This window comes from Carcharodon carcharias, chromosome 16 (genome assembly GCF_017639515.1).
Source record: "Carcharodon carcharias isolate sCarCar2 chromosome 16, sCarCar2.pri, whole genome shotgun sequence".
Classification (NCBI taxonomy): domain Eukaryota; kingdom Metazoa; phylum Chordata; class Chondrichthyes; order Lamniformes; family Lamnidae; genus Carcharodon; species Carcharodon carcharias.
Window position 1 is genome coordinate 58,543,389 of NC_054482.1, and position 132,581 is coordinate 58,675,969.

Genomic DNA, 132,581 nt, shown 5'->3' on the forward strand with positions numbered 1-132,581 from the left:
TTGTTGGAGGTCAATCATCTCAACCCCAGAACATTATTGAAGAAGTTTCTCAGGGTAGTGTCCTCGGCTGAACTTTCTTCAGCTGCTTTGCTCATACAAAATAGGTGCATAAGCTGGCCATTTGGCCCCTCAAGCCTGCTCCGCCATTCAATAAAATCATAGCTGATGTTTGTGTTTCAAGTTCCACATTCCCATCTACCCGTGATAATCTTTGATTCCCTTGCCTAACAAGAATCTATTTACCTCTGTACTCAGTGAACTCAGGTGAATGGCGGAGCAGGCTTGAAGGGCCAAATGGCCTACTTATACTCCTATTTCGTATATTCAAAGCTGATAATTGAGCCTCGGACACCACCCTGAAAAACTTTAACAATGTTCTGGGGTTGAGATGATTGACCTCCAACAACCCACGGCTCTAACTAGTGAAGAGTTTTCTCCCGATTACCGTGGCTTCAATTTTCAACATGGTTGACTCTTAGAGTCACATATAGGCCAGACCAGGTAAGGATGGCAGATTTCCTTCTCTAAAGGATATTAGTGAACCAGTTGGGTTTTTACAACAATCGGTTATGGTTTCATGATCATCAGACTTTTCAAATTCCACCATCTTCCCTGGTGGGATTTAAACCCATAACATTACCCTCAGTCTCTGGATTACTAGTCCAGTGACACTACCCCTATTCCTCCACCTCCCCTTTATGTACAACAGACAGAGACATCCATCGGGCATGATCAGTGGATGGAGACCACCCCCCCCCCCCCAAGTCTGGGCCGGGGAGGAGCCCCCGGGTCGGGGTCCCGCTCCGGGCCGGGGAGGAGCCCCCGGGTCGGCGTCCCGCTCCGGGCCGGGGAGGAGCCCCCGGGTCGGGGTCCCGCTCCGGGCCGGGGAGGAGCCCCCGGGTCCGGGCCCGGGCCGGGGAGGAGCCCCTGGGTCCGACTTCCGGCTACACTCTGGCTGCTTCGGGTAGACTTCCGGCGGGAGGAGTGGCGGAAATCTGGCGGAGAAATGTACCGGGAATTGGCAGCGTAAGTGGCGGACGGAGGGACGGGCGTTGAGTAACCGGATGCCCGGGTTGAAGCGCGGTCTCTCTGGTCTTACGGCTGGGTTTTCGCCAGGCTCCAGAGGCCTCGGGCCCGAGTAACTGTGTCTCGGAGATTGAGCGGCCTGGCGGATTGTAAACACCTCCAACAAAAGCTGATTTTACAACAGCTCAGAATCACATACAGAAATATAACTTGCTTTAATTGGATTTTATTTTGAAACCTCACTATTCCATTTTTTTCTACTTCTTCATCATTGCCTTTCCCAACTGGTTGACAGCATTATCTGGGCGTTAAAATCTGCTTTGTGAAGTGAAGGAATTGTCTGTCAGATTGGGCCTTTCCATAGAAATCGGAATTGTTCTGGAGGTGTAAGTTTTTTTCTCCACTTGTTCATCTATTTTAGTCATAGCTATGCAACATACATTTACTTCAGTGATTATAGAATGATACAGCATTGAAGGAGACTATATATTCAGCTCATAGTGTTTGTGCTGACTTTTTGGAGGAGCTATCCAATTAATCAAATTCCCTGCTCCTTCCCCATAGCCCTGATTTACCTTTCAAATATTTATCCAGTTTGAATGTTATTATTCAATCTACTTGCATCACCCTTTCAGGCAGTGGATCCCTGATCACAACTCACTGCAAGAAAAAAATCCCTTCTGATTTTAGTCAGTCTCTAAACCGGTGTCCTTTTGTTACCAACCCTTATGCCACCGGAAACAGTTTCTTCTTATTTAGTCTTTCAAAACCATTCATGTCTTTGAATATCTCAATCAAATCTCCTCTTAACAACCCCAGCCTTACCCAGTTTTTCTACTTAAACAAAGTCTCTTATTGCTCACACCATTCCAGTTTAACTCTTCTGCAACTTTTCCCAGGCCTTGACATCTTTCCTAAAGTGTAGTGCCCAGAATTGAACTCAATACTTCCACTGAGGCCTAACAAAAACATTTAGTATAACTTCCTTGGTTTTACATTCTATTCCTCAATTAATAAAGCCTAGGATCTCATTTTTGAACAGCCTTCTTAACTTGTCCTGTCACCTTCCAGGATTTGTGTACCTATAACCCCGGGTCCCTTTAAGATCATACTCTTCAGTTCATATTGTCTCCTCATTCTTTCTACTAAAATATATCATTTCACAGTTCCCTATGTTAAATTTCACCTGCAGCGTGTTTGCTCATTTTACTCATCTTTATGTCTTCCTGAAGTATGTTACTACCCTTGTTGTTTTCTACATTTGAGTTTTGTATCATCAAATTTTGAAATTACACCCTGTATATCCAAGTCCAGGACATTAATATATATGAAAAAGAGCAGTCATCCTAATATTGAGCCTTGTGAAACACTTCTGAATACCACCATTCACCACTACTCCCTGCTTTCTAACCCTTAACCAATTTTGTATCCATGCTGGCACAGTCCATTTAATGCCAATTTTGCCAATAATTCCATTGCATGATACTTTGTCAAATGCTTACTGAATGTCCATAAATGCAAGAGTGATGGCGTAGTGGTATTGTTTGACTAGTTTGGACAAATAATCCAGAGACCCCAGGGTTCGAATCCCGCCATGACAGATGGTGGAATTCGAACTCAATAAAAAAAAAATCTGTAATTAAAAGTCTAATGATGACCATGAAACCGTTGCCGATTGTTGTAAAAACCCATCTGGTTCACTGATGTCTTTTAGGGAAGGAAGTCTGCCGTCCTTACCTGGTCTGGCCTACATGTGATTCTGAAATGGCCCAGCAAGCCATTCAGTTGTATCAAACTACTACAAAGTCTCAAAAAAGGAATGAAATTGGACAACATTGACCCAGGCACCGAAAACGACAATGACAAACTCAGCCCTGTCGACCCTGCAAAGTCCTCCTTACCAACATCTGGGGGCTAGTCCCACCTTTACATTGAGAGAACCCTCCATTGTGTTGTGTGGCACTATCACCATGCTTAATGGCATAGATTTTGAACAGGTCTCATGTTCAAGATTGGGCATCCATGAGGCGCTATGGGGCATCAGCAGCAGCAGAATTGTACTCAAACACAATCTGTAACCTCATAGCCCAGCATATCCCCCACTCTACCATTACCATCAAGCCAGGGGATCAACTCTGGTTCAATGAAAAGTGCAGGAGGACATGCCAGGAGCAGCACCAGGCATACCTAAAAATGAGGTGTCAAGCTGGTGAAGCTACAACACAGTTCTACGTGCATGCCAAACAGCATAAGCAGCAAGTGATAGAGCTAAGCGATCCTACAACCAACTGATCAGACCTAAGCTCTGCAGCCTTGCCACATTCAGTCGTGAATGGTGGTGGACAATTAAACAACTCACTGGGGGAGGAGGCTCCACAAATATCCCCATCCTCAATGATGGGGGAGCCCAGCATATCAGTGCAAAAGATAAGTCTGAAGCATTGGCTGCAATCTTCAGCCAGAGGTGTCGAGTGGATGATCCATCTCTGCTTCCTCCTTAGGACCCCAGCATCACAGATGCCTGTCTTGAGCCAATTCGATTCACTCCACGTGATATCAAGAAGCTGCTGAAGGTACTGGATACTGCAAAGCCAAGGGCCCTGACAACATACCAGCAATAGTACTGAAGACCTTGTGCTCCAGAACTTGCCGCATCCCTAGCCATGCTGTTCCAGTACAGCTACAAACTGGCATCTACCTGGCTATATGGAAAATTGCCCAGGTATGTCCTGCACAGAAAAAGCAGAACAAATCCAACCCGGCCAATTACTGACCCATCAGTCTACTCTCGATCATTAGTAAAGTAATGGAAGGGGGTCACCAACAGTGCTATCAAGCGACACTTGCTTAGCAATGACCTGCTCACTGACGCCCAGTTTGGGTTCTGCCAGGGCCACTGCTGCTGACCTCATTACAGCCTTGGTTCAAATATGGACAAAGGAGCTGAACTCCCGAGGTGAGGTGAGAGTGGCTACCCTTGACATCAAGGCCGCATTTGACCGAGTGTGGCATCAAGGAGCCCTAGCAAAACTGGAGTCAATGGGAATTGGGGAAAACTCTCCGCTGGTTAGAGTCATACAGCACAAAGGAAGATGGTTGTGGTTGTCGGAGGTCAGTCATCACCACTCCAGGACATCACTGCAGGGATCCCTCAGGGTAGTGTCCTTGGCCCAACCATCTTCAGCTGCTTCATCAATAACCTACCTTCCATCATAAGGTCAGAAGTGGGAATGTTCGCTGATGATTGCACAATGTTCAGCACTATTTGTGACTCCTCAGATACTGAAGTAGTCCATGTCCAAATGCAGCAAGACCTGGACAATATCCAGGCTTGGGCTGACAAGTGGCAAGTAACATTCATGCCACACAAGTGCCAGGCAATAACCATCTCCAACAAGAGAGAATCGAACCATTGCCCCTTGACATTTAATGAGATTACCATCACTGAATCTCCCACTATTAACATCCTGGGGGTTACCATTGACCATAAACTGAACTGGACTAGCCATATAAATACTGTAACTACAAGAACAGTTCAAAGGCTAGGAATCATGCGATGAGTAACTCACCTCCTGACTTCCCAAAGCCTGTCCACCATCCGCAAGGCACAAATCAGGAGTGTGTTGGAATACTTCCCTTGGATGAGTGCAGCTCCCACAGCACTCAAGAAGCTTACACCGTTCAGAACAAAGCAGCCTGCTTGATTGGCACCGCGCCCACAAACATTGACTCCCCCCACCACCGACTCACAGTAGCAGCAGTGTGTACCATCTACAAGATGCACTGCAGGAATTCAGCAAGGCTCCTTAGACAGCACCTTCCAAAACCACGACCACTACCATCTAGAAGGACAAGAGCAGCAGATAAATGGGAACATCACCACCTGGGAGTTCCCCTCCAAGTCACTCACCATCCTGACTTGGAAATATATCACCGTTCCTTCACTGTCGCTGGGTCAAAATCCTGGGACTCCCTCCCTAACAGCACTGTGGGTGTACCTACACCACATGGGCTGCAGCGTTTCAAGAAGGCAGTTCACCACCATGTTCTCAAGGGCAACTAGGGATGAGCAATAAATGCTGGCCCAGCCAGCGAAGCCCACATCCCGTGAATGGATTAAAAAAAAGTCACTTCAAATAACTCAATCAAGTTAGTCAAACACAATTTGTCTTTAACAAATTCTTCCTGACTTTCATTTATTCGCTCCTGCTTTTCTAAATGACAGTTTATTTTCTCCCAGAATATTATTTCTAAAAGTTTCCCCACCACTTATGTTAGACTAGTTGGCCTGTAGTTGCTGGGTTTATCCGTCTCCCCCTTTTTTTAAAAAAAAGATTGTATTATTTGCAAGACTTCAGTAACTCCGGCACCACCCCCATATCCAAGGAGGAGTGGAAGATTGCAGCCAGGGCCTCTGCAATTTCCCCCCTCACTTCCTTCAGTAATTTAGAATGCATGAGTGAGTTTTCTACCTTGAGTACTGCCGTCCTTTTACAGACAGTCTCTTTATTTTTATCCTATCTAATATTGCTGCTGCCTTCTTTCCTTTTACACTGTCTCTTGTAATGAAAATAAATACAAAGTTACATTTAGTACCTCTGTCTGTTGCACAAGATGATCTCCTTTTGGACCCTAATTGGTTCCACCCTGCCTTTAACTACCCGTTTTACTATTTATAGATTTACTATTTTTGTGATGATTCTGTTGGTTTAATGCAAATCTTTACTATTACACAGGAAGACAAAAGTGTGTTATTTTCTCCACCTACGTTTTGGGAAAAGAAAGTGACCAGAAAAGCTGTTTGTTACATTGATGCCACATGCAATTGGTGATGTTTGCACTTTACAAAGATCTCACATGTCCAGTGTTTATAAGGAGAGAATGAAAAACAGACTTATTGTGGGAGTGTGACTGGAAGGATGTTTTGTACGCGAGCACACACACACACACAGGTTAGGCTAGGTAGCTGCTTACTGTTAACCTCATTGTTTTTTAAACTTTCCTATAAGATTTTCTTGGTGATTGGATGGTTAAATCAGTTCGTAGTTGAGTCATACAGCTAAGTTTGAGCAACAGTGAGTCAGTTGATCTCAGCCAGAATGCTAGCTCATTACTACAATTGATTGTAGTAACTCTGGCTTTGGAAGTGGAAAATTGCCAGAATTCCTGCTCTCAGTTGCCCTACTGCTCAGAAAGTAGATGTGTGATAGGATATGCTGCCTCCAAAATAGCTTTAAACACTCATCTTTTAGATTGACACATGAATACTGCTTGGTTGCTTGGGTGAGTTTAGAAGGGTGACAGTCACTAATCCTAGAATGAGTCAGTGCCTTCAGGAGAGGGAGAGAAGAGAGAAAGCTAGCAGAAAAAAAATTAAGAAGGGAGAAAAAGGATTCTTGGATTTTTCTGTGCAACCAAAGAAGACCAAAAGAATTATGTGTGTGTGTATTATATACTATGATATGGTATGTGTGCTCTGCCTGAAAGCAGGTCCTTGGCTCATTGCTGATGCTTCATCCTGAGCTGATTTCTTGGCAGTTTTAGTTGTGGTTTGCCATTACCTTCCACTTTCAGGGACAAGATGACCAACTCTTATAAAATATAGTAAGGGACACATTGACCAGGGCTCAATGAAGGGGGAGGGGAAGGGCTTTGCTGTTGATGACCGTAAGACTGGGGGCTGGGTGGTGATCATAACTCCCCTGGTTGCTGACAGCCTTAGTGCACATGCTCATAAAAGAAACAGAGGCAAAGGCAAGAGGAGACTCCCAGTCTTGGTCTTGCTCACTCTACTCAGGGGCAAGGAGGCAGGTCCCAAGTCTACCCCAGCCAGAACAGGAATCAAACCCTCACTGTTGGTGTTTTCCGAACCACATGCTAGCCGCTAGCCAACTGAACCAACCAGACCTGGAAATAAACGTTCAAACGTTTTGTATCACAATCACTCTATCCCTAACTGCTGGTTTTGTGACTAGCAGCAATTGGGATGTCACAAAAATCTGCAAGACTTTAAATAATGGAAATAAGATAACTTCTCCACTCATTGTTTCTATAGGTTAATTCTCTGTGTAGTGGGAAAGGGAAAAAATTGATGCCTGAAAAACATGTTACTACTTGAGCCGTATGAGAGCCAGAGCCAATGCTTTGTATACAAATCTCCTCTGCTACTGACATAAAAAAACATTATCTTCATCAGTTATATTATTGAGGTTTTTCAGAAATATGATTTTCATTTTGTGAAGATTAGGTTTTCGTACATATTTTTTGAATTACAGGAAAAAAGTAACTGGAATGCCACAAATTTGAAGTCTCATTTTATTGTTAATTATACTTTTTGGAGATGTCTGTTTTGCTCATTAAGGAGAAGGATATTTGAGCTGGAAAATAAAACAACTTTCCATTTTCGTCTCCTGTACTTAACATTGAGAATTTCCTGATTGGGTATAGTCATAGGCAAGTACAGAGAAAAGCTCCCTCTATCATGCCTCAGTAAAATAGAATAAATTGATGTGGTCACTGTAGGATTATCACAGGCATGCTCTTTTTAAATGCATTGATCGTATCTCTACACTTGCAACCAAAACTGTAGTTCTCCCAATGTGCTTTAGTCTAGCCTCAGAAGTTCACCAGCATAGACTCAGTGGGCTTTTAGCCTCCTGTGCCTTAATGACTCCATGTGGGACACATTATTTTTCACACTAACCATCTTAATGACTTCCCTCTTGCTATTTACTCCAAATTAATGTTAATTTTACACTGTTGGGCCACTCCAGCTCTGAATTGAGTAAAAGTAATCAGACTTATTTAAGATAGGACCATTAGAGTGCTTTTATCCCTGGAGCTTGGGCTAGATTTAAAGCCAGACTTTAATTAAAAAATCATGCATTCCTAATTTCTTTTAATTGTTAATTTGTGCATCCAGTAGTTAAGCATTTAGACTGGGGTCTAAACTTCCTATAAACTAGCAGCTGATTCCTGAGCAATTAATACACTCACTCACTCTTCCAGAACTGCTTTATCCAATTCACGGTCGTAGGGAGTCGGAACCTATCCCAACAGGCAATGGGTACTTAGCGAGATACACCCAGGATAGGGCACTATTCCATCATAGGGCACACGCACTAAGGGATAATTTAACCATAGCCAATACGTCTTTGAATGGTGGGAAGAAACCAGAGCACCCAGCAGAAACCCACACGGACACAGGGAGAACATGCAAACTCCAAATAAACAGATCAGAATCGAACCCAAATCCCTGGAGCTATGAGGCAGCAGCACTAACCACTGCACCACCATGCTGACAGCAATTAATGCATTTCAGTGCAAAATTTTCAATACTAAGCATTACAGCAGTGAAACAAATCTCAAAAGGAAGAATACTAGCAGGTGTTGGCAGCAATCAATTAGAACCTTTAGCAGAGAAGGTCTTTTTTAAAATTATTTTAGAAAGTACTTTTCTAATGGTGAAAAATAATGTTGTGTTAATTATTCTGTGTCAACTTCTTACTCTCTAGAATCTCAGTTTCTCACTGAATGAAAAGCATAAATCATCCTTTCAGCAGCAGATGCAAAATGGCGAGGCCGGGTGACTAGCAGTGAAACAAAAGAAAACACAAAAATGAAAAGTCTATAAAAAGACATTAGAAACATTAATTGTAACAGATTATGTTTGTTTATAAATACAATGATTTACCATTTTAATTTCTTGAACAGTTACTTTTACAATTGAAAATAGAAGCATTGGTTATTAAAACTTACCTACTTGTCAATAGGTCCAAATGGGTTGCTGGTCGACTGGGTTCAGGAGCTAGGCTAAACCCCAGCTTCATATTCCAATATCTGGAGAGACAGCAAAAATCATGCAGCTACAACAAAAGAAAACAGCCCAATTGTGTTCATACTCTGAGACCATTATGGACAGGCCACGACTGTCTCAAGAGACAAATTTTTGGGAGGACAATTCCATGGAAGAACGTACCTCGCTTACCTCTCTGTTTAATGTGCAACAGTTTGGTAAGAACTTACCTCACAAAATCATATCCGGTTTTAAATGGAAATCTTCATCCAATTCACCAACATGTTTTTGAATCTAATTTACTCAACAGTATGGTCTATGGTAAGAGGTAAGGTTGTGTTTTGTTAAACATGGGTTTTATTGAAAATATCAAAAAATGGGCTGTGGGTGAATATACCATGATATTGAACCATTAAGACTCCAAGATCCCAGGGTTGTATTTTGAACAGTGCCAAATTGGCAGACTTCAAGAAAAGCACTAATGACCTCACTACATTTGGTTTTACATTTCTTGGTGAGAGAAACTCCTGATCTTTAACCATTTATCCCTTCTAGGAGTGAGTGAGATAATGAAGCTTTGCAGTGCTGATCTTACAGTCAAGCATATTATTTAATCTTACACGTGATCATTTGTTGGCAGTGCCTGTGCAATTTTACCTCAAATTTAGACTTTGGTCCTTCTAGCTTTCTCAGTTTAGACAAAATTAGTCACTGCCTGTAGGACAAGCATAGAGAAAATGAATTGGTAAGGGAGGAATTGGTTTATTTGATGTAAATCAATAATAAGTTGATTCTTTATCAGGGAATATCAAATATTACCTTTGTTATTTTGGGAAATACCTTTCTAAATGATAAAACATATGCTTAATTTTCAATAATAATTAGTCGATCTCCTATAGCACTGTACATGGTAAGTTAGATAATGTGGTCTCTGATGTCTTTAAGTTGCTTTTGTCCCAGTCTCCTCTTTGCTTTTCTGCTTCTATCTTGTCTGCCTCTTTCTCCGTTGCTTCTCTTTGCTTTAATCTTCTCTTTGCTCTTGCCTCTGTCAGGTGGAAGATGGTGTGGTACTGAAACGGGCCACCAGTGGTTGCAGGACCACAATATGTACTGGAATTTATGGGGAAAATATGACGCTCACTTCCTCTCCCCTTCCCAATTACTGATGCTCCTCCCATCCTTCACTCCAACTCTCCCTGCCAATTCACCTCCCCATTACATATTACATTCTACCACCTCCTACTGCTATCAGCACCCCAACCTTTCCCCTTTAAACTACCCATCTAATCCCCTTATCTTCTCTTTCTCAAATGTCGCTCACATTATCCACACCACTTAATTCAATTCCCTCACTCAGACTCACACATATGCTGTTGTGCTTTCTCCCCTTGTCAGCCCCATCTCATCTCTGTCTTACAGGTATCATGGTTAGCATTGACATTCTCTAACTGTCAGCATAACACAGGTTCTTTAGTTGTTTTCAAAATTCAATTGATTATTTTTTCAATTTAAGTATTGAAAATGGAGGAAAATTTACTTCCTCAAAGCTTATACACTTTTTAAGCAGTGACAGGCACATTATTAGAATGCTGTTTTTTTTTCACCTACAGATAAATGTAACCTCTTTTTTTCAACCAAAACTTTAAAATATGTCCTTTTTTGGACATATGGCGCTAAAAGAGCGAAAAAAAAGTATTCCAGCAGCAGAGTTCACTGAGCAGCATTGATTCATCCTGTGAAATTCAGTACACTCTACATATTCGGATGTACAATCCTGATTCAGTTAATAGAGTTCAGTGCAAAAATATTAAATCTAAGCTCATACTTTGGGAGAGGCCATGAACATCATGTAAAAACTAGAATAAAAGCATTTAAAGATACCAAAAGCATTATGTTGTGAAATCTGTACTTTTTTAAGTTTGTCATTTTGTTCAAACACTTATGCTAATCCCTTGTATATTTCAATTACTTAATTACTGGTGAATGCAAGAAGATTACACAACTCACCAAGGCTCCTTAAGCAGCACCTTCCAAACCTTGACCGCTACCATCTAGAAGGACGAGGGCAGCAGATATGTTTGACCACGAGCATCTGGAAGTTCCCCTCCAAGCCACTCACCATCCTGACTTGGAAATATACCGCCCTTCCTTCACTGTCGCTGGGTCAAAATCCTGGAACTCCCTCCCTAACAGCACTGTGGGCATGCCTACACCACATGGACTGCAGTAGTTCGAGAAGGCAGCTCATCACCGCCTCCTGAAGAGCAATTATGGATGGGCAATAAATGCTGGCCTAGCCAGCGATGCTCACATTCCATAAATGAATTTAAAAAAACAAGCAGACAATAATATACTCTTACCATAAAACGGTAGCAATTGTGTCACACAATATGACACCCTTAACATTTCAAATATATATTCTGATACCACCTACAGAAATAACAGGCAATGCATAAACTTATGTTAAATTTAGAATGGGTCTATTATAAAACTCGTAGATATTTTAGATATACTTTGGCTCAGTCAGTCAAAAGTTTAATAAGATCAGGAGTGTTATGGAAGGTACTATTACCAGCAGCACTGAAGAAACTACCTCCTAAAGTTGATTTTAAAATTTAATAATATTTTTATTGCATGTAGTCTAGTTTTAAAAGTTTCTGTGAACATGCAAAGAATAATAATTTAACTTTAGTTGTTTATTTGTCCAATGGGACCATTAGAGGCCTCCAGCCAAACAGCATATTGTTACTGAAACTATTCCATACTGTTCAGATAGTATCATATGCATATTACTGAGGTCGGCTGGCATTGGACCACATTCTTACTAGCGGTGGTGGTGGTGGGGGGGGGGGGGAGAAAAAAATGGTAGCTTACAATGTGAGGATGTCATGATATTCATGATGCTCTTCTCGACCATTTCTGCTCCTGTGCAGCATATAAGGACCTTTATAAGGACATATAAGGGTCTTTATGTTGCTTTGCCCTGCCAGCAGAAGGGTATGCATTTAATTGTCATTGTCGTCTTAGTTTCATCATCCAAACAAGTTTCATTCTTCTCATATTCTTCTTCACCTATATAAAAGGAAATCTTCATCTGCCTCTGTCATTTGCCAGTTCAAATGTTTAATTTAATTCCAAACAAAAAAATTATTAATAATGTGAGCTACTGATGCAATGCTTCAGATAGCCATTATCACTTCTCAAAACACATGACATGAGTATCTGTAGCATTTACTTGAATTTTCCTCTTGCAACAAGCGTCCAGTCTGAAATTTTGTCTGAATCCCCATATCTTTAATATGCTTCTTGAAACAGATATTTGGAGCTGATGGAGCAGGTAACAAAGGGTGGAGGTGAAAAAGCAATTCTGAGGCACACCCAGAGGAATAAAAAACTGCTGGTCCGTGAGCGTTTGCAGTTGCTTCTGGACAATGAGGAGATCCTGGAACTGTCTCCCTTTGCTGGTCTGGGATTGCCATATGGAGATATTCCTGCTGCAGGCTGCTTAACTGGTATAATATACAGGTTTATTTTATTTCAAAAGATAATGTAAAAAAAAAGATTAGGCTGAAATTCACTTCTCTTGGAAGCCATTTTGTCCTGGGATCTTAAAACAACATTGGCTTCTCCACCAGAAATGGTATCAAACCATAACCAAGCATCTCCAGCAATAGCTTCTCTTTCAGCCCTTGCACCATAAACTCTCACAAAGATCTATCCTGAGTCCCTTCTTCTTCCTCATGTACATCCTGCACCCTGTTGACATTATCAACATGGGGTCAGGTTTTGCATGTACGCTGCTGACGACCAGCTTTTCCTTTTCATCACTCCTGTCAACCCCTTCAAAGCCGCTTAGCTATCAGATCCCTTCTCCAGCATCCAATCCTGGATAAGCCATAATTTCCCCCAGTTAAACATTGGGAACATATGGTCTCCGCCCTTCACCACAAGCTCTGCAATCTCACTACTGATTCCACCCCACCCCCACGCCATCTCTGGTGATTTTATATTGGTTCATGGTCCCCAACACCTCAAAGTTAAAATTCTCATTTTTAATGAATTTCATGGTCTCACCTCTCCCTATCTCTCTAATCGTTTTCAGCCTGAATCCCTCTGAAAACTCTTGAGTTCTTCCAGCGCTTGCCTATTGTGCAATTTCTCCTTTCTCTTACCCCTCATTGGTGAATCCTCAATCTTATACTCTTTAAAACCCCCACCTCTTTGATCAAGTTTTTGTCACTCATCCTAGTATCTTCTCCTTTTGGCTTGGCACTATTTGTTTTCTGATTATTCTCCACGAAGAACCTTGGACCTTTTCTATGTTAATGGCACCATATAAATTTAAGTTGTTGTTATTTTGAGTCACACGATTCAGTTATAGAGAATAATAAAGAGGAACACTTTCATTTCCTCCTACCCATTTTTGTTTAATAGTGGTTTTTTAGTTCTGGCCTGTAAAGGTTATTGAGCCTTCATGGTGTGAGGGAATTGAATCATTTCTGGGTTTATGATTGCAGTTCACAGGGGTTAACTCCTTGCATAATAGACAATCTCAGTGCCGCCTTCGAACCAGTAAAAATAAAAAAACTTATTTTTCTATAGTGACTTTCGCAACCTCTTTGTAATCTAAAGTGCAATGTTGTAATGTTGAAACGTGGCAGCCACACAGCGAGCTCCCACAAACAACAATGTAATAAATGACCAGATGGTCCGTTTTTAGTAATGTTGGTTGAGGGATAAAAACTAGCCAGGACACCAGGGAGAAATCGACTATTTTTTCAAAATAGAGCTATGGAATTATTTACATCCATCTGAGAAGGCAGATGGGGCCTCGGTTTTACATCCCATTCTAAAGATAACTATCAATCTGTTGCTAAATAAAATAAATAAATAGAAAAAAACAGCTAACCAGATGATATTATTTAAACAGAAAATAATTAAACATTGAGATAAAAACAAAAAAACTGCGGATGCTGGAAATCCAAAACAGAAACAGAATTACCTGAAAAAACTCAGCAGGTCTGGCAGCATCGGCGGAGAAGAAAAGAGTTGACATTTCGAGTCCTCATGACCCTTTGACAGAACTTCGACAGGACTCGAAATGTCAACCCTTTTCTTCTCCGCCGATGCTGCCAGACCTGCTGAGTTTTTCCAGGTAATTCTGTTTTTGTTTTTAATAATTAAACATTGTTGGGACAAATCAAAGAATTGTAATCCTTTGTAACTGTTGATATTTGAAAAATGTTCGTGATGTGTCTTTTTCAGTGGTTTAATGGGAATTGTTTGCTGTATTCAGTTTTACAGACCAAGAAGACCCATCCCCCTGTTCAGTTCTTGGCCTGTGCTGAGCTAACTAATCTTAGGCAGGCAATGATAAAGATAAGAACACAAATAGGGGCAGGAGCAGGCCTTATAGCCTCATGAGGTTGCTTCACCTTTCAATAACTCTTCCCTGCCCTTTTCACCATCCCTTAATTCCCTTAATGCCCCAAAATGTGTCAGTGCTACAGTTGATCTTTGCACTTTCAGAATAAAGAGAGGGAAAATTCAGCAGGCCTCTTCAGTTTGCTATCCAGTGATCCTTGCTGGCAAGTGTGTATCAATGAACAAAAGACAATGATACTTTCTTATGGTTATGAGACTCCCTAATTAGATAGAGATTTAGTGAAAGATAATAAGAGTAATGCATTTATTTTACGATGCTGAAAATGAAATGGAATTTTGAAGATCTGCATGTCAAAGTAAGGTTGAGACAATTCAAACCAGATCAACAAACATTTAAAAAAACAGCAATGTTTGGTGTAGCCACAAACCATTCAGTATTGGCGATATCAGCACAAGATATATGTTTTGATCAAGTACCAGACATTTACAAAATAAACAATATTGTAGATTGTAGGCAATATTTTAGATTCTTGAACATCAGAAACACATGAAAAAAAGAACTGAGTAAGTGAATGAGCTGGACCGAACTAACATAACAGCTGCTCCCGGGATCAAAGTGCGAAGTCTGGCAATTTAAAGAGGCGAAGCTCCTGAGTGTCCTTGCTGAGCTATGAACAATCAATATCTATCAGAGTCGTCATGAGAGCAACTGTTGTGCCCTGTGTGAAACGATAAGTAGGCTTCACTCTTTAAAATAAAAATTTTCTTGCTGTTTAGTCTGTGAAGCTCAAATCAAAAAGTGGTGCCCTTTTACTAAGACATGTACTACATGTACAAACAAGATCGATGATTGTAACAAAATCATTCACTGTGATTGTTGAACTGAACTTTCTTAATTCTGAGCTCTGCAGTAGTGAGGTCAAGCATGAACATAAATTGGAGGACTTTTTTTTCTCAATTTTCTGATCTGAAGGTGCTGTTTCATGGTAAATGCAGCTGGTAGCTCATCTAAGGGAATATTGCACATTGTGTAAACCTGATAGTGGGCAGCAGAGATTAGACCTTTATTCACATTCACACACTTGCATTTGTACTGGAGTCACTGAATAACAAACAGCTCTGGGTGTGTGGCTAATTTTGTTTTCTCTTTGTTTAGCCCTTTGTTAGGGTCTAATTATTGCAAATTGATTTTAGAATTAATCTAGGGGATAATTTAGAATAATGAATGTGATTTAACCTCACCACCTAATTATGTATTATTTGTTATTTTTACACTATCTACTTCATCTAGGAATAGGGAAAATCAATGGAGTTTGGTGCGTATTCATTGCTAATGATGCAACAATCAAAGGAGGGACAGCTTACCCAATTACAGTGAAGAAGCAGCTGAGAGCTCAGAACATTGCAATTCAAAATGGACTGCCTTGCATATACTTGGTGGATAGTGGGGGAGCATTTTTACCACTTCAGGTAATAGTAGTGCGCTTCACGGATAGCACATTGTCAGGAACCTTTACAAGGCAGTAATAAGATTAATATGATACCTCATGTACTTTACTGAAGTCACCAAATACTTATTAGTTCTTTGTAAAGCACTCTGAAGAACTACCTTTTTGTGACAGTTTGCAGTCTCTTGATTTAGGTCACTGCACCATAGAGTGCTAGGGTGTGATTCTGCATCCACAAGTCTCAAATGACAGTTGACAAATGGACACCAGACAATTCTCCACAGTTAACCATAGTGTCAATGTTGGTGAAAATGTGAGTGCATTCTGCAGAGGAGAGGTACCCTTGCAGAACTGATTAAAATTACAGATCATCAAGTCTGAGCAGAGTACTTACACTTGCTAGTGGAAGTAGCTCTGCTCCTAATGATATTCCCTTGCTTTTCCTCAATAGTAGCATGAGAAAAGAGAACCGTCTTGATTTCTAGCAATGTTGTTCATCCTTTGAGGCAAAGATGACCATGTCCATCATCTGAATGTTTGGTAACGTTCTGTGGATACATAGGTGACTGCTATGGCTGATCTGAACCTGGAAGATTCTGCTGCAAATAGGACAAGATACCTGAGATGATTAGGTCTTTTTAGCAGCTACTGGCTCGGGATTTCCTCTCCATGCATTTTCTCTCTGCCTCTAATAAGTGCTTGATTTCGAAGGAGGCCACACCCTTTTTTATTTGGTTGCGCCAGGTGCCACTTTCCTGGGCTACCTTCTCCCAGAACCCGAAGTCAATATCAAAACTCTTAAGTAAAGCCTTCAGTGTATCATTGTAGTGCTTTCTTTGATCATCATGAGAGCGCACTCCAGACTCAAGCTGTCCATTGCAGATTCGCTTTGGTAAGCAAATGTCAGGCATTCTGACTACATGACTAGCCCAACTCAGTTGTGACTGTCTCAATATGGTGTGGATGCTTGACATGCCAGCTAAGGTGAGCACCTTAGTGTCTGGCATTTGTCCTGCCAGCTGATATTCAGGAGTTTCTGAAGGCAGCTCAAGTGAAAGTGGTTGAGCTTTTGGCATGATACTGATATAGAGTCCAAGTGTTGCATGCATAGTAGCTCTAAAGACTTTCAGATTGATAGGTAGACTTACTCCTTTTTGTTCCCAGACTGATGTTTGAAGTCTGCTGAAGGCTACGTTTGCTTTGGCAATTCTTGCATATCTCATCATCGATATAGATAGCTAGAGAGTGTGCTGCTGAGATAAATGAATGTATCTGCTGCTGACAGGTTCAGGTCATGGACTGAAAACTCGAGATAGGGTTTTCCTGGAGCAGATTGGCACATTACTTCGTTTTGCTTTGCGCTGATCGTAAGGCCGAAATTGTCACATGCATTGGAGAACAAGTCAATGCTACATTGCATCTCCAGCTCTGATCTGGCAGCTAGTGCACAGTTATCGGCAAACATGAAATTGTGAATTATGCCCTATGAGACCTTGGTCTTAGCCCGGAGTCATCTTAGATTGAGCAGCTTCCCGTCCATTTGATATCCATGGACAAAAGAGCTGAACTCAGGAGGTGAGGTGAGACTGACTGCCCTTGACATCAAGGAAGCATTTGACCAACAGTGGCATCAAGGAATCCCAGCAAAACTGGAATAAATGGAAATCTGCGGGAAAGCTCTCTACTGGTTGGAGTCATACCTAGCACAAAGGAAGATGGTTGTGGTTGTGGAGATCAATCATCTCAGTCTCAGAGCATCGCTGCAGGAGTTCTTCAGGGTAGTGCATTAGGCCCAACCATCTTCAGCTGTTTCATCAATAATGTTATGGACAGAGGAGAGGCAAATCAAACTTCTTTATGGTGTTACAATCTGTCTATAAGTAGAAGCATTTTTGAATTATTTTTAAAGTAGGCTGTGACATGTTTTCCCAAACCCTCAGTTTGTGTGGTCTAATTTAATAATCACTCACAGCAAACTCTCTTCATGATTAACTTAGAAGGTTAGTTTATTTCACATTCAAACCCAGGCGGGGGAGGATGTTCGCAACCTCACACATACGCACACACACATGTACACATATACATATACAGTAAGGGTGATAGAAAAGAGAGAGTTTTTACAAGTATGGATGACAACAGCAAAGAACCACAAAAATGATTATTAATTCAGGTGATTTCCAAAGTCTATAAAGTTAAAATCCAGAGGGTGTTTCCTTCATGATGGAATTTAGTTCTGTTGAAGACAGCAATTTGAAATTCCTTAAAATTAATGATGATGGGGCTTCTATGCTTAGACTGCTTGGCAGGTGATGCTCAGCGACTTTAAAAGTCAAACAGACTTCAAGCAGTTGAAAGGAGGTGCTGGCTGCTTAGTCAGCCAGGAGATCTGCTGGAGATCTTTCCAATTGGTGTTAAATCATCAGAGTGAGCTGTGAGGCTAGAAATGTAATATTAAAATGATCCAAAAGGCTAGAAGCATGTCATGTGCTATGGCCCATTGATGAGTTAATTGTAGCCTTACAAGCAGTTTCTGTGCTTCTGGCCAAAATCCATTATTTCCCTTAGGAGCAAAATGGTGGCTGTTAACACCTCCTCAGGTATAACGAGTTTCAATGCTTCTGTCTTTGTTATTGCCTAGTTAGTCGTCTCATTTTGTGATTATAATATGGCCTTACAATGAGGTGTGAGATTTCACAGGGATGAGAGTGGAACTCTTTTATTCTTGTAATCTCTGTTGGAAGCTTCCAGAATAGATGGCCAATAGAAGCCATCTTGTGGTTCAGCATAAGTCCATCTTAAAATAGCAAAAAAGAACAAACTTTTGATATACACAGTTTTGATTTCTTCTCATGCCTTGTTGACATGGCAATATCCTTCCCTTCATCATAAAGTCAGAAGTGGAGATGTTCTCTGATGATTGCACACTGTTCAGCACCATTCACGACGACTCAGATACTGAAGCAGTCTGTGTCCTTATGCAGCAAGACCTGGACGGCATTAAGGCTTGTGCTGATGAGGGGCAAGTAACATTTGTGCCACACAAGTGACAGGCAATGACCATCTCCAACAAGAGAGAATCTAACCTTAACATCTCCCCTTAACATTCACTGGCTTTACCATCGCTGAATGCCCCACTATCAACATCCTGAGAATTGCCATTGACCAGAAACTGAACTGGACCAGCTATATAAATACTGTGGCTACAAGAGCCGGCCACAGGCTAGGAATACCGTGGTGAGTAAGTCATCTCCTGATGCCCCAAAGCCTTTCCAGCATCTACAAGGCACAAGTCAGGAGTACGATGAAATACTCTCCACCCGTCTGGATGAGTGCAGCTATAACAACATCCAAGACAAAGTCTGCTTGATTGGTACCCCATTCACCATGTTAAACGTTCACTTCCTCCACCATCAACGCACAATGGCAGCAGTGTGTACCATCCACAAGATGCACTGCAGCATCTCACCAAGGCTCCTTCAACAGCACTTTCCAAACCTGCGACCTCTACCACCAAGAAGGACAGATGGGAACATCACCGCCTGCAAGATCACCTCCAAGACACGCACCACCTGTCATGGAACTATATTGCCAGTCCTTCACTGTTGCTGGGTCAAAATCCTGGAACTACCTCCCTAACAGCACTCTGGATGTATCTACAACACATGGACTGCAGTGGATCAAGAAGGCTGCTCGCTACCACCTTCTCAAGGGCAATTAGGGATGGGCAATAAATGTTGGCCTAGTTGGCGATGCTCATATCCCATGAAAGAATAAATTTGAAAATTCAGATTTCAATGTTCATGGAAGGTAACAAAGAACATGGTGGAGAAAAACATGTTGAAGAGGGTTGGGGGTACCACGCAGCCCTGCTCAACTCCATTAGTGACTGAGAATGGGTCAGAAAGCTCACCATCATCTAGGACATGCACGATTTAGCCATCATGGAATTATTGAATCATTGGGATGAATTTCTCCATTACCTTCCAGGAGGCCATCATGGCTGACTATCAAAAACCTTGGTCAGGTCTACAAACATGGTGTGGAGGTCCATGGTTTGTTCTTGTCATTTGCCCAGGAGCTATCTAACTGTAAACACCATGGGAAGAATTTTACATACCACAGGCGGGCTTGCGCCCATCCCAATCAGGCGTAAAATTGCGTGAGATGACATCGGACAAGCATCCCAACGTCATCGTGCACTTGTGTGATATTTCGCTCGGCGGGCACGCACAGAAGTCAGAAGCGTGCCTGCCGACAATTAAGCTCATTAACGATACAATTTTCTGTGATTTTTTTTGTGGCCCATTCAACCTTGCAGTTGGCGGATGGGCAAATTGGCCAGGCGACCTTTACACTTTTCATGAAACGTTATCCAAGGACGGGATGAAATCTCTGTTAGAAAATAAAATAAAAATAAATATTTGGGGACAGCATTTTTATGAGATATGCTTTCAGGTGCTTGATTGTGATGCATGGACATTTTTTTGCAGGTTTTAGAGCTTTATTTCATTACTTGCAGGTCTGCAGCTCCCTGAGGCTGCTGTCTGCCTTCAGGGGGCTCTCTCGTGGCGCTCACCTGCGCCCGCGGTGACATCATCACCCGCCCTATTCCCGCCCCCCACCCCGGTAGCACTAAGCTTTTCAGCACGCGTTTCACGCTGGCTGGCCGTTAATTAGCCAGCCAGCATGAAATGGCAGTGAGGGGTCCATTTCCCTGCCACGCCTAGGCGTGCCTGATGACTGAAGAATTCAGGCCTATATATTTTCTGAAACCACACTGACTCTTTGGGAGCACATCCTGGTTGAGACCTTGCAATAAATGCTTCAAAAAGATTCTGGCGAAGATTTTGCCAGTGATGGAGAGGAGATTCCTCAATGATTACCACAAGATTGATGAGTCCCTTTCCACTTCTACAGGTGGACAATGGAGGCATGGTTGTATTTTTGTTGGATGGTTCCTTGCTCCCACAAAGACTGACAGAGTTCAGTGAGCTTCTTGACCAGGCATTGGACTCCAGGTTTGTGGACCTGAGCTGGGATAGCATCATCTGCTGAAGCTTTGCCGCTGGTCAGAAGTTTGATAACTTTCGTCGTTTCTAACAGCCTGGGAGGGTCATCAAGTGAACAATTGATGTCAACCTGTGGCAGCCTGTTGATTACTTCTTACTTGATGGGTGAAGGCCAATTAAGGATGGGGTTAAAGTGCTGTCTGCCCCATCTATCTGGAATTTGGGATTTTTCTGTGAGCAGTGTTGGCACTGTGGATCAGTGGTGAACCAGTAAACTGGGGCCTGTAGACATATTTCAGGGCATTGTCAAATCTCTTCCGGTCTTTGTGGTCAGCATATGACTGAAGTTCACCTGCTTTCTGATTCAGCCAAGTGTCTTGCATCTCTCTGAGCTTGCATTGGACAGTCCTGCATATGTTTCAATAGACATCGTGCTTGCATAGTGCTGACTTGTCACTGAGGTAATCCCTGGTATCTTCTGGGTCACCTCAATGCTTCGAGCCTTGAGGCATTAAGATGCTTGTGGATCTCCATGCCCTGGGGGCTTCTGGGGGGATGGATCTTGATGTTTAGCTTTGAAATGATAAGATCGTGGTCAGTCCAACCGTGCTGCACATTGCTTTCGTTACATGCACATCCTGCCTGTCCTTCTGCCTAGTGATGACATAGTCGCTTCGGTGTTAATGCGTAGGATAGGGGGGTGCATCTTGTTGCGATTAGGTAGGCAGAATACTGTGTTAGTGATTAAGAGTTCATGCTCAGCACACATCATCAGCAAGAGGAGACCGTTGCTGTTGTAACTACCAGCCCAATTTTTTTCCCATTGGCCCTTTCCCAAGCCACTTACCCTTGTGTTGAAATCACCAAGAATGATAAATTTGTCTGATTTTGGTACAGCAGTCAAGGAGTGGAGGTATTCATAGAATTTATCCTTGACTTTACCAGGGTTGGCCATGGCAGGGCAAACGCACTAATGAGAATTGCTTGCCTGCTGTCATGGCGTTTAAGCACCATTAGATGATCACTAATACCATTGGAAAGGTAAGTCAACTTGTTGACGAGATGGTTCATTACAGTAAAGCCTTTGCCAGCTTCATGGCATTCTTCTTTTCCATGGCCACACCAAAAGAATGTGTAACCTGCCCCAGTTTCTTTCAGCTAACCCTCCTCAGGTAGGCCAGTCTCATTGATGGCAGTGACCTGAATATTGTACCTGGCCAGCTCTCTACCAACAAGAGCAGTTCTTCTCTCAGGTTACCCTGATTGTGTTGGTGGTATCTCCACCAGCTGCTGTCTGCTGACTGATAGCTGAAGCAGACAATGTGGTGATTGGCAGAAGAAAATCTAATGGGTGCCTTGTTATACACATTTTCCTGCCTGACTCAAGTTTTAGTCAGGCCTTTAAACGGGCATTCAACAATCTTACCCAAAATCTACAGTGGAGTGTATAATATACAAATAAGGAAATAAGGATCATGATTGCTGTTTTCATGGAGGAATGGACAGAGCGAGCAAAAGCATCCTATTTCACTTTCTGCAGGTATTGACGAGGCTTAACCAGTGGCTCTTGAAGAGACCACTGAAGGGAGGTCCAAAAATGCATGATTTTCTAAGATTTTTGCAGTGTCAGGAGAAGCCAACCTGTTCTTACCTACCCCTCCTCAGGATCCACTTTGATTCACAGAACTTGCCTTCCAGCCAACTCGATGCTGAAGCTGACCAAATTTCCAAGATCCACCTTTTCTAGTCCCTTCCTTATACAGGGGATGTGAGTAGTGTGGTCCTGAAATGGCTGCTCAGTTGCTCAGGAGACTAAATATTTCTGCTTTTGCTCCATTCCAGTGAAAAACGACCCTAGATTGGTCTCATCCTCACAATCTGCTAGAATCAGTCTTTGCATGCCAGGGTAGACAAATTCCTAAGTTACCAAGAGTAGGAAACCCAACGGCTATCATCATCTGGTTTGGGCCACCCATCAAAGCGTTTTACTGGCGTGTGGCCGCTGTCGCATACTAACAGCTACTTGGGGCCACCGGTGAGAACTGGGTGAAGATGAGGACCAGTACAGGATGAGCCCCTCCAAAGAGTGCAGCAAGCCTGGTTGTGCGAGGTGCTGCCCGTTCCTTATACCCCTTCCATCCCATTTTAACAATACCCCAGAGCTGGGTGAAGCCCAGAACAGCATGCCTGCTGGGACCACAGTTGAATCAGATGACAAATAGCCTTTAGGTTGCTACTGTTCTGGAGTGTCTTTATAATGCATTGAGAGTGTGATAACATTTTATTCAAACTGCGTTGGAGCATGTATATACTCAAAAGATTGTACCTGTGCCTCTTTCAGGGAGAGATATTTCCTGATAAGAACCATGGAGGTAGAATGTTCTACAATGAAGCGGTGATGTCTGCATTGGGCATCCCTCAGGTAACTGATTTTTCACCCTGTTCTTCTTTACAGAAGGTTGGTCCCTTGCTGATCTATGATTTATGGATCGCTGATTGATTGGTGGGGGCAGAAGGACAGCAGTGGTGTTCCTTTGAGATCAGGTATCAGGAAGCTTACTTTAAAATAGGTGCTTGGGGATCCCTTGAAATTAGGCAGAGGCTGGAGTTGGACAAACCCAAGCACCCGTTGAGGGACCTGGGGACGCTGTGCACTTCATCTCTTCATAGTCTAAAAGAAGTTTAAGCAGAAGGAAAATTTCTTATACTTACCATGGCCTCTTCTGGCCAATTGGCTTTTCCCACCATGGATCTTCTGCCGAGCAGCAAGCAGTGCATAGCTCCCCTGACTTGATATTAATATTACATTGCAGTACTGATGATACCTTTAGGCAACTACTTTTGTATATTAAATAGGCACCTCCAGCTCCTTTTAACAAGAACGTTGTTGATGGGCTAAATCGCTGCGATTAATGTTACAGTGACCGAAAACGGACCAGGATACAGATTTTCAAGATTTTAACCTGTTGCCTGACCCTTCACTTCCTGATTGGAGGGAGTTAAAGTTGAGACTGTTGGCATGAACTTGGTCCTTGGCAGTTGTGCAAAGCAGATGATAACAAATTGCTAGCCCATTTTATAATCTCTTCAATTTTCCTTCCCATTCTATGATAACTTTAGTGGTAGCTTTGCCAAATCACTAACACCATAAATCAATTTTACCCTCTGTTTCTTCAGGGAATCATGGAAGAAAACATTCAAAAAATAAATTAAAGGGGAAAAGCTGAGAAGTATTATTTACTGTATTAGGTGTTTACTGAATGCATTGAGCTCAGCGCTGAAATTTCAGTGTCTCAATGTATCATATAGGTGGCAGTTGTGTGTGGTTCATGCACAGCTGGTGGGGCGTACATCCCAACAATGGCAGAAGAAACGGTGATGGTGGACAGGATTGGGACAATATTCCTTGCTGGACCCCCACTTGTTAAAGCAGCAACAGGGGAAAATGTTAGCCCTGAAGAACTGGGAGGTGCAACTCTACATGCAAAGTAAGTACTGGAAATGTATTTTATCACGATGGGATGGGATGAGATTATTTATTCTAATTGGCATCCAAAATGAATAATTATTTGAGTCTGCAGGCATTCTTGAAGATTTGGTTTGATAGCTCTAATTGTTGATTCAAGTGTTTACTATACACCAATTTCCAAATATTAGTTTTTTGTCAGAATCATAAGATCATAAGAAATAAGAGCAATTGTAGGCTATTCAGCCCATCGAGCTTACCTGTCCCCTTATAAATCAAAAATCTATCTAACTCAACCTTGGATATATTCCATGACCCAGCCTCCAGTGTTCTCCGTGGAAGAGATTTCCAATTCCTCCTTAGCACCATCTTAAATGGGCAAAAATATGGCAGATGGCGCATAATGTAGAAAAACTTGAGATTGCCCACTTTAGCAGGAAGAGTAGAAAAGCAGAATATTATTTAAATGGAGAGAGACTGCAGAATGCTGCAGCACAGAGGGATCTGGATGTCCTTGTACACAAATCACAAAAAGTTAGCATGCACGTAGAGCAAGTAATTAGGAAGACAAATGGAAAGTTGGCCTTTATTGCAAGGGGAATGGAGTTTGAAAGTAGGGAAGTCTTCCTGCAGCTGTACAGGGCAGGACACACCTAGAGGCCAGTGTGTAGTTTTGGTCTTAAAGAGGGATAGATATACTTGTATTGGAAGCAGTTCAGAGAAGGTTCACTAGGCTGTTGAAGGAGTTGCCTTATGAGGAAAAGTTGAGCAGGTTAGACCTAAACTCATAACAAAAACAGAAAATGCTGGAAAAACTCAGCAGGTCTAGCAGCATCTGTGGAGAGAGAAACAGAGTTGACATTTTGAGTCCGTATAACCCTTCTTCAGAGCTAAAGAGAAGTAGAAATGTGATGAAATTTATACTGTTTACGGGTGGGGTGGAGCAGGTGAAGCTGGATAGAAGGCCAGTGATATGTGGGGGCAAAGGAGAGATTGACAAAGATGTCATGAACGAAAAGGCAAAGTAAGTGCTAATGGTAGTGGCAAGGGCTAGAAAAGGTGCTGATAATGGTAAAGGTAAGAAAGCAGAATGTGATATAAACAGAACAAGGGTAAGCACTCTGAAAAGAACAACATGAACAAGTGACGGATGATGACCCTTGTAGGGGTGGGGTGGGAGAAGGAGGTGGTGGTGGGGAATAAAGGATTGAGAATGGGTTAAAAAGGGGATAAAACAATGAATAAAAATAAATAAATAATTTTAAAAATAAAAATGTTGGTGTTAGGAAAAATATTGAAACCCTTACTCAAAGATATAATAGAAACTGAAAATATAATAACAAATAGTCAGAATATATTTTAAAAAGGAAGGTCATGTTTGACCAACCTTACCGAATTCTTTGACGAAATAACACAAAGGGCGGATAAGTATGATGTTGCACACATTTGGATTTTCAAAAAGCTTTCAGTAAGGTACCACACAGTAGACTCATGACAACTAAGGTCAGAACACATGGTGGTGGGGACAAGTAGCAGAATGGATAGCAAGCTGGCTACAAAACCAGAAAATAGAGAGTAGAAGTTAAAAGAAAGAAGTAGAGATGTTTCCACTTGTGAGAGAGATCAGAACTAGGGATCATGGCCCAGATCTTCAAATCTCCGGATAGTCAGAGACCACACGTAACCCAGAAGATGCGCAACGGGACCCCATGGAAGTCCTGACATACTGACTCCAAGGGCATTGCCTGAGAAGTTTGAACTTCCAATGGGCAGTTCCCCTGCTCCCTGGGACCCTCTGATAAACGTCTCCAACTCTGAGTTAGAATCGGAGGCATCAGACAGTTCCGACTTACTTACCTTTATAGTTACCTAGGAATTGTTAGACAGAAAAATTCTAGTCTAACACCTGGGTAACTGCAGAACTGACCCCCCCCAATCACAAACTGACCCCAACTTGATCCCACCACAACCACGCCCCCACCAAACTGACCTGTCTAGCCCCCACCACCAGACTCCCCTCCTCTAACTTCCTTCCCCGATATCCCCCTCTGACCTGACTCAACCCAACCATCGACTCCCCGTCACGCCAACCCGACATGACTAGCCCCCACCACCTTACTCAACCCTCCAACCTAAGCTGACTAGCCCCCAACACCTAACCCCGCTCCCTCCTATCCGACCTGACTAGCCCCAAACCTGACCTGACTACCCCCCCCCCAGCTGATTTCCCCCCCGATCTGACCTGACTAGCCCCCGACCTGACAATCCTTCTCGACTCAACCTATTGCAACCTTACCCACCCACCACCTTATTCATCTACTACCTCACCCAGCTGCCACCCTGCCCACTTGCTGCCCTATCCACATGCAATACTGCCAACCTAGCCACCTGCTACTTTTCCACCCTACCCACCTACCATGCTACCCAGCTCCCACCTTACCCAGCTGCCAACTTCCCCACTGCCCACGTACCTCACCCCCTACACCCTTACCCACTCTACCCCTACACATTAACCTTCTCTGTAGCTTTTCAAAAAGCTTTGGGACATTTGACAGAATAAGGCAGCTCGTGCCGTAAGAAGGGGACCAGGCATGTCTTCCCCCAATGCGCCAGTGCTACAGTGAAGCTCTTTGAGGAACTGTATGCTCTGCATTTCTGGAGAAGCCAGGATCGGAAGTCCCGGCCAGAAATGCAAAGCTCCAGCATGGTGGAGAAAAGTAGGAGCGAAGTGGCAATCCAACGGTGATTCAGGCCCATATATGTAAGATAGTCACCAATTAACTCAAAAGAGAATTCAGGGGAAACATTTTTACCCAGTGAATGTTTAGAATGTGGAACTTGCCACTACAAGGAGTATTAGCGGTGACTAATATAGATGCATTTAAGGCGAAGCTAGATAAACATTTGAGGAAGGAAGGAATAAAAAGGATATGTTGATGGAGTTGGGCGTGGAAGGGTGGGCAAAGTGCATATGGAACACAAACACTGACAGGGCCCTATTGGGCTGGAAATAGTATATACTACATAACACCATGTGTTTATTTTTTTGTACCTCCTTCCCATTCATTCAAAGTCACTTCTAAGAATGCAAGACATGCTTTCTCGGTTTTTTCAGCATTTTCTCTGTTCTTGTTTAAACTTTTAAAGGACGAAGCATAAGTGTACTGTATAAAAAAAATGGAGTAGTACTCAGTAAGTGGCTTACAATTTTTTTCATCTTTCAACTCACAAAATGGAAATTTTTGTGACATGGTGAAGAAATTTATTTTACAATCTACTCCTACCTCACTGCCTCTCCATCCACCCTTTGCAGTGCAGGTACTTTGGATTCAAGTATTCTCTTTCCCCCCCACCCCTGACATTCTGATTTTTAAATAGCATATTTTAAGTCTGCTGATTTTTCTGTTTTTCAGGGTTAGCGGATGCATTGATCATTTTGCAGCTACGGAGGAAGAAGCGTATGAATGTGTCAGGAATATCATAGCCACTTTAAACTTTGATCTTTCACCACACAAGATAACTGACTTTGAAGAGCCTCTCTACGCAGCTGAAGAACTGAATGGTCTTGCCCCAAAGGATTATGCGCATACCTTAAATATCAAACTGGTTAGTTTTAAAATACCTGTAACCTCCAATTGCTTAGTCACATAAGTCTTCGAAACTCAGTGGAAGAGGGAAGTGTCTCCCCCTTCTATCACAGCTATACTGCACTACATAATGTCTGCTGAGACATAAGCACCAGAGAATCCTGTTATGAAGGTAATTGTACTAGGCTGGATTAGCAATTGGAACATTTCAATTGGCCTTGGGCTAGGAAGTGGAAAAATCAGCTTACGTTCCTGCTCCTGAATATTATTTAGTGACCTGCTGATGAAAAGTATGTGTGCAGATGGCTGGTGGAACAGAATTGGGCATGATAGCAATCTTCTCTGCAGTGAAGTAGCCTGTTGACATGAGAGAGGATTTCCATAAGGTTTGTCCAGTTGTAACTTCAGCAAGAGAGCGGCAGAAATCCCTGAAAAATGGAGGAGCAATGGGATAACACTGTAAAAGTTGTCTTTTACTCAAAAAGGCTACCATTGTCTAAAAAAGTAACTTAGCAGGAATCACCAACTTTAGGAGGGGAGAGAGGAGATAACAAAAAGACCTTCTATCAGCTTGGGAAAACTGTACAATAAGATAAATTAATTGTTTGGTGTTTGGATTTTTTTTTTTAAAAATTCCAATAATGTCTTCACTGCAAATGAGCGCAGTTCATCACTTTCTCTAGCTGTTGCCTTCACTTGACTTATGGATTTTAAAAATAAACTGGAAATATACGCAGAAAAACAGTATCAATAGGGTGAGTTGCAAAGCCTTCCTATGAGGGATCACTTTAATAATCAACCTGTTTGAAAGAATTAAGATTAACCTTAATACTATCTTCTCTCATTTGTTGCTTCTTCACAACTGGAGAAAAACCAGTTGCTTCATTTTTACCACAACAGGTGGGGGGTTGGGGGGGGAGCAAGGTAGTAAAGAAAGACAAGCAAAGGGAAGAGAAAAGTGACTTGCATTTGTAAATTGCCTTTTAAAACCTCAAGCGATCCCGAAGCACTTGCAGCCAATGAAGTACCTTTTGAGATGTGCAGTCACTGCTGCAATGTAGGATATACTCATTAATCATGGTTACCAGCAGTTCACATTCAGAGGGAACAATCAGAAGCAACCTGTTTACATTTATGCTGTTTTTGTAGTGACTGGAAGACAAACTGATTTCATCATTTTAATATCCTTTTGCTCATCATCGTGTTTGCAGACAGGTAGTGAGGCTTATGTTCAAGAAACTGTGACAAGGGGGTACGAGTCCATGTCCTACCTATATCATGTCTGGCATCCATTCTTCTTGCTCACCTTCAACAAGTGACTCGTCCCCCATTGCACCTAAGAGTTGAGGAGCAGGACTTTGAGTAGCAATAGCGGATTTGAATCAGTTGATTACTGAGCATAGCTAACTGGCAACCAGGCTTCCTGGGGAGATAGGCTGCTTCTACATTGCTTGATGTAGTCATAGACTTGCTGTAGTCATTGACACTCTTTTACTGCATAAGTCCTGTTTCTTTGGTCAACCGTTAATGTTAAGCAAGTTGAGTGGAGATTCTTACCATACATTAGAGTAAAAAAGCAAGAAACGTTTTTACTCTACCTATGTACATGTCTTATGTCATTTAGTGTTCTTCCATGTTGACTGTTTCTATTTCTAGACATAATGGCCCAGATCTTCTGAACAGTGCCGGGGAGAGTATGTCTGATGCTCACCGCAATTTGATCTGCCCACTTACCATTTTGTGCTAGAGGTTTTGCACTTTAGGATGCCGGCTCCAACAGGGATGCAGGGGCGAGCAGAGTTGAGCATTCAATTGTCAAGCATAATTCCAGAGCAGCCACACCATCTTCTCACCATGAACTGAAGACATGCCCCTTAATGTCTGTCTTTAGTCCATTAACTTACTTGTTTGAGTGGAGCTGTCAACCCCAGAACTGCACAACCTCCCCCCACTGATTGTGCTAACATCCCGCACCCCACCCCCGACAATGCCCAAACCCATGCTTCATCCGCACAACAGTGTTCATCACCCCCTTCTCCTCTGACAGGTGTTCGCCTCCCGTCACCCCTTGACTGTTCAAAACCCATACCCAAATCCCCGACAATGCTGAATGTTCTGACATTGACTGGACAGGAGTCAGTGATTCTGGAATATGAGTCAGGAAAGGGGATGCAGGAGGGGATGAATACTGTCTGTGGGGGAGGAGGTGAGCACTGTCAGGGAGCTGGAGGTGAACATGAATACTGTACGAAGGTGGGTGAACATTGCCTGGGGAGGGGAGATGTTGATCATTGCCTGGTAGGGGTGGTGAACGTTGCTGGAATGGGGGCTGAATGTTGCCAGGAAAGAGGTGAGCATTGCCAGGAGAGGAGGGCATACATTGCTGGGGTGGGGAGGTTGGTGGGTGAACATTGCTGGGATGGGCGGGATTAGGTGAACATTGCTTCGGGGGGCGGAAGGGGAGGAGTGAACATTCCTGGAACTTCCTGCATAAGTACCATGGATGTGCCCATGTCAGGACTTCCTCAGGGCCCCGACACGTATCAATGACATTTGAGTCAGAGGCCTCTCCTCATGTCGGAAAATTTGGGACATTATTACACATTAAGGAACCTAAAGCGGGTGGTAATATTTTGCTTCTAACCAAAATGCAAACAGACCCCAATGAGAATAGCAGCTTCTGCATAATGCTCAAACTTAAACTTATGCACAGAATCCCAGGGCTTTAACTCTATTGCTGAACCTACCTGGACTGAACTCACCTACACCATGGACGATGTTACAGTCAGTCAGCTTACAGTCCTAATCTTGTAATGTACAGCTGGAAGGAAAACAAAATACTTATGGAGAAAGTTAGTTTAATCATCAATTTAGGTACAAGGATGAGGCAGATGGAAAATCCTTTCAAATGTGTAGAGCTGACTAAAAGTGAGTATGCAGTAGCAGGCAGGTTGAGGAGTGTTGGAGTGAGGGATTGAATTGGTACAGGAAAACTGAGGAGGGAAACTACGAGTTTTGGTGTCATTACCTTCAGTTTCTAGATAATGTCGGGAAATATTTACAAAAGCAAATAGAATATTTGGTATATAAATTCACCTATATAATTGGCTGCCAAATACAAAAAAGTGAAAAAACTCTTTTGAAATGTTTTTCTCAGATTGCTAGAGGTAGGAATGCTGGGAAAATTGGAAGAAAAAGCCATCGGGCTGGTACCGCGATGTATTTCTGCCCCTTCTGTCTTTCTCAGGGTGTCTTGTCAACCTGTGCAGCAGTGGCAGGAAGACTGTTAAAGTATTTAAGAAGGCAGTTGAGAGAAATTTTGTGCCTGCCGGGGCTATTTGCCAACAGTGGACAGCTCATATGTAGTCCTGGAATGGGGCAGCTTAGAGGAGGCGAGTGCACATTGGGATGTCATTGACGCTTGCAACTGACATGCACTCAGTACTACAGTGGGGAAAGCAGCATGCCTGAGGTCAGCCATAGGCAGAGCTTTGTGATGATAGGAGCAGGTCATTTAGGCTAATATTAATGATAGTGGTGATAGTTAGAAAATTGCTGGCAGTTCCTGTACAAGACTTTCACAACTCAATGAGGCAACAGATCTCCCCATCTCCCTTCCATTTTCTTCACAAGTAGCACCTCAAAGTCACCATGGGCTGCATCTTCCGGTCGGTGAGCAGAGGACAGGTCTGCACGCCTTCCGACCTTTCAACGGCCTATTAAGACCATTAAAAAAGTAATTGAAATAATTAATGGACCTGCCCATCCAACCTTAAGGTTGGCGGGCAGGCCGGGAGCCCTAGCGGGCTTCTGAAAAAACATGAAACCTCATCCATGGGCGGGATGAGGTATCATGAGGGATTTAAAAATTTCAGAATAGTTTAAAATAAAAGTTATGGACATGTCCCAACTCATGACAGTGTCACATGGACGCAAAATTTTTTTCTCATCTTTATTTAATGTTTCAAACCTGAGCCGATCTCCCTGAGGCAGCACTTTGCCTCAGGGAGATCTGTGCGCTCTTCTGCGTACATGTGTGAAAGAGCACACTCCCACAGTGAACGCATAGCGCTTCCTGGCAAATGTCATGTCGGACGGGCCTTAATTGGCCCGCCCACGTAAAATGGCGGCATTGGGGTCGCCAATCGGGAACCTGTCCGGCCGCACCCACTCCCGCACATCCCCACCGGACAGGGGGAAAACGTTGCCCCATATCTCTGTGCAGCCACTGTGAAGGCTGCCAGTGGCCCATTAAATCCTGGATGCTCAATCATGATCCCAAGTCGTTTTCTCGCCTGGCTTCCCGAATTGGAAGGTGATCCTGGAGGTGAGTTCCTTAGTGGAAGCCTTCCAGAAATTTTAATCAGAAGGCCTTCTACTCATGTTCGTGTTCCCAGATCGAAAATCTCGCCTTTCATCCAAAAGTTAAAGTGGCAAGATTATGCCCAATAGATCTACTAGATAAAGCCAAGTCTCTTGTATTGACAGAACAAGAGAGGCAGTGGGCGGATCAGAGGAAGGAGGTGCCCAATCTGCAGTCCCAAGCCCTGACAATCTGACTCTCAAAGTTGAATCGACTCAAAATAGATTAATATCTTACCTAAGTGCTCATTCTTTGTGTGCGCCTAGAAATTGAGTGTTAGTAGGCTTTTTGACCAAGGAATTCATCATAGCTGAGGTTGACCTCATCTGCATCTGATATCCACAAATACACACTTTATCCAGCAGGGGTCAGTAATTTCTTTTTTAAGAACAGGGATAGGGCTTTATGGCCATTAAATTTATCTCTTGTTGATTGTCAGAACAGCTATTGTGTTGCAGAAAATTTTACATTCACTTTCCTGTAACAAACCGTATCACACTGTCACTAATGTTAATGGTGCCATCAAGCTCCTAATATTTTTTACACGGTATTTAAAAAATGTTTTGGTGAAGGCAGGAAATCAAACAGTATGGGGAAATTTTTGTAAGAAAGTGGGTGGATTTTAACTCCAGAAACGGAAAATGCAGACACAACATGCAGAGGCCTGTGGACAAACCAGGCAGGCAAGCGGGTAGGTCGGAAAGATGGATGCCAGTTGCAAAGGCAGAGAATTCACAGAAACAGTGATCCACATTGTTCTTGTGGAGGCCAGAGGAGAACAAATGTTTCTCCTGGTCCCAGAAAAATAATTATTTACTTTCGATTTTCTCTACCTAGTGCAAATGGACAGAGTGTGTACAGTGCACACTCCGCCCAGCTGTCCCTCTAAATTTCTTTGAGGCAATAAGTTTGTCACTTACTGAGCCAATTTACTGAGTTGCTGTAAGCTGGTTACTATATTTCATGAGGCGTTTTCTTTAGTTCTGTTTCAGTTCCCTGAGAGGTTTTTTTTTCATATTTTTGTAATGTTGGCACTCCAGAATGACTAGAGGGATTCAGGAGGGTACCTGGGCTTTCCAGTAAGGTGCCAATAAATATGCCCACAGAGCAGAACAGGACAATGAGTAGTGAACAGCAATTTTAACTCCTCTATTGCCCTGGTTTCACCAAGTGTGTCAAGTTCACATCACTTTCTGTGTTTATTTTCTGCACTTTCTCTTTAACAGATCATTAATTTTCTCATAACGTATGGATTTTTTTTGTTACCCAATTTCAGGGACAGATAGAAAGCTGTAGGAGATGTTTGAAATCAGCTGCACTCACGAGCCTAACACTTATTTCTGTACCTATCTGGAATGGTTATTGTGCAATGGATTTTACTTTTCCTTTGTGTTGCACAGCTACGCATCATATGCCAGTTGAGAGGGCAAATAGCTAATCTGTACTTCGTCTGTGTATCTTAGAAATCTATAAGATATGATTAGATGTTATGACTGAGTTTTGCTGTCATGATTTTATATCTTAAATTACAGAGCAGTACGCATTAGTCCTCCAGCATGATTTGGGGGCATCATTGCTTGCCATTCAATCATTGCAAATTAGACAGTTAAAGATTGAGCTAGTGGTGCTGGTTATTACACTTGATGAAGCATTTCTTCAGTTCCATTTGTACAAGTTTATTTTTTCATATTTTGCACTGCTTGGCACACCAGAATGATTAGGGACAGTCATAGGCTGATGTTTCTATGGTTACAGAAATCACACACTAACTTTATCCATACTCACTACTATAAACCTTCAGTCACTAATTATTTTTGGAGTGACTTGATTAGCATACTTTTTTGGGTCTCTTCTTGGGAGTGGTAGTAAATTTCTTTATTGTTTCAAATGATTCTTGTTCATTTTGTACCCAGTGGTCAGTGGTTGTGGATTAGATTTTCTATGTCTCAGTCAGTTACTTTCCTTTCTGTTCTCTGTGCCCATAAAAACTAGCATGCCCCACAGACATGCAAGCCTTCTAGTGTCTTCTACAAATGGTCATCTTTCATAAGTGAATCCAGATGCTTCATGTTAGAGAACTATTTGGTCATGGAGAATATCACAACCAAATTCAATCATTTGTCCATATGACAAAGATCACTGGCTAATGGCCAGGAGCAGAACTTAATAGCTGCCTTATAGAGATTAGCTAACTGTACAACTGAATGTAGACTTTCTTGGTTTAAATAGCAAAGGAATGGACTAGGCTGTTTAACTACTCAGACAATCTGTCGCAATATTCTGCTCCAGATGCACAATTTGATTTTTAAGATCTTCAAGCTTTTACTATGCTGGTATTCTAGTGTACCAGAACTAAGTATTAAAGCCTTGAAGCAGTGTGGCCATTCGTTTTTTTTTAACTCGTAGAGATTTTAAAAAAATTATAGATTGACAATTGCTGAAATTTTGGCAATTATGTATTGCCACCACTTTTGATATGTTTCCTGCACCTTAAAGATAATGAAGACAATAAAACAGCTTAATTTTCCATTATTAATTTTGATCAGTTAAAGCCTAGCTCATTGTACTATCAACTTAATCATCCTGTGTCTTTCAAGAATTAACCCTTACATCTTAAAAATATTTAATATTTTACAGGTTCTGAGTCGTTTGACAGATGGAAGTAGATTCCTGGAGTTTAAAGCTTTGTATGGGACCACACTGGTAACTGGCTTTGCTCAGATTAAAAGGTGAGAAATAATAAGTATCATAAATTCTGAACTTTTTAAAAAGGATCTAACTAAATAAGTTTACTTATATACTAATCAATGACATTGAAACTTGACAAACGCTGTGGGCGGAATTTTCCGTGCCCGCTGGTGTCGGGCGTGTTCGGAGGCATGAGCGGACAATATGGTGAGAAGGCCAAAAATTGGTTTCACAACGTCATGAAACCTGTTTGCAACCATCTGCCCGTCAATGGCGGGCCACGTTTCCCGACGTCAGGAACCTCAGTGTAATACATCTGAATATTATAAGGCCAGCGCGGTGTGTGGGAGAGGAAAGTCTAGAATCAACTGGGAAAGGAAGAGGTGTCATGAGGGGTGAGGTTGGGAGAGGAGGAACGAAGGTGTCAGGGAGGGATTGAGGTTGGGGAGGAGGGACAACAGGAGGGGCAAGGGTAACGAGCGAGAAGATGGCAGCTGGGAAGGTAGGTGTAAGGGAAGGAATTCGGAGGGAGCAAGGATTGCGGAGAGTGGAAGGAGTCCGGGGTGGAAGGAGTCCGGGGTAGAAGCAGTTCAGAGAGGGGAGGAAGTAAGGGTGGATGAAGAAGTAAGAGTGGAGGAAGGAGTCGGGAAAAAGGAAGAAGTAAGAGTGTCTGAAGAAATCAGGAAGGAGGAAGGGCTAAGGGGATGTCGAGGTTGGGGGAGGGGGGTGGCACGGGGGGAGGGATCCATAGGGGGGAAGGAGTTCCTGAGGGGAAGGTTTCCGGAGTGGGACTGTCCAGGTCAACATGCAAGGGAGGGCTCTGATGAATCCGTGACTGCCTCCTTGGGTGCGAACTGAGGGTGGGTGTGGTACGAGGGAATGATGAGAATGACCAAGGGCCGAGTGAGGCAGTAGGGTTGGGAGGGTGAGGATTCATTGGTATCGGTAGGAGCGATGATGAGAAGAGTTAGTGGGGACTTGGAGGCAGCCATGGACTCTGGGAGTGCGAAGGAGGAGGTCAGGGAGTTTATTGGGGGTGGGATTTTTGGGAAGGAAGGGAACACGCACATTCACCTGGACATTGCTGAAAGAAAAGGGTTGGGGCTGGTAAATCATGGAGGGGAGGTGGCAGGTGATGCCGGTGGGGGGAGGGGGGGTGGTGTCGACGGTGGTGGCGGAAAGGAAATGGGTGACTGGGGGAGGGGAAACAACGAGGGAGCAGAAGAAAAACTCGCACTAACATGCTGGCTAAATCAAAAGTTAAACGAGAGTCGTGGTGGGCGAGATCAGGTGCTGCATGGAAGTGTGATAAGTGGGTGGCCGGAGATGCAGGTCAGCTCAGATGGTCAACTGAAAACAAATCCCAGCAGGCAGCATTGAAAATGCTAAGCACATTTAAGATGAGTGTGATGGAGGAAGGATCCGCACGCCTGGGAGAATGCTTGCGTGAGGCTCTGAAAGGCCCTGCCACACACACACTGCTCCCTCCACAATCACTCATGGGCCAGCTGCATGCAGCTGAACTGCTAGTGGCAGGGGGATGCAGTAGGAGGATTTGCAAAGCCTGTCAATGAAGCTGAAAGATACTATTACACATTATTCAGTGAAAGTGAATACATTTCCAGATTGTAAAGTGACAAATGTATTTACCTATGCAACCAACTGTGATCTGAATTTCTTAACTTTTAAATGCCTTAGACTTCTAGTTGCTGCCCGGACATCCTGAATGGGGGTGGAGACAGCCTCTGCAATGGTTGGCCCTGTTGCCTTTGGTGTGGGCCCTCTGGAGAGCCAAGGCCTTAGGCGCCCCGACATGCTTTAGCTCTCCTCCTGTGGACCAGCTGCTCCCTTTGTGATGACAGAGGACTAGGTTGAGGAGGGTCACAGGCAAAGAGGACTCAGAGAGAGTGGACAGCCTCAGAGATTCCTGAATAGATGACCCAGGGGTATCCAGCTGCTGCTCCTCCTCACCTTCGGGTGCCCAAGAACCCCAGGCTCCTTGAGGGAAAGCATCTGGGGTGACATCAAGTTGCCTTGTTTCCTTCTCGCGTCGCCATTGCAGGAATTCACCCATGGTTACTGCGATGGAGTGCAGGTCTGCACACATCTTCGCGTCCTGCTGGACTGGAATCTCCATGACATCCGCCATGCTCCTCATGGAGACCTCCATATGTGCACATGTGGGTACCACTTCATCAGAGAACAGGTGGATGCCCTCCTCTGACTGTCATGCCACTCTACAGAGGGCTTCCAGCAGCTCTGCATGATGTTCTCCTGCCTTCTGCTGATCTCCAGGATGGGTTCAAAGGCCAAATTCAGAGGTTCGTCATCTGACAGATGCCCCTTCCCCAGCAGTCCCCCGAGTGCCCCGGGAGCTCGGCTGAACGTGCCTCCTCCTGCTACGGACACGTGTCCGTGGGGTGCTCACCAGATTTAGGTCCCACCGAGGTGTGTGCCTCTGCGCTGGTGGAAACTATGAGTAAGCGCTGTCTTCTAATGGCTGAATCGAGAGCAAAATTGGTGGACAGCGAGGAGCTGAATGCCTACTTGTGTTCTCAGCTGCAAATGGTGGTTTCTCCACAATTGGTCCATGTGCCTATAATAAAATTTGCCTTGTGTCTCCCTCGGCTGGCATTTATGAGATTGGGAACTCAGCTGCATCTCTCTACCTCTTAGCACAAGACTGTTATCTGTCACCGTATACAGATGTTAGTTTACTCAACTTATTTTCATGAATTCCTGCTTTAATTTTTCTAATGCCGACATTTCTTATAAATAGGAACATGGAGTACAAAAGCAAGGAAGTTATAATGTGTGTAAAACATTGGGTTGGCCTCAACTGGATTATTGGGTCCGGTTCTAAGAAGGATGTGAAGGCATTACAGACGTTCCAGAAAAGATTCATGAGAATGGTTCAAAGAATGAGGAACTTCAGTTATGTGGTTAGATTGGAGAAGCTGGGGCTGCATCCTTGGAGATGAGATGATTAAGATAAGATTTGATAGCGATATTCAAAATCATGAGAAGTCTGGACTGCTTTTTTAGGGAGAAATTGTTCCTTTTAGTGGAAGGATTTAGAACCAGAGGACATCGATTGAAGGTGATGGACAAAGAAGCAACAGCGGCATGAGGAAAAATAATTTTATGCAGTGAGCGTGGTTAGAATCTGGATTGCACTGCCTGAGACTATGGTGGAGGTAGATGCAGACAAGACCTGCAAAAAAGATAGGCAGGTTGGCAGAGGGGGTGGGGTTGCTTTGTTAGTAAGAAATGAAATTAAGTCGATAGCAAGAAACGATGTAGGGTCAGATGATGGAGAATCTGTGTGGGTAGAGTTGAGAAATCGCAAAGGTAAAAAAAACCATAACGGGAGTTATGTACAGACCTCCGAACAGTAGTCAGGATGTGGGGCACAAGATACACCAGGAGATAGAAAAGGCGTGTAAGAAAGGCAAGGTTACAGTGATCATGGGAGATTTCAATATGCAGGTAGACTGGGAAAATCAGGTTGGTAGTGGATCCCAAGAAAAGGCTTAATGGAGCAGCTTGTGGTGGAGCCCACTAGGGAACAGGCAATTCCAGATTTAGTGATGTGCAATGAGGCAGATTTGATAAGGGAGCTTTAGGTGAAGGAACCCTTAGGAGGAAGTGACCATAATATGATAGAATTTACCCTGCAATTTGAGAGGAAAAAGCTGGAATCAGATGTAACGGTATTGAAGTTGAATAAAGGCAACTACAGAGGCATGAGGGAGGAGCTGGCCAGAATTGACTGGGAGATGAGCCTAGCAGGAAAGACAGTGCAACAGCAATGGCAGGAGTTTCTGGGAGTAATTTGGGAGACACAGCAAATATTCATCCCTAGGAAGAAGAAGCATACTAAAGGGAGGACGAGGCAACCATGGCTGACACGGAAAGTCAGGAACAGCATAAAAGCTGAAGAGAAAGCATACAATGCAGCGAAGAGCAGTGGGAAACCAAGGGATTGGGAAGCCTACAAAGACCAACAGCAAACAACTGAAAGAGAAATAAGGAGGGAGAAGATTAAATATGAGGCTAAACTAGCCAGTAATATAAAAGAAGATTGCAAAAGTTTTTTTTAGATATATAAAGGGTAAGAGAGAGGCAAAAGTGGACATTGGGCCGCTGGAAAATGACTCTGGAGAAGTAGTAATGGGGAACAAAGAAATGGCGGAGGAACTGAATAGGTACTTTGTGTCAGTCTTCACGGTGGAAAACATGAGTAACATCCCCAAAGTTCAAGAGAGTCGGGTGCAGGGGTGAGTATGGTGGCTATTACCTAGGAGAAGGTGCTAGGAAAACTGAAAGGTCTGAAGGTGGATAAATCACCTGGACCAGATGGATTACACCCCAGAGTTCTGAAGAAGTTAGCAGAAGGGATAGTGGAGGCGTTAGTGGTGATCTTTCAGGAATCACTCGAGTTAGGGAGGGTCCCAGAGGACTGGAAAATTACTAATGTAACCTCCCTGTTTAAGAAGGGAGTGAGGCAAAAGATGGTAAATTACAGGCCGATTAGCCTGACCTCGGTCGTTGGTAAGATTTTAGAGTCCATTATTAAGGATGAGATTTCAGAATACTTAGAAGTGCATGGTAAAATCGGGCAAAGTCAGCATGGTTTCATCAAGGGGAGGTCATGCCTGACAAATTTGTTAGAATTCTTTGAGGAAGTAATGAGTAGGGTAGACAAAGGAGAACCAATGGATGTTATCTACTTGGATTTCTAGAAGGCTTTTGACAAGGTACCGCACAGGAGGCTGCTCAGTAGGATAAGAGCCTATGGTGTTCGAGGCAAGGTACTAGCACGGATAGAAGATCAGCTGTCTGGCAGGAGGCAGAGAGTGGGGATAAGGGGGTCCTCGGGATGGCAGCCGGTGACTAGTGGAATTCCGCAGGGGTCACTGTTGGGATCACAACTTTTCACTTTATACAATAATGATCTAGATGTAGGAACTGAGGGCATTCTAGCTAGGTTTGCAGATGATACAAAGTTAGGTGGAGGGACAGGTAGTATTGAGGAGGCGGGGAGGCTGCAGAAGGATTTGGACAGGTTAGGAGAATGGGCAAAGAAGTGGCAGATGGAATACAACATGGGGAAGTGTGAGGTCATGCACTTTGGTAGGAAGAATAGACGCATAGACTATTTTCTAAATGGGGAAAGAATTCAGAAATCTGGAGTGCAAAGGGACTTGGGAGTCCTAGTCCAGGATTCTCTTAAGGTTAACTTGCAGGTTGAGTCAGTAGTTAGGAAGGCAAATGCAATGTTGGCGTTTATTTCGAGAGAGCAGGGATGTGCTGCTGAGGCTTTATAAGGCTCTGGTCAGACCACATTTAGAATATTGTGAGCAATTTTGGGCCCCGTATCTCAGGAAGGATGTGCTCGCCCTGGAGAGGGTCCAGAGGAGGTTCACGAGAACGATCCCAGGAATGAAAGGCTTAACATATGAGGAACGTTTGAGGACTCTGGGTCTATACTCGATGGAGTTTAGAAGGATGAAGGGGGATCTGATTGAAACTTACAGAATACTGAAAGGCCTGGATAGAATGGACATGGGGAAGATGTTTCCATTAGTAGGAGAGACTAGGACCCGCGGGCACAGCCTCAGAGTAAAGGGAAGACCTTTTAGAACAGAGATGAGGAGAAACTTCTTTAGCCAGAGAATGGTGAATCTATGGAATTCATTGCCACAGAAGGCTGTGGAGGCCAGGTGATTGAGTGTATTTAAGACCCAGATAGATAGGTTCTTGATTGGTAAGGGGATTAAAGGTTACGGGGAGAAGGTGGGAGAATGGGGTTGAGAAACTTATCAGCCATGATTGAATGGCAGAGCAGACTTGATGGGCTGAATGGCCTAATTTCTGCTCCTATGCCTTATGGTCTTCTGATCTTAAAAGAATTGGACAACCATCTGAGGAGAAAAAATTTGCAGGGCTATGGGGAAAATTTGGGAAGGTGAACTAGAAGAGTTGATCTTGCAGAGAGCTGCCATGAGCACAATGAGCAGAATGGTCTCCTTCTCTGCTGTAACCATTCTACGATCTTCAACTCCTATCTTATTGACTACACATTGGTATTTTTTTACACAGGATGTTGATAACCTTCAAATATTTTGTCACATAAAGATTCTAGTTTAGCCTATGATTAGTAGTCAATATGGTTTTCAGCATCAGCATTCCACTGGAAATCCCTGTTGCCTATGTCATGCACCCACTGCAGTGATACTCTTTAATGATTTACTGCATGATCTGTCATTGCCTTGGACATCCCCAAAGCTTTTGACCATCAGTGAGGCAGCATCAAATAGGCTGACCCAAAGCTATGTTCATGTTTATCTACCTTCAATTGTCACCACTGAGTGCACCATTTCCACACCACTGGTGTATTTGCTGGGGCCTTCTGCTGGACAGTGCAGGCATCCACCTGAATCAGGCAGGAGCCTCATTACCGTATGCAATTCAGGGTCCAAAAACGTACCTGTGCAATTTAGAGGGACAACTGGGCAGGGCATGCACCATGAGCGTGTGCCATGCAGGCTCTGCTCAGGCATACCAGGTGGGGGAGAGGAAGAAAATGATGTCCAAAAATTGTAAGTAAGTTGTTGTTGTTGGGGCAGGAGGCACTGTAGTGCCACAAGAATAATGTGGGCGACTGCCGCCTTGGTATCTCTTCCCTCCGTGATCAATCACACCTGACCTACCTTACTGCCATCGGCTCAGTCTCTGGCCTGTCTAATGTTGTGCTAGCTCGGAGCTAACAAGGTGTGATGGGGCATCTACTTGGGAGCTGTAGTTCACTGTTGGCATTGTAGTGAGTCCTGACCCTCAAAATGGACTGGGCCTTTTGTTGGTAGGAACAGGTGAATGTTCTGCCTGCTTATTGGAGTTAAAATCTACATCGTTGTTTCTTCATGTCTTTTGCAAGTATAATCTATGACTATCACACCTTATCTTTAATTGCTTCTGTTATAGTCTCTCTTCACCTGTTGATATTCTTGATCTCATTACCTTATCTGTACTCAGTTGGAGGAAGCATATACAATGGAGCAAGCATGAGCCAATGTTTCCTTCAGCGCCAAGCATGTAGTTTCCATCCACAACCTGAACATTATTGCCATACCTGGAACGCTCCTACGCTCTCTCTCACTCTTTTTGACAGGATGAGGATGCAAAAAAATGTTATGGAAAAATTGTCTCTCTCCACCTCCTGCTTTCTTTTGCAGTTGTTCTTGTCTTTCTCTTTTCTATCAATATTAATATAGTCACTGCTCCTTTGAACATTCCTATCTTGCTTCTGTAAGTTCAAAACACACCATGCAATACTTCCTGCTTCCTTCTATCCCACTGCGTTGAATTTGCGACTCGTTACACAGACTCATACTTTTCCCCCAGGATTTCAAAACTGGAACTCCTGGAATTCATTTTTCTCTTTTCAATTCTCTGTTTTAAAACTCAAATTTGGTCCTAATCACTATTTTCTGTTAGCTTTGTCTTTTTTTTTATGCTTTTCAACCTGCACTATAAGTCCTGGCCCTTAACCTTGATTTGACAATAAATTATGGATTATGTAATAGTTGGGATTATGTGTTCCATACGAAGAAAATGTATCCTAAGCTAATGGACCTATGCTAATCAGCAGAGGATCTAACCAGCAAAATTAAGTGCCAAACTCCGTGAACCTTATATAATTAGTTTAAACTGATTATGGTTTCTGGTTACAAAAAAAGGACAGATTGAAAAAAATCTAAAGTAGATTAATAGGATTATGCCCAAACAAAGATGTTTCTTCTAATGTTGCAATATCTTTTCATCGTGGTGTCTTTTAACAGCAAAGTGAAGCATGTACAATGCTTGCTTTGGAAAAACAAATTGAACTGATGTAATTTTTAGCATTGCCGTTACCTAATTCAAATTAATTTCCAGTGATTAATGTCAATCACATCTTTATGGAGAGTATTCCTTAAAAGGTATTGATGGTATAATTAATAACCATAAACTGTCACAATTTTTAAATATTTGTCACGAAAAGTATTTTTCCCACAAGCAAATTTGTCCTCTCCCTTAAGGTGTTGACTTCTTGCTATGGGATGGTTTCACAGGTGCCCTCCTTTTAACACCATTATTCACATGTGACTCTTGGCAGATCATTCTGTCATGGGGAGGTGGGGAGTAGTGGTTCCACAGCTGAGTCAAATCCTGTCTTCAGCCACTGGCCACATTTTCCCATGTTTATGTGGAATCAATGTCTACTGATCAGGAGTAGAAGCACCAGCTAGTTTCCTCCTCCTTAACTTCTTGTTGTACATCTACTACTGTGCAGTCTAGATCATATAATTCAGAACAGGCTGAGGATCAAGCCTGAGACCACCCTTACCTATATGGATCAGCAAGCAGGGATGACTGATTTGTAATTTTATTCTTTTTGTCGTAGAGTTTTTTATGTGCAAGTTGCTAATTATACAATTTTATTGGTACTGTACTGATGAGAACATACAATATCCCTTGCCTCCTCATATACGAAGGATGCATTATTTTCAAAAACTAGCACAATGATTTTGCTACTTTTTTACATGCTCCCCTGACAGTGCTGAATCTTGCTGGAGCACAATTCAATAACTGTTCTCAAGTACCTAACCATGTGTGAGATAGTGAGTATCTGGAGGCTATTCCATTGGAGAGGGCATTACAGGAGAATCTGTTTACACCTTCACTCTGCATCATTATACGCTCATTTTTCAGCTTGAGTCATTGTATAGCTGCCAGGAGAGGGGTCCCTGGCTCATTTTGCACTTCCTGAGTTCTGAAGCACCAAGGTAATTACAATGGCCATGCTGCCACTCCATATGAGGAGATCAATTGCCAGTGAAGCACTTAAGGATGACCTTAAGTGAAAGCCACTACACAAGTGCAAGTTTTTTCTTTACAAATGCAAGATATTATGTTTGGCAAGCATATAACAATACAATGAGGAGAAAAATGCAAATGTTTAGTGAACTGAGATTTTAGTACTAAAGATTTCAATATCAGTGGGATACCCTAAGTCTATATATTGGAGGAAGCTATGGAATCAGCATGCATTTGTAATGCATCCTACCCAGAATAAACAGAGTCCCCAGAGAGGTACAAAATATATTCCCATATTTAAAAGTCAAATTTATGTATAAATACCTGAAGAAGCCAAATAATCTTTAACAAATTCAAATTTAAAGGGTGATTTTCAGATGTATGGAAGTGTGGTAAACAAAATGAGAAGGATAGTAACAGTCTTAAGGTGTGCATAAACTGATAGGTAAATGGGCAGACAAATGGCAGATGCAATTTAATGCAGCAGGGATGATAAATTTCCGTTTGGTGGATTTCCGATTTTTCAATTATGGAATTCCACCCTTGGAAATGATTTTCCGACCTCTGCCTCTGCATAGTTCTTGATGCTTTCATCCTTAATCTCATCACAGCTCCAGCCCAGACCCAAACCCCAACTGCCACTACTCAGATTCGCGCCAGTCCAGACCCATCTGCCGCCATTCATCCCACCAGAAGAGTGTGCTCTGCCACTGGCTGCTTGGTGGATCCATGGAATTCGCCAGGCCCAGTGCGGGGGGAGGAGGGAAGAGCAGAGCCTAAGTCTCCACAGAGTTCACCAGGCCCAGGAGGTGGGGAGCAGCAAAGCCCAAAGTCTCCACAGGATTGGGGGCAATGGGGGTGGGAGGGAGCATTGGAAACAAATCTTCATGGGATTTGGCAGGCCCATACGTGGGGTGGCGGGGGTGAGAGGAGACAGCGGAGCTCGTGTTTCCATGAAGTTCGGCAGGCATGGGCACCAGAGCCCTAGTCTCTGCAGGGTTGAATTGACGACAATTTTCAGTCACAGTGGCCAGGCAAAATATATGTTACTTTCCAACAAATAGAAATCAACTGTAAAAGCTTCAAGGAAAACCTGATCTCAGAGCCGATGCTTGTCACAAAGATTTTATCCTTACAGGCCCAGACCTAACTTGAGAGTTTGTCATCGGCATAACAGAATCAGTTCTGATGGCAAATATTTGCTTTAAATTTATCAATAACAGATTGTCTCTTGTTTGAATAATACACATCATTTTAATTAGAAGACTTTTTGAAGGGTGTTGATTGTCAGTGAAGGATAGGGCCAAGTAGCAAAATAGTAGGAGAGAAGATCAGCAGCTGCTAGGCGTATGATAAAGGAAGGTTTGCAAAGGATATTGTTATGACTACGTGAGGACGGATAAAAATGACTCCGTATTCTATGGACTGACCATAACAGCGGATTTTTTTTGTGAATTTAGAGAGGATGTGCTTTGCCAATAGTGCAGGAGTCCCCATATGTACATTTTTGGATTATGAAGAATTATCCAGACAGGTTTCCTGAGTTTATAATAAGAGCAAGATAAGTTTATTGACATTACTTCCCAAATTAAAATAATTGGTAAATTACGACCATCATTCATAAATCACACGCATTCCCTGGGCCCACAGACATACTAGTACAGATGGTAGAATAAGAGGATAGGCTTAAAGATTTTTTTACAGTTTGTGAAGAAGATAAACAAAGGAATATACAATCAACTGTTCTTTGGTTGATCTCAATGCAATGATTCCACGTTGTTGCTATTTTGTTTAGTTGTCTTCCGCGATATAGTTGTGTGGAGCAGATTTGCACATTTCATTCCCAAAAGATCTCAGTTTGCAATAGATTTCTCAGGATGGTCACTTTGCAATTCCTGGCACAATAGTTCAGAGAGAGAAAAACTTTTTTGCAACCTTTCAGTACAGCATTCTGATGTCTGATTTCCCTGACTTGGTAAACAGTTCTTAAAGTCCTGCTGGCTGTATATTCCAGGGAAATTAATTCTGCTGTAATCATTGTTTTTTTAGAACAGGTAATTGCATTTTGATGTCTTATCTCAGAAACTTTTGAAACCTGCCAAATTCCATGAAGAGTTTCAGGAAAGTGTGAAAACCAACAGGAGATGGAGTCTTTCACACTACTCCGGGGGTTTTGGGTGTCTCCTTCCTTTTCATCCAACTTGGGTGGCATGCAAGTTGTATATCGTGGCTTGCTGACAGTCCTCCATTGTCTTAATAGGATTACAGTTTATTGGTTTTTAATATTCAGCCAGAAAAAGAAGAATTAGAAAGTTTCTTTTTTTTTAAAAAAAAAAAGCACATTCTCAGAACAACATAAAGTGGGCTTTCCCCATTTTGTACTCCCCAGGATTGTGAACCCTCCAGGATTGCCCTGGAGTCTCTAGGAATTGAAGGTGAATCTTCAGGAATGCTGCCAGCAAAGCCAGGAGCATAATTGTAGGAGCATTGTTTTTAGCTTTCATTTGCTTTGCTTATTAGCTATGAAAAAATTGGGATGGGAGAATGTTGCGGGGAAGGCTGTTTGACCGACAATCAATCGGATTGACGGAGAATCGGTTCATTTTCCAATTCGGCATGAGAAGACGGTGCACGTGATGATGGGTGGCTCAGTATAGCTGCAAGACTATTGGAAAGGCCAGGCAGCTGAGTGCATGGGTGAGTTGGGGGGGGAGGTTAGGAAGAGGTGCTGCTGATTGAGTCAGTGAGCAGGGAGAAGGGATTTGAGAAGAGGGGCTGCAAGGGTGTGGACATTGCTGGCAAGACCAGTATTTATTGCCCATCACTAATTGCCCTTAAGAAGGTGGTGTGAGTTAAAATAGGGTTAGATTGGAAAATAGCTTATGAAGCACTGCTGTCACCCTTTGCTTCACTTCGCATGTCTGTAATCCAACAAGGTCATTTTCAGTTGTTAATATGGACTTCATCTTGTATTCCATACCCTAACTGCATTCAATGCTGAAATGCAGTGGTCACTTTGGTGATTTGATACAAATGCGTTGATCCACAATCTTGACAGTAATAGTAGATAAAGGGAAAACTGAAGTTTCTACCCACTTGAAGTGGCCTAAAAGCACTTGCATTTCATACATCGCATAAAAGTGCTATAATTACGTGATTCCTTGTCACAAAAAATTTCAGACCTTTTTGTCTTTGGTCACTCTCATCACTGAATGCAGAGAAGTGTGTAGTGATGCATTTGGTAGGAAGAATGAGGAGCGGCAATATAAAGGCATTTCTTCACTCAGAGGGTGGTGAATCTTTGGAATTCTCTACCCCAGAGGGCTGTGGAAGCTCAATCATTGAGCATGTTTAAGACAGAAATCAATAGATTTCTGGATGCTAATGACAACAGGGGATGTGGGGATAGCCCAGGAAAGGGGCATTGAGCCAAGATCTAATTGAATGGTGGAGCAGGTTTGATGGGCCGAATGGCCTATTCTTGTGCCTATCTTCCTATGTTTATATGGTACAATATTAATGAGGATGCAGGAAGAGAGAGATCTGAAATGTACAAATCTTTGAAGGTAGCAAGACAAGTTCAGAAGGCTGAAGATAGAGTATAAAAGCAATTTGGCTGCTGTGTTACATTGTAACTAACTACACATCAAAAAAAGTTCTTAATTGGCTATAGAGCACTTTGGGACATCCCGATGCCATGAAAGGCACTAAATCTTTCTTAAACCCTTTGTAAGTCACATTTTGGGACTCAGCTGGAGTACTGAATGCAATTCTAAACACCACACTTTGAGAAGAATGTTAAGTCTGTGGAGAAGAGATTTACTAGAATAGTACCAGGAATGTAGTACTTCAATTACATGGGGAGACTAGGGAAGCTCTTTAGAGCAGGTTTTTGAGAAATTTAATAGAGGTGTTCAAAATCATAGAAGGTTTTGCTAGAGTAAATAAAGAGAAACTGTAACCTGTGGCAGAAGGGTCAGTAACCCCAGGACAGAGATTTAAGGTTATTGGCAAAAGAACCAGAGGAATTTTTTCTTTACGCAACAAGTTGTTGTGCTCTGGATGCACAACTGAAAGAGTGGTGGAAGCAGATTCAATAAGAACTTTCAAAAGGGAATTGGATAAATACTTGAACGGGAAAGATTTGCAGGGCAATGGGGAAAGGGCATAGGAGTAGTACTAATTGGATATTTATTTCAAAGAGCGGGCACAAGCAAGTTGGGCCCGATGACCTTCTCCTATGTTGTATCATTCTATAAGGCCACAATATAAGGATTAGGAAAGCTGATATTTCAATTCGATCTTGCAACCAGCGCTCCAAAAGTCAGCTATTGGGCTTCACCTCAGTTTATGTCACTCTTTAAATTTTGACAGAACACACTGTTTTTGAAAGCATATCATTCAAAAATGCAAAAATACAAGCACCATGTTTTGTATAGATGTAACAGCCCTGGAATTATTTTGTGGGTGAAAATTTTTACAGTGTAGAACAGCCACTTATTGCAGTTAAATCTGTATTTTCTGACTGAAGCTTTGTTTAATCACTTTGGAATTCTTTGTATTAGTAGACGTGTAAATACAATGGTGTTGCTTTGTTGAGTAATACTGAGCTTTTTGCATAACCATTTTGCTGACTGGATTAAGATTATTGTGAATATAATGAAAGTAAAGAGTTATATCATTTTCAGTAAAGATTATTTAGCACTATTGAGGTGTCAACCTTGGCTCAGTGATATCACTCTCACTACTGGATCAGAAGGTTGTGGATTCAAGCCGCATTCCAGAGACTTGAGCACTTAATTTAGGCTGACACTTCAATGCAGTGTTGAAGGCACTGTCAGAAGTGCAGTTTTTTGGATGAGATGATAAACCAGGGTCATAGCTGCCATTTTGGTTGGACGGAAAAGATCCTATGACACCATTTGAAGAAAAGCAGGGGAGTTCTTCTGGAGTCCTGAACAATATTTATTTATCCTCAACCAACATCATTAAAACAATTTATCTGGTCATGTGTCTAACTGTTGTTGTTGGGACGTCACTATGTGCAAACTGACTGCCACAATTTCCCTACACAACAACATTGATTGATTGCATTTCAGAGGTACTTCATTGGCTGTAACTTGTTTTGGGACGCCACGAGTTTGTGAAACACACTGTAATGCTAGTCCATTTATTCATTCATTCATGTTGATATACATTTTCTCCCAACAATTTTCTCCCCATCTCTCTTGATTGTGCTTGACCTTGGTGGGGTGCAATTCCATGGGTCCATGGGTGGCAGCAACTATAAGTACTTCGGCTGTGATTCTGCTGAATGGTCTGTGTCTGTGGGATCTCATGGTTAACCTCAGTCACATTATCGTTTGACATCCAAATGCATATTGTAGTAGGGGGGTCAATGGAAAGTAATCAGGACTGGGACCAACAACCTGTCTTTATTTAGAGTGTGCGTGGGTGATTTATTTAAGTTTTAAATATTTTAAATATTATTGTGTGGCTGTGTGTACATGGAAAGTTAAAAGAGCCTACTAGTGCCTACTATGTCCTGTCCCACTGGCAGGCAGACCCAGCAGAGGTGGCAGCACAGTGGTATACAGTTGAGAGGGAGTTGCCCTGGGAGTACTTAACACTGACTCCAGACTCCATGAAGTCTCATGACATCAGGTCAAACATGGGTAGCAAACCTCCTGTTGGTTACCACATACCACCACCACCCCCACCTCCAGCTGATGAATCAGTACTCCTCTATGTTGAACACCACTTGGAGGAAGCACTGAGGATGGTAAAGGCGCAGAATCTATTCTGGGTGGGGGACTTCAATATCCATCACCAAGAGTGGCTTGGTAGCACCACGACAGATCGAGCTGGCTGAGTCCTAAACAACATAGCTGCTATACAGGGTCTGCGACAGGTGGTGAGGGAACCAACAAGAGGGAAAAACATACTTGACCTCGTCCTCACCAACCTGCCTTTTGCAGAAACATCTGTCCATGATAGTATTGGTAGGAGTGATCACCGCACAGAACTTGTGGAGACAAAGTCCCATCTTCACATTGAGGATACCCTCCATCATATTTTGTGGCATTACCACCATGCTAATTGGGATGGATATTGAACAGACTGCGCAACTCAAGACTGGGCATCCAAGAGGCGCTATAGCCATCAGCAGCAGCAGAATTGCACTCATCCACAATCTGTAACCTGATGGCCCGGCATATGCCCCACTCTATCATTGCCACCAAGCCAGGGGATCAACCCCGGTTCAATGAAGAGTGCAGGCCATGCCAGGAACAGCACCAGGCATACCTAAAAATGAGGTGTCAGCCTGGTGAAGCTATAACACAAGACTGTTTGTGTGCCAAGCAACATAAGCAGCAAGAGTTAGACAGAGCTAAGCGATTCCACAACTAACGAGTCAGATCTAAGCTCTGCAGTCCTGCCACATCAAGTCATGAATGGTGACGGACAATTAAGCTACTCACTGGAGGAGGAGGCTCCACAAATATCCCCATCCTCAATGATGGGGGATCCCAGCACATCCATGCAAAAGGTAAGGCTGAAGCATTTGCTACAATATTCAGCCAGAAGTGCCAACTAGGTGATCCATCTTGGCCTCCTACAGAGCTCCCCAGCATCACAGATGCCAGTCTGATTCATGCCACGTGATATCAAGAAAAAGCTGAAGGCACTTTATAATGCAAAGGCTATGGCCCCTGACAATATTCCGGCAATAGTACTGAAGACTTGTGCTCCAGAACTTGCTGCGCCACCTAGCCAAGCTTTTCCAGTACAGCTACAACACTGACATCTACCTGGCAATGTGGAAAATTGCCCATGTATGTCCTGTATGCAAAAAGCAGGACAGATCCAAACCAGCCAATTACCGCTCCATCAGTCTACTCTCGATCATCAGTAATGTGATGGATGGGGTCACCAACAGTGCTATCAAGCAGCACTTGCTTAGCAATAACCTGCTCACTGATGCTCAGTTTGGGTTCCGGCGGGGTCACTCAGCTCCTGACCTCATTGCAGCCTTCGTTCAAACATGGACAAAAGAGATGTACTCGTGAGGTGAGAGTCATCAAGGCAGCGCTTGATCGATTGTGGCATCAGGGAGTCCTGGCAAAACTGAAGTTAATGGGAATCAAGTCATACCTAGCTCAAAGGAAGATGGTTGTGGTTGTTGGAGGTCAATCAACTCTGTTCCAGGACATCACTGCAGGAATTCCTTAGGTTAGTGTCCTAGACCCAACCATCTTCAGCTGCTTCATCAATGACCTTCCAACCGTCGTAAGGTCAGAAGTGGGGTTGTTCACTGATGATTGCACAATGTTCAGCACTATTCGCGACTCCTCAGAAACTGAAGCAGTCCATGCCCAAATGCAGCAAGACCTTGACAATATCCAGACTTGGGCTGACAAATGGCAAGTAACATCCACGCCACACAAGTACCAGGTAATGACCATCTAGAACACGAGAGAATCTAGCCATTGCCTCTTGACATTCAATGGCATTACTATCACTGAATTCCCCCACTATCAACATCCTAGGGGTTACCATTGACCATAAACTGAACTGGACTAGCTATATAAATACTGTGGCTACAAGAGCAGGTCAGAGGCTAAGAATCCTGTGATGAGTAACTCACCATTTACAAGGCACAGGTTAGGAGTGAGATGGAATACTCTCCACTTGCTTGGACGATTGCAGCTCCAACAACACTCAAGGAGCTTGACACCATCCAGGCCAAAGCAGCCTGCTTAATTGGCACCCCATCCACAAACGTTCACACCTTCCACCACTGATGCACAGTGGCAGCAGCTGTGTGTACCATCTACAAGATGCACTGCAGGAACTCAGCAAGGCTCCTTAGGCACCATCTGGTAGTTCCTCTCCAAGTCATTCACCATCTTGACTTGGAAATATATCGCCATTCCTTCACTGTCCCTTTGTCAAAATCCTGGAACTCCCTCCCTAACAGCACTGTGGATGTACCTACAATGCCTACACCACAAGAGGGCAGCTCACCCCCACCTTCTCAAGAGCAATTAGGGATGCACAATAAATGCTGGCCTAGCCAGCAATGCCCACATTCCATGAATGAATTTTAAAAAAGCATGATAACCTGCTGTTGCATCCTTTATTTAATGTGACTGTAGCCACAATTGAGGGATCTTTATTCCATTCTCATCCAGATGAGAAGACAGTTATTTTTTTCTTTGTGGGGATAGATTCTCAAATGCAACTCAGCACTACAGATACTTTTATATTGATGCTTACCCTCTGAAAGTATAACATCTAAGTGGTATAAAGGTGCCAGTAGATTTGAATCCCTTTGTTATATTTAATGACAGCTACCCCACGAGTTAGTGTATCTGTGTGGTATTTTTCTCACTATTTTGCATTTTCAAAATCCAATATTTTTGGATGGATGTGTTTTACTAGAGTTTCTTTAATAGCTGTAAAAGTTTTTTTTTGCATACCTAGACTCTTCCCCAAAAATGAACACAGGTGAACATGCTTCCTTGTTTCAGGATCCACATGATTTAGTGAAAACTTAATTCTTGATGTGTAGCATCATTTTGCTCAGTTGTTGGGTGAGCTAATTACCACTGTAACTCCTGCCAAGATGGGTGCCAATAACATCATTCCACTGCGCCCAGCTGCCAGTATGCTTCTGTGCATGCATGTAAAGCTTTTATAACTGTATGAACACACTGCCTGCAATGAATATGGTTGGAAGTTTAGGTTAAACGTGAAGAACAATAAAGCTATCCATTTATTAATTACAGATAGGGGCAGGAATCCTTCCAAATTCTAATGTTGAGCCAGCGAAACTCAGCAACAATAGAGTGCCCTGGCATACTGTGCGTATCTCTGGCCCATGTATCAAATTGTCGAGACTGTCAGAGAGGATAGTCTGAACCCCAACCTTCCATGGTTAAAACTCATCCTAAGGAGACCCTGCTTACACAGAATTTTCATGACATCACAGGAAGCCAAATCGAGCAATAATAAGTGATGAAGAACAATTAAAATACTTTGTGTGAAACATCCCTTATTTCATAAAAACAAAAAAACTGCGGATGCTGGAAATCCAAAACAAAAACAGAATTACCTGGAAAAACTCAGCAGGTCTGGCAGCATCTGCGGAGAGAAAAGAGTTGATGTTTCGAGTCCTCTGTCGGAGGGTCATGAGGACTCAAAACGTCAACTCTTTTCTTCTCCGCCGATGCTGTCAGACCTGCTGAGATTTTCCAGGTAGTTCTGTTTTTGTTTTTTATCCCTTATTTCATGACTGGACTTCAAACCTGCTATTAAATTTTGTGCTTAAATTACAGTTCCATAAAATCGCATGCCTAGTTTTTAAAAAGGGATGGCTTTGACTGTTGCCAACAGAGAGAAAACACAGCTGCAGTTATTTGAGGGGCGCCATCTTGGTCCTGGCACTGTTGACACCATCGCTGATTATGACGCAAAGGAGCAACAGAATCAACTGCACATGCCCGCCGTTGGTAGCAAATGCAGTCGCTAATTGCTGATCATTTGTTTGCATAATAATGTAGAGATACCCATCAAAAAAATCTAGTAAAATGGATGAAGTATTTAGTCCAAAAATCATCTAAGACAAATCCATTAATCTCAAAAAAAAACATTCGGAAGTATTTTTATGCCAAGGCATGATGTAAGAAATGTCTACATGGGCTGTCTTGATCCATGACAGTGAAGGGAGTAGACAGTGTTGAAGTGGTAATGTTGCTGGACTAATAATCCAGAGGCCCAGGGCTAATGTTCTGGGGACACAGATTCAAATCCCACCACAGCAGCTGGTAGAATTTAAGGCCCTGTAGTCATGGCTGAGTGGTTAAACTCCATTTGATCGCTCACCTTCAGGAAGAGCAGTCAGGGAGGCAGACCTGCGGGAGATACACGGAGCGGGGAGAAATAAATACAGCCTGGGGAGCGCAGCCTACATCACTCACCTTTGGGAAGAGCAGTCGGAGAGGTGGACCTGTTAGCTGCTCGGAACCGGCGCGTGCTGATTTCAAAAGGGGAGTGAAAAAAAACACGTTGTGACATCACAGGGAAGAAGCAATTTGATTGGTTGAAGAAGAAGCTAGCTGGTGAGTATCTGGCGAGTATCTAGTAACGTTTAAGGTTTATTCTATTCCTAACGTTTAGAATAAAGATTGAAAAGGCTGTTACGATCAGTATCAGTGACAGACCAGTCAGTTTAACTTTGGTGGTGGGGAAACATCTAGAAACAATTATTCAGGGTAGAATTAATAGTTGCATGGAAAAATTTGGATTGATTCGGAAGAGTCAGCATGGCTTTGTTAAAGAAAAACTGTGTCTAACTAGTTTTCTGAAGATTTTTGAAGAGGTATTAGAGATGGTTAATGAGGGCAAGGCCGTTGATGTGGTGCATATGGACTACCAAAAGACATTTGATACAGTGCCACACAACAGACTTGTGAGAAAAGTTATAGGTCATGGAATAAAAGGGACAGTAGCAACATGGATACAAAATTGGCTGAGGGATAGGAAACGGAGACTAATGGTTAATGGGTATTTTTCAGGCTGGAAGAAGGTTTGTAGTGGAGTTCCCCAGGGGTCGGTATTGGGACCCTTGCTTTTCCTAATATATATAAATGATCTAGATCTTGGTGTGCAGGGGACAATTTCAAAGTTTGCGGATGACACAGAACTTAGAAGAATTTTAAACTGTGAGGACAGTGTAGAACTTCAAAAGGACATTGACACATTGGTAGAGTGGGCAGTTTAGGTGGCAGATGAAGTTCAATGCGGAGAAGTGTGAGGTGATACACTTTGGTACAAAGAATATGGAGAGACAGTATAAAATAAAGGATACGATTCTAAAGAGTGTGCAGGAGCAGAGGGACCTGGGTGTTTATGTACATAAGTCATTAAAGGTAGGACAGATAGAAAGAGCTGTTTCTAAAGCATACAGTATTCTAGGCTTCATTAATAGTTGCATAGGGTAGAAAAGCAGGGAGGTTATGATGAACTTATATAGGACACTGGTTAGACCTCAGCTGGAGTATTGTGTACAGTTCTGGGTGCCACACTGTAGGAAGGATGTGAACCCATTGGAGAGAGTGCAAAAGAGCTTTACGAGAATGGTTCCAGGGCTGAGACACTTCAGTTATGAGGAAAGATTGGAGAAGTTGGGTCTGTTTTCTTTGGAGAGAAGGCTGAGAGGAGACTTGATAGAAGTTTTCAAAATAATGAGGGGCCTGGACAGAGTAGATAAGGAGAAACTGTTCCTGCTCATAAATGGATCGAAAATCAGAGGGCACAGTTTTAAAGTGTTTTGCAAAAGAAGCAAATGCAAGGTGAGAAAATCTTTTTCACATAGCAAGTAGTTCGGGTTTGGAATGCACAGCCTGGAAGTGCGGTGGAGGCAGGTTCCATTGAGGCATTCAAGAGGGCATTGGATGATTATCTAAATAGAAACAAGGCGCAGGGTTACGGGGAAAAGGTAGGAGATTGGCATTAAGTTAAAATGCTCAGAGAGCCGGTGCAGACACAAAGGGCTGAATGGCCTCCTTCTACACTGTAACAGTTCTGTGATTCTGTGAATTCTGATTCAATCTTTCAAAATAGTTTGATCAGATGAGTGCACAACCTTGTAATGGGTCAGGTATTAATTCCAATATAGTAATGTGATATTAATTCAATGTGGAAAATTATATAAAAAGCAATAAATGGATCCATATATACTGGTAGGAAGTCAATTTTGGATAAACAAAAGAGCTGGATTAGATCTGTGCTCTAATTTTCATCTGCTCTCAAGTAAAGCTGTACAGAGCTTTTGGAGACGTTTTCCTTACCATAACTTGGGTTTTGTGAGCTTAAAGAATTTAGAATTTTTGTGATTGCTGTAGTACATTCTATACCGTTATGGGCCTTTTGGCATTGTTATTTCTTGATAGAGATCCTTCTAGGAATCCTATTCTGGGAGAAGAATGAGTACTGCATGGTATGTTACTAAACCACACACAGTCCAGAGCTTTGATCCTTCATCAGTCTGTACTGAGTTAACTGATCTCAGCTGGTGACAGGTTGAGGCCCTGAACACATTTGGTCTAAAAGGGGGAGAAAAGTCACCAGGGTTCCACTCCTGATTGATGTATAGTGATGCTGACTGGAAAATATTTGTGTGGGCATTACTTCCTTCCGATGAATTACACAGTGAAATAAGTTGCTATACTCAATAGGGACATGCATGAATAATAGCCACATCGGGACAGTGCTGCCACACATTGAATCACAGCTAAGAAAGAGACAGCTTGCAGGATAGATGGGGAGACTATGAGATTATATTGAGTAGGAGGAAAGAAATCAGCTAATAATGCATATGAAGAAGTACTATATTACTGAATATTTTTGTTCTGTGTAATTATGTCACAAATTAATTTCAATATTTTTACAACCTACTAATTATACTGGTTACTTGTACATGTTATGACAATAAGCTGTGAATACAGTTGCTAACTTTTTTCTTTTCAGTCATCTTGTTGGAATTGTGGCTAACAATGGAGAACTCACTCATAATGCCTCACTAAAAGGCAGCCATTTTGTGCAGCTTTGTGACCAGAGAGACATTCCTATCATATTTCTTCAAAACACAAGACCAAATGTAACCATGGCAGGAACAATATCCAAGGTAATAGAGAGACGTTTGATGGAACAGTACTGTAGTTCAATTTTGTCACTGAATTAAATCCTAAATAATGTGCTCCAGTAACTCAAATGAACAACCCAGTGTAGAATTGAACCATACAGACAAGAAAGCCCAGATTGATCATTGGTTTGTAGTGACTTAGCTAATCTCAGGTAGGATGGTATTAAAACACTAGAATTGGTCTCTGGACTGGATAGAGTTTTCTCATCTGAATTGCTGTTCAGGGATTCCTGCTGGAAATTGAACTCGTGTAGATATGTGAGGTTCCTTCCACAGTTGAATAATCTGACAATCTACCGTCTATACTCTCGATTGAATGTTAGCACTTGGGCAAAGTATCAAAAATGTGTCACTGTTAGGTCAGATGATCAAAAGCTTTGTCAGAGAGGTAGGTTTTCAAAGAGTGACTTTAAGCAGGAAATTGAGGTAGATAGGCAGAGAGGTGTAGGGAGGTAAATCCAGAACTTGAGGTCTAGGTAACTGAAGGCACAGTCACCAATGGTGGAGCAATTATAATTGGGAATGAGGCCAGAATTAGAGGAGCGCTGATATCTCGGAGGACTGTGGGGCTGGAGGTGATAACAGAGATAGGGAGGGGCAAGACCATGGTGGGGTTTGAAAACAAGAATGATAATTTTAAAGTCAAGATATTGCTTGACTCTGAGCCAATGTAGATCGGTGAGCACAGGGTGGTAGGGGAACAGGACTTACCTCGAGTTAAGATACAGGCAGCAGAGGTTTAGGTGACCTCAGGTTTATAGAGCATAGAATGAGATCAGCAAGGAGTGCATTGGTACAGTCAAGTCTAGAGGTAATGAAGACATGAATGAGGATTTCAGCAGCAGATGAGCTAAGATGGGCGAAGTCAATCAATGTTATGGAGGTGAAAATAGCCAGTCTTAGTGGTGGCACAAATATGAAGTCGGAAGATCATTTCAGGATCAAATGTGACACCAAGATTGCGAACAGACTGACTTAATTTCAGTCTGTTGCTAGGGAGAGGGCTGAAGTCGATATTTAGGAAATGGAGTTTGGAGCAGGGACCAGAAAGAATGGCTTCAGTCTTTCTGATATTTAATTGGAGAAAATTTCTACTTGCCATTACTGGACGTCAGACAAACAATCTGATAATTTAGCAACAGTGGTAGTGAAGTAAAGCTGAGTGTCATCAGCGTACGTGAAAACTAGCACTATACCTTCAGATGGTGTGACTGAGCGACATGTAGATGAGAAATAGGAGGGACTAAAGGTAAATCCTTTTAGAATATTTATCATATTCTTTCTTGTTGAACATGGCTCACACAGAATTATGGTTATTTTCTTAGCTATGAATTCCTGTGTAGCAGTAACACTTCTTCAGTGTTAATCAGTATCCCCAGAGAGTGCACGATAGCACTCTATTCAACAGTGGAATGTATCACATATGAACAAGATGCTGCTCACACTTGCACTTTCCAGCAAGCATCAGTATATGGAAAATTTTAACTGGGGGTGGGATTCCATGCGGTCAGGCAAGGGACAAACACTAAAGGTTCCTAACCTCGGCAGTGAAATGGGCCGAGAACAGCAGTTGGCTAGTGGGCGGGATCATATGTTTGGACAGCAGGAAGCTGCAGGCTAGTACCAAAGAAAGCCTCACCAATTTGCACAGCGGTCACAAGAAGGGGATTTCAGAGGACCTCACAGGAGAAGCCTATATATTTATATATACACGCACAGGAATGGAAATAGTGGTTGATTTTGTTCCCCTCCTTAGCCCAGGTAGATTTAGGCCTGTTTCTGCAAATTCATAGAATAAACACTACAATCTAATTCTCCCATCTCAACACAACAGCAGATTTGGGAAAAGATTTGGATTGCATGGTTTGATAACTGCCATTGGGCGTAATGGGGACCTGACTTTCAGAGCATTCAGAAAATATGGTGCAAATCAAAGAGTCAAAAGAGACATTCACCCCATTAAGTTTGAGAATTTTATGTGATTAATGGCCTAGAGATCTGTTGGGGATTGGCCGTTGTGTCAGAGGTGAAATCTTGGGTCAGAAAGGGGGAAGGCCGTTATGTTTTTTCTAGACCTTTTGATGGACAGCTCTGTGACCAGCAACTTCTGATTCTGAGCTTCTGGTCAGTCTGAAACCTGTGCTGGTTAATCACTGGTGGTAGCATTTAATGTAAGTAATGAATGGCTATGTTTCAAGCATCAACTTTGTGTAGAGGATAGAAGCATTTTTATCACAATTTCAAAGCTTGTTTTCCTTTGAGTTGAGGTGTTTAAACTGATGAAGGATTCCAACCTATTCATAGTAATGAAAATATACATGTTCTTGATGTACAAATGGAGGCTCAGGAAGAATTATAATCATTGAAACATAGTGTTTTCCATTTTAAGAATGTTGTTGATTCATGTGCACTATATAATTCTGCAAATCTCCTTATGGTTTTCTTTGTAGGCTGAAGACGTTACAAATCAACTTAAGGCTCAAGGCTCCATGATATCAACTGTGGCATGTGCCACTGTTCCCAAGATAACCATTATAATAGGAGGTTGCTATGGTGCTGAAAGTTTTCCTATGGTACATATTAGAAATGTCATTGTTTGTCCTTGTACTGTTGAAGATAATTATTGTTTGAAAGTAATTTTTTTGGGGGGATTGTTTTATCTTGTGGAAACACAGACATTTCATAATCTAATTAGTTTAATACGTTAATTCTGTTTCTACATGATCAGATAGAGGCTAGAACCCCAGTAGCTCAGCTGATGTTAGGCATTGCATAATGCACAGCTCAACTGTACTATACTGAAAGATCCTAGCTTCAATGCCTGATCTACACTCAGTTAGCTGCTCTTTGGTGAGGGTAGGAATGATTGAGTTGACTTCAGTTGCCCAAAGCTAGGAGGATAAAAATGAGCCCTTGCTCCCGATTTCTATTCAGTGACTCCTGCTAGTAAGTGCGCACATATTTATGTCAGACAAATAGATTGGGCTTGCCTGTAATGCCTCTCTTTTGGTGGTCCTTTACAGGGAAAGAATTTTCACTTCTGGGAAGAGTAACAATGAGGTGAAATTTCTGTCTGCTGTTCTTGTCCTACTATAACACATCCGTTGTTCTGGATCAGAAATCACTGGTTTACAGGAAAAGGTCTAGCAGGATCCTGCAAACTAGTGAATTTTTTTTTAGAGGCAGGTGGCCATATAAAGAGGGCAGTAGAGTCCCAAAGAGGAAATCAACATTCCCAGTATGCCACTGACACCCAACTTCCCTTTCTGGCCCCAGTACTACAATACATCCAAAATAAAACTAGATGCTTATTCCTACTTGTGCTGGTTTTGTGCTTGTGAACCTGGTACCACTGGAACTGTACCACAGTACACAAGTAGTGGTGCCAGGCTGCTTACTTGCCACACCATGTAGTGATATATCCAGTGAATGTATTTGGCACCATAATTTTCAGTTGTAACATTTTCAGACCTGCTGAGGTGAAGTCTCTTATTTTTTTTCCTGTTTTCTCACTAACCATGTTGCTCACCCTCCTCTCCTCTTGGCATCCTTATCTATTGAGCAATTCATAGAGTTAGCAGTGTTAGATTGGAGAGAGGGTAGTTGATGCAGCATATTGGAGTGCCACCACATGATGCCATAAAGTGATGAAATGTGCACTTACATGTGCAATCCCTCACTCTGATGAGATAATGATCTTATTCTTATCAGTATGGGAAACATTGTCCATTGATATCCCCAGTGGATTTTCCTTCCATCTTGAGGGTGGATCCATCAGCCTTTGACTGGCATTTTTCCACTGGTGCACCTCAAATTAGGAGGTTATAATAGAAGCTACAATATTCATGTTACAATGACTGTAATGTGAAACACAACTGTAGCATCCATATACACTGGGATATTTTAAAAGGGCTTCCAAGTGCCTTGGCTAATTCTCATTGCTAAATATATTTACACAAAATTTCCACTAGGGTTCTCCCAATCTCCCACTGTAAATTCAGTGGAAACCCAGGAGAAATGGTGTAAATGATCATTTATGCCAATTCTCTATAGGTTCTGCTGAAACAGTTGGCTGAGAGAATCCCTGCAGAAACTTCAGGTAATTATTTCAATGCTAAAAATTTCCCAATGTTATTTTATCTGCCTTAGGGTTCCACACAAAAGAAAGATCTTTTTGCTTTACAACTTCATTTGTGGAAACGTAACTTGAAGGTTAACAAATGGAAAGTTACAATTGAGAAAATGGTACTGGTGGCCATCAGCTAATTGTTGCACATTATGTACACTTGGACACATGTGGATAATGTTTAAGTGAAGTTTATTTATGTTTCAGTGTGGTAGATCATTTGATCCGAACTTCCTTTTTCTATGGCCCAATGCCAGGATTGGACTAGTTGGTCCAAATTACTGCCCAGAGATCCAGGAAGCTGATGGAGAAATCCAAGACAAGGCACAGCTGAAGATCATGAAAGAAACGTTAGTATTGTGCTGTTTGAGTAAAGAAAGAATGATTCCTTAGTCATCAAGAGGATGAAATTGCTGTGACTGGTATTTTTACTGGAAAGCTGATATGAATAGAAAATAATTAAGTGTTACTTGTATGTAAATAACACATTGGGGCTAAATTTGCTAACCGTTGAAAACTGGTGGGGAATTGTGATATGCAATTAATCAGTAGCCAGTGTAGGCAGCACATCACTTTCATATTGCCTGCTCATTCCAATGATTTCAGCATTCAGACAGACTTAAGCTTGCTGTTGATTGGCTAAACCCTTTAGCAGGGAGCCAACATCGTGAATGTCTAACATCACTCAAAGCTAGCCAGGACCTCTGAAAAAGATCAGAGTCTGTGGCTGGAGCAGGTGAGTTGTCATGTTGGAAGTGACTCTGACCTGGGAAGCATTGAGTAACAGCACAACAAGGGAGATTATGTGCTCCACTGTTTCCAGATGCACTGGAGGCCTTGGTGGAAAGGGGCAAAAAGGTCCTCTAGGCACATGCGCAAAAGGCACAGATAACCATGGAGGCCAATGCTTGGAGTCGAACCCTGTGGACTTGGATGCATTACCATAAAAAGTGGTTCTCACATAAGTGGTCAGTGGATGCATCTTCAAAAAGACCATATTCTACCAGCTGCACCACTAGCCTCAGACAGTGTTCAATTCACCCATCATTCATCTCCAACAGTGTTGATTAATCAGGACTCACACCTAACATTCATACACTGCACTGCACCCTCACATACTTAGCCTTAATGCATGCCTCATAGAATCATTACTGCACAGAAGGAAGCCGTTCAGACCATCAAACCCATTCCACCTCAGTGTAGAACAATCAAGTCAGTAAGTCAGTCGCATTCCCCTGCTCTATCCCCACAGCTTTGCAAGTTTATTGCTCTCAAGTACCCATCCAATTTCCTTCGAAATTGTTAATCATCCATGCTTCCACCACTCTCGTAGGCAGTGAGTTCAAGATTATTACTATTCGCTGCCTACACTTGGATGCACTGCCAACTATTCAACCATAACAGTCACACCACAAAAACAGATTGTACAACACTCACGGATGCAATTCCCTCTCTTGTAGGACAAGGAGGCGCACTACTAGAAACACAGGAGATAACTGGATGGGGGGGCCAGGTACACCTGCAGGCCCAGATTCCCATAGAGGAGTTGGTGCTGGCTGTGATTGGTACAGCCATGACTAGAGGTGTAACTGAAACTATTGACAATACATAACCCTCCTCCTCACATCCCATTTCTCCCTCATCTCACACACCTTTCTGATTTAAAAGCTACAAGTAGTGTAATTCTGTACCTTTTACTACCCCTCCTTTCATCGCCACCTCCCGCAACACATCACAACTTTATCTTTGTGTCTCTCTCAGTTAACCCAAGAAGTGCATTCTGATCAGGCAGTGAAGGACACCAAGAAGAGAGTGATGATGAAGACACACTGTCTTTTGATTTAACAATCACAGCTACAACTCAGATACTGATACTGCATGTAATTTAAAAGATAACATCAAGGTGCGATCTGCACTTAATGAGTTACCAAGGATGATCTTTGACTTCAACTCCACTTTTCCTCCAGCTCCTCAAATGGAACATGGGATTTTTTTGCACTGCTTGGACCAAACCATCTTCAACATAGAAGTGGTGGCTAGCTCCATGAGAACATTTGTTGACACAACCTAATGTAACATTAGGACCAATATCTCTGCTTCCATTGCAGCATAAGAAGCAACCATTTAACGTCTGAGCGTTGCAGTGGAAGCTCAGACTACTGTGATGAAAAGTCAGCTTGCTGCCATGCGAACAGATTTCTGTCATCATGGCTGTTGATTACAGTAGCTAAAGGGGCTAGCAGACCTTCACAGCAGTCGAGCAATCTGTCCTCCAGCAGATCACTCACTGCCTGAGGGAATGGCAGTGCCTCCATGGCACTGTTGTATTCTCTAAGTAAGAAGCACTTGTCCACTCACCTCTGCCATTCCACCGGTGCCCCTACTGCTACCTATCAGCCAGACAGTGGTGTCATTTTGGAGCTAAACACTTCATCTAAAACCCACTTTTAACCTTGCACAGCTGAGCACACATTCAGCAGCAAGAAGGGTCCCCACTAACACTGTTTAGAGTGATCATCAACTACCTACAGATTAGATGCTGGTTGTTTTCTTCTGGCTGTTGCTACAATTGTAGAAGTGTTTTGTTTCTGAAGCCTACAGGGGGTGGTGTGGCATGTGCTTATAGGACTTTGTCCTGACTTCAAGAATTCTGCAAAGACTACTTGCCCCCAGACATGGATGCAGTAGTATGCATTTCCTTGGCCTATAGCATATCTAGGAGAATGAGCAGAGGTGACACAGAGCAGGACAAACTACCGTATAAAGGAGGACATGGATGGGGAGAAGGACTCTCAGCAGGAGGCCAACTACACCCAGGGTGTTCAGGGGGCAATTCTCCTACCTGCTGCTCAACAAGGAACAGTCCGACATTTCTACTTCACTAAGGGTATCTTCATTGAAATCTTCCACCTGCTGCGACCATAACTGCAGCTTCAGAGCAGGGCAAGGAGGCCATTGCCAGTGACTGTGGCCATGAAATTTTATGCGTCAGGCTCCTTCCAGGCTGGAGCAGAACTGTTCTAGAGGGAGACCATTGAGACTCAGTATATCAAGAATGAATACATCTCATTCTCTTTTGCCAGGCAGAGCAAGCATGTGACTTCATGGGGATTGTAGGCTTCCCTGGAGTGAAGGTGTCGTTGACAGTGCATATGACACTTTGTGGACACTGCATATCAGCTCTGAGATTTTTGTAGCTGAAAGGAATTCTACTCCCTCAATGGCCAACAGATGTGTGACACTCTGAGTATCATGCAGATCACATTGCACACTAATACCCCTTGTGTATTCCCTTGCTGCCTGTCTTATATGCAACTTTGCCTGTCCTAGTGCTCTTATGAATTGTCACCCCAGTGACTGCTGCATGGCTGTTGGAAAGCTACTGACTTTCAGTAAGGCCCAGATTCAGACTGCGCCATCTAGGTATGGGTGGCAGCAGCCTGAGTTGATTTGCTGACAGGCAACAGCAAGGGCACTGGCAGATGGAAGGTGGGAGGACAGCAGGTTTGTACTCCCCTAGGTGGCACCGCAGCAACCCTAGCAATGCATTGGAGGATGGAAGCCCCTTTGAAAACTGGCATTCACAGCTAGGCTGGCAGCAGTCTGAGCTTGCATGGCAGTAAGCTTAGCTTGCAAGACTTCAGGCTGGCCTTCCATGACAGTACCCCCACATTGGTTGGCTTCTGCTTGTGCTGCAATGAAATCTGAGACATCAGATGCTGCATCATGGTTGGGTCTACAAGCTGCTACATAATGAAGTTGACCACCACTTCCAAGCTATGCACAAACTCCTGTGCCAAGTTGATCCGGAGTCCTCCATACCCCTTGACATTGACCACAGGATTTCTGGCAGCCTTCTCTATGCACCAAGCATTTCATTGTGCGTACCCATCAAAGTTTTTCTGTAGGCCACCCCATCAAAGTTTTCTTCTGAATCTTCTGCACCGCAGCAGCACAGCTATGCAACCTCATTTGTTGCCACCTGTGATACCCTTGTCCCTGACCTGGCTGCAGGCCACTCTCACCACATGCATATCCCACCTCTTGAGCTATCCTCTGAAGAATGCACAGTGTCAATATGAGCTGGTGGTTGCAAGTGTGAAAGCAAGTGAATATTTCTTCTTCAGATTAGTGGTGCAGTTGATGGGATTTGAGATTTGAAGATACATTCCCTGACCATGACCTTGTGTGAGGCCTTTGATCTTGCACAGTTTTTGGGGCTTGATTCCTGGCATTGACCCCTGATTCAAATTTGCAAAGTTTGTCTGCAGGGTTTCCACTTTGTCTCCTGGTCAACAATCCTGGAACTCCCTAACAGCACTATGGGTGTACCTACACCGCATGGACGGCAGCAGTTCAAGGAGGCAGCTCACCACCACTTTCTCAAGGGCAATTAGGGATAGGCAGTAAATGCTGGCCCAGCCAGTGACACCCACATCCCATGAGCGAACAATGAATAAAGAAAAATAAATAAATAGACATAGAATATAAAAACCAGGAGGCCATGCTAAACATACATAAAACATTATTTTGGCCCCAACTGGAGTATTATGTCCTGTTTGAGGCACCACACTTTAGGAAAGATGTGAAGGCTTTGGAGAGGAAAGAAATTTAGTTGAATATTCCAGGGATGAGGGATTGCACTTGTGTGAATAATCTGGAGAAGCTGGGTTGTTCTACTCTTTAGACCAGAGACTGCTAAGAGGATATTTGGTAGAATTGTTTAAAATCACGAAGGATTTGGATAAATAAAGAAAAAGTTTCCAGTAGCTGACAATAACCAGAGGGTACAGACTTAAGGTGATTGGTAAAGAAACCAGAGGTGACATGAAGAAAAAACCTTTTTATGCAATGAGAGATAAGGATTTGGAATGCATTGCTTGCTAGGATGATGGATACATATTAAATGGTAGCTTTCATAAGGAAATTAGATACACAATTGAAGGAGAAAAAATTGCAGGGATATGGGAAAGAAGTGTGGGTGTGGCACTTTGGAAGAGACAGCACTGATTTGATGGACCAAATGGCCTACTATATTTTAATATTTTATTATTACTGTGCTCTTACCATTGATATAGTTGATCAACTAGCACCGTACAGAGCAGTGATAAAACAGGAGGCCCAACAGTGTCTATTACAGCTGGTCACTGGATAAACTTACTAATTCATCAAGGGAACCTAATTGTTTTATCCTAAAGCTAACATCAAGAGTTAATTGCCAGTTTTTTGATAAATTCTTTATGAATGTGTCAAACAAAAAATGGTTCATTAGGTTTACACAATGTCAGTGGAACCTGAAAATTTATTGATGAATTCAATTCGTCAATACATTTTATCATCAAAAACAATAGCAGACAGATTTCACAATTACATGTTAACAAACTAGTCTTACAATTTTAATATTAGTCAACTAAATTTAATGCGATCAACAAACCTTATTTTAGTTTCATGTAAATAGTTTTAATTACTGAACTACGAGGAACATCTGTTGGTTGCAAGTTAATAGAAAAAAGAAAGATATAATCTTCTGTTGCATTTATACATTTTAGAAATAGTAGTTCAACCCTCAATAGATGCAATAAAAATATTCCCGCTACACTGTGCTCAAATTAATATAGAAACTCATGATTTAAATGCTTGTGCAGTTATAAACCAAAACCTTTTTCTCTTTAGGCTGGCGAATGAGAGCTCTGCTTTTCATTCCTCTTCCAGGGTTTGGGATGATGGTGTTATACTGCCTAAGGACACTCGGATGGTAAACTCACATTTCAATTCACTGTACTTTGCATTACATTTGTCCAATTAAGTGTTTATTTCTTGAATATTGCTGAAAAAGGACATGTTGTCGAAGCTTTTCGTTTTGCACTCATCAGGACAATTTGCAAGAATGGCAAAAGTAAAGGGAACCACAATTTATACTTCATGAGAAGTACTACCAAATGACTGTTTTTATTTCTTTACAATTTTTCCCCAGTTCTTTCCTTCCTATTCCTGATACATTTCCATGGGTGCTAGGATCCTCTGTATATCTCATCCTAGAAGTAATTTTTTACTGTGGCTTTATTTGTAAGCACCAAGTAATAAAATGGGGTACAGTCCTCATACATAACAGTTTCCAAAGGCCAAAAGATGCCTGGTTAATAATTCCTGATCTCAAATCTGTACATATGAGTCTTTATTAAGATAGTGTCTGCTGAGATGCTTTCCTTTAGAGACCATTTTTCTAAACTGAATTTTTTCATTCTAATGTAACTTCATCCATGTCACAGATGTAAAAATATATACCAATGAACTGGAGTAAATCTCTTTTTGCACTCTCTTTTTGGGAAGAAATCAATGTGGAATTTTACAAAATGTGTACTGACTTTGTTTCCTCCTCTATTCTGAAGGCACTGAGTTATGCTTGGGTATGATACCATGGGTACTAGCAGCCTTCCTGCATACAAATAGCCATTCATTATATGTCAGCCAAGATAGTGCAAGTCGTCAAGTTTTTCAACCATGAGAAGTATCAAAGTTGAGTCTGATCCTCTTGCCTAACACCCATATGTGCACTTACCCAGGAGCTGATTTTTTTCCCCCTGCCTTATTCAGAAGCAGTGGGAGCCATTTGTAGCAATATTGCTTTTCTTTTGTTTCAATCAGTGGCTGTCAAACTGGCACCAGACTTTCCATGTAGTCCAACATGCACAACCATCCTTACAGGTGGGCGATGCGGGTGACTGCCCAGAGTGCTGTGGTCAAGAAAATGTGAATGAGCAGAGGCTGGAGGCATGTTCTGTTCCCTGGAGCTCCTCCTTTGTCCCTGCTCCCCTACTGTTCTCCACAAGCACAATACCCTCTGTGTTGCTGCTTTCTGCATGCTCCAGCTCTCTCCATGTTCCTGCTCTCTGCGTACTCATTTCCCTTGGCAGCTTCCTACTTTCTCTGCTGTCATAGTCCTGCTGCTCTCCATTTGCTCCCTAGTGCTTTCTCCCTGCTTTGCACTCTCCATACTCTGCCCTCCCGCCCTTTCCAGGCTTTGTTTGCCCATGCCCCTGCTCTGACTGTGCTGTGCTTCCCCAGTGACTAATGTTCTCTCCATGCTCTGCTCTCTCTGTGCTTCTGCCAAGGATAGACAAACTCTGTAGTGAGAAACTGGCACATCCATCTCTCAGATATCTGTAAGATCATACCTGTTTTCTTAAAAGCATTATTAAAATACTCTTTGCATGCAGCACTCTTGTATTATAAGTGTTGTATAGCATTATAATTTAGTTTTGTGGGGCTGTGTGATTACATGTCCATTTGAAAAGGGTTCCTTCATTCAAACAAGTTTTGAGAACCACTGTTTTAGATCTACTATCTGTGCTCAGAACAGAGCTTTAACTTGATTTTTACTGGACTACATGAATTAGCATCATCCAGGGTAAAAGCCCACCTATTTAGGCATTGAGTGAGTGTCCTAGTTCACTCATGTTTCATGGATGCAAAATGAATAAGATGTTTAAAAAGGAAACAAATAAGCACTGAGATGTGCCCCCCACCCCGCCAAAAAAAATGTTTCCAGATTCTTACTTTTCTTTCCGGATTATGACTTTGATATTTCTGCTGACCTTCTCCACAACCATATTGCTTCCACTTTTGAATTCCACATCCCCTAAGATCCTGCCTTCACTGTTCTTCTACTTTCCGTGGCAAGGTAGCTATCCCCACAGTCTCAAATCCAAAGTTGTAAATTTAAATACACATGATGATTGACAGGTTTGGTGACTGCATGCCCTCTCTTTCTCCATGGTCAAATTATTTACTACTTTAGTGCTATCATGGAGAGCAGAAACAATTCCAAATTCCTTTTCTCCACTGTAAATTGCTTCCTCCTTCCCCCCCTACAATCCATCTTCACCTGGGACTCAATAGACTTTGTTTTTGCCAAATAGAAATCATTTGCAAAACTGCCTTTTCTCAGTCTCCCTCAACTCCCAGCTCAGCCTAATCTTACTCAAGAATTGCATTCTTGACATGACTGTACATTAAATCCCATGCCATAGATTTTTTTGTGAGTTTTTGCCTTCTGTGTCTTTGTTTCTGGTGAACCCTATTCTCCTTTTCCTTTTTCAATAAGAGATGCAATAATCTGAAAACTTCATTCTGTTCACTTGTCAATGCTCAGGCGATGCTTCAAAATTTTGGTCTTCATTCAGCTGCACAGGACTAGTTCTACATGGAGTTCAGGATTTACTTTCTGAACACCCACAGGAGTGCTGAATCTGATGTAGATCATGTGTCATAGCACTTGACAGATGTGTATTTCCTGCATTGGCAGATTTTTCGTTTTAACTCTAGTTAAATAATACATGTTTTTTTAGATATTGCATATATTTGAAAAAAGAATATTGCAAAGCCTAGATTCCAATTGCAGGACACTACCAATTTTGACAGGAGTAGTTTCTTAGCTAAATAACCAAATACAGAACTTCAAAACAAATGTAAAAATGTGTTGATGAGCATTGAATCTAACTGTGAGCTATCTGTATATTCCAGGTAATAGGGCAGTGTTTAAATATCATCAAACAGAAACCTCGGCTTCATTCACAACCAGAAAGACATTCTGTTCTGAGAATGTAAACTCAGAAATTGGTGCAATCCATCAACTCAACCTCTAAATTTAAGCAGCTGCTGTAAAAAGAACAAAAAGAATGGACTCAAAATTTATTTCTAGTGATTAAGAATGGCAGAGCAACCTCAGTGCGCTGAAAGGCCCAGTCCAGTTCATTTATTCTTAAGTGCCTAATTAAAAATAAACAAATCATCTTGATCTACAGAGTTTCTGTTTCTTTACTGGGAAAATAGTGCCTGACAAGCAGCAACAACTGAAGCACTGGGTAGTCCAAACTATTCAAGGTTTCAGTATTGGAGAATGGAGTCATGTTTAACTTTCACGATGGCAGTGATTGTTGCAAATACCATAATGTCAGGTAGACCACAACTGCAATCAGCTGTAACACATTTGCATTAACAATGTGTGTTAATTCCAACCTCAAAAGAACAGCTCCTGCACAGTGTGATCTAAATGAAGAAACCTTCAATAATCTGAGCGAGTTTAAACCCAAGGACAGTGGAATAACCCCAGTTTATAAATTGTCAGTCTGAATGTCTTCAAGCATTTGCCAAATGTCTCTCATCTCTGTTTATTCGTTTAATTATTTGTAATGATGCTGCAAACGTTGGAGATTCTAAAGCAATAGTAATTGTTATCACTGCCCTAGTAAAGTGCTTTACCAAGTATTCTAGGACAGATTTTTCAATGCAAAAATGAAAAGACATCCTAGAATATTCACCATTAAGTTACTTCTTCCGTTATGGTTCAAAGCATGAAGGGCAATGAACTGAATAAGAAAGGAATTCTCAATGCCAGATCACATAACAGGCTATTATTCCCCTAAAAGATGAGTTGCCAATGCATTAATCATGCTATTTCCCCAATCCAATTGTCTCCCATTCTCTACTGAAGGCACTGTCTCAGAGTACCATTCCATGGCCACCCGGTGCGGAAGGGGGTGGGAAGGAGGAGGACCTCCTCGTGAACCTGCTCCTGGGCCTGGCCAAGTTGGCTATTAACAGGTCCAGGCAGCGGGCGATCGACGGGGGAGTCCTGCCCGATTGTTTATCCCTCTTCCGTGGCTACGTTCGCAGCCGGGTGTCCTTGGAGAGGGAGCACGCGGTGTCTGCCGGCACACTCGAGGCCTTCCGTGCTCGGTGGGCACCACGGGGACTGGGGTGTTTTGTTGACCCCTTTAATCACATTTTGATTTAAAGTTTGTAAGTTTCCTTTAAACTTCGTTCTTGGTTTTACAGCTGACCTGAATTAGGGGCTGTGCCTGATTTATCCCAATTTTGTTAATTTAGTTTAATTGTTTTGACTCTATAAGAGTTACCATTCCATGGCTGCTGTATGCACACAACTGGCTATTCTTTTTGAATTCATATTCTGAACATGGATAATTCATTCTTAGTTGCACTGACAACCCAGTGGCTTGTTAGGCCACTGCAGAGGGCATTAAGAGTCAATCGTGTAATGTAGGATTGGAGTCACATGTAGATCATACTGCATACTGTGGGATAATAGGTTCCTTCTTTGAACAATATTAGTGCATCAGTTGGGATTTTATGACAATCTGGAAATTTTCATGGTCACTTTTCCTAATGGCATCCCACTAAAATATCAGATATATTTAATTCAGTTTCACAACTTGCCATGGTAGAATTTGAATTCACTACCTCTGGGTTGATACCACAAGCCTACTATGATATCCCTTATGTGTGATTCACATTTGAATAGACAGCCAACATTCACTTGTCAGGTTCACAATTATAGCATGACAACATGGATGAAATACTGAAGGGTATCAAGCACATCTGGAGGATATGTCAGCCCAAGAGGGAAAAATTGTGTAGAAATAATTGTAAACATAACAAAGTGAATCTTGTCCTGGTTTCTCAATTCTATATTGTTTTTTTGCCAATCTGGAAATACTGCTTAATTGCTAATTTTGCATCTTGTTTTCACTTTTGTGCAATATGGAATGTTTGTTTTTGCTGAATTACTGTATGTACTGTCACTGAATGAAAATAAAGATCTTTAGCCTCATATTAGATATGAAAGAGCACTTATCTAAGTAAATAAGGTACATCAGTATTATGACAACAGAATGGCTTATGACAAGAGAAATTAAAGTATCATTAAATACATACATTGTGTGGGATGTGGTTTTTTTTTGAGATACACTACTGGCAAAAACCAGTTCCTTCATGAGAGGCTAAAAAGAAAGTTGACCTGTTGGCAGGGCTACTTCAGCAACTATTTGAAACTACTATTGGCAGAGGTATGGGAGCAGGTCACTTTCCTAACTTTGGATTTTGAATGTCATGGGAAACCAAACAATTGTGGGGGAAATAAAGGCCATTTGAAACAACGCAATCAAAAACAGACAGAAGTATGTGCTATACATAATTGATCAATGTGTAATAGATTGAGTGAGGTGCCTATTGAACAAGCTATTTGGCACATAGCACACACCAGTGCAATTCATAAAAAAATTTGGTTATGAAAGGCATGGAAACTTTGTATCCATTTGCAGATTAAAATTTCCTTGATTTTGTAATTATGCAAAATCAAGTTAATGGCAAGCTTGTCTGTTCAGCTAAATCTAGCTCCATGTTTTCTAGGGCTCCTTTACACCTATTATGGACCAACTTATTTTCTCTATGCTCTGTAGCAAAGTATCTTGTGTCGCCAACTTCTCATATCCTGTAAAATCCCAAGTTATTATCCATTGATGTTATGTAGCAGAAGATTTCAAACATTAATACAATTTTATAATTCAAATGACAGAGGCTATTGAGTTAAATATCACCTGAACCACTCAATTGTTTTGCTTCTAAATTATAATGTATTACCATCTTTATCTTCTAGAACCAAATCACACTAAGGTAAAATCATTTCTTGTGCAAGGTGGCTTTGTGACATTGTTCAGATGTAATTTTGGTAATCGATAATGAAGTTCCAAGTCTTCGCTCAATGATAGTGGGTAGCAGAAGATTACTAACAATGATCCAATCTCATGGTTCAAATGGCATAGGTATCTCTTATTTATCCTTCACGGTAGTGTTAGTTCCTCAAATTAAGGTGGACCTATATACCCTAATGCTAACTTGTCAACATCAGTAAATCCAAGTGTGGACTAAAAACTAATTTACAGGATTGAATGATCATTAAATGCTGAAAGAAAGCATCTTTTAAAAACATTTGCATTAGGTACATAGTGTAATGACAACAATTTACAGGCAGTTGAAGTATAAAAGGACTACATTTTTTTATTTTGGATTGTGCATTATAGGTTATTGGTCTACTCCCATCATCTGTAATCCACAGCACACTAAAGCACAGTTTCATAAATTCTCTCCCTTTCTTCCCCTCCCCTAAAGGCATTAATATTTACTCAGGGGCAACAATTACATAGCTACTAGCAGGGGGCTATTCTTAATGTTTATCTGTGGAACCTGAGCAAAAAAAAGCTATCAAATCAGGGTTGTCATATCTCCTCCGAACCATGTGTTCAACTAACATCCTTGCATATATTTTTTCACTCACTAGCTAGCAGTCAGAAACAGGAAACCCAGTTGGTTCTTTCCCACAAATCAGGATCAATGAGGTGAATTGTAGCATTCCATGTATTCTCGTGGCTGGCGTGCACTAAAATTTAAATATTATTTACTGGCATTTAAAGAATACAATTGAATGGATACAAGACATTAATTTTGTTTAAATTCTTACCAAGTATTCTTGATTAAGCTCATTACTAGCATCAATAGATTTAAAGGTGTTCATTCTCAAGATAAATTTGAAAAATAATCCTGTATTCTGAACTTTATTTCATTTGCCTAGCTTTCTCACTTAAACGAAAGTCACGCTTTCATCAGATTTATTTTTAAGACAAAAACAGTATCATCTTTTGTAAAACCTCTTAAGAGTGCTGGGCCTTATGCAAGGAATAATTGTCCACCAAACTACAAAACAAGCAGCATTGTTCACCAATATAATAACACACACAAAAATTTAGGTCAGTAGAAACCAGCAGTACACCATCAGCATAAGAAGAGCCTAAACTTGATGATGTGCATCAATTAAAACTCTATACGTAGTCAAAGGTCATTGGGCTCTTAATCAAAGCTGTATTTAGTAGAAATGTTTTTCTGGCACACTTCCGAGTTCCTAAAATCACATGCTTACTGTGTTTCTTTCATGCATTTATCCTCCTGACCTTTATCATTGAATGTACTGTTCACATTTATCCTCTTTACAGAAAAAACGTTTCAACAACTGCCTTGTATTTATTTAATGCCTTTAGTGTAGAAAAACTTCCCAAGGTACTTCAATGAGGAAAGAAATGAACACTGCACAAAGGTACAGTTGAATTTGTAGATTCTGAGAAGGTATTGAAAAGCGGAAAGAGGGGAAGTGAGGGGTTTAGGGAGAGACTTCCACAAACCAGGGCCAAGGCGAGGGGGAATAATGCAGCATGGCTGCAGCCATAGAATTTGATGATTTTGACCAGAATGGGATGGGGCAGAAACCAGACTGATGGGATTCAAGTTAGGAATTGAATGGAAATGGTGCAGGCAGGAGAAAATGAGCAGGAAATAGTTTACATTGCCAATGAGCGCAATGGCAAGGGAAGGTAACAGCATTCAGGAAACCAGTGGAGAAGGGGTCAAGGGTGCAGGGGGTGTCCCATTCTGGTAAAAATCATCAAATTCTATGGCTGCAGCCGTTCTGCATTATTCCTCCTTCCCTGATTCACTGCTGTGAAGCATTTAACAAGGTTGATCATATCACCTCCCTCTATCTTTGCTCCTCATTGCATGGTATCGAAGATGATAAGAAAGAAAGCATAATAAGGGGTCATGGTGAGGGCTTGGGGACAGGAAGCTAGTTGAAGAAGAGGTGGCAGAAGGACAGATTTTGGATATTTAAAAAATCCAATAGTTCCTTGTACTTAGTAATAGAGCTGAGGGTGGAATGGGCATGTTTCATGTTTACACTTCCCTAAACTACTATATTATAGTCAATACTGTAATAAACATCACAGAGGCTATTTACATCTGCTCAAGAAGTGGGAACCATGGCACATTAGTATAAATGGAATTAGACCTGTATCTAATATTTCTTTCCATTTTTGCACCCACAGAGCTACCTAATCCTGTAGGTGGATTGTGAAAATCAGGGGTGAATCTCAGCTAGGTAGTAATTCATCATATATGAGCCTCAGTGAAAGTTGACAAGATACTGATGTAAGCCAATGCATTATTTACCTTTGTATTGTATTAATCACTTTCAATCATGTAACCATGCTTTTATTTTTTTTATATTCATGAGTATAAGCTGGTTGTGCAAGAATCTTGTGGGCAGAATTTATCTCATGGTGCTGAGGACATTGGGATGAAGGGAGAAGAATTCTGACCGAAGACGTTGCTGAGGCTCATATTGAACTTTTTCAAAAATAAAGGCAGGTTCAACTAAACAGACACACACACACAGAGCAGGATTTTACATGTCGGCGAGTGGGGTTGGGGCCCGCTCACTGACGCATAAAATGACGTGTGGTGACGTAGGGCGGAACTCCCAACCTCACTGCCGCCCATTTAAATTTTCAGGTAGGTGGGGGCCAGCAAAATCAACTGCGCGCCCGCCAACCTGTCTATGGCCAATTGAGGCCATTGACAGAGTCAATTAAGTAAATAAATGACCTGCCCGTCCAACCTTAAGGTTGGCGGGCAGGCCAGGAGCCCCGGTGCAAATTAGAAAAAGCAGAAACCTCATCCACGGGCGGGATGAGGTTTCATGTAGGTTTTTAAAAATTTTATTAAAGTTTTTGTAAAAATTATGGACATGTGTCAACTCATGTGACAGTGTCACACAAGGGGGCATGTTAGGAACATTTTATTTTTCTATTTTTAACTCTTTTACGTTTAGGGCCGATCTCCCTGAGGCTGCGCTTAGCCTCAGGGAGATAAGTGCGCTCTTTCGTACAATTCCCCCCCTTCGCCTGCACACAAAGTGCATAGCGCTTCCATGTGGAAGTCACGCTGGGCGGGCCTTAACTGGCCCACCCACGTAAAATGGCCCCGATCGGAAGTGTGCCTGTGCGCGCCCGCCCTTCAACTTTGCCCCTAATGGGGGGAAAATCCTGCCCACAGACACACACAGACATGTCAGGACATGTCCCTGAGGTGGTGGTTTGCCACAGACACTTCGTCTACTGAAACTGAACAAGACATGGCCATTCGGAACATGTGAATAGCCTTCTTCCAGCCCCAAGATACAGTAATCACACCCAACATTGGCATGCATTTGAAGACCCCTGCCATATCCCCACTGAGGCCAGGATGTGACCACATGGAGGTGGTCTTGGATGGCTAGGGCGGGACTAATAATCCAATCAGGCGATCCAATTTAAGGTATTGCCTTATCTGCCAAGGGCCAGAGTCAGGAATGTGTATAAAGACACAGCCCTCAACGACATTGGCTGGAATTTTACGGCCCAGTCATGGCAGGACGGGGGCCATAGAATGCAGCAAGCCCTTCTAAGCCACGTTGACTTCGGCAGAAACATAAAATTCTGCTGCTGTAAAATTCCACCCATTGTTCCTGCAGTTAGCAGAATGGCCTGGTCAGCCATAGTGAAGTCACACCAGGAGATCTGTCAAAGGGTTGACCACCTGAAATGAACCCTAGTTCTTGGGATTCCTAAGCAACCAGTGTGATTATGAGTATGTACTATAGCTTAGAGATTTAATAAAGGTGTTTCACATTTCATCCAAGTTGTTGTGTGCCATTGATATCAAGAGTAAAGAAAAGAGCCTTTAGACCAGAGAATGGGTCTTACACTGACCATGGAAGGGGCCTTGAGGTAGCATGCAAGAGCAGAAACCAGCTGATTTTTCCCTCCCCTGGTCCAATAGTACTAAGACAAAATGTAACATATTTATTGCAGCCCTGGCTTAGAATAGCTAAATAAAGACAAACTAGGTTCCAAACTACCATGTCGAATTCCCAATACCAACTGAGCCCACATCTTTCAGTCATTACAGCAGACTTATAGACTTATTACTCTCAAAAGTACTATAGCTCATTCATTCATTTGGAATTGTGCTATTTCCTTTGTTTTATGCTAAGGACAGGCCAGTAACTTAAATGGTAGGATTTATGTCTCTCCCCTAATTAGTAGGTTTAATTAGACAAATTCCACTAATCCAAACTCAACAATAAAAATCAGAGACTAGAATTTTCACTGGGATTCTCTCAACTTTAGCAAAAATCTGGAGAAAAAACATAAGCAGGCATTTACACTACTTGTTCTGCATTCTCGTCCACACTATGGCAGGAGGTCAGACAATTCCCATGGAAATTGTCTGCTTGAATTTTGCCTATTTGCCCTCAGCAGCAGATTGTGCATGTGCTGTTTTCTAAGTTACACAAAATTATTCCTTTCTCCATTAAGTCTGACATTACAGACAAGAACTGGAACAACATACATTGCTTTTTAATTCTGCTGCAATCCAATGGAGTGGAAATGGCATACCACAATCTGGCTGGTGTTTGTGATATAGATAATGGAGAAAGACTGACAGTCATGTCATACTGTGAGAGATACACCATAACTTTGTTACCTTTATCTCAGCATGATGAACACAACTACATACAGTTTAGGCTGTGAGAGGCAAAAAAATCTTGCGACAAGATGTTTTAATAATCACAAGTGAAAAATAAAGCAACTTTGACTTTTTTAACCTTTTCTTTCTTAGACATTAATTCTGGTTGCATACAGCTGTAACATCAAACAATGAATACTTGGCTTCACATAGAAATCCACCATTGGTGTTAGCTAATTTTGATGTATTGTGTACTTCAAAACTATTCAACATATGCAAATTAAGAATTAAGATAATATATATTTTCACATGTACTGACATACCAGCTAAAGGAAGGGATATGATGTTAGCATGGTTTTTTTGTTCTGTGTACATTTTGTTTTACATTGCAGTGTTTTTGAATGACTATAATAATCAGTTTTGCTGGGTAATAGGTCATCATGGTTTGTACATTCCGTGGAAGGTAACAGGGATGTTGGTCTCCACCTCTGCCCTAGCTATTTCACTGAGATCTTTGGCATCAAGAATCAGAAGGAAGGCAGGTCTTTGTCCTGAACCTGGGCTTACAACGGAAGTCAGTAACACTCCTGTTAACAAAAAGTAAACAATCATTAGCCAATATTGTTTACAATTCTCTTAATATTGTTGTTTCAGCCTAGTGTTTAACACAATCCCTTTCATAACTCACCCATCTGCCTGCATGCATGTGTGAAATCTAAGCCTCCATACAGGAAATCACACTGCTGCTGCCATGACACAGCTTGATACTAGGTGCCAAATGAGCTATCAGAGATTTTCAGTGATCATTCTTTTTTTTATATAAAAGAGAGACTTGGAAAATCTTGAGGCTTCATAGCAGTAGATTCATCCATTGTTAGGGCAAGTGCACGAGGAGACTGGATGCAAATAGTCTCATAGACAAGTAACACATCATACATCAGCAAGGGTTCTGACAATTGGAAGTCTATTAGCATGCTCAAAAGTCTCCAAACCAAGCTGCTAAGACACTCACATGCCTTATAGAAACACTATGCTTACCCAAACCCAGACAGCTTAGTTTCAAATTGACAAGAGCCAAGGCTTAGGGCCTCCTGAAGTGTGGAGTGTCACTATAGAATTAATCAACTAAAGCAGCACACTTTAACAGCCGTCATGAGCTTCCCACTTTTTGTGCAACTAGAATCACTCTGCTGCTCAGTCACTAGTGTACAAGGTTATCTGGAGCCAAAAGGGAAGTATCCCAGTCACAGTGACAAATTCAACCTGGTTTTCCCATTTGTTTGATATCAGGGAGGCAAAGCAGAATAGAAACCACTGCTGCCATTCAAAGTTTTCATCATAAATTGCATAGCAAGCTCCATCTCACATCCTACTGCCTGATCCAGCATTAATTTTATCACTGCGTCTCTTGCCACTGCAAGGTGGCCACGCAAGATGGCCGCCAATATCCATCTGTGCATGTGCACTTGTCCGCACATGCACAGAAAACCAATGATGTCATTTGCAGGGGAGGCAGGGCCAGTTGGATCTTATTTGGATTCTGGATTACCACCTCCATATACTGCATGTAGAGCTTCGTGGCTTCTTCCTGGTGACAGACTTGGGTTAAGGGGAAGGGAGTCCAGAGCAGGAGATTCAGCAACTGTGGGGAGGCCGCTGTTTCAAACCGGAAGAAGCCCCAAAGGTGGGATATGGAGGTTGTAATTGGAATTGCGGCTGACGAGTCAGAAACCTCCCCTCCCTTCCCATTCCCGATCCCCAGCTCCATTCCTCCCCTATGCCCCACCAACTTGGAGAAGGTGAGGATTTTTTAATCTTAATTTTAATTGTCTTTAATAGCTGTTTGATAAGCATCTCTGTTCCTGGCCCCTGCCTACTCCATCACCCGCAATGATGTCATAGAGTAAAACAATACAACTGTACATGAACGGCGTTGGCAGCAAATGCAGCCTTATTTTATACCATCATCTTCATCCATTGCATCTGGACGTGGAACAAAGATGGGTTCTGATGGATATGTATCTGGTTCCTGCCATAGCCAGTGCTCCTTGGTTTTCACGTTTAACTTATATATCTGCATGGGAGAATAAAAGGTATAAGAGAAAGCAAATTCATTTGCTACTAAATATAATTTCCTCTCCAGCTACCCCAATTTTTACCTTGTCTGGGACAAAATGGTTCAATCCCAGTCCATAGGCATAGGTGTAGTCCTTGCCACTGAATTTCTGATAGTTAATTTGAGGAAATTCAAATGCTATAACACAGAAAAAATGTTTTATGCAAATTTCAATCAATCTCTGAAAACATCTCATAAGATTTTATTTTTGCATATCCTTGTATTAAAAGAAGGGTGTCACCTTGCCGAGGCCCTGAGAAGAGCACTTCTGGTTCTAGCCAAATTGTTCCATCTTGCCGAACTGTAGCAGTGGCAGTTGTGGTGTTGAGAGACACTAGATTTTTGCCATGTTCAACCTAGATAAGACACAATAAGCAAGGCACTGTATGAAAGAATTCTTCATTTCAATGTTTTTTAACAATGTTTATGTGATTAGTATTCCACAAAGGCAACCTTGGTGGAAGCACAGGCAGAATTCTTGGAGAAAAGGCACTGACTGAGTAAGTGGTGGTGTGTTGGCCTCCATAAGGATGTATAGGGACCCTATCAGTGGGATCCAGGCCTGGCAAACAAGAGGTACCCATTTAAAACAAAAAAAAACTGATGGGACCCCTTGCCTGGGGGCCAATTGGTCCAGTGATAGGGTTGTGGTGGTGTGAGCAACTCCTCCTCCTTAAGAACAGGGAGTGACTGAAGCATCTGTTGGCATGGAGCAATCAATCCCGGTATAACCACTGTGTTTTGTAAAGGTGGAAGTAATTTATTCTCAATACAAGACAGTAGACTGCTGACTTGGAGTTGCAACATGTGAATAGGTTAACAATGTTTTGGAGCACAGAAACCATTATGCAGTTGAACATGTAGAGACAGTGACTAGAACATCCGGGAAACCAAAAGGCACATTTTCATTTAGGTAAACACACATGGATATTGCTGAAAAGAGAGGCATGTTGCTGAAACATTTCATTTTGAACTCATCAGGACAAACGTAAAAATGCCAACTTTCAAACTATCACAACAATTTATACTACAGAAGAAAATGGTGCTGATTGGTAAGCAAACAAACTCCTATTGGCTGAGGCATTGCCATAGAGAAAGCAATAGGGAACTATAGGCTCCCCAAGCTCCCAAGTAATCCAAAAAAGGCACAAGGCTTGAACATATTCCTTTTGTTTGCAGAGAACAGGTTCCTGCATATGAATGTATGTCACTTCTGGCAAGTATAAATGAGCTATTTGACAAGCTCAGTTGATTATCTTAAATTACTTGTTCATATAGCAATGAGCGCACTCAGGGTTGTTCAGCAAGTGCTGCCCAATCATGGAATCACATCTGACATTTTATTTTGGGTTTTGCAATTGTGGGCTGGTTGAGTATGGTCTGTATTCTCCCTGTTATGAACAACCGAAGGAACACGCTGTTTGATTTGATCAGCCAATCATTGGGACATTGGTCCTATGTATCTGGCTTCGCGCCAGCATTGAAACTCACACACGACATTGCCCAATTGGTAGGCAGAACAATGCAATGCCAGGTATGTAGGCCATATATCCCAGCGGTTGGCTGATCAAATCAAATTACACGTTGCTTCAGTTGTTTGTAACAGGAAGAGTACAGCCTGTCTTCAACCAGTCCGCACTTGCAAAATCCAAAACAAATTTTCCACTGTTAGATGTGATTCCACGATTGGGCAGCACATACTGAATAATCTAGAGTGTGCTAATAGCTACACTATCAACTAATTTAAAATAATCAATTGCCCTTTTAACATGGCTCATTTACTCTTGCTAGAAGTGGCATACATTCATATACAGGGACCCATACTCTGCAACAGAGAGAATATGTTCAAGCCTTGCGTCTTTTTTGAAGTACCCTGGAGTTTATTTCCCCGTTGCCTTCTCCATGGAAGTGCCTCGGCCAATCAGAGTTGACTTGCCAACCAATCAGCACCCTTTTCTCTTGTAGCATAAATTGTTGTGATCATTTGAAATTTGGCATTCTTGCATTTGTCCTGATGAGTGCAAGACAAAAAGCTTTGGCAACATGCCTCTCTTTTCTGCAATATTCAAGTTTTATACTAAGTGACTGTTCATAAAAAGTACTTGTTGATTCTTGAATACTTTAAGATATGATTATTTTAAACTTGTTTTGCTTTAATGTAGCACTTTGTCAAATTGTGAAAAGACCTGTAAAACCTAGGGATGTCTTATACATCAAAGCCAATCTTCAGTGCTCTTCAATTTGTTTCTACGAATTTCTGATCTCCCAACTTTAACTGTTTTTCCTCCATAGTTTTCTTTTGATCCCCTTAAAGGAGTTATAGATGCTAGGCTTTATTATACACAAGGTTCACATTTAGTCTGGTTAGTGAATGCCAGCAACCTATTCAACATGCGGAGGTCTTCATAATAGAAGCCTATTCCTTCCTCAGCCAATGCCCAATACACTGAGGTCGATTTTCCTGGGGTCAACAATTGTGGTACATGTACTGTCTGAGTGGAAAGGGATGGAATGTTACCCGTGCCTGCAATAGGCACAGACCAAATATTATTATATAAATAAGGCAGCATTTTGATCCTCCAGTATAATTTTTCTGCGGGTTCACTAGTTGGCTACCTATTCACAGGAACCTGCTGAATAAGATAATATTGAGCCTTGTGCTCAGATCCTTCATCTGAGTAAGGCAGACAACAATGCAAGGTAATTCTGATAACATTAAGTACCACCTTTTCTTAACAGCAATCCCAACCATTTTCAGGTTACAGGCTTGCAGCTCATTACTTTCTTGTTTCACTTCCAAGCACAAATTCCTACCAGGGTACTAGTCTGTGCTTGAGGTGTGAAAATTCAAAGATTGCAAGGCCCCAGCGGCAATGTCCATTTCCCATGCATGTACTCAGGGGCCTGAAGGCTGGCTCTATGTAGTTCCACCCTAGATAGTAATCTGTAGCTCAAGAAGGTACAATAAGACTCTGCAGTCTATCTAGCTTGCTCCAAAAACAAATACCCTTCAGTTGCTCAATTCACAAATGTCTGTTTGGCAGGAACCCTGGTTGATTTTCCCCCTATCTTATTGATGCTTCGGCGTACTGGTAGCACTCAAATTGTTACTCTAGCCAAAATCATCTCGTATTTTAAACTTTCCTTGTTTACATAACTCAATACCTGCCACTAAGTGATCTATTAACTGACGTTTACATGAATTACAATTCAAGAATAATTAACCTGCTCAAGTATTTTAGTTTGACCAAGCTTTTATGCACTTGCATTTTAAAAAGATAATCTGAGTCACTTTAAATTTTTTACTTTGAATGTTAACTTGTTGGTTTCCATTCACAGCAACAACTTTAATATAAACAAAAAATGCTGGAAATATATGTCAAGTCTTTCAGCACCTCAAGAACGTAAAAGATGGGTAAAAGCAAAATACTGCAGATGCTGGAAATCTGAAACAAAAACAGAAAATGCTGGAAAGACTCAGCAGGTCTGACAGTAACTGTGGAGAGAGAAAAAAGAGTTAAGGGTTCGAGTCCGTATGACTCTTCCTCAGAGCTTCTGAAGAATAGTCATTCGGACTCAAAGCATTAACTATAAAAGATGGGCAACAGTTTTAGGTATGGACATTTCTTCAGAATCTGAACCCTCTTTTCTCTCCAACTGTTAAAAAGCCTGATGTGTATTTCCACAATTTTATAATTTTATTTGAACTTTTCAGCATTTGTCATTTCTCTCAATTTAGCCCAATTCTTGGTGTTTTAGTGGACCACTGGCCAATATTACAACAAAAGTTTATCCAACTCCATTTAAATTATGGCCTTTATCGTCAAATGAGATATCCATTTGTCTGTGATGGGTTCAGATTCAGGAGGTAAATGTCTTTTCCCTTTAATATTCCACAATAATTAAAACTCACATTGTTTATATCCAATGGCAGAACATATCTCCTAACTTCAGGCTGAGGCGCCTTCCTTGCATTCACTTTAATTTCTTCCCAGTTTTCACGTAAATTGGCAAGCCACAGGTAATTATATACAAACTCAAACCTGTATTGGAAGTGATACAATATTCATTAAAAAAAAACTTCATATGAGATAGGAGCTGGGCAAAAAAGGTTGCTAAGGTAATGTAACTTTTAAAATTAACCAAATCCATAATAATTAGATTTTCGTACTAAACAAAATCATTTGAGCATTTAAGATTATTAACAGAAATGTTAGTACTGGGGAATGTGGCGGCACAGCTTGTGTTTGAACAAATGAATAATACACATGGTGAAAATTGCCAAGTTCCTCATGTTTTTAGTGCTAGGGGCACAGTGAGTGAAATGTTGACACTTTGACATGGAGACTGACAGGGCACGGGGGAGGAGTGGTGAGGGGTTGGGGGCAAGGGCATCAAAAAAAATCTTTCTATCGCTGATGTCAGGAGGTTTAATAGATGTGTTCAATATCATGAATGGTTTTGATGGAATAGACAAGTAGAAACTAGTTCCAGTGGCAGAAGCGTCAGTAACCAGATGGTACGGATTTAAGGTAATTGACAAAAGCACCAGAGACACCAAGAGGAAACATTGCTTCTACCAATGTTGTGACCTGCCTTGCACTGCCTGAAATGGTACTGGACGCAAATTCAATAGTAATATTCAAAAGATAATTTGATAAATACCTGAAAGGGAAATAAATTAGGATTATGGGAAAAGAGCAGGGGAATGGGATTAATTAGATAAGTCCACCATAGGCAGAAAGGGCCAAATGGCTTTCTTCTGTTCTCTATCATTCTATGATACAGTTGGATAGCCTGCAGACATTAATTTTCTGGGCTCACACATGAAACATGGCCATAAGTGAAAAATCAGATGGCATCCAATGACTATATTCTCCAGTATGAATCAGCACTTGAGATCATTGGTGAAAAATTTGAAAAGCTGGAGTAACAATCATTTTTAAATAAATATTGACTTTTTTAACCAACTTCAGATAACTAATTAATATAGGCACCTACCCCTTCCAGGAGCATACATCAACAATAATAAAGCCGCTGTCTTCATAAGTATTGATATGATGGAAAATGTTAAATGCTGAAGTCCTGTAATTGACTTTATGGTATTCACCAGTTTTCTTGTTTGCAATATGGAACCATGTCTGTAAAACACATAATTTCATAACAAATTGGAACTCTTCACAGTTCTGTCCAATTATAACCATATAATCAGGACAGGAGGGTCATAAGCATTTACATGCAGCATGTTGTGATGGATAAGATCAATTGAAAATTAGCACTAAGAGAGGAAGAGAGAAATGAAATTTCTTTACACACAAGATTGCAAACCATCAAATGCTTTGCTGAAACATTTTAAGAAGAAACACTCTGCAATGGGAAGATAGCAGAGCAGTAGGATTAGTTTTGGATTGCTGGTGCATGGAATGCCAGCACAAGTATGATTAACTGAAAGGCTGTAAACTTCTATTGTTCTATTAACACATATAATTGCTTATAACCGGCACTACAAAAAAAATGGAATCATGGCAAAGCTACAGGCGCTAATATATACTTGTATGCACATCGAAAAGCACACAACTCCTTAAATCAAACAAAATGGGGCTTATAGTTATAAGCACATAAAATGCTGGAAATACTCAGCAGGTCTGGTAATATATGTAGGGAGAGAAACTGTGTTAACAGGCAGAATCATGTTCAGGCGTTGGTGGTTTCACCTGCCGGCTGAGAGCCATCAAGAGAACTGTGCAGCCTCTTTTCAGGAAGGCTTCCCAAGCCAAGCAGCAGTGGTGATGCCAGCAGTGGCCTTTTCCCTGGAATCAAGACCCCAGGGGTTGCCGGCCAATCAGAGGTCAGAAGCTTTTATGCTCAGCTGCGCCACATTGAAGGCTGTGGAGTGACAGGTAAGGTAAGACCACAGGTAAGTAATGTGGGGGTGCAGGGGTTTTGCAGGTTGGGAGTCATGGGGAGAGGGGTGTAGGGTGGTCAGCCGCAAGGGCAAGGATGTGGTTCTCAGCAGGCTCTCATTCCTGATGTTGAGTGACTTGGTCAGGCACTGAGTGCCTTTGATTGAGTAAACCACACCCCCAGGAGGTGACAAGCTGGCCACATTGTTTTAGCTGCCATGCATGCTGCATGTCAACAGGCCTGCCCAGCATGGGGTTAATACAGTGGCTTTGGCAGGATGAGGTATTAAGTGGTCATTAATTGGCCACTTTCGGGCGTCAATAGTAAGTGGGGCGGGAAGGTCGGCCATGGGACTTCCCGCCCAAAACTTAATTCTGGCAGAGGTGGGATGGCAGCAGGGTTCCGGTATGCCACCATCCTGCCTAATTACATGCTTTTCCCACCTCCAAGCTCACCATCAGCGACAGCACAAGATTCCGGCCAACATTTCAGGTTGGGACCTTTCATCACAACCTGAAACGTTAACTCTGTTTCTCTTTCCACAGATGTTGCCAGAGCTGCTGAGTATTTCCAGCATTTTCTGTTTTGAATTTTGGATTTCCAGCATCTGCAGTATTTTGCTTTTGGGGCTTATAGTTTCTTTCTATTAGACAGCTAACCATGTTAGATATATCGTGAGTGGATCTGTGCTCTGATATTAGTTTGTAACTTTAATTCAAAATAGTGTCATAACATCATCTGATATAATTATTATGTGTATGACCATTGCTTTTTTTACTTTTTTCAGGGGATGTGGGCATCACTGGCTAGGCCAGCAATTTTATTGCCCATCCCTAATTGCCCTTGGGAAAGCTGTGGTGAGCCACCTTCTTGAACCACTGCCGTCCATGTGGTGTAGGTACACCCACAGTGCTGTCAGGAAGGGAGTTCTAGGATTTTGACCTAGTGATAGTGAAGGAACGGCAATATGTTTCTAAGTCAGGATGGTATGTGGCTTGGAGGCGAACTTGCAGCTGGCAGTATTTCCATGCATCTGCTGCCCTAGTCCTTCTAGGTGGTAGAGGTCATGGATTTGGAAGGTGTTGTTGAAGGAGCACACTCTCAGGTTTAGGGATCCCCCCCACAACCCCCCCCCTCCAGGAAGAAACGGATGTTGAAGGTGGTGGATGGGGTGCCAATTAAGCAGATTGTTTAATCCTGAATGGAGTTGGGTTTCTTGAATGTTGTTGGAGCTGCACTCATCCAGACAAGTAGAGAGTATTCCATCACTCTCCTGACTTGGGTCTTGCAGAAGATGGACAGGCTTTAGGAGTCAGGGGGTAAGTTATTCTCCACAGAATTCCCAGCCTCTGACCTGCTCTTGTAGCCACAGTATTTATATGGCTAGTCCAGTTTAGTTTCTGGTCAATGGTAGCCCCAGAATGTTAACAGTGGGGGATCCAGAAATGGCAATACCATTGAATGTCAGAGGGAGATGATTAGATTCTCTCTTGTTGAAGATAATCATTGCCTGGAACTTGTGAGACACTGAAAGTTACTTGCCACTTATCAGCCCAAGCCTGAATGTTGTCCAGGTCTTGATGCATATGGACATGGGCTGCTTCAATATCTGAGGAGATGTGAATGGTGCTGAACATTGTGTAATCATCAGTGAATAAGTTAAATCAGTGAACAAGTATATATTTCAAAGCTTCATCATATTTGTTTTTTATATTAAATTCTGTTAAAGTTATATTTTCACCTAGAAAAGTAACACTCAGAAACCAAAATCCTCCTTACGGAAGTTAAATGTTACTTCTTTGTGCATAATGAACAGTTACTTACTCCCATGGAATCATTTGACTCAAAGCAATCCATATAGGTAGTACTTCGCACGCTCCATGATGAGAGAAATTTCCACAGGTTAATTTTGACCGGTTGCTCCACAAATACAATGTAGTTTTCACACAAACCAAAACTGTTTAGATAAAGATGATTTCTGGTCACAAATAGCAGTGATTCAACACATTTGCATTTATATGGAACCTTTAACATAAAAAGACATTGCAAGATGCTTCACAGTAGCAACATCAAAATTAATTTTCTCAATTAATATGCCACGTGTTAAAAGGGTAAGCAGCATGATTTTATGACCAGAATGAATTGCCATCTCTTCCTTTTGAATATTAAGAACCTATGCAAACAAATTCATTCCAATTCATTCTTGAGCCAAATTAGAATGAACCATAAGGGCTGTTTAACCCTATTAAAGCTTCTTGATCAGATTTAAGATAAGGGAGCTGCAAAAATTTTCCTGGTGATTATACTTTAATTGTGGAGATAAAAGGGTTTAAAGTCTTATGGTAGTTTAACAAATAATCATTTTCATAACAAAATATCAGCAAATTGTACAACCATTGAAGACTAGGGGGGAATAGTAACATCACTGAGCCTAATCCTATACTCATCCAACATCCATTCACATTGTTGGATAAGGGGCTAATGGTCACCAACAGCAAACTTGCCTGATTTTTCAGCTCAGGAACACTAAGGGCAGGATTACGCACCCCACCCCACCCCCCCCCCCCCCCCCCCCCCCCCCCCCCACCCCCACCACACACAGGGTGAAGTTGGAGTGCAGCGACCCTGATTGGGGGCACGCTGCCATTTTACGTGGGCGGGCCAATTAAGACCCACCCGGCGTGACGTCCGCATGGAAGCGCTATGCCCTCCCTGTGCGGGCAGGGGGGATCCCTAAACCTGAGAGTGTGCTCTTTCGCGCATGCACACGAAAAAGCACGCTCATCTCCCTGAGGCTAAGTGCTGCCTCAGGGAGATCGCCTCTACTGTAAAAAACAATAAAAATAGAAAAAAAAATTCCCTGACATGTCCCCTCATGTGACACTGCCATATGAGTTGGGACTTGTCCATAATTTTTAAAAAAGCTTTAATTAAATTTTTTATCCACCCGTGGATGAGGTTTCATGCTTTTTCTAATTCCCGCCGGGGCTCCTGGCCTGCCTGCCAACCTTAAGGTTGGATGGACAGGTCCAGTAATTACTTCAATGTCTCTGTCAATGGCCCCAATTGGCCATTGGCAGGTCAGTTGGCGGGCGCACAGCTGATTTTGCTGTGCTCCCACCTACCTGAAAATTTAAATGATGCGTCATTTTACTTGTCAGCGAGCAGGCCCCACCCCCCCGCCCCCACTCGCTGACGGGAAAATCCTGCCCTAAGGGTCAAATCTATCCAACCCATTTCTATTCAATGAAATCACTGTGAAAATCTGTGTTGATAAAGCTACACTTTCTCAAAATTTGAGTCTTCACATGATTTTACCAGATTAGCTACAACTTTTTAATAAACATTGTGTTAGCACTTTTGTTTTCCAAAAGCTTCTAGGATTATAACAATAAAACATTCAAAATTTCTCCTCTGAAGAAAAAGCAATACGAACCTGTGCACATAGGATGGCTTGAATCTTTCACTACATGGAAACTGCACAACCACTTCAATTTTCTTTAATGGGTCTTGCCTATCTGTAATTATGAACAGTTAAATGTTCGGCTGAAGAATAATCAATAACCATTAAAAGCTCCATTTATAATTGATCATTCTTACAGGCTAGATATTTGATTATATCAGGTCTACAATGCTCATTGTGGCTAACCTCTTTGATAGGAAATTTTAATGAAAGCATAAGTGCTCATAAAGATGAAAGCCCAATAAATATGATAATTCATGTGTTGGCACCAGTAAATTGACTATGAAAGCTGCCAGATGGTTGCAAAAACTCAAAAACATCTATCTTGAATATCTCTCTTTAAGTTTGCATAATTTGCTGGCAGAATTCAGGAAATCCTGCTGTGAAACTAGCTTCTAGGATGCTGTGTAAGAGTAGTTCACAGATGATTCTTCTACAAAGTTCAAAATCCAAGACTCAATCATCTTCAGTGCTGCTCAGAGCTGGCTCTAACTTTTTTGCGGAGATGCTTGTGATGATGGTACTTATAATGGCATTATGTACAAAATTCCAGGATTCTAGTTCAGCACAGTTTGTAATATGCCAGATTCAATTGACACTTTTGCCTTCTACAAGTAGTTATCAAGAAATGCTCTAGTGAAGCAATAACACTAACCGTTTTGCAATTAAGGTGGTAGTACATTAAGACACTTTTGCTTTTTGCAGTGGACTAGTCAGTAGGACTAGAGACAAATGCACTGGCTTAGCAATTGAAGAGGGCACACAATAGAATGCATACCTCTACCAGTGTTAACTGAATGTTATTACAATTACTCAGCTCTTCCATGAGGCTTTTTCCTGCCTCGTTGGTTCTCTTTAAATACAAAGCAAAAAAAAACTATTTTTTATTAAGAACTTCCATCTCACTGAGGAGGCTTCAGACCAATCCACATCCAACAATCTGATCTGAAAACTCGGCTTAAATTTAGACAGCTGGGACAAATTCCATTACAGCAGTTGAGACAATCCACAACATTCTAAAACAATCAACAACATTCTAAATTAAACAAGACCTAACATTCTTTAAAAAAAAGTCAATTCGCCCAATCTCCCAATGTTAACAGCTTATTTAAAAATTTCCAGGATCCCAATCCAGGTCCACATCTTTGTCAAAATCTAATCAGTTCTTTCTTGGGCCATACTTTATCTGTGTATTAAGCTTCGTTGAAATCCATCCATTAGCTTTTGAGATATATTGTTTACAGCCAAACAGGCTGGCGGGGTGAAAACATTACATCTGCCCAACTTCAGTGGCAGAGGTAATAACTGTATGACTTCTAGAGAATTTAGTTTAACTTCAGAAATATAATAAAAATAATAAAATAGCAAAACACCACAACAACAACATCTTGTATTTATATAGTGTCTTTAACATAATAAAACACCCAAGGTGCTAAATGTAGCACAGAGCCATGGAGATATTAGGGGCAGATGACCAAAACCTTGGCTAATGAGGTGAATTTTAAGGAAGAAAGAACAAGTGGGAGCCAAAAAGGTTTAGGAAGGGAATTCCAGAGCTTAGCACCTAGACAGCTTTTTAAAATTCATTTATGAGATGTGGGCATCACTGGCTAGGCCAGCATTTATTTCCCATCCCCAAATGCCCTTCATGAGCTGCTTTCTTGAACCACTGCTGTGCACGTGGTGTAGGTACACCCACAGTGCAGTTATGGAGGGAGTTCCAGCTAAAGGTACAATTACCAATAATGGAGCAATTAAAATTGAGGAACCTCAAGAGGCCAGAAGTAGAAGAGCGTGGATATCTTGGAGGTTTGTGGAGCTATAGGAGAATACAGAGATAGGGAGGGTTGAAGTAATAGAGGGATTTGAAAACAAAGATGAGAATGAGAATTTTTAAATCAAGCTGTTGCTTAACCGGTCATCAGAGAACACAGGGGTGATGAGTAAACAGTGCTTGGTGCAAGTTAGGACATGGGCAGTGGAGTTTTAGATGACCTCAAGTTTACGAAGTGTGGAACATGGGTAGCCAGCCACATATGAATTGGAATAGTCAAATCCAGAGGTAACAAAAGCATGGATAAGAGTTTGGGCAGCAGATGAGATGAGGCAGGGGTGGAGTTGGACGATGTTATGAAGATGAAAATAAGCATTCTTCGTGATGACATGGATATGTGGTCAGAAGCTCATCTCAGGGTCAAATGTGACATCATGGTTACGAACAGTTTGGTTAAGCCTCAGACAATTTTCAGGAAGAGGGATGGGGTCAGTGGTTAGGGAATGGAGTTTATCATGGGGATAAACTTACCTATGTCTCTGAAGCTTCAAACTAGCTTGCAAATTGCAAATGAAATAAAGCAAATGTAATGTTTCTTTCTTATAATAGGTAAACCTCACTGCATCTGTTCCTTACAGAGAAGGTATATTTCTGATTGGCAACTGTGGGAAAAATTTTCCCCCTGTTGCTGGGGGGGAAGAGCAGAAGCAGGCGCAAGTAGGCGGGCTCCCGATCGGCAGCCCCGGTTGGGGGCGCGCCGCCATTTTGCGTGGGTGGGCTAATTAAGGCACGCCCAGCTTGATGTCCAACAGGAAGCGCTATGCACCCCCTATGCAGGCTGTTGGGGGAGGCGGGGGGGGATTTCCCTCACCGGGAGTGCGCGCTTTCGTGCATGCACACGGAAGAGCGCACAGATCTCCCTGAGTCAAAGTGCTGCCTCAGGGAGATTGGCTCCGTTTTGAAACTTTTAATGAAGGAGTTTAAAAATTTTCCCTGACATGTACCCTCATGTGATACTGTCACGTGAGTTGGGACATGTCCATAACTTTTATTGCAACCTTTCATTAAAATTTAAAAACCCTCATGAAGCATCACCCAGCCAATGTATGAAGTTTCATGTTCACAAGCCTGTCTGGGCTCCTGGCCTGCCTGCCAGCCTTAAGGTTGGACGTGCAAGTTGTTAATAAGCTGAATTGGTTTCTTAATGGCCTTAATAGGCCATTGACTTGGCTGCGTGCTCGCAGACCTGAAAATGTAAATGATGCGGGGTGACATTGGGAGTTCCACCTGATGTCACACCTCCCCCCGGTTCATTTTACCCATCGGCGTGCAGGTCCCACACCCCTGCCCCCACAAGCCGACAGAAAAATTCTGCCCCACGTGTAGCCAAAACATTTCAGAACCCATAAAAAATAGTTTGCAAGCAGAAAACTGTGTAGCTTTGGAGAGACAAAAACCTTGACATCTAGAACCTGGAAACTAAGCTCTTTTGTACTGGGTTTTAAAATTTGCCTTTTTATTCATAGTGGAGCTGTCACTGAGTAAAAAAGAGAATACTTTCAAAAGCGTCAGCTAGACTTTCCAGCATTGAAGAAATGCACAGCTGCAACTGTAATGGGTCACTCGGCCAATGCATGTGCATTGCTTTAGGAACTGGAATTAATTCAGAATTGAAGAAGATTTTATTAAAGTTTTTGATTAACTCTTTGCTTGTATTTAAAGCAATTGTGACCACCTGGCTAATGAGGAGCTTGCTTGCCCCAACTGAATAAACAATCTGAAAGACAATGTGTCCTTTTGAATGCCAGAAACAAATATCAATATCATCTATGTACAGGAGTCATCTGTTTAAACACCCATTATAGTTTTCAGCTACCGCTGGAAAATGACAGTGCAATGGCCGCTACAATGATGGGTCGATCATGTGCATCTGCTCCCTGTCATCAACTCCACCTCCGCCTCCCCCACCACCCCCAACACATTTTTGATCAATTTCTACAGCTGGAATAGTTCCAAGAAAAACATATGTATAATATATACCTTGCTGCTTTGGAGGTATTCTGATAATATTGTAAGCAAAAGAAAATCCCTTCCCAAAGCAATTGCCAATATTGTAGACAGTTCCATCATGCTCAATGTGAGGGTGGGCAGTCACACCATTGATTGTGCAATAGTTGCAAAGATCCACCTGCATCAAAATAAAATTACATTGCAAAATACATACCAAAATTTGAATCAGTGGTTGTACAAATTCTAATTTCTTAATGTGGAATGAGACCTGTAGCTTCCTTTCAACTTAATAAATTTTATAAATATTTTTCTCCTGGTTCTGAGGTTTACCTATGCTCTTCAGCACTGCCTAAGAGTGTGAATGGTGGAAAATTAAGGCCAAAATTAACTTTACAGTGTAAATAAAAACCAGAAATTGCAAAAGAAAGGACTCAACTGAAACATCAACATGTCTCTTCTTTCCACAGATGCTGACAGGCGTACTGAATATTTGCAACAATTTTGTTTTTGTGTCCATTACAACTTCAGAACTGTTGCAATAACTGTAAAACAAAGCAGCATATGTATTTAACTCCACATTAGATAGACAGCAGGTACCAGGATATCTCACAAGTGGTATAGTGAACAACATAATTCAGCATAAAATGTGTGAGTACATTGCTAGCATCCTCCTGAAAGCATGATCATCCAGCACATTCCCTTGAATGGTGGAGCTATGAATGGTTGAACCTTGAAGGAGAAATGTTTTGCTGTAGGATATTGCAATCACTAAAGAAAAATGATAAAGACTGAACACCCTTGACTGTCTCAGCATGATTCCAGATTAATTTGTCTTGGTTGATACTGGCATCCACCAAGATTCCTAGCTAATAATATAAATTAATAGCTGATGTGTTCTAATTACTACAAGAAATCCCTTTTTAACTTGTGTAAGGCGATAATATCTCGCTCACCAGGCACCCACTAACATATTCCACTGGTCAACCTAATGTTCAAGATGTTGGCTCAAGTGTCAGCAAAGAAATATCTGTGAAAACAATGAGGCAATATTTGCAGAAATGTCTGGAACAATGACTTAGAGGATGTCCCATACAATGCCACCCATTACATAATTGACAAGGATATTGAATAAGGCCGCAACACTGTAAAACTTTATTCTATCCTCTTTAAAGAGAGCTGTTTGGAGCTGGAGCAGACAACTTGTTTAAAATTCAACATTTTGCTCAGTTCTGTAGCTTTCAGCTTCATTATGATGGCCACGTGAATCATTTGGTTGAAAGCCTTATGAAAGGCCATAAAAGCAGTTTACGTGGGTTTCACCTGAGCTTTACAGCATTCTGCAACCTCGCATAAAGCCATAGCCTGCTGTTTCTCAAAAATGTCATCCTCTTCAAAAGATAATTGTAATAACTGCTTCCTGGGAAGGATAATAATAATTTAGGAACACAAGTTATAGCAGCAAGAGTAAGCCATATAACCTCTTGAGCCTGATCTGTCATTCAATCAGATCAAGGCTGATCTTTTGACTTTAATTCCACATATTTGCTTGATCTCTGATCCCTTGATTTCCCCTAGATCCCAAAAATCTATAAATCCCAGCCTTGAATATGCTCAATTACTGCCATCCACAGCCCTCTGGGGTGGAGAATTCCAAAATTCACAACCTGTTTTTTTAAACAATTCATCTTCATCTAAGGCTACAAGATCAGACTAGGAATCCTGTGACAAGTGATCTAACTCCTGACTCCCCAAAGCCTGTCCACCATCTACAAGGCACAAATCAGGAGTGTGATGGAATACTCTCCACTTGCCTGGATGAGTGCAGCTCCAACAGCACTCAAAAAGCTCAACACCATCCAGGACAAAGCAGCCTGCTTGATTGGCACCACACCCACAAACAATCACACCCTCTAACACCGACGTACATTAGCAGCAGTGTGTGCCATCTATAAGATGCACTGCAGAAATTCACCTAGGCCTCTTAGACAGCACCTTCCAAACCCACAAGCACTGCCATCTAGAAGGACAAGGGCAGCAGATGGATGGGAATACCACCACCCAAGAAGTTTCCCTCCAAGCCACTCACCATCCTGACTTGGAAATATATCGCCATTCCTTCAGTGTCGCTGGGTCAAAATCCTGGAACTGGAATTCCCTTCCTAACAGCACTCTGGGTGTACCTACACCACAGGGGCTACAGCAGTTTAAGGCAGCTCACCACCACTTTCTCAAGGGCAGCTAGGGATGGGCAATAAATACTGGCCCAGTCAGGGAAGCCCACATCTCATGAATGAATAAAGAAAATGGCTTAAATGATGAACCCCTTATCCTGAGCCTGTGCTTCTTAATTCTAGACTCTCCATCCAGGTGAAATAGCATCTCAGTATCTACCCCCTCAAGTCCCCTCATTGAGATCAGTTCTCACTCTTCTAATCTCAAAGAGATAAGAAACCTTATCTACTCAATCTCTCATTGTATACACTTCACTGCACTACCTCCAAGGCAAGTATAGATACAGAAAAACATTTCCATTGGTCAAGGAAATGCAGAATAAAGGATATAAACTAAAATCAGAGCTAGGCCATTCAGGGTGAAATCAGGGGGCAGAATTTTACGTCCCATGGGCGGGCATGCGCCTGACTCAATCCGGTGTAAAATAGCACGTGATGACGTCAGGCAAGCATCCGACATCATTGCGCACTCGTGCGATATTTCGGTCGTTGTGTGCGCGCAAGTGTGGTCAGCGCGCCCGCCGACAAGTAGGAGACCTATCAAGGCCATTATTGTATTAATTATGAGCAATTTTTACAGTTGGATCTAGGTGTGTGGATCAAAGGAGTTGAGGCACAGATCAACTATGATCTAATAGAATGGCGATGGTGCAGATTTGAGGGCTGAACGGTTTACTCCTCTTATGTTCCAAACAACAAGCCAGATTTGTCAGATTTCAGTTAATTATGGTGCTGCTCTTCTGCGTGAGAATGAATACTTAAGGTGGTTTAATGACACAAGCAGCAGAGGTCTTCAGGATTCTAACATGTCACTGTTCAACAAAACAAATAAATGAAACTAATACGGAAAAGAAGAATGAATGTTAAAAATCTCTAAACAAGTATAAATTCTAGAGGCTAGAGACACTCAATATAAGCAAATTGTGACAGTGAATCAAGAGAATATAATGACAATGAAGGTGAATCAAAGCTCACAAAACAAAATGTATTGCCCATTTATTAAGATGTTCTCAAAGGAAATGAGGGAAGTTGATCTGCAGAGGCAGGTTAGTCATACAACAACAGGAATCACTTAGTAAACATTAAGTACCAGAAAGGTAAAAACAAAAAACTGCGGATGCTGGAAATCCAAAACAAAAACAGATTCTCCGCCGATGCTGCCAGACCTGCTGAGTTTTTCCAGGTAATTCTGTTTTTGTTTTGAAGTACCAGAAAGGCCCTGAGTGAAAATAAGGTGTCATCCACATGAAATGGATCGAAGAAACTATAACACATGCATTAACAGTTATTCTTATTATTTGAAATAGACAAACTGTCTGATGAAAAAGGGAAAGAAGCCACAGTAAAGATAAAAACATGTTGTTATAGTCCAACTCCACAAAAATAACATTTCTGAAGTTTTAGGGTCTTTATTTGAGCAGCCTATAGTGGTCCATTTAAAAACCACGGATTAGACAGCTCAACATTCAGATATACTGGTTGAAGCTAAAATGGGTGCAGGAGCCTCATTTCAGTTATACATTTATTTTAGGCAGCTGCCTGTCGAAAGAATAAAAGTGGAATCAGTTTAGTATTGGCTCAAATTCCCACATAGAATGGGTACAGGCCCCTATATTAAGAATTTGGAAATAAAACTGTGTCAATTTTGTGGATGCAACAGTGTTGAATTTAGGTCTCTGTATGTTTTCCATGAGATGAATCTTACAGCAAGCCTGTTCTGACGAAAATGATTGGTTCTTTAACAGCAATGCACATAACAATTCATTTTCCAAAGTGAATTTGGATGCATAATGCTGTTGGCCTCGTAAGAAGATAGCAACACAGTGCCATGAAGAACAATATAGCAATATTATAGATCATGCTGTTTTTTGTAACTACATGGACAGCTTTGTACTATGAATCAACACAGGTTAGTAACTGCTTTCGACTTGGATAAGCAATTTCACAGATGGATGTCACAAATAGGTGTAAAAGGAGTTTCTCATTCAATCCATTTAAATTGGATTTGAACCCATGTTTCAAAGGTAAAATAAGCCAGTTTGCTCATTTTATGCAGTAATGAAACAAGAATCATTGACACAATTATCTCTGCAGCTGATAGAAAGACTGTAAAGTAAAACCATTCCATTTTCAAATTACTTGATGATTGTTCAATTAATTTACAGAATTACATGGCAAAACCTGTACAACAACAGAATTTCATCCTTATTGCTTTCATTATTAACACAATGGTTATTTGCACTAACCAATCAGAACAATGCATCATAAGCAGAACTTAATTACCTTTTGTATTGTTTCCAGTGTTTCTGGGTTGACCTTTGTGATATAGTTGGTTTCAGTGCAGGCATAATATTCTTCTCCAATGGGATACAAATTTACAAGAGCATTGTCAGTGATTTCTAAACCCTCAAAATAGGAAAAAAACCTGAAATAAAGAGAAATAAGAAGTTAAAAAAACACTAGGTCGAAGGAAAACATCACAGTTGGAAAATTCTGGATTAAGCTCTATCTATCTCAGAAATGTCCCATTGCAAAGGTGGTACTCTGGGTGCTTGTGGAGAATTTTGGTCTGCCCTGTCAGTAAGAACCATGGGGAGTGAATTCAAGATAAAAATTATTAGTGGGGAAATGGAAAGTATACTTACGTACATACACACATACGTACATATGAATTAAGAGCAGGAGTAGGCCACTCAGCCTCTCGAGCCTGCTCTGCCATTGATCCGCCATGGCTGATCTGAATGTAACCTCAACCCCACATTCCTGTCTACCCCCGACAACCTTTCACCCTCTTGTTAATCAAGAATCTATTGAGCTCTGCCTTAAAACTATTCAAAAACTCTGCTTCCATTGCCTTTTGAGGAAGAGAGTTCCAAACAGGTCGCTCCGAGAGAAAAAATTTCTCCTCATCTCTGTCTTAAATGAGCAACCGCTTATTTTTAAACAGTGACCCTTAGTTCTCGATTCTCCCACAAGAGGAAACATCCTCTCCACATCAACCCTGTCAAGACCCCTCAGGATCTTATGACAATAAAATTTTTAATCTCAGTTTGCCAGTTTGAGATTGTATCTGGCTTGTTGTTTTATAGTGTGAGGAATGGTCATTAATATGTTAATATATCCCTGGAAAACAGTTCTTTGTTCAGTTACCCATTCGATGTAAAATAAGCCAGTTTGTTGGTTTATGATGGGCCTTGTCTCATGAGAATAATTTTCCATCTGTCTTTTATAAAGACAGGAGGTAGCATGAGATGGCACAGGTGAGATCACAGTGCCAAGTACAGGCAAGGGGCTTATTGACATGATCCTCAGTTTATGCTCTCATTTAACTAGATACTGGTCAATAAAGGTGCTCTCCAGATCACTCAAAATACTAGATCTGCTTATAGGAGTGACTAGTAATGCTGAACTGTAATGACTTGATGTGCCATACAGGTTTCAACTAGAAACAGGTACCTTTATTGCAGAGAGCTTTTCAGATGCTATATTTTTGAACCAGATCCTCAACAAGAAGCCCCGCCTCCTGGATTACCCACGCTAAGGGCTCATTGGTTGGAACCTCCAAGAACAATCATGACCTTTGATAAGCAGTAGGAGAGGCTATACCTTCAATTATTACACTTCCTCTCCCTTTAGTTTACAGAGAACATTTGAATACCCAACAAGATATATATACAACTCAGATGATTAATGAGTAAGTCTCTGAGGTGGTTTCCTTCTGCGGTTAGAGCAGTGTAGATCTACCACTTAAGGTTCTTCCATTGGATCAGGAACTGCAGCACCAGATACATCATTAGAAAGTGGCAGTTCAGTGTTTGGCAACTCTATGGAGACATTGGACATGACTGTCACCTCAGGGATTAATGGTTTGTCATTAATCACAGGCGGAAAAGCTGCTTGTTGGAATGTCCCTCTATCCTAAGATGATCCACATGTTTTCAAACAATTCAGTCTTCCACTTCCACCTGGAAAGGCAAGGGACCAGTTTCTGAGACAGTTGTACCAGGAACCCAACAAGGTCCGCATCCCTAAATTATGCATGAAAACTGTATCTCCTATAATGAATCTTCAAGCTTTGCTATGAATATCGTGATTCAATTTTGATTACTCTGATGCTACATGCTTGAACCAGGTCTTCAATAAGAAGCTCCACCCCGTTTACCATGTTTAGGGGCTGTTGATCGGAGCGTCCAAGAACAATGTGTGTATGTCTTCAATTGAGCCATTGTTCACTCCAGGTTCTGTGGCTGGGTACCTTCATATAGGTATTTAAATGTGTGTTCTCCCCATTGTTGGTATCCCACTACTCCAGTATCTACCTCCATTATTAGTGGCTTTCCAGTAAATTGGATTGTGACAATAATAGGTTCGATTTCTACCGTTGTAATGTTGCATGGGAAATAGAAGTCGGTATCAGCAGTTTCAAGTTCTGTTGTATTATTCAATTCAATCATATTGGCTTGCTGCCTTATGGGCTGTTTCAATTTCGCCCTGTAATTGCTTTATTGCGTGGCCTTTCTTATGGCAGAAATGGCTTTGGGGGTCGAGGGGTGATGAGGGGAAATTGGTATGTGACAGGGATGCACCCATCCCTGAGACAGAGCCAGCTCCAGGCCAAGGCAACGCCCTCAGTATCCAACTGCAAAACATCAAGGTGGGGGAGGGCCTGCTCAAGTGGTTGGAGCTGAAAGTCAGCACAACTGGACAACTAAAGGGAAGTCCCAATAATTATGAGAGCCTTCTCTTTATTCCTCACAATTTGGTGAAGGCCACATGGCAGCAGATCTGGCCCAGGGGGTTCTCATGACAAGATCCCAGCAAGGTGTAGAGCTGCCGTTCACATTGAGCCATTGGCCATTGGCTCCAGGCAGAGTTAGGGAAGGATGGACGGAGGGAGGGAGATGCCTACAAGGGTTATGCAGGTGAATGACAGCCAATTCGTAACTGCTAACCTCCATCCTCCCGGGGTAATGGACCTGCCTGACAAGGACTCACGTGGTTAGTCTTTCTATTGTGACAAGGTCTCTCCATAGAGTCTTGACGGCAGTGGATGCAAGCTGAATCGTGTGAGTGGGAGGTCTCTTGTACATGAAAATCATCACCCTTGTCAAAGAGCAATGTCTCCATGCTCAGCCATATATTAGTGGGAGGAAGACCCATCCTTAGTCCCCTCCTGGAAGGGATAGAGTGTACAAGACCATTAAAGCAACTAGTAGCAAGGATGAATCCAGGAGACTTCCAAGCAATGCAACATTACATATATGTGAGAGTGCAAAAACTATTTACAATCATTGAACACCTGCGCCACTGTGGTCATTCAATGCTTCTTAATTTTCCTTACTCTACCGCAAAGTCTAGGTGCTTTCTTGACATCCACGGCAGAGGTGGAGGCAGTTTGCTGACTACCATGCCCTGTTGACTTTGGTGACTTTCTCCATGACCACTCCCAGCGGCTCATTATCTGACTCAGACTTAGCAGGGGCTCTTCCCCAGCAATCCCCTGAGTGCCAGAGATCTGAAAAATCAAAGGCTAATAGTAGAATCCCCTAAATGGATGGAGCTTGATGGTCCAAAGTCCCATATCTAATTCCATTGTTTCATAGGAAAATAAAAACATAAGAAATAGAGGCATGAATAGACCATGTGGCCCTCTCAAGACTGCCCCACCATTCAATAAGCTCATGGCTGAACTTTGATCTCAATTCCGCTTTCCTGCCCAATTGCCATATCTCTTGATTCCCTTAAAGTCCAAAAGTCTATCAATCTCAGTTTTGAATGTACTTAACAACTGAGCATTCACAGCCCTCTTTGATAGAGAATTCCAAAAATTTGAAATGCTCTGAGTGAAGAAATTTCTCTTCAACTAGTACTAATTAGTTGTCCCTTTATCTGGAGATTAACCCAATGAGTTCCAGACTCTTCAGACAGGTGAAACACCTCTCAGCATCTACCCTGTCAAGCTCTCTCGGAATCTTATACACTTCAATTAGATCAACTTTCATTCTTCTAAACTATAGAGAGTATAGATTTGATCTACTCAGTCTCTCCTTGTAGGACGACCCTCTCATCCAAGGATCCAATTAGTGACCATTTGTGGTACCCCTTCTAAGACAAGTGTATCCTTCCTTAGTTGGGGAGACCAATATAGTACACAGTACTCCAGGTTGGTCTCACTAAAGTCCTGTGCTTTCTTATGCTGTTATGCACTTAGGGTAATAGAGTCATTACATCACAGAAGGAGGCCATTTGGCCCATTAGGTTCATGCTGGCTCTCGGTAAAGCAATCCAGTCAGTCCCATTCCGCCCTCTATCCCTCTAGTCCTGCAAGTTTATTCCCTTTTAAAATCATTGATCATCTCTGCTTCCACCAGCCTCGTAGGCAATGAGTTCCAGGTCATTACCAGACACTACATGAAGAAGGTGTTCCTCACTAGACTACTGCATTTCTTGCTCAAAGCCCACCACCTGTGTCCCTTGGTCCTTGTACCATCAACTAATAGGAATAGCTTTTCTTTGTCTACCTTACCTAAACCTGTCATGATCTTGTATACCTCTATCAAATCTCCTTTGCTCCAAGGAAAGCAATCCCAGCTTCTCCAACCTAACCTTGTAGCTAAAATCCCCCTTCCCTGGAACCACTCTGGTAAATCTCCTCTGCATTCTCTCAAGGAACCTTACATTCTTCCTAAAGTATGGTGACCAGAAATAGATGCAATAGTCTAGTTGTGACCCAAGCTTTATAAAGGTTCATCATAACTTGCCTGCTTTTGTACTTAATGCTTATATATATGAAACCCATGTTCCCATGTTTTGCTAATTACTTATCAGTATGTCCTGCCACCTTCAAAGACCTATGTACATGAACCCCCATATCCTTCCATCTTTGCACACTCTTAGAATTGTGCCATTAACCCTGTATTACTTATCCCTATTTCTTCTGCCAAGCTGCATCATCTCACACTTCTCTATATTGAATTCCATCTGCCACTTGTCTGCCCATTCTGCTAGCATATCTAGAGTCAATTACTATTTTCCTCACTGTGCCACATCTCCGAGGTTGGTATAATAGGCAAATGATGAAGTTTTACTCTGTATTCCAATATCCAAGTTTTTTACCTATATCAATAAAGTAGTGGTCCTAGCATTGACCTTTGGCAAACACCACAGTCTAACATGCTCCAGTTTGAAAAATAGCCATTTACCATGACTCAGTTTTCTGTCCTTAAGCCAATTTCTTATCCAAGATGACATGATCCTCCTATTCCATGATCCTCAGTTTTTATAATCAACCTTTTATGCACTTTGTCAAACACATTTTTAAAATCCATATAAATAATATTCACTGAACTCACTTCAAATTTCTCTGTTACTTCATCAAATAATTCAATTTAATTCACCAAGCACAATCTGTTTTTCATAAGTTTTGCTGGATCATCCCCAAGGATATGCTACATTGGGAGGTACCCAAGCCAAGAGACCAGCAGGGTGCCCAAAGCTCTGATTCAAGGATGTTGTCAAATGAGACATGTAAGCCCCCAACATCAATCAAAAATGGGGAAATTCTAGCTGACGATTGATGCAAATGGTGACACCAGCTGTGGGCAGGAATTTGCCACCATGGCGACATGTGGTTTCAGAAGCTCTAAAGCAGACACCAGCCCTGAAAACAGGGTGTCAACGGAGATCATCCTGCACTATCGGCAGGGAAAACTTCATGTGTGGCACTTGTGGCAGACTATGGCCCAGAGTTTCATCACGGGGGAGGGCCGCTCTGAAAATAGCGCCTGGAAATTGAAAGTCCCGCCCTCTAACACAGCACTTCCCGGTAATGGGAGTGGGGTGGGTTTTGCTCAGATGCGATTTACAGAGGCAGCTGGATATTTCAATTATCAGCTGCCTCCACTGAAGTGGGATTTTGGTAGGCTAGGTTTATGAAACCTGACATTTGCAGATTAGACCAGGTAAGAACATGTTTGAACTTGATGATGTGTTTGGATAGCTTTGGAGAGGCAAGGTACCCCTTTGGATCTGGCTCCAGGGCACATTTGGGAGGTAAGATGTCCTTTGGTGGCAGTCAGATGCCGTTTGGCATAGGTCAGGTGACCTTTGGAAGTGTTAAAAGTAGGCATAATTGTGCATAAACTCATTACTGTCAAGCTTGTTGGAACTGTTAACAGAACTGTCAAAATCAACTGTCAAAACTGTCAGAAACATCTGTTAAAGGGAGTTGCCAAGCTATCAAGGCATTTAAAAGTCCAGCCCTTTAAATCTTTAAAAAAAAGTTCTTGAATGTTAAAAAATGATTGCTTGCTCTTTCACACTGTTGACATAAGCCCAAGGGTTTCCATTATTGGATCACTGCTGCATGACTGATTTCATGACAACCAATTTCACAGTAGGGTGGCTTCCATTTCAGTTTGATTGACAGCTAAGGTGGATCTAGACTCTTTAATGGGGACTATGAATTCTGATGCTCATTGTTCTAAGGGATTGTGCACTTGAATGAAATGTTTGTTGTTATAAGTCTTTATTTAGTTGAAGGAGCACCAAGGTAGTAATTGAGTTTTTATGAATGAAAATGTTGTTTTTCCAATAGGCACTTTCAATAGGTCTTCAACAGACACTTAGATTTATTTTATAGAATTTTATTTTATCTCATCACTGCTTGGGTCCTGAAGTCTGCCTATGGTTGATACTTAGTGTGTTGCATGGTAGGTGTATGGCCAAAGATTGGTGGTTGGGAAGCATGGGTTGAAACGAGTTTGCACTAAGTTAACATTGGGCTATAAAGGGCCATTGGGGTGGGTACAGGGAATATAAAGAGCCATGGGGTGAGTGCAGGGCATGAGATGGCATGGGTTGGCATGGATGGGGTACATGTTGGAGTGAGGGGGTGTGAGGACTAGAGGGTTTTAAGCTTTATTTTTTTATTTTTGGACGCAGTACCAGAGCCTCAAGGCAGGCCTTCCGCCCAGCCTGTCTCTGCACCTGAAAGCCTCATCACTTCTTCCAGGCTCCACCCTGACCCCTATTCTAGCCTGACCCCCAGACTGAAAACCCAACGTCTGGGCAATCATTTTTAAAGATTGTTCGGGAGCCAGGGATTCTCCCATCTCTGCACGCCTGAGCCAGGAGTGAAAATCTGGGCCTTTTGTCTTTTCCACATCAAAAGAAGTGCAGCAGATGATCATATCTGATCTTACCAAATTTATGAGGTTGTCTTTCTCTCGCAAATGGAACGACCTCTGACTCTCCTTAATTAGCTATAAGCTCTCCAAGAGCCTGTTGATTTTTTCCCTGATATTGTTTCTAAAATCTTACCCACCACTGATGTTAAACTGACTAGCCAGAGTAACTGGGAATGTTGTTACACCATTTCTTGAATTGGGGTGTAATATTTGCCACTCTCTAATCCTCTGGCACCTCCCCCTGTATCTAGTGGAGATTGGAAGATTATTGCAAACATTTCTGTTATCTCTATTCTCACTTCCTTTAGTAACCTGGGATGCAAGCCATCTGGTCCAGGCAACTAATCTGCTCATAAACATAGCAAGCCTTTCCAATTCATCCTGCCTATCAATTTTCACCTAATCCATTACCTCTACCTTCTATGCTTCTACTGATATTTTGTCAGCCTCCACCACAATAATTATAATATTGGACAGTTAACACAAAAAGTATGCTAATAAACAAAAGACATGATAAGTGTTTGTCTCCTTTTAAATGACCAGCATTTTTTAAAAAAAAATACATTTCTTACAAGAAACACTGAATTAAACATAGAATTAATTTCTATACTATATAAGCATTCCAATTAAATAATAGCAAAAGTAATTTCATAACCTGGAGAAGATATTCTTGCATGGGTCAGGGTAACCAAAAGTACCAAATTCAGTGATAACAACTCGTTTCTCAGTCATAGCCCTTACGTAGGAATCGGTTTGAATAAACCTACAAAGAAATAAAAATTTTCTGTTGAAGCCTAAATAATTGCAATCTATCAAATCAGGTAATTGGTAATGATATTGTTGAATAAATGCTTAACACTTAGGATAATCTTGTTTACTATTCTAATGCAGATGTTTACTCATTTATTTTAAGTGGATTAACAATTGTACTAAAACAGTGGACAGAAGAAATTTCACTTGCATACAATAAGTGCTTGCGTTGTACACAATCATTAACAATAACTAAAACCTGCACTTCTTTAGAACATTTCAAGGTGCTTCATAGAGGCATAAGGGAAAAAAGGCAAAGAATGAGATATTTGGAGGTGTGACCAAAAGATTAGTCAGAGGTGGAATTTAAGGAGAGCCTTAAAAGAGGCAAAGCATGTTAGGGAGGCACTTCTAGAGACTGTAACCTAGCTGGCTGATATCATGCATGTTGAGATTAGGGTTGCTGCACAAGAGGCTGGAGTCAGCAGAATGGAATATTCAGTGGGACATGATGTAGCCATGGTTCCTTTTAAAATTTTGCCACTCTGCATGGTGGGTTTTTTCAATATGTGGTACCTTTAAATTATTTTTGCATGCTCGTGTGCAGTTTAACAGGATCATTGTAGCACTGGAAATGATTGCAGAAATATAGAGAAGTGAGGCCTTGAAAAGATTTAGACACCAGGCTGAGAATTGAAAATTTGAAACATTGGGTATCCAAGAGGGAGTAAACCGCACCAAATTCCATCAACACTTTTTCATTTATTCAGCTCAATGGATCTGTTCTTACTTGCCTCTAGTTTTATGTATTAGTTTGTTAATATATATATATCTCTAGAATGGCCCATCTTCCCAACCCTGCACCTTGGGAATTCCCTAAAGATGTGTCCTTGGCTTTGTCCTCTTCCTCATTACATTATGCCCCTTGATGGCATCATCTGCAGACAATGGATCAGCTTTCACATGGATACTGATGACAGACACCCACACCTCTCTCTGCCTTTCCACTGTCTCTATTGTTCAGCAACTAGTCTTGGAAGATCCTCAACTTCCTTCAGCTAAACATGAGGTACACTGAGCTATCATTCTGGGCTACTGCTACAAACTCCACATAAGAATTTACAGCACAGGAGGAAACCATTCAGCTCATAGTGCCTTTGCTGGCTCTTTGAAAGAGCAGTCATGCTTAGTACCACATTCCTGTTTTTGTCCTAACCCTGTAAGTTCCTCACCTTTAAGTATTTGTCCAACTCACTTTGCAATTATTTATGGAATCAATATCCTCCACTTTTTCAGGTAGAGCATTCCCAATCCTGATAACTCTCCAGATGAAATCCTGGGCAGAACCACACTGCAAGCAGTATTCTATTTGTCCCCAAGCTGGACTTGCAGCTCTAAATCCTCTATCACAAGGACAATCTACATCAACCCCTAGCATTTTCTGCCTCTCAGCCCATCTGTTGCTCGAGCTCTCAACCATGCCTTTGCCATTAGACCAAATTACTTCAAAAGCTCTCCAGGCTAGCTTTCCATTCCCTGTCCTTTGTAAACTTCAGTGCATCAAAAACTCAGCTTCCTGTATCCTATCTCGTAACAAGTCTGCCTTTGTTAACTTGTACTGGCTTATGTATATCCAGTCCTTCACATTTTAAGTTCTCAGTATAGTGTTTAAATCAAAAGCATTGAAGGCTGTAGAGTAGTTAAGACTTTCAGGAAGGATAATACTTACTGGTTATAATCACAGACATTGTCATTTGTGTCTTTGATTAGAGTAATTTTAGTACTATGGCAGGATCAGAAATCTCTTGGAAGGGATTTTTGAGAAGAAAATGACGGCAGTAACTTTGAAAGGGAGTGGCATTAAGTCTGAGGCAATGGATCCACGTATAATGTCAGCTAAGGGAAGATAGATAATTTGGGGTCTAGAGGAAATGGGTTCCAAGGAATATAACTGGAGTCTCATGGATAAACTAAGCTTGGAAAGGGCATGGGAGAGGGGAATAAAGATTGGTAAAGCTTGATGAAGTCTGATCAGATCTGGAGCTGTGTAGTTAAACCAGTTGCACTTAAGTTCACTCAAGTTTGTCTCCCATGGAATTGTGTGCATGAAGCTGAGCAGAACAACAAGGCTTATCTGGAGGGATAGAGGGGAGAATTAAAGACATGGTTAAAAGCTGCATAGGTATCGTGGAAATGGATGGACACAGACTAGACAGTTTGGAGCTTAGAATGAAGATGTAAGCAATTTGGGAGAGTTTTCATTTTCCTAGGGATGAATTCAGAAGGAAATGGAAGTGAAAGAGGGCAGGAAGATTTGGGTGGTGAAGGTTACAAGGAAGTGGCCAAAGATGATCTTGTCATTGAGAGCGTGGGAGACGCCATGGAATATGACAAGGTTGAAAGGGTTTCTATAATTATGACTGGCAAAGTTAAGGTAGAGCAATGAGTTCAGGAAGGATATGATGGAAGTGAATTCAGAGGAGTGAGGCAAGTAAATTGAGATTGATCTTTAAATCATCAGGATGAAGAGTTGCTTAGTGAAGAGGCTGAAGAAAGAAAATAGGGAAAATATTTTGGATGAAAACTCAAAGTGGGCTTTGAAGGACGGTAGACAATAAGGATATAAAAGGAGAGATGAGAATGATGGAAGGGCTGGGTGCTCAAAAAAAGCATGAGAGGAACAAAATGATGTCAGTTGATGATAAATATCTTAGTGGCACTACAGCAGTTTGGACAAGGCAGATGGTGGCCATTATAAAGAGGAGGAGGGTGGCTTTGGGAAAGGGCAATACAACAACATCTGTGAACTGATTTCAATAAAAATTTGGATCTCAATATGATCATCCACAGCAAAGGGGTTATTAGAGAGTGAGCAGACATTCTGCAGGGAAGCTGCGAATAGCAATGGTGACTATTGATCTGCTGGCAGATCCATGAGGGCAGTGGTATACTCTCAGCTCATAAAAAGTAAGATAAATGAGAAAAAGTATAAAGAAATATCAACCATCAATGTCAGACTATGATCAGTGATTTTAGCCATTAATGGTACTTGAAAGATTCCAGTATACTAGATAGATTGGGTTACAATTTTATCCACAATGCAGGAATGTCAAGGATGCTTTGCAAGACAAAATTCCTCCAAACCAACCTGGTAATTTCATTATTTCCCTTCCCAGGAATGGACACAACTATGGGACTGCCTAAAGCTTCTCTCAAAAATATTGGCAAGCCCTTTCAAGTTAGGGGTGGTTCTGTGCCTGAACCCGTGACTATCTGGTACGGTCAGTGCTATTAGAGCAACCATTAAAAACAAATCCCCAGATTCTTTCCTATTGATGCTGATTATTGCTGAGGCATGATTCCACGGATGGCAACAGCCCTGTTACTTCACCCAAGAAGTTGCTTATGTATTCCCTAGACTCGATTGTTTTTTTTATTCATTCATGGGATCTGGGTGTTACTGGCTGGCCAGCATCTATTGTCCATCCCTAACTGCCCTTGAGAAGGTGGTGGTGAGCTGCCTTTTTGAACAGCTGCAGTCCACGTGGTGTAGGTACACCCACAGTGATGTGAGGGAGGGAGTTCCAGGATTTTACCCAGTGATAGTGAAGGAGCGGCAATATATTTCCAAGTCAGGATGGTGCGTGGCTTGGAGAGGAACTTCCACGTGGTGGCATGTGTCTGCTGCCATTGTCCTTCTAGACGATAGTGGCCATGGATTTGGAAGGTGCTGTCTAAGGAGCATGGTGAAGTGCTACAGGGCATCTTGTAGATGGAACACACTGCTGCTACTGTGTGTCGGTGTTAGGAGGAGTAGATGTTTGTAGATGGGCTATTTTGTCCTGGATGGCGTTGAGTTTCTTGAGTGCTGTTGGAGCTTCACTCATACAGGCAAGTGGAGAGCATTCCATCACACTCCTAACCTGTGCCTTGTAGATGGTGGCAAGCTTTGGAGAGTCAGGAGGTGAGTTACTCGCTGCAGGATTCCTAGCCTCTGACCTGCTGTTGTAGCCACAGTATTTATATGGCCAGTCCAGTTCAGTTTTTGGTCAATGGTAACCCCCAGAATGTTGATAGTGGGGAGGTTCAGTGATGGTAATGCTGGAAAGTATCATAGCCGAGTTCAATCCCATTCTCTTTATACATTTACTTTCCAGCAGGTGCTCATTAGATAAACACAGTCAGGAACAGGAGGACCAAGGTTAATTTTTTCTCTCTCCTTGCTCTGAGGGATCACCCCAAACGTTTCCTAGCTGAGGTCAGCCAGCATTGCCGAGAATGCTAATCAAACCCTAAAGATCTTCAGAAAAATTATGAAGCAGGAAACCATCAGTAATTTGGTTAATAATGATGGTAATATATTGTGTATGGTGCCATTCAGAAGGAAATAAAGTAATTTTGTTTTAAAAGAATAGGTCATAGCTAAATCTTTTTATATTTATTCAAAATTGGCTCCATGTTTTTGTGACATTTGATAGCTTCATAATCTTCCATCAGATTTGCTAATATCTACTGAGACAGTTCTTTCTAAAACTTTGTTTGGGCAGGTATTAGAAAATATGAATTACATAAGTTGTACAATACCGTCTGTAATAGGTGACTTCTCCATTCTTGAAATCAAATTTGTGAAGTAGAGCTTGTCCGTCAAATAGATGATAGAATGGCTCTGAGCCTACCTCAAATAAACCAGGACCACATCGTAGCAGGCTGCCCATTAACCATGAAGGAACTGCACCTGGATAATCAGAAGAACTGGTGTGAATTGATCAATATGTAATGCCTACACGATTTTATTCATCTAGTTGCTTTAGCACTAAGCATATATACACAACTTGCATTTGAAGTGCTAGCTTGGCTCAGTGAAAGCACTCCCATCTTGAACTAGAGGGCCATGTTTTCAATCCTCATTCCAATCCTTAGCACATAACCTAAGGGAAACAGTGCAGAGGAGTGCTGCAGTGTTGAAATATGCTGCCTTTTGCAAACAACATTAAACCATGGTTGATTAATGACCCTCTGAGAGAAGAAATTCCTCCTCATCTCCATCTTAAAATGGGAGACCCCTTAAATTGAAACTGTGGCCTCCTGTTTTAGATTTCCCTACAAGGGGAAACATCCTCTCAGCATCTATCCTGTCAAGCCCCCTCAGAATCTTATACATTTCAATAAGATCACTTCTCATTCTTCTAAATTCCAATGAGTGCAGATGCAATCTGCTCAACCCTTCCTCATAAATCAATCCCTTAATCCCATGAATAACCTAGTGAACCTCCTCTGAACCGCCTCCAATGTAAGTATATCCCTCCTTAAGTAAGGAGACCAAAACTGTACACAATACTCCAGTGTGGTCTCATCAATGCCCTGTAAAGTTTGTAGCAAGACTTTCCTATTTTATATTCCATCTTCCTTGTAACAAAGGCCAACATTCCATTTGCCTTCCTAATTACTTGTTGTATTTTCATGCTAACTTTGTGATTCATGCATCAGGGCACCTAAAACCTTCTGTACTGCAGCATTCTGCAGTCTCTCTCCATTTAAATAATATTCTGCTTTTCTATTCTTCCCACCAAAGTGAACAACTCACATCTTCCCACATCTTACTCTATCTGCATGAAGTCATTAAACATTTTGCAAAATTGAAACCATGTATTGAAAGTAAACCTCCTGGCTGCGACACCCTCTATGACCTCTTCACTGGCTGTGTGGGAGTGCTACCCAGGTGTCTCCTGGAAGGAACCAGATCCCCCTCTTCCTGTCCAGCATCTGGACCAGGGTCTCCAATGCAGCACCAGAAAACCTGGTAGCCCAATCTGCAGATCTGTCAGCCATTTCTCTCCTTTAAGTGCAACCTGCAGCCAGGGTGCACCATTCCTTTAAAAAGTGCTGGCTGCCTTCAAGTAATATTGAAGAATTCTGACTTCTGGCTCCCGTAAAGAGACATGCAGCCAATGAATAATGCATGTAGCGCTGCCTTTTCCACTGACCTATTGTAATCTGCTGGCAGTACAAATTTTAGGTAATTTTTTTATTCTTTCATGGGATGTGGTGGTCACTGTCTAGAACAGCATTTATTGCCCATCACTAATTGCCCTTGAGGTTGTGGTGGTGAGCTGCCTTCTTGAAATACTGCAGTCCATGTGGTACACCCACAATGCTGTTAGGAAGGGAGTTCCAGGATTTTCACCTAGCGAGAGTGAAGGAACGGCAATATCATTCCACGTCAGGATGGTGTGGGGCTTGGAGGGGAATGTGCAGGTGGTGGTGTTCCCATGCATTTGCAGTCCTTGTCCTTCTTGGCGGTCAAGGTCGCAAGAAGGATCCCTCTGGCTTGAATAGGCACATGCTGTACATGCTCTTCTGCCTGTGTGCCTAGATATTTCTCAGTGAATTTGAATTTCTAGCCCTATATCATGTGATCCTCTTCAGTAAGCTATTTGAAATAATTGTGATGAGACATGCATCTGATTTGACATATAATGCTTTATTAATAAAGAATGATCATCACTTTCATAGAATTGTAGAATGATACATCATGGAAGGAATCCATTCAGCCCATTGGGCTACTGCTAGCTCTTTGAAAGAGATACACAATACATCCCACTCCCCTGCTCTTTACCTGTGGCCCTGAAAACTTTTCACTTTCAAAAGAGAATTGGATAAATGCTTGAAAGTTGTTATTGAATCTGCTTTCGTCACTCTTTTAAAAAGTGTATTCAAGATCATAATAACTTACTGTGTAAAGATTTTTTCTCAGTTCACTTTTGATTCTTTTGCTAATTATGTTAAGTGTGTTCTCTGGTCACTGTCCTTCTGCTACACAGTTTCTCCTTATTTACTCTATCAAAGTCTTCGTGATTTTGAACACCTCTACTAAATTTCCCCTTAACCTTCTCAGTTCCAAGCAGAACAACCCCAGCTTCTCCAGTCTCTCCACTTAACTGAAGTCTTTCATCCATGGTACCATTTTAGTAAATCTCTTCTGCACCCTCTCCAAGGCTTTGAACTCTTGCCTAAAGTGTCATTCCAGAATTGACCACAATAGTCCAACTGGAGACTAACCACTTTTTTAGGGGACTAGTATCCTTGCTGTTTATTCTATCTGTTATTTATAAAACTAATGATTCCATATGAGTTCTCAATTTCTCCTGCCACCTATAAGATTTGTGTATGGATACCTGGGGTTCTCTCTCTCTCTCTCTCTCTGTGTTCCTGCATCCCCTTTAAAATTATACCATTTTCCTTACATTGCTTTGCCTCATTCCCACCAAAATGAATCAACTTCACACATTCCTGTGATAAATTTCATCCATTTTACTATTCTATGACCTCCTGAAATCTGTTAAAGCCCCCCTCACTGTTTACTACATTTCTGAGTTTTGTGTCATTTGCAAACACTGAAATTATGCCGTGTATGTCAAAGTCCAGGTCATTAATATATCAAAAAGAGCAGTATCCTAATACCAACTACTGGAGGACACCACCGTATATTTCCCTCCAATCTTAAAAACAACTGTTTAACACTACTTTTGCCTATCTGTCCCTTAGGCAATTTGTATATATGCAGTCTTTTTCCCTTTAATCCCACAAAGTTCAATTTTGGTACCAAGTCTATTATGTGGTACTTTATCAAACACCTTTTAAATGATGGCACGCATCAACTTAATTTCCCTTATCAACCCTCCATTATTTTCTCACAGAATTCAATCAAGTTAATTAAACATGATTTGCCTTTGTCAACATCATGTTGGATTTCATTTATTAACCAATTTTTTCCCAAGGGTCAATTAATATTATACTGGATTAATATCTCTAAAAGTTTCCCCATCCTGACATTCAGTTGCTGGGTTTATCTCTCTCCTCGTTTTTAAACAGGATGAAATACATTTTCTATCGAAATACTTGAAGAAAATATTTAGAAAATGAAATTGGTCTTCTATTGGATGAAATCCACCACATCATTAAAAAGCAGTCAGATTTCTTTCTACAAATCACTGATATTAAATTTTGTGCATTGCTGATGAATGTTAATGAGGCTGATTGTAAGGAAAATATAAAATTAGCTTTTATCAAAACTGCTAAAGCACAGATAGAACAGCAGATGTTAATTCTCTTTCAATTTGCAAATTTGATTCCTAAAAACAAAATTAAATAATAAATAACAAACCTGTAACACAGGTTGGCAGCGGCTGAGCAGTTTCCTTTACTGTTTCAAACAACTTCCTATAGCCACCACTTGGATGTTCGATTCTGAAAGGTTTACATGTTTCACCAATTAATTAATTATACTTTGAAGCTTGTCCCATTAAAGATTTTTGTTTCAGTATAACACAAATTAAAATTTCTAACTGAGAAATCATAACTTACTGATTTGCCATTGAAGTCATTCTTTGATGAAAACTCCACTTTCAACAAAGTGTGATTTTTTTTTGTATTTCACAAGTATTATATAGGACAAAGCTCAATCACATTGCAAATTTAAGAGGTTTAAACAAATATCTTGGCCAATCACTGAGGCTTAGGAAAACAACAGCTGCTTTCAGCATGCAAATCCACAAGTTTTATTTTGCTATTTACAAGAAGCTGTGAATTTTCTTGAAAGACTTCTTCCTTGTTTCATCACAATCAGATTAGAGCAACACAAAGTATGTTGTCTCAAAGCAATTCACATTCTCGCAATGGTAGAGTCAACACGGCTGCACTCCTAAACAGATCTAAAATCTCAAAATTCATATCAGGAGTGATTCACTTCTTACATTTCTTAGACTGGTACTGAGTGTTTTTTTAAGGTAAAATGCTACAGCCAATAAAGCATTTTGAGCAAAGATGAGGAAGGTCGTGGATTAGAAATTTCTAAAAGTATTTTATTACTTGCTTATTTATGTTGCTACCTAGAATCAGGCAATAACTTGCCTACTTGTTATTACTGATGATTGACTTGATGATTTCCTTACAAAGTTAATGAAACGCAACTTTCACATCTCATAAACAAAGTACTGAAAAGCCACAGGGTATGAAAAGGATTGCAGCAATTTGGCACAAGATAAATTATATATCTTATAAATAGCACAATGCTTAGTAACTATAGGATTGAAATCCCCTCCAACTGGGAAATTTATGGAACATAATTTCAAACCCACAGACATGGTTTGACCTGTTGAAGGATCATGAGGACTCGAAACATCAACTCTTTTCTTCTCCACCGATGCTGCCAGACCTGCTGAGTTTTTCCAGGTAATTCTGTTTTTGTTTTGACCTCATGATTGGAGCTATAAATTTCAAAAGGATAAGCTGCAGTCAGCAGTACAGGGCTGGTCAGCAAGGGGTTAATTTGGTAATTTAGTGAAAACACAATGACTCATCAGAAAGGTTTGGACATTGAACTAACGCGGTCAAGGAAGTCTGACTACCCAATACAATAACTTAAAGGACATATCATCAATACTAAACATTCAAAGAATTATTCAACCACCAAAGACAATAGTACTGGAAGAGGTAAAAACAAAAAAACTGCGGATGCTGGAAATCCAAAACAAAAACAGAATTACCTGGAAAAACTCAGCAGGTCTGGCAGCACGGCGGAGAAGAAAAGAGTTGGCGTTTCGAGTCCTCATGACCCTTCGACAGAACTTGAGTTCGAGTCCAAGAAAGAGTTGAAATATAAGCTGGTTTAAGGTGTGTGGGGGGGGGGGGGGGGGGGGGGGGGGGGGGGTGCGGAGAGAGAGAGAGAGAGAGAGAGAAGTGGAGGGGGGGCTGTGGTTGTAGGGACAAACAAGCAGTGATAGAAGCAGATCATCAAAAGATGTCAACAACAATAGAACAAAAGAACACATAGGTGTTAAAGTTGGTGATATTATCTAAACGAATGTGCTAATTAAGAATGGATGGTAGGGCACTCAAAGTATAGCTCTAGTGGGGGTGGGGAGAGCATAGAAGATTTTAAAAATTTAAAAATAATGGAAATAGGTGGGAAAAGAAAAATCTATATAATTTATTGGGAAAAAAAGGAAGGGGGAAACAGAAAGGGGGTGGGGATGGGGGAGGGAGCTCACGACCTAAAGTTGTTGAATTCAATATTCAGTCCGGAAGGCTGTAAAGTGCCTAGTCGGAAGATGAGGTGTTGTTCCTCCAGTTTGCGTTGGGCTTCACTGGAACAATGCAGCAAGCCAAGGACAGACATGTGGGCAAGAGAGCAGGGTGGAGTGTTAAAATGGCAAGCGACAGGGAGGTTTGGGTCATTCTTGCGGACAGACCGCAGGTGTTCTGCAAAGCGGTCGCCCAGTTTACATTTGGTCTCTCCAACATAGAGGAGACCACTCTACATTGGTCTACATTTGCAGAACACCTGCGGTCTGTCCGCAAGAATGACCCAAACCTCCCTGTCGCTTGCCATTTTAACACTCCACCCTGCTCTCTTGCCCACATGTCTGTCCTTGGCTTGCTGCATTGTTCCAGTGAAGCCCAACGCAAACTGGAGGAACAACACCTCATCTTCCGACTAGGCACTTTACAGTCTTCCGGACTGAATATTGAATTCAACAACTTTAGGTCGTGAGCTCCCTCCCCCATCCTCACCCCCTTTCTGTTTCCCCCTTCCTTTTTTTCCAATAAATTATATAGATTTTTCTTTTCCCACCTATTTCCATTATTTTTAAATTTTTAAAATCTTCTATGCTCTCCCCACCCCCACTAGAGCTATACCTTGATTGCCCTACCATCCATTCTTAATTAGCACATTCGTTTAGATAATATCACCAACTTTAACACCTATGTGTTCTTTTGTTCTATTGTTGTTGACATCTTTTGATGATCTGCTTCTATCATTGCTTGTTTGTCCCTACAACTACACCAACCCCCTCCACTTCTCTCTCTCCGCCCCCCGCCCCCCCCACACACCTTAAACCAGCTTATATTTCAACTCTTTCTTGGACTCGAACTCAAGTTCTGTCGAAGGGTCATGAGGACTTGAAACGTCAACTCTTTTCTTCTCTGCCAATGCTGCCAGACCTGCTGAGTTTTTCTAGGTAATTCTGTTTTAGTACTGGAAGAGGGTCATTCAAACCCTCATTAACTTTGGAGCCAGGTGCTTTTGTTGTGCCTCATCAAACAGCAGGAGAATTGCTCATACAATGAGAACTGATAAAATTCACCTGGATACATCTTCCATGGAAAACCCTGCACTATTTCAACCAGCAGGAGCTGGTGACATTTGTCAGGACTTTGCATGGAATCAACTATATGGACATTGGAACAACAGGGAATATGTTTTGACATGTCTGAGTTAAATTATTATTAAAGCAAAGCAGATATGAGTATCTGGGCTGCAGTCAAGGAGGACGTTCAGGAAAGGTCCACCTGGCTCGTGGACCTACAGCTCTCACCGGGAGGTCCAGCCATATTGGGGATTGTAAGTGTTTTCAGCCATGTCATGCTGATATTGACCTGAAGGTTTTGGGCTGCAGTCAAGGAGGAGGCTCAAGAGGGTCAACCTGGCTCACGGACCTACAGATCTAGCCGGAAGGAGCAACCATGTGGAGGATTGTAAGTTTTAGCCAAATCATAGTGATATTGGTCTGAGGATTTTGTGAAGGTTTGGGTGAAAATTTGCTGTGTTTTGCCAGTACCTTGTAACTTGTTTCAGCCATATCTTGGTGATATTGGTCTGAGGGACAGGACGTGGTGTTTTGCCTGTGTTTTTGTAAGTTTAACTGAGTCACGGCGACTTTGTGTTGGGTACTGGGAATAGGTTGTTTTAAATTTTGGGTTTTGTACTGTGGGGTTGTGGGTTATTCAATAAAGAAATTGTGAATTATCAGAAAAACCCGTCTCGCTGGTCATTTTGTTCAAGCCATCCAATTGTAAATCTGGTATCGTGAACTTGAGTGTGGGGAGAGTCTTGGAGGAAATAGGGGAACCCCTACAGAAACAGCAACCACGCCAGGACACCAGTAGGTGATATGGCTGAACAAACGGCCCCACGGACAAAGTGGGGGAGGAAAAGTGATCCTCCCATGACAATGGAAATGAGTTAATGGAAATATATCAGTGAAAAGTTAAAGCCAAGTGAGGCTTGGTTAAGGGAAATAGCTAATTCAGAGGGTCCATTAGGATGGGTCGAGGGATGGACTGAGTCATCCCAAAGGCGAAAGGAGATAGAAAAGGCAGTATGGTTGTATGGATACGACCATCAACACCGTAAAGATCGGTGTGAAAATATTAAGCTCAGACAAGAAGTAGAGGGCCTGAGGAAATAAGCCTCAGACAGGGAAGCGGTAGTTAACTGTTTCTGAAGGAACCTGAGGAGCTAAAGACAAAAAGGGCCATAGAACAGTCAGGGCATGAGCAGATCGTGAGCTATTATCAAGGCCAAGTTTGTAAGGTAGAGGAAGAGAGAAACAAATATCAGACGTTATGTTATGAGGTCAAGGCACAGGCTCAGGACTTGAAGACGAAGTGTGAGATTATGAAGGTGGCTTACCATTTGGTAAAGGAACAGAACAGGGGTAAGACGCCTTTTGAAGCAGAGAAGTTGTCTAATAAACAGGTCCAGACACTGTTCACTGAGTTAAAAACAAAAAACTGCGGATGCTGGAAATCCAAAAAAAAACAGAATTACCTGGAAAAACTCAGCAGGTCTGGCAGCATCGGCGGAGAAGAAAAGAGTTGACGTTTCAAGTCCTCATGACCCTTCAACAGAAGGGTCTGTTGAAGGGTCATGAGGACTTGAAACGTCAACTGCTCACTGAGTGCCTGGAGGAGGGGCACAGAGTCCCTTTTACAGAAGTTATGTTCATTCTAGAATGGATGGAGGAGAAAAAGCTAAGAGCTGAAAATAACATACCTTTTGGTTACAAGTTTATTGTGCTGAGAAATGTGGCAAGGGTTTTGGGGAAAATTTTTCCCCTGTCTGGGGGCGTTGTGTGGGAGCGGGCAGGGGCTCAAACCCGATCGGTGCCCCCGATCAGGGATGCACCACCATTTTATGTGGACTGGCCAATTAAGACTGGCCTAGTGTGACACTTGCCTGGAAGCACTGAGCGCTCCCTGTATGGCCCTTTCTGTCTTTAGCTCCTCAGGTTCCTTCACAAACAGTTAACTACCGCTTCCCTGTCTGAGTCTTATTTCCTCAGGCCCTCTACTTTCATGTATGTTCACAAGATAGTGCAGAAATCTCCCCGAGGCACATCTGTGCCTCGGGGAGATTTGTTTAAGTTATGGAAATTTGAATAAAGGTGGGAAAAAAAATTAAGGACCTGTCCCCTCATGTGAAACTTTCACATGAGCTGGGTCACGTCCATTAGTTTTTACAAAATTTTTTAGTTAAATAATAAACCCTTCATGAAACCTCATCCCACTCTTCGATGAGGTTTCATGAAAAATGCAAAGGCTGCCTGGGCTCTTCACCTGCCCGCCAACCTTAAGGTTGGATGGCAGCTCAGTTAATTACTTCAATTACTTTTTAACAGGCCTTAATGGGCCTTTGACAGTTCGGCGGACATGCAGCTGACTTGGCTGTCTGCCCACTGAACTGAAAATCTAAGTGACTTGCGGTGACGTTGGCACCCGCATCATTTTACGCGTTGGCGAGTGGACCCTTCTCCAGCTCGCCAACCGGAGAGTTCTGCCCCAGGGTCAGAGAATGTAAGATGCAGGGCAAGGGAATTGAGAACTTAAAAGGAAAAATGGGCAGTCAACAGGTACTGGTCCCTACTGAGATGAGAAGAGATGAGCTTCTCTGTCAGCAAGACCATGATCCAACTGTTTTGCATAAGGCTGAGATATAAGATAAACTTTGGGGTCATGGAAAATAGTTAAGGCAAAGTAAGAAATTGAGTTGGCATGCCCATAGTATAGTCAAAATGCTGGGTGAATGGTAAAAGAAACCTTGTGTGTATATGAGTGGATTCAATTTCTGTCTGTGTGTTTTAATAGAGTGTCTTGTTTGAATTTGTGTGTCTGTGCTCCTGTCAATGAGTGGATGCTGGAAGTGTTAAATCCAATTGTGTTGTATGCTTCTGCTGAGTGAGAGAGAGGGTGGGTCTTTGTCTTTTTGATTTCTCTGTGTCTGCAAGCCAGTGTCTGTGTCACTTAAAAGTTGCTTAACCCCTTGCAGTCTGTTTTTATATATGGTTTTCAAACAGTTGGTTTTTAAATGTGTTCTATAAGTTGTAATATTGTGAGTGAATGTGTGTGAGATAAAGATTTTGTGTGGATAAGTATGTTTTAAAATTTCTTCTAAAACTGATTCTATCTTGAAAGGGAGGGGTAATTAGTGAAGTAAAATCTTAAACCTGGAGTCATGATTACTGGCAAGAATCATGATTCCAGGGTATTTTGATAAACATGTGGGAATTTTAATCTGGATACAAATTCACACATGTGAGGGCGAGGTTGTTTTAATGTTTGGTAGGGTTGATTGGAATCTGGGCTATTTGAAGTGATCATGGCTAATCCTAATTGGATTGGCTTTGGTTTAGAAACTTGTTACAAAGTATAAGGATTTGGGAATTTTGTCTCTAGAAAAAGGAAAATTTTGAAATTGGATAATGCTAATTGGAACTTGAGTTCAGGCTGCCAAAAGTAGGGGAAATCAAAAAGAGACCTTGGAATTTTAAACAAATAGAAAGATAATTTAAAATACTGTCTGAGCAGAACATTAAGAAATCTGAGCAAGTGTATGTTAGATATCATGAGAATTCAAAACGTAGAAACAGTTTTTGTTTTTTAAAAAACTTATTTCTATTGGGCATTACAAAGTTTTTAAGTTTCTCAATTCTCAGGTATGTTTGGACAACTGAACCCATTTTGCCCCGAGCAAAATGGCTCTTCTGTGTTTTTCTTACAGGTAAACTACAAGTAACAAGATCTGTAGTACCTTCGACAAATTAGTCATGGACTAAAGACCTCGTTTTAAAAGAGAAAAACTAAGGAAATTGGCCTTAACCCATTCAGGCCATTAGCTATTTCCCAAACTAAGTGCTTGAGTATGGGAAATCTGATGTAAACACTTTGACCAATAGTCAGAGATCACATTCAAATTACAATGGATAAGTTGTCAGACTTTTCAAAACCAAAAGTCTGGGCACAAAAAATTGGAATTGATGAATTAATTTTAATTCATACGAGTTGGAACTCTAAACATTTTGAGGGAAAATTATCTAAAATTCGAAGGGATTTTAGGAAAACAAAAAGGCATACACAGACCATCTAGGTGGTTTCTACTTAAAAGAAACCACTTTTTTATATGAGGAAGAAGCGAATTAAATCTTACAAGAAATCTGTCTGCCAACAACATTGTCATTTGGATTTAGGGCAATTTTGAGATGTGAAAAACACAGAAATTGCAAGACCCCTGAGGGAGAATCCACAAGATGAGTGAGCAACCCCCAAGTGAGGAACCACAAGATGGGTACAGATGAAGGGAGAGCTGGAGGATCTTTTAAGACCATGCACAATGTAATTTTAATGATATTGAATGAGGTGATCTGTAGCTTGGGTGTGTCATACCGAAAGGAGTATCAATCTAAGCTGATATTATTCAGAGATCACATTCAAGTTACAATGGATAAGCTGTTTCACTCCAGAGAGATCAGTGATACTAGGGATGGATTTTGGTATTGATATTCAGATCCATCCCTGGATCTGTATTTCTCCTCATTTTTTTGTTATTGTGCAATTCATTATTGAATTATATTTACTGTGTAATTTGTGAAGACGTAGATGTAAGAAAGCCAGGTGTCTGTATGATTATATGCAATTGCAAAGAAAGAGAAGGGATGTTGTAAATGAGTAACTGCTTAAATAAGTAAAACAAAAACAGAATTACCTGGAAAAACTCAGCAGGTCTGGCAGCATCGGCAGAGAAGAAAAGAATTGACGTTTCGAGTCCTCATGACCCTTCGACAGAACTTGAGTTCGATTCCAAGAAAGAGTTGAAATATAAGCTGGTTTAAGGTGTTGGGGGGGGGGGGTGGGGAGAGACAGAGAGAGAGAGAGAGAAGTGGAACTTCTGCTTAACTTCTGCTAACTGCTTAAATAAATATGTACGTAACTTAGTTAGTTAAGGGGGGAGAAATACTTAGTCACCCATGGTTGACAAAAGTCATGTGACCAAGCAGTAATATCTCATTTTGAGAATGGTATCCCACCACTGCCTGAGCATTTAACAAAATTGGTAAAAGAGGTGGAGCTTTCACAACAACATTATTATACTCGCCAACAGGAGAATAGTAAAACAAGAGACAAGGTCAGGGAGATAACTACCCCACCTTGGTGGGATATTGGTCTCAATATCGAAGCCCCCTTTGAATTTGAATTGTATCACATGTATTAGTGATTTTACAGTTAGTAATGGTGTTATATCTACTTATGCTATGATGTCAATCAAAACATAAGGTAAAATGGGTGAAATTGGAATGGTTATTTAAAGGGGGGTTTGGGTTAATGGATTTAAATGTATAGATTCTGTAAAAAATGTAAGGTTTGGCTGGGACCTGCAATACTTCATCACGGGGGAGGATTCATCAGCAGTAATATCTCATTTATAGTATAAAAGAGATATTAAAGGGGAGGGGGGGAGATATAGGATCAAAATCCAACTGGGAAATTTATGGAACATAATTTCAAACTCATGGACATGTTTTGACCTCATGAATTAAACTATAAATTTCAAAAGGATAAGCTGCAGTCAGCAGTACAGGGTTGGGCAGCAAGAGGTTAATTCGGACATTTAGTGAAAACAATTTAGATCTTGAAATAATGTGATCCAGAAGTTTGATTGCCCAATACAATGGCACAAAGGACCCGTCAATACAATACACTCAAGGAATTTTCCAACCACCACAGACAATATTATTGGAAGAGAGTCATTCAAACCCTCATTAACTTTGGAGCCAGGTGCTGATACTGTGCCACATCAAGCAGCAGGAGAATTGCTCATACAATGAGAACAGATAATATTTGTCTGGATACACCATCTTCCATAGAAAGCCCTGCACTACTTCAACCAGCAGGAGCTGATGACATTTGTCAGGAACTTGCATTGAATCAACTAAATGGACATTGGAACAACAGGAAATATGTTTTGACATGAGTGAGTTAAATTATTATAAAAGCAGAGCACGTCTGAGCATTTTGGTTGCAGTCAAGGAGGAGGGTCAGGGAGGGTCCACCTGGCTTGCGGACCTACAGATCTAACCAGAAGTACCAACCGTGTGGAGGGTTGTAAGTTTCAGCCAAATCATAGTGATATTCGTCTGAGGGTTTTTGAAAGCTTGGGGTGAAAATTTGCTGTTTTTTGCCATTACCTTGCAACTAGTTTCAGCCATATCTTGATGATATTGGCAGAGAAGAAAAGAGTTGATGTTTCAAGTCTTCATGACCCTTCAACAGAACTGATGATTCATCAGTTCTGTTGAAGGGTCATGAGGACTCGAAATGTCAACTCTTTTCTTCTCCGCCGATGCCGCCAGACCTGCTGAGTTTTTCCAGGTAATTCTGTTTTTGTTTTGGATTTCCAGCATCCGCAGTTTTTTGTTTTTATCTTGATGATATTGGCCCGATGGTTTTTTTCTTAAGGTTTCAGGACAGAACATGGTGTTTTGCCTGTGTTTTTGTAAGTTTAACCGAGTCATGATGACTTTGTGTCGGGTACTAGGAATAGGTTGTTTTAATTTTTGGGTTTTATACTGTGGGGTTGTGGCTGATTCAATAAAGCAGTTGTGAATTATCAGAAGAAACTTGTCTCACTGGTCATTCTATTCAAGTCGTATAATTGTGAACTTGGTGTCACGAACCTGAGTGTGGGGAAAGTCTCTGAGGGAATAGGGGAACCCCTACAAACAGTAGGACCAACAAGCACATAAAAGTTTAAGACAAAAAGAGAATGATCTAAGGCAATTCAGTGCACTATGCCTAGTGAGAGTTAGGATGCTCCATGGCTGAATTTCAGAATTTAGCTACACAGTTGTTGGAGCAGGGGACAGCCACTCCTCCTTATAGAGAAGGAACTGAAACAAAAAGTGGTCAGTTATCTGAGCTACTTCGTGTACTTCCTAACAGTTAATTTTAGTGACAAAATTTCAGAGGTGGCCCTTGGTGACTGATAGCAGGTAGCACAAAAATGCAAGTGAAGCAGATCATAGGTTTTAACAAAAAGAATAAAAGACAAATCACTCATGAGGAAAGGACACTTGGCTGGATCCCTGATAAGGACTGTGTTCTATTTTCCCGGATTAACATCCTTCATCCTGGCATATATTGCTAATGTCAGCCCACTAGTAACAATGAGACTAAAGGAAAACAACAGCAATGATGCAAAGTGACTGAACTGATATTAAAAATGGCACAGCAAGAGGTTTATTATTTCCATTTCTAGAGGAGGCAATTTAAGTTTGCCCTTTTTCAGGCTTTGTAGACTGACTCTTCTCAAATTTACTCTCAATTATAGGAGCAAAATAATTCTCAACATAATTCTAAATTCAGATTAGAACTGACCTGTTGTTCCAAATAAAGGCAAGTGTACACACCAGCAAATTGAAGTGTCAGCTTGCCTTGGTTGGTGGCTTTCTAATTTACAAGTTAGGAATTTATAGATTCAAAATCATACCAGGATTTGAGCATGTAATCCAGGCTGGTATCTCAGCATAGTTTGGGGGTAGTGCTGCATTGTCAGAGATGCTGCCTTTTGAATGAAACATTAAAGCCTCATCTGTGCATGCACTATTTGGAGAATAAGATTTTCTCCCAGTTTCCAGCACCTCCCTCAACAAACTCCATCATAAAACAGATTAAGTACTTACTCATCTCATTTGCTGTTGCATTTGTCTACATAACAGTGACTACACTAAAAAATAAAAGCAATTTATTGCCTTCTAAGCACTTTGGGACATCCTGAAAGACGCAAGTTCTTTCTTTCTCCATCCATGCTAACATCCCATTTAACACATAGATCATAAACTGAGAGAGAAGGTAACAGAATTAACTCCGCTTTTTTCTCCACAGATCCTGCCAGACATGCTGATTTTCTGTTTTTATTTAAGGTTTCCAGCAGCCACAGTATTTTGCTTTTGTTGTTCGAGAAATTGTCCCTTACACAACTTTCAACAATGGCTCCTGGAGTGCATTAAGAAGTAAATTGATGTAGGCATTGGAAATGGTCAATTTCAGGCTAAATTGTGCAGTCTTTCAAACATAGATAAATAATACCATAATTTTGTAAATTGTTATCATTGTTCAGTTGATATTAACAGGCATTGCAATTTATCAAACCAATTAGGATTTTTATTAATGCCATGTAAAAAATAGAATGCCTTTTAACTAGCAGGCTCACTCACACACTTTATATCATGCTTCATAACAACCGCTAACAAACTCCTCACAACTTTAAGCCTTCATATTGTGTACTCCAGGGGCTGCATTTTCTGGTTAGCGAGTAGGGGGTGGTGCCCGCTCACTGACGCATAAAATAAAGCAGGGTGACATCGGGTGGGGGTCCTGATATCACCCTGCATCATTTACATTCTCAGGTTGGTGGGCATGCAGCTGACTCTGCTGCGTGCCTGCCAACCTGTCAACAGTCTATTAAGACTATTAAGAAGTATTTGAAATCATTAATCGACCTGCCGGTTGGCGGGCAGGCTGGGAGCCTTAACAGGCTTCTGAAAAAACATGAAACTTCATCCACCGGCGGGACGAGGTTTCATGAGGGATTTTAAAAGTTCAGAATATTTTAAAATAAAAGTTATGGACATGTCCCAACTCATGTGACAGTGTCACATGAGTGGACATGGCAGTAAAATTTTTTCTCATCTTTACTTAATGTTTCAAACTTGAGCCGATCTCCGAGGCAGCACTTTGCTCAGGGAATACCCCCCTCTCGCCCTCACAGGGAGTGCATGGCGCTTCCTGGCAGACGTCATGCGGGCCCGCCCACGTAAAATAGAGGTGTGCCCCCAATCAGGGGCGCCGATCGGGAGCCTGCCTGCTTGTGTCCGCTCCCGCACATCCCCCCTGATGGGGGGAAGATGTTGCCGTAGGACAATCTATCCCAAATCTCTTATTCATTGCAATTAACCCCAAATGAAACAGTTGAACTGGAGCAATTAATGGAGCAAAGTAAAACCTTTTACCTCAAAAGAAAATTCTTGTACTGTTCATTGTCTTCCTTGTTGCCCTCATGTATTGCCCAGCAATTGACCAGAATGGCAAGGCCTAAATCCTTGGATTGCATCTCTCCTGGCAACTGACTAGAAACTACAGCAGAGGAAGATACCTGCTTTGTGCCCCTCAGAAAATTTTAATTTTACTCAGATTCTTGCTACACAGCATGAGAAAATATTTTGCTAGAAAGGCTGGGAGAGGGGTTCAGTAAGTCACATAGGCTTTGATCTCCATGACATCACTTCCAGATTCAAGCTGCCCCCCCAGGAATTGACTGCCTTCTGTCCTAGAGGAACCCATTCCACTTGTTGTTAGCTTTCTAGGTCTCCTGCATTTTTCCTGGCTGCAAGTTCAAATTTTAGCAGAGAATGAGGAGGAGCCAATCGGCATTGCATGATCTATCTGGAGAGTGTGATCATCATGAGGATCCATTATAACTGTATGTCCAAGAACAAAGAATGTTAGTGTTTTATGATGCAGCTGCGCAAAAGAAGAGAGGAAAAGGCAATGAAATAGTAATCTCCTTTCTGAAATTGAAAGCTAATATGCAGGTGCAGCAGCAATAAAAAGGCAAATGGTTTGTTGGCTTTTATTGCCAGAAGACTTGAATACAGGAGTAAAGAAGTCTTGTTGCAATTGCATAGAGCTTTGGTGAGACCCCACCTGGAGTTTTGTGCACATTTTTCCTCTCCTTACCTAGGGATGGATATACTTGCCATAGAGGGAATCTAACGAAGGTTCACCAGACCGATTCCTGCAATGACAAGGTTGACCTATGAGGAGAGATGGAGGAGACGGGGCATGTATTCTCTAGAGTTTAGAAGAATGAGAGGTGATCTGATTGAAACATACAACATTAAGGGGCTCAACAAGATAGACGCAGAAAAGATTTTTTCCCTGGCTGGGGGCATCTAGGACAAGGGGACACAGTCTCAGAATAAGAGGTAGGCCATTTGGGACTGAGAAGAGGAGGAATTTCTTCACTCAGAGGGTGGTGAATCTTTGGAATTCTCTACACTAAGGGCTTTGAAGGCTCAGAAATTGAATTTGTTCAAGACAGAAATCAATAGATTTCTAGATATTAAAGATATCAAGGGACAAGGGAAAATAGTGTTGAGATAGATAATGAGAGCAGAGAAGGCTCAAGGGACTGACTGGCCTTCTCCTGCTCCCTATGAAATTGATTGAATATATTAATATTTTCCCCATACTGGTGCACTCCAGAAAGGGCAATCATGATAAAATAGTCTCATGACACCATAAATCTTAGAATGCTTTAGCTGTCCAAATGGCACTGAGTACCACAACAAGTTAGGCTGACCTTTCCTCTGCTCATATCTTCATACTGACAATTCCTGAAGAGCATACTAATGGTGAGGTAAACTGGCTGATTTTGCCCACTTCCCACTTAAGACAATGAAGCTCTTGTCATAATACTCTAGCTGGGACCACTAATTCAGCACCACCACAAATTCAATTTAGGAACCACCTGGCCTTTATGCCTCAGTACGTCACATTTATCCATTGAGAATGCTTTTTTGAAAGGCTTGTTTATTTTATCAAACTTTTAGCTGAGTTTCATTTTAAGTGTAATCAGTTCAATTTAAACTAAATGCTTGAGTAAATTTTGGATATTTTCTACATCAAAAATGAAAACTGAAGATGTGAGATATTTCTGTTGCCCAGTTTTTAAAATAATTTCCTCTTTATGAATGTACTACATGGTATGTGCAAATATGGAGCACTGCTTCCTACCTTATCTATCTGTGTATACTGGTAAAAATAGATATAACAGCCTTTGACCAGAAGCAGTAACATTAAAAAAATTGTAATTTGAGTCATAGAGTTATAAAGCACAGAAACAGGTCCTTCGGCCCATCATGTCCATGCCCTATCTATTCTAATCCCAATTTCCAGCACTTGGCCCTTAGTCCTGTATGCTATGGAATTTCAAGTGCTCATCTAAGTATCTCTTAAATGTAGTGGAGGTTCCTGCCACTACCACCCCTTCAGGCAGTGTGTTCAGAGTCCAACTGAAACATTTTTCCTCAAATCCCCTCTAAACCCCCTGCCCCTTACGTTAAATCTATGCCCCCTGGTTATTGACACCTCCGCTAAGGGGAAAAGTTTCTTCCTAACTACCCTATCTATGCCCCTCATAATCTTGTAAAGCTCTATCAGGTCACCCCTCAGCCTTCTCTGCTCTAAGGAAAACAACCCTAGCCTATCCAGTCTCTCGTCATAACTGAAATGCTCCAGCCCAGGCAACACCCTGGTGAATCTCCTCTGCACCCTCTCCAGTGCAGTCACATTCTTCCTATAGTGTGGGAACCAGAACTGCACACAGTACTCCAGCTGTGGCCTAACTAGCGTTTTATACAGCTCCAACATAACCTCCCTGCTCTTATAGTCTATGCCTCGGTTAATAAAGGCAAGTATCCCTTATGCCCTCTTAACCGCCTTATCTACCTGTGCTGCTGTCTTCGGGGATCTATGGGCATGTACACCAAAGTCCCCCTGATCCTCTGTGCTTCCTAGGGTCCTACCAGTCATTGTATATTCTCTTGCCTTGTTAGTCCTCCCAAAATTCATCACCTCACACTTCTCAGGATTAAATTCCATTTGCCACTGCTCTGCCCATCTTACCAGCTCACCTATATCGTCCTGTAATCTAAGGCTTTCCTCCTCACTATTTTGCCATCTGCGAACTTACTGATCATACCTCCTATATTCACGACTAAATCATTAATGTACACTATAAAGCAAGGGACCCAGCACTGATCCCTGCAGGATGCCACTCATTGCAGGCTTCCAATCACAAAACCAACCTTCGATCATCACTCTGTCTCCTGCTACTAAGCCAATTTTGGATCCAGTTTGCCAAATTACCCCGGATCCCATGTGGTCTTACCTTCTTGACCATTCTCCCATGCAGGACCTTGTTAAAAGCCTTACTGAAGTCAATGTAGGCTACATCAACTGCACTTCCCTCATCTACACAACTAGTCACTCCTCGAAAAGTTCAATCAAATTTGTTGGACATGATCTCCCCCTGACAAAGCCATGCTGACTATCCCTGATTAATCCCCGCCTCTCCAAGTGGAGATTAATCCTGTCCCTCAGAATTTTTTCCAATAGTTTCCCTACCACTGATGTTAGGCTCATTGGCCTATAATTACCTGGTTTATCCCTTCTGCCCTTCTTGAATAATGGTAGCACATTCATTGTCCTCCAGTCGTGGCACCTCTCTTGTGGTCAGAGAGGGTTTGAAAATTAGTGCCAGACCTCCTGCAATCTCCTCCTTTGCCTCACATAGCAGCCAGGAATACATCTCACCTGGGGCTGGGGATTTATCCACTTTTAAGCTCGCTTAAACCGTCAATACCTCCTCCCTTTCAATGCTACTTTGTTCAAGTATATCACAGACCCATCCCTGATTTCTACACCTACATTGTCCTTCTCCATGGTGAACACAGATGAAAAGTAATCATTTAAAACCTCACCTATGTCTTCCAGCTCCACACACAGATTGCCATTTTGGTCCCTAATGGGCCCTACTCTTTCCCTGAATATATTTATAAAATGCCTTGGGATTTTCCTTTATCTTGCCCACCTGTGTTTTTTCATGCCCCCTCTTCGCTCTACTAATTACTTTTTTAAGTGCCCCCCTGCACTTTCTACACTCCTCTAGGGCTTCCACTGTTTTCAGCCCTTTGTAACTGCCATAAGCCTCCTTTGTTTTTCCTTATCCAATCCTGTACATCCCTTGACGTCCAGGGCTCTCTGGACATGTTGGTCCTACTTTTCCCCTTTACGGGAACATGTTGGCCCTGAACGCTCACTATTTCCTTTTTAAATGACTCCCACTGGTCTGATGTGGACTTTCCTACAAACAGCTGTTCCCAGTCCACATTGGCCAGATCCTTTCTTATCATATTGAAATCAGCCTTCCCCCAATTCAGGACCTTTATTTCTGGTCCAGCTTTGTCCTATTCCATAAATACCTTAAATCTTACAGAGTTATGGTCACTATCCCCAAAGTGCTCCCCCACTTCTACCACTTGCCCGGTTTCATTCCCTAAGATTAGATCCAGCACCACCCCTTCTCGTAGATCTTTCTACGTGTTGGCTCAAAAAGCTCTCCTTGATGCTTTATAAGAATTCTGCCCCATCTAAGCCTTTGACACTAAGATTATCCCAGTTAATATTGGGGAAGTTGAAATCTCCTAATATTATTACACTATTATTTTTACACTTCTCTGAGATTTGCCCACATATCTGCTCCTCTAGCTCCCCCTGACTATTTGGAGGCCTATAGTACACTCACAGTAAAGTGATTACCCCCTTTTTGTTTTTAAGTTCTACCCATATGGCTTCATTTGAGAAACCTTCTAAGATACCATCCCTCCTTAATTAATCCTTAAGTAATTGACTGCATGCTCAATAGTGCAATGCCACATCCTTTTTTACACCCCCCTGTCATGACTGAAGATTCTACAGCCTGGAATATTGAACTACCAGTCCTGCCCTTTCCTCAATCATGTTTCTGTGTTAGCAACAATGTCATATTTCCATGTGTTAATCAACACCCTCAATTCACATGCCTAATTTTAAGGCTCCTTACATTAAAATAGATGCAATCCAGCCTTGCATTATTCCCTTGTGCCTTAACAGGTCTATATTTGCTCTGCATTCCAGATGGACTTAGTTTCTCTTCTATATTTGCAAGGATGTTGGTCCCATTCCAGTTCAGGTGGAACCTGTCCAAGTTGTACAGGCCCCACCTCATTTCTATATTTCTTAGTTCTGATGAAGAGTCATTCGGACTCGAAATGTTAACTCTATTCCTCTCCGCAGATGCTGTCAGACCTGCTGAGTTTTTCCACGTATTTTTGTTTTTGTTTCGGATTTCCACCATCCACAGTATTTTGCTTTTAACTTAACATCTAGTTCTGCCCTTCTTTGAGCCAAATTTGTTATAGCAATAATATAATTCCGTTTGTCAACCAATGCCTGTAGTTCACCAATCTTATTAACCGCACTCGTGCATTCATATACATGCACATTAAGCCTGATTTAGGCTTTTTTTTTAACCTTCCCCCTTACTCTGACTACCTTCTCTAATTTCATCAAACTCTCCAAGTATTCTATTTACCTTGATACTACTTTCTGATATATCCTCCTTATCAGTTAATACTTCTGTACTTCCCACTTTGAGTTTTTCTCTTCAACTCTGAATTTCCCCTCAGGTTCCCATCCCCATGCCAATCTAGTTTAAAATCTTCCCAACAACACTAGTAAGCCTTCCTGCGAGGACATTAGTCCCAGTCCTGTTAAGGTGTAACCTGACCTTCTTGTACAGGTCCCACCTGCCCCAGAACCAGTCCCAATGCCTCAGAAATCTAAAGTCCCTCCTACTCCATTTCTCTAGCCATGTGTTCAATCTTCCTATTCTTATGCTCGTGAGCACATAATCCTGAGATTACTTGAGGTCCTGCTTTCTAATTCCCTCCCTAGCTCCATAAAATCTGCTTTCAGGACCTCATCCCTTTTCCAACCAATGTCATTGGTCCCAATGTGGGCCACGATCTCAGGCTGTTCACCCTTCCTCAGAAGAATGTCTGCAGCCGCTCTGCGACATCCTTGACTTGGCACCAGGGAGGCAACATACCATCCTGGAGTCACGTCTATGGCCACAGAAACGCCTGTCTGCTCCCCTAACTATGGAATCCCTTTACCACTATAGCACTTCCACTCTTCCTTCTCCCCTCCTGTGCAGTTGAGCCACCCATGGTGCCACAAACTTGGCTCTTGCTATAACCCTCTGAGGAACCAGCTCGCTCACCAGTATCCAAAATGGAAAAAAGTGGTTAGTAAGATAGCCTTAGGGGATTCCTGCACTACCTGCCTGTTTCTCTTAGATACTCCGGGGTCACCCATTCCCTCTCTGCCTGTGTGCTCTCTGGGCAGAATTTTCAGGGTGACATGTGGCGGGGTGGGCCCCATATGTCAGTGCTTAAAATGGCGCGCTGTGATATTGGGCGAGTGTCCTGACATCACCGCGTGTCATCGTGATATTTAGCTGGGTGGGCGCGCAATGAAGTGCGACATGCGCCTGTCATTAAAGCCCTTAAATCAGCAATTGATGCCGATTTTGAGGCACCTGTGTGATCTTCGGCTCGGCGCACAGGCGCAGCAGGCAGGTGGGTAAGTGACTTTTGAACAAAACTCATCCACGGGCGGGATATGTGGGCTCAGTGGGGTTATCAATGTGTTATGTGAAGTATTTATTGCAGAATATTTTTTAAACTTGCCTGTGCGATCTGTAGCAGTTCAGAATGAATTCCAGCAACTTTCTGTATACTTTGAACCTTCAGCTCAGCACTCCACAGTCAGTAAACTTTATTGGGCCTGCAGCTTTCCGGAGGCCTCCATTTAGCCTGGGTATGGGTTCTGGCATCTCCACTGGAGGCAGCTCCTCTGAGGAGGAAGGGAGGGCTGGAATAAGGAGAGGCCAGGAGTGCACAATCAGCCTTCAGGGGAGCCACCTTTGGGAGGACAGGCACAGGCACAAGGTCCAAGAGGTGGACCAAGGTGGAAGGGGCCGCAGAAGACACCACTATCCTGCTGCCAGGGTATACAGGGGGCGAAGCAGCTACCTTAAAATGCAGAGCCGAAGGAGGCTCCAACTGTCAAAGCTGACAGTACACTATATCTGTCAGGTGATTGGCCCTGAGATCTCCCCTAACTGTGTGGGCGGAAAGCCCACACCAGCGGCTCTGAAGCTCACAGTTGCCCTCCACTTCTATGCCTCTGGTTCCTTCCAGGGCTGGGTGGGTGATCTTTGCGGTGTCTTCCAATCAGCTGTCCTCACTTGTGTAAAGCAGGTCACAGACACTTTGTTCAAGTGTGCATCCACTTCCGCTGCGACCAGGCAAGTCAGGCACAGTAAGCCAGAGGTTTCTTGGCCATTGCTGGCTTCCCCCATGTCCAGCGTGCTATAGACTGCACACATGTGGCCATCAAAACACCAGCAGGTGAGCCTGGTGCCTTTGTCAACAGGAAGAGCTTCCACGCCATGTATGTGCAGATAGTGTGTGATCACAGGATGCAGATTCTGCAAATCTGTGCAAGATACCCAGGCAGCTCCCACGACGCCTACATCCTCAGACACTCCCAGGTGCCAGGGCTCTTCAGTGCTCCGGCTAGGCTGGATGGTTGGCTGGTGGGTGACAAGGGCTATCCCCTCAGAAGGTGGGTCATGATGCCTCTCCGCCAACCAAGAACAGAAGCTGAGGAGCGCTACAATAGGAGCCACAGCTCCACAAGAGCTGTGGAGAGAGACATCGGTCTTCTCAAGATGCACTTCCAATGCTTGGACCGCTCAGGTGGCGCACTCCAGTGTCTCCCAGATCATGTCTCTGTGATAGTGGTGGCATGCTGTGCACTTCACAATTTTGCGCTGGAAAGGGGGGATGCAGTGGATGATGAACATCTTGACGCAGTGGATGAGGCTGCACACGATGACTCCAGCAGTGGTTCGGAGGATAAGGGAGCATAGGGCAATGATGAGGGGTTGCATGCCGTCCCACAACTATACCAAGGAGGCAGAGACATCCGGGAGACTTTAATCCAACGAACCTTCAGCTAGCCCAACACAAATGGACCTGCAGGACCAGCATTACCGGCGCATCCATACATGGCACTTAAGTGCTACATCTTCCACTTCATCAGCTGCAACTAAGGGCTTTGTACATAAAACTCAATGTCGATTCAAACACTCATGATATGTCTGTGAAACATACAAATGCAGCATAAAGGAGCCACCCTCAGCCATGGTAACACATGTGGATTTTATTTCCATCGATCCATTATATGGTGCAACAAAATCAATTCAAAACATTGTTCCAACGTTAAAAATAATAATTCCCTAATCTAGGGCCAACAGAAAAGCACCAGTGGGAAACCCATGGTGTGCCTAACGTGCCTTATGCTTATGTTTACAGGTGCTTCGTGTGGGTGCCGCTCCATTGCTCGGAGTGGCTTGTGAGACAGCCTGCTGACTCTGCTGTCTTGTTGGCCTTGATGACCTCTGGCCCGTGGAGCCTGTGCTGGCCCTGCCTGGGAGGGAGTGGCCAGTTCCACAGCTGGCACCTCTCAGTTGTCACAGCCTCAACGGGTGCAATGGTCACTGGCAGAGGGGTAGAGGAGCTTCTGCCCTCATCTGGAGTGCCCTGAGAGGAGCTCACAGAGACGACAGGCAGCTGCTGCGCCGACGTGAGGTCACTTTGGATCTCCCTGCTCACCATAGATAGATGGGCATCGAGCTGGGA

General features: G+C 42.0%; 2 protein-coding genes across 2 annotated transcripts; one reads left to right on the forward strand and one right to left on the reverse strand.

The window, feature by feature from the left end:
* Positions 1–777: 777 nt before the first annotated feature.
* Positions 778–71,192, forward strand: si:ch211-198n5.11 (methylcrotonoyl-coenzyme A carboxylase 2). Its single transcript, XM_041208503.1, has 13 exons — positions 778–1,026; positions 8,799–9,149; positions 12,137–12,333; positions 15,498–15,676; positions 23,005–23,085; positions 23,973–24,151; positions 27,543–27,735; positions 34,717–34,808; positions 56,161–56,317; positions 58,786–58,908; positions 60,669–60,811; positions 66,135–66,216; positions 68,985–71,192. The coding sequence occupies exons 1-13, from the start codon at positions 1,007–1,009 to the stop codon at positions 69,066–69,068; spliced, it is 1,881 nt and encodes a 626-aa protein (XP_041064437.1). The 5' UTR covers positions 778–1,006; the 3' UTR covers positions 69,069–71,192.
* A 5,860-nt stretch (positions 71,193–77,052) lies between these two features.
* Positions 77,053–112,475, reverse strand: rpe65c (retinoid isomerohydrolase RPE65 c). The gene is made up of 14 exons (XM_041207815.1): positions 112,456–112,475; positions 112,256–112,338; positions 108,676–108,826; positions 103,997–104,104; positions 96,437–96,578; positions 91,953–92,100; positions 88,112–88,193; positions 86,500–86,632; positions 83,773–83,912; positions 82,685–82,814; positions 79,013–79,127; positions 78,815–78,909; positions 78,618–78,729; positions 77,053–77,242 (listed from the first exon to the last, which is right to left on the reverse strand). Exons 1-14 carry the CDS (start codon positions 112,473–112,475, stop codon positions 77,094–77,096), a joined length of 1,608 nt encoding a protein of 535 aa, XP_041063749.1. The 3' UTR covers positions 77,053–77,093.
* Positions 112,476–132,581: the final 20,106 nt, after the last annotated feature.

Excerpts from the sequence above, each read along its gene's own strand:
- si:ch211-198n5.11 (XM_041208503.1), top strand. The coding sequence starts at position 1,007 with ATGTACCGGGAATTGGCAGC. Across the intron at positions 15,677-23,004 it reads GAGCATTTTTACCACTTCAG|GGAGAGATATTTCCTGATAA; the intron begins GTAATAGTAGTG and ends TGCCTCTTTCAG. Across the intron at positions 23,086-23,972 it reads CTGCATTGGGCATCCCTCAG|GTGGCAGTTGTGTGTGGTTC; the intron begins GTAACTGATTTT and ends TGTATCATATAG.
- rpe65c (XM_041207815.1), bottom strand. The coding sequence starts at position 112,475 with ATGACTTCAATGGCAAATCA. Across the intron at positions 79,128-82,684 it reads TGCCATTGGATATAAACAAT|GTTGAACATGGCAAAAATCT; the intron begins GTGAGTTTTAAT and ends TGTCTTATCTAG. Across the intron at positions 78,910-79,012 it reads CTTCTCAGGGCCTCGGCAAG|CATTTGAATTTCCTCAAATT; the intron begins GTGACACCCTTC and ends TCTGTGTTATAG.